Source organism: Coloeus monedula (assembly GCF_965178545.1).
Source record: "Coloeus monedula genome assembly, chromosome: 14".
NCBI classification, from domain to species: Eukaryota; Metazoa; Chordata; class Aves; order Passeriformes; family Corvidae; genus Coloeus; species Coloeus monedula.
In genome coordinates, this window is record NC_138794.1 from 10,546,186 (window position 1) to 10,660,979 (window position 114,794).

A 114,794-nucleotide genomic window follows, 5' to 3' on the forward strand; every position below is an offset into this window, starting at 1 on the left:
GGCATCTGGGTTTGAAGATGCAGCATCCACAGATTGGTTCTGCACAAATGCACTGATGAGGAGAGCCAGCCATTGGGTTCTGACCCCAGTTTCTAGATTCAGCAAAAAACAGAGGCCAACAGAATTTAATTTTTTTTCCTAGTGATTGGGCACTCAGCTGAGTTCCTGTGGCTGTAACTCAGCTGTGTTACAAGCCATCTCTAGCAAGAAGGCACTGGAGCAGGAGGTAATTGAGGGTTGGCTCCCAGAGGGAATTTTCCCTTAAAAGGATAACTACATTGTCATGAAGAAACCAGCTCACTTCCACTGCCTGCAGAGCTTTTTGCAAACACGGCTGCCAGAGCCGGGGGCGGTGGCAGGTATTAAGAGCAAGCAGCCAGGAGCAGCAGGGCAGTGCCTGCTCCCTACATGCTAAAGAACTACTCCAGCCTCACTCAGCCACGCTCTGCCATGAAGGGTAGCAGGACACACAGGCAGCCCCAGGAGGTCACTTCAGTGCCATGTAACAAGAGGCCAGCTCCTATCATCTGCTTGAGGCAAAAAGAAACCCAAGTGAGGGATTGCAACCAAAAAACCACCCTCACAAGAAGCATTTGCACTCAAAATGAGCCATTTTTTCAGAAAGGGGCAGGCAGTGTGCCAGCTGAAAGCATGCCAAGGAATATTTCCAATCAAATATTTTTCCACCAGAAAATAACCAAAATCCCAGCTTTTCATTTGAGAGTCTGTGGAACAATTCTTATCAAAACTCTTAAGATGGGATCCAGGAGAATGATGAAAGAGCAGAACCCCATGGTGGCCTCTCACCCAGCAGCAGACTGCTGAGAAGGGAGAGCTGGGTTTAAGTTCCCCTCTAGAAGACTCAGCCTGGTGACTTGAACCTCAACCTCCCACAACCAAGAGGAAACTGCCTGAGCTCTAACACAGCCCTGCTCCATACCTAGGATATGTCCTTGTCCTCTGGACAGCCCACCCACCTGGAGCTTTGCACTGTGCTCTCCTGTGCAGTTTTTACATGGAATGAAGCTGAAATGGGAAAGGCTGGATTTGGCCCAGCTATAGTGGCAGGCACCAATTCCCACCTCACAGCTAAAGCTTCTCTTGGGTAAGGTCTTCTACTTTGACTCATGCTCCTGCGGTCTCTAGTGCAGAATAAGCCACCTATCACACTGCAAGAGAAGGAACCAGGGCCTGGTGTTTCCCTTCACCCTGATGAGCGGACAAAATATGTGCAAGTGAGCAACAGCCAGGTCTGAAGTGAGCAGAGACTCCTGAGCTGGCAGTGCAACAGAGGCTTACACAGAGTAAAACACCATCCCTTTCTTTGAGGACTGGCAGCCCACAGAACGCCAAGCACCTCAAATCCTTCCATTGCAGTGGGGAGTCTAGCCAAGAGAGTGCATGAGACAGATTTCTGGTGACCAGCAAGTCATCGTTGCTGGAAGCAGGATCTCCTAGCATCGAGCACCTTAAAGAGACAGACCACCAGCAACCTCCTCCAGACCACAGAGGTCAGCTAAGGAGCTGCAGCAATTCTGCAGCTGCTCCCAGTTCTGCCTGGTAGTTGCTCCATCTGGTCCCATCTGTGAAGTGTCCACTTGAAATAGTCCCATTTCAGGAATTCCACAAGCAGCCATGGAGATTCAGCACGCTTCCTCTTCACTTTAGCGGTAGAAAATTTTATTTTCTAATCAGTCTTCCTCTGTAGAAAGAAGTATTAAAAGCTTCAGCAGGATAAGTGTGTTAGTGTCGATAGACAGAAACTCATCCAGAGAGTAACAGCAGAAAGCTGGAGAATTACAGGTGGCTACAGGCACAGACTGGTTGCGATTCGGCTTTTCCTTTCTGTGAGTAACAGCAAAAAAATGAGTCAGACTCTATGGCTGAGTCACAGTGAGTGAATATAGACTTGCTTTTCAGACCAAGAGAACTTGGGCAGGTGGAGGAAGAGCTCTGTATAATCGACCCTGGATAAACACATCATGGTCCCTCCATGTGCAAGTCCTGCTCTGGGGCCTAGGATCTGCAAACCCATCCCAAAGGAAGACCCTGTGGTGGAATATATGATAAACATATGACAACATCTGCCTTGTGTTTCCTGTGCTGTGTACAGATTATCTCTCTCTACAGATAACCCCGTCCTTTTCAAAGAGAAGGCTGGGGTTTTAAAAACACTGCTGAGACCAGTGACAGCTTGAATCAGTTCATTCTATACCTGTTCTCAGACCACGTGTATCACATCTCAGCACCATCTGCTCGACACTTGAAAGATGTGATGACACATCTGCCCGGGGTTGTTTGTTCCCTCATCCCTCCTGAGCACTGAAGCTGGAGGCAGGATAGGCAAAGTGTGCTTTCTGCATTCACGTGTGCTCTCTCCACACACAGAGTGGAGCTGACGCCCAGCTGAGCTCCCCCACCTCCTCTCCCCTGATGTCATTATTTTCGATGTTGCTTGTTGTGCCCAGCAGTGAAGAAGCCCTGGGAATGCAGAAGCCCATGTCAGAGCTGTTTCTGCACTGATCACCAGCAACTCTAGCAGAGGACTTTAAAGGGAAGCCTGGTGGGCTGCAGTAAAATAAAAATCATCAGGCTACAATTTGACATCAGCAGAGCTCCTTGTAGAACATGACTCCGGCTGCTGTCCCAGCCCCCTCCCCCTGCCTCCAATTCCAAGACCATAAAATTACTCATTAGGCTTGGAACAAAACACTCTCGGTGCACTTGCATGTGGCTGGAGGCAGAGACAGATGTTTTGGGCTCTGGAAGAAAATTGCTGAGAGACAGAAATGAAACACTTCCAAAGCTTCACTGTACTCGCCTGCTCCTGTTGGACTCCATGGTTTTCCATGGGGTCAGATTAGAAGGGAGCAATGGCATCACTGAGCAACCCTTTGCTTCCACTTTGCTTTTATTAAATCCTCAAATACAATTTTCTGTTTCACTTCAAGATTTGCACTGAGTCCTTCAGCATGGAATAAGAGCAGCTCAGGGCTGTGCCTCTGGAAGTAGGTTTCAGCACTTCGGGTTTATGGTTAAAAGATCCTACATTGCAGGTTCACTTTTGTCTTGAAAAGAATAGGGAGAGATTGTCTTTAGGAGCCAGATGGTCCTCAGAGGCTCAGGAAGCAGAGGATCCTCCCTCTTTTTAGGCAAGCAGTAAAGTGAGAATAAAAACATTGCCTGCAGGCATGTCAGTGAGGGGATTAGGATTCAGTGTCCCGATTATTGCTTGGTTTATACAAGGCAACCTTTCCCACCTCCCATAACCAAACACTTGCTCAGTTAACCATCACATTCAAACCAGGGAGGGCTGAGACTCCAGCTCCATCATGCCATTTCTCTTCTTAAATTCAAGAAAAAATATTTGGCCTTTAGATCCTTCCCTGCTACATTTGCTTTTGGTCACACAGTAGATGTTTTAAGACCACACTAGTGTTACATTCCTGGCTTTGAAAGACCAGGTTCCATGATTTCAGTAAGGCAAAGAGTTCAAAGCACAGCCAGAATGACCACTGTGACCTGATCATCACCATGAGACACAGACTGTCAAACCAGTAATCTTCCAGCTACTGGTCACTGGTACTCAGCCACTAAGAGAGTGTGAACACGACGGGCTCGTATAGACCTCCCTCAGCCAAGTATCACAAAAATAACAAATTGTTTCTCCTACAGTTATTTCTACAATATCATTCAGGTACAAAAGATACTGGGGAGGTATTTTTTTGCCTCTCATGTATTCCTGCAGGATAGATGTGAGCCCAATTCTCCACAGCTGGAAGGAGACTACACCGAGTTGGAAGATGTACTGGACTCATGTCAGTAAGCTCTGTGTGGAGGTCAGGGATCAACAGGAGTGGCCTGACCGTCAGGAGCAACCCCCGTCACAGTGCTAATTACATGTAAGCTTCACTTTCAAAGCTACATAGAAGCTTAAGCTCATTTATCTTTACAAGGGATTTAAAGGCCTATAGGCTTTGCGAAGTGAGAGTGACAGGAGAGGGAAATGCCAAATCACCAGCTGAAACGTCCAGTTGCTGTTAATATGGACTGAGCTATCTGTGTCAGCACCATGCAGCACACTGGCAAGGCTCACTCACCAATCCCCTGGCTCCTTGAGACTTTTCCTTACCAACAAACAAACCCTTCAGTTTCTCTAACATGATTTCCTCCCAGTGTCATAATACTGGATTATTCCTAAACCTGAAGCAAAGAACGTCACTTTGTGATTCAGGCTGTTTCCTGAGCTAGGAGCAACAGCTCTGCTGAAATACCTTATTCTGTGCTGTCTGAAACACTACACAGCATGACAGAGTCTCGGAAGACAGGAAAAATGGAATTACAGACTTGTGAAATGGACACTGACAAAAACCTGAAGTGTCGAGCTCACTCAGATGCAGTCTGTGTTTAATCCAGTCATCAGACAGTCTCTGTTTAGCTAAATATTTGACTTCAGAATTGGGCCTGAATTATTATTGGCAAAGCTTCCAAGCTCCACAGGTCCCTCTAACAAGCTGTTCCTCTGTGGAAGCCTTGCAAGGAAATGAATGCAGCCTTTGAGGAAACTGCTGGAACCCTTCTCAGGCTTCCAGAGTGGGTTTGTGGAGTCCCGTGAGGTGTCCAGGCCTTCTGAAAGCTCCATATGTTGAGCATTAGAAGCTACAGGGCTGATGTTTGTGTGCATTTCTGGGATGTTCCCAGAGGAGTTCTGGCTCCGCAGCATGTCACAGGAACAGTTATCAAAGAAAGCACCAAAAATAACCTAGTCTACAGAACAACTAAAAGCCAAACCCAGACAAAAAATAAATAAGCTGGAGCCACACATGAAGCCATGCAGCCAGAGCTGTAACGTGTATTCCATTCTAATGGGATATATCTGAAAGAGCACAGAAATGGCACGGTTGGTCCCTTTCATATACCCATAGCAGGGACATAAAGAGGCACAAACATACAACTCCTCACATCATCAGTGGCAGCCGTGTACCAGTGCCAAAAGATCTGGTTCAGGTGCTGCCAGGCACAGCCCACAGTTGCTATCTTAGCACATGGGGCTGTTTTGACACCCTGTCACATAAAAACAGTCCATCGGCACTGAAAGAGGAACATGGTCATCCCCTCTCACATGCAATATTCAATTTCCTGTCTGTGGCAGCATATGCCAGAAAAGACAATCCTCCAAGGATGGAGGCTGTTCCTCAAGCCAGGCTCCCCTGCCGTGGGCAGCTCCAGGGAAGCAGAAGCTTGACTTCCCAAACTACAGGCAGTTGCAGGCAGGAGTCACCTTCCAGTTTTGCTTCCAAAGGAAGATTATAAATTAAAGTCCAATTCGCTAAACCTCTAGGTAAGCAACTGTTTCTGCATAAACACATACTGGTTTGTGGGTTGTATTACATGGCTAACTGCAAATCTGACTGGCTTGAAAATCACAGTGTATACAACTAAACCAGGGAACTAACAGAGGCACATTTTAAAATTACATGGATTTAAGCAGCCGGGCTCGTGATTTTTGAAAGTGATTGAAAATAATGATTATCCTAAAGAAGTACATAAAAATTGTGCATGCAAGATAAGAGCACAAAATCCTCTGTCAGAGAGCTTCACTTCTAAGTGAGAAAAAGCACAAAGCTGGCTCAGCTAAAGTTATTCTTCAAGTGAAATAAAGTCAAAGATTTTTAACACCATTCTGAAGATGGGGTCAATGTCTGGAATATATTACAAAAAGGGCTCAAATTACCACTTCCCCTGTCATTCTTTATGCTACAACATTAATGGAAAAATCCAAGAGCTCTCTTAGGTCTGTAAGCTAATAAATGGATTGCTAGGCAAGTGTTCAGTGTCATTAATAAATCGTCGCAGCATTCTGTACTTAGTATCAGCAGAAAGTCTTGGTCCCTTCCACCCCTGAACACATACCACTTTGGGAAGGACAGAAGGAACTGCCTACATTGCCTTTTTTTCTGCCTGCTGGAAACATCCAAGCTCACAAACAGATGCGAACTCTCAGTGCATCTGCTCTATTTCTCCTCCGAGATCAGCATTAACCCGCAGAAGGCTGTGGGTGATGAGTCCTGGCTGATTCAAGTTCTGGAAGACAATGACATTATAACAGTGGCAGGTTAAATCCAGACAGCTTTCCATCCAAGGATCTCTTACAGCATAACAAAAGGCTAGCAAGAGCCAGGGGTCCCACCTAAGGCTGGGATGTACGGTACCTCCATAGTCCATGCAAGCAGGGATTTTCCCCTGCCCTATTCAGCGTTGTTTCTTCAGCCCCCAGGCACTAGGATACCCAGTGGGAAGGGCTCAGCCTTTCTCAGTCATTCCTGCTGGCGCCGTTCCAGTTTGTCTGAAGACACTTAAATATTCATCGCGAAAGAGCAAGACTCTGTCTTGCCGGGTGCACAGACTGCTCTCCAGGGAGACGGGACACCTGCCTTCTCCACTCCCTGCTCCATCAAGTCATTAATTATTTAAAATAACAGGAAAGAGCAAGAAAAACTCTTCGCACCAGACATGCTTGCAGCCTGTTGTTTACGGTGCTCTCTGGGGTCTTGCGTGGCCTGAGATTTGCACCTCCCCTCCGGCAGAAACAAGGATCAAACCCAGCTTTCCCCTTTCCTCGGGGAGGATGCTCCACCCGCTAAGATATTGTACAAAAGAAGGGCTTCCCCTTTATCCAGACAGACCTTATGTTCACTTTTCCTACCAGAGATTGTCTTTTTTTTTTTTACTTCAGTTTGAATAAAAGGCAAACAAAACACAAATCCAAATCTCTGAGAGCAGCAGCTATCTATAAACCCCCACACATTCTGTGTTTGCTCAAGAGCTTAGGGTCCACCTCCCCATTTCACAGCTGGACAGGCCAAGCCGTGGTAGTGGTAGCTCAACTTCATCAGCAAGCACTTGGCTGCTGAATCCCTCGGTGATGGATTTCATTGAAATGGAAACCGCCGTCTACCTGCCCTGAAGACATTTCTGGTATGCTGTGCCCACAGAGGGACATGTTTGGAGAAGCAGAGGGTCTCTGCATCTCTGCATACCCCCAGGACATTGCCTGCCTCCCCCCACCTCGCACCACACCAAATGCCCCACGCTCTCTCACAGGAGCAACACAGACCCACACAAGTATCCCTGAGATAGGGATGTACCCCAAAACTGTCCTGAGCCCAGGGAACAGCCCCATCTGCACCCTGGAGTTTATTGCTAGAGCAGGAAATCGTGGCAGGTGAACAGCACTGGCACCCTCATGTGGTGACAGGCATCAGAGTGAGCTCACAGCCAATATCAGCGGTACAGAGAGACTTCTCCAGGGAGTCCTGACAAGGCCCCCATCTGTGGGCCAGCACGGTCTGCAGAGGGAATACAAACCTGATGTCACCTCTCCTATCCTGAGACCAGCAGCAAACAATCACAGAATGGTCTGGGCTGGAAGGGACCTTAAGGATAATCCAGTTCCACCACCTTCCATGGCCAGGGACACCTTCCACTATCCCAGGGTGCTCCAAGCTCCATCCAACCTGGCCTTGGATGCTTCCAGGAATGGGGTAGCCCCAGCTTCTCTGGGAAACCCGTGCCAGGGCCTCACCACCCTCACAAGGAAGAATTTCTCCCTAATATCCCATCTAACCCTGCCCTCTGTCAGTGGGCAGTCATTCCCATTTGTTCTGTCCTTTCAGGCCCTTGTCTAAAGTCCCTCTCCAGCTCTTTTGGCACCCCTTTAGGCAAGGGTGGCTCTAAGGTCTCCCTGGAGCCTTTTCTTCTCCAGGCTGAACAACCCCAACTCTCCCAGTCTGGCTCCAGAGCAGAGGTGCTCCAACCCTTGGAACATTTCTGTGGCCTCCTCTGGACTCGCTCCAGCTGCTCCACATCCTTCTTACGCTGGGGAGTCCCAGAGCTGGATGAAGGATTCCAGTGAAGGAGTACGGGGTGGGGGGGGGAACCCACAGAAACAGATGTGATGCTCCCCCCAACCTCAGCTCAGCCTGGTTTCTTCCTTATCATACTATCAAAATGGAGAAGAAAATAAAAGACAAAAACAGCCCAGGCGCTGCAACTGGAGAATTCACTAAAACTCTGAAGGAAAAGCCCTTTTGCCCCCTCCTGCACCTGCTGAGGGACGTGTGGTAACAAGGGCACCTCATTCCCTAGAAACATCAACCCATGAGCCCTGCTTTCAGCGGAAAAAAGCCCAACCCCTCTCCTCCCCGTATTTCCTACTGATTAGAAATCCCTCTCCTCCCCAGTTGCTGTGGAAACAGAGTTAAATTAATTTTAAATTAAACTACCCGCCACCTCGAAGCAGCAGCACTCAGCAGAGCCGCGCTGAGGTGAAGAGCGGCACCAGGCCGAAATGGCGGCGGCTGCATGCCCCCGCTCAAGTCCTTCCCAAACGGCCCGAAAACATCGTGTTTGTCGGAAAGCGGGCTTGGTTCACGATATTTTGCTTTAAAGAGCAGCAAAGGAGCAGCTCTGCGGCGGCGGGGTGACCTGCGAGGAGGCGGGGACGCGCCTGTCAGCCCGCCCTGAGGCGGCGGGAACGCGCCTCAGCCCACCCTGTGGCGCGCTGAGCCCGCTGTGTCGCGACATGGGGGACGACTTGGCGTCGGAAGGCGACACCCGTGAGTGCGTGGGGCCGAGGCGGGGGCTGCCCCAGCGGGGAGCGGGGCGCAGCGCCGTGAGGGGCGATTCGTGTGGCGGGGGCGGGTGAGCGCCGGCGGGACTGAGGGGCAGAGCCGGGATACTCTAAAGAATAACCGGACACGTGAAAATCCGCTCGGAAACAAAGCAGGTGTATAAACCTACCAGTGAATCAAGACTGCTGTTGCCCCGGAGCATCCTGTACCGCTGAGATGCTGCACGTAACTCTGGTATCCCGCACTTGGGGGTTTTGGCCCTCTTGGTTCCCCCGTCCCCATCCCAGGTTGTCTTTGTGTCCTGCAGCCCCAGTTAGAGCCCAGTGGATGGTTTTTGCACGTTTCTTTGCATGTCTTTCACCTCCTTTGCTGCTTTTCTACATCTCTTGCATAATAAACTGCCTGTGAGTTGGTACATTGCACTGAGGGTAAATAATTTAAAATGTTTTCCATGCTGTTTGGGGTAAGTGAATGCCTCTTCAGTAACACAAGCTATGAAATACCCTGGAACCTGAGTTTGAAAGAGAAGGAAAACTGCTAAATATCCACTGAAATGTTGGACAGGTGGATGCCATGATGAGGGGTGCATTTACACTTAGAGAGCCGCTGTGGATCTTAAATAGGAAACTCAGACCCTCAAACTGGTACTCATGTGTTGCTGAAAAGAAATAAATTGTGGCTTCTACAGCCTTAGCAATGCCATGTTTGTTACTGCATCTTCACAGGCAGTGCAGAGAATAAATAAGGTGGTTTGGCATCTCTTGAAAATGATACTTTGTGTGACCATAAAATGTAACAACACATTTCTGTCACCTGGAGAGCAGGGGCAGAAGCATTTGCTTAATGAAACATAAGATTTACTCCACTGAACGGAGATAAGCATTTACAAGGAGGTGTATGTGTGTAGCCACTGATGTTAATAATTAACAAAAACTCAGTATGTTTTTCACAAGTTCTCCTGATATTTCCTCTCAAATGAAGGGTCCATGCGGGATGAAATGCAATCCTGTCAACACACTTGACCAGGTGATAACAGAGCCTTAATATACAGTACAGGAAATCCTGTTTCTGCAGAAATCAGTGTCCAAATCCTACTGCCTTCATTGTAGCAGCAGGTCCAGCACTCTTGAATACACACTCTCAGATGACCATGTCTGGTGTTAAGTGGATAAACACACTATTGAATGATCCTGTCTAGCATTAAGATTTGTGTTATTTGTGCTTTTCTTGAGATGAAGTTTTTTTTGAAGGCAAGGGGAATGGAAATTGGAGGATGAGATTATACCTCTGTTGCTTTAAGAGTCCACAGTAGGGATGCCTTTCTTCTGTGCCCTCTGAAGGGATTAATAGTGCTATTTAGGCAGCAAGTCTCCTGTTTATCTCCTTCAGTGTGGTGGAATGGGAACAATAATATGTTTTGATGCCTTTCACATGGCATGTGGTTAGTATTTAGTTGATGAAACAAAACGAAGTTACATTGAGGTCCTCAACTTGCACCCTGAGCTCTGTAGAAGTGTAGAGGAGAGCAAAGTCTCTGGGCCAGCTCTCCAGTGGGACGTGACAGGCCAAGGGTCTGACTCTAGAACTTCGTGAAAGAATTCCCCAAAAGCGCTAGGACAGAGACTGAGTGCAACAAGCACTGACACCAGCCTTGCCAAAAGCCTTTAGAGCCTCCCTGTCGGGCCATGGCAGTCACAGCCTTGCTCTTGTTTCTTGGCAGGAAGGTTTATTCAATCAAGGAGAAGATTGCTGGGGCAAGGCCCAGCATGGAGAGTAAACACTCTTAAATCGTGCCTAACTGTGCAGGACAAATACTGCCAGTCATGGTAAATTATGTGCAGAACTGCCATGGTTTATTAAGAGATGCAACACTAATCACAGGCTGGGCTGGCAGTTTTGTGCTGCTTGGCTGGTTCAGGTTGCCTGGAGGGGGACCATGTGTAAAGGCCTCCTTGTAGAGCAGTGGGATGTAGGTGGAAGGATGGAAGAAAGGGTCTGTGTCATCTCTCAGAGCCTTCACACTGACTCTGGGCCTCAGAGGGTGCCCAGAGGATATGGACCTCATGGATCAAAAGGTTTTGCAGCTGGAGCAAATCCATGCAGAGAAAGACACTGAATTAGAAGAGAAGTGGGTAGGACTGGAAGAGCACTGATGCGGCACAGGGGTACTCAGGGAAGGAGAGACAGTGGAAGAAGATAAATCCAGCAAACATGCCAACATCTGTAGGGCTGGGATTCTTGCTGGAAGAATTTTTCTGCAGTCATCCTCCCCTGAAGCCACAGGGCCCGGTGAGATGAAGGGGAGGTTTGTTGGGGCATGCTGCCCCATGCTCCTTACCAGCACTATTTTAGTGCTCATTCTTCTGCTCTGCTGCAGTGCTTCAGTCAGAGAAGGAGTTCCATGATGCAGCGAAGCGAAATGATACAGCCAGGATGGAGGAACTCATCAGGAGAGGAGTTGACATCAAAGCCAAAAACAATGTAAGTCCTGGGTTTTTCCACCTCTAAGCTGCAGAAGTGCTGAGGGCATGTTTCAGAACTGCAGCTCCTTAGCACTGCTCTTCTCATTAACTGCTTCATTTGTCAAAGCTTTAAAATACAACACCCAGTGCCAAATAGGGCCTGTGGCAGCCAAGCAGTTTTCACAACACAGTGAGACCCCCAGCACTATCATCCTGGCCGCACTGGAAAGCTGCAAGTGCCAGATAGACATGATTACCATGAAAGGCTTTGATTTTGCTATTGCTGTACAGCGAGGCTATAAGAAACTCTGTTTCTGGTGCAGGTCTTTCTTTGTTGACTAGTAGAAATACAGGATTGCATCCATCCCTAGTGTTTCAGTTTCTCCATTTATGGTCAGCAATGTTCTTCACTCTGTGCTGTCATTATAGTCCAGAACTGCAGTTCCTGAGTAGAAGGTGACTAACACCTGTCTGCCTGACAGGAGAGCAGAGACAGTGGGCTGTGTCCAAAGAAAACCAGGACTGCATCCAAAGAAAACCCTGCACAGTGCGAGAAATTCTGGCTCCATAGATGGCCAAGGATATTTCAGCCTTCATAAGGGCTGGTGGATACACACACTTCACATACATCAGCCTTCTCTGTCTCTGTCCTTACCTTCCAGACGGACCGGACTGCCCTGCACTGGGCTGCGGGAGCGGGGAATGTGGATGCTGTGCGACTGCTCCTGGATCACGATGTCCCTGTGGATGACGAAGACAGTGTACAAAGGCGACTCTTGCATGTGCTGCAGATGTGTTCAGTGTTGGGGCAGCGCCAGGGACTGGGTGCTAGGCCAGCAGTTACAGACTGCACTTTAGCCCTGGGTGGGTGGCACAGGGTGACACACTGCACCTGCTGAGCAAGGGGCTGGAGCAAGCCTTGTTTGCTTGTGTCTGTGCTCTGTATTTTGGCCTTTTCCTTGCATGTACAGTGACTTGGAATAGGCTGGTAGAATCTGTGAAGTTTTCCATAGACCATGGGGATGCTTGGCTTCTTCTGGCTGTGTTGATGGGGCTTGTGGGATGACAGTGACAGCCAACAAGTTTTCTCTCCCCCATACAGCCAGGCTAACACACATCATTAAATATGTAGTAGCTGCCAAGAGGTAGGTGTCTGCTCAGCTGCTGTGAATATCTGTGATAGGAATAATAATACTTGGAGAAAGTGCAGCTAAAAATATACCAGTGAGAAACAAAAAGATTTGGGAAACTTCATTAAGCTAAGGGAACAGCTTCCCTCCAGGGTGGGGATGGTGGTGGCTGTAGTTTAACTGTAAGTATCTCTCTTCTTTTTGCCCAGTTTGGAATGAGTGCTCTTCTCCTGTCTGCCTGGTTTGGCCACCTCCAAGTCCTGCATATCCTCATCAGTGCTGGGGCCAAGATTAGCTGTGTCAATAGGGTGAGAGTCTCCCCATGTGAATGCATCACTTGGCTCTAGACAGTGTTGGGGGACAGAGAAAGGCATACCTGTGAGTTCAGTCGTGTGTAACAGCATCTACTTTGGGGACTGCCATCTGCACTCTGACTTATCCCTAAAACAGGTGGAATAATTTGAGTTCTAGAGATGCACACAGCTTCCTCACCTCATGTTTGTGCAGTGCTGATGGGGAAGGTGTTACAGAAATGGGAACTGGATTCTGTAAACAGCAGTCTGCGTATTCTAAAACAGACCTTGGCTGGGAAAAAGAACATTAATATTTCAGTCATAACTTGCTTTCTACAGCACAGGGAGGTTTAGCCCTAGAGGTGTAGGGAGGGATGAAATGGGTCTTTGCTAAGTGGAACAGGTTGTCAAAAGAGACTGATTGCCCCACAGTCTTGGACTTGTAATACGAGCAGGCCTTTATCTCCTCTCCAGCATGGCATGAACTTGCTCCACTGTGCAGCTCAGAGGGGACACATCCAGGTCATGGAGTTCATCATACAGGACTTGGAGGATGTGTGTGTGGATGAGACAGACAAGGTAGGAAGGCTCTTCATGGCTTTGTTTCATGAGGTCTGGTCTTGCTTTGCTGAGTTTAGTAGGAGTGTTGCACTTGGTCTTGGGAAGAGAATCAGAGTCAGACAACACTACTCCCAGAAGCCTTCCTGCAGAGTGAGCTTAGGGATTATGGGGATTTTGGCTCTGGTCAGGCTTCTTGCAGCAGATGATCTGATCTTGTGCTTTCTGAGCCTTTTGGACTGTGTTTCTCTGTTTCCTTTCAAAGATGGACAGGACAGCGTTTCACCTGGCCGCAGAGTATGGGCAGCTGGAGGTGGTGGAGTTCCTCATTCAGCTGGGTTGTTCTCACAGTGCCAAAGACAAGGTACAGGCACAAAACCACGTGCAAGGGAGGTGAAGTCCAAGGATTTAGGGGATGTGAAAACCCAGGAGCAGGATAGCAAATGAGGCTCATGCCAGCAACTTGTCTACAGTTGTAACTATGGCTGTGATATGTCAGGGCTTTTCTTCCCTATCCTCTTCAAGCCATTTTCTTGTTCAGTTCATGATTTACTCTCCAGGACTTTTCTGGCAGGACACACAGCAAGCCTGGTGGACCATGCTCCAGTTTAAGGTAGCTGGGCTTCTTCCCTCACTGCTGCAACTATAGGAAGATTGCTTCAGATTTGTGCTACTGGTTACAACCTCCCTTTCAGCCACACTGGATATACTCTGTGCAAGGTTGTGGCATATGAACACTCAGTCCTGTGAGACATATATTTATAAAGTAATGTTTACTTTCAGGAAGAAAATACAGCATTGCATTTAGCTGCTAAAAATGGACACTTCTCTGTGCTGGAGAAGATTATAGATTTTGGAGTGGACCTTGATGAAAAAAACTTGGTAAGTACATTTAAATTAAATCAAAACCACATCAGTTTTGCCCTTTTCCTTCCTAGAAATACTCTCCTGCCACAGTCATCAGGCTGAAGAGTCAGTATTGACAGGAAAGCTCTAGAAAATAGCTGATTTTATCTAAAGCCTACGTGGGTAAATGCAGGTCACACTTGCAGAGTGTCAGTGAAAGGCGACATCTGTCTTGGACCAATTTCCAGCTTTAAAGTGTTGCATTCTCTTCCTGCTGTATCTGCTCACCTACCTTATCACTCCATTTAATCTCCCTTTCTCTCCCTGACCCTTGTACATTCAAGTGCCTAAATGGTTATTGAGTGTGTTTTAAACTAAACTTCACCATGCTTTAATATTGACTTAGTTACTGAACATATGGACCTTCTGTTTGAGATCTCCCTTTTGACAGATCCGCTCTGGAAAATTATATGGCTGGAACACAGTTAATGATTTAGATAGCAAATATTGGCTTAGTATCACTGGTACTTATTCCAGGGCACATTCCCAATTAAGTTTATCTGCATTTTTTTTAGTCTTACTTGGTTACTGTCTTTGAAAGTGTATTCGATTGTAATTAAGATCTGAAGGAAAGGGGGAGCCACCTTCTGTGGTAACTGGTACATCTGTCTACCCCCACATGAGCTGCCGTTTGTGCAAAGAGCAATAATAAAACTAGATTAAATCACTTAGGAATTCTGCTTGCTTCTGTTCTCTTGTAATGAAATGAGCTGCAACCCTCAGAAGGGAGAACCAGTGACTGAGGGTCACAGGTTTCTAGTTCTGTCTCTGGGCTATTCCAGGAAAATGATTTGTCTTTACTGTCCGTGTGAAATCCTTTCTTGAGAGGCTGGAGGGGAGGAAAGAGGGTGAACACAGTGACTGTCTTGTGGCCCACAGCCAGTGACATTTGGGACAGAACAGTACTCTGGTATGTCCACAGCAGATAATTGTGTCTATTTTCCTAACAATCAACTGGAGATCCCTGGCCCTCAGAACTGGTACTGTAACGTGTCATGGATTCAGAAGATGGGGTAGAGTCTGACTCATTCTGCTGCTCTGTCTCAGCCTTGTCTACAGAAATGCTGCTTGTGTCCTTTCTTGCCTTGTGCAGGAGGGACTCACGGCTCTGCACCTGGCTGCTGAGGGGGGACACAGCCACTGTGTGAAGCTGCTCGTGGAAGCAGGTGCTGATGTCAATGCCCAAACCCAGGTTAGCTCCATGGAGGTGATTCCATTCCCAAACCCTACTTTGTGGATTTACGCCCAGACCTGTTGCTTCCCAGGTCACCCATTATAGAGAGAGGTCATGTGGAGCTCTGCATTCAGGAATAGCACAGGGAGTTAGAGGAAGGTAAATGTGGTTTTGTACAAAGAGGCTGGTGAAGCTCCCTGGGACTGGTTTGGCTGGAGACAATCTCCTTGAATTTGTCAGTGCAGGGCAAGAGGACTCTCGCAGGAGGGAGCAGGGAGCTCTCTGTGGATAGATAGTCTGTAACAGCTGCAGCCACTGGGGTGAATCCCTGACTAACACTCCTCTCTTCTGACTTGCCTCTCAGAAAAAGATGAGCTGCCTTCATTATGCAGCACTTCATGGCTATGAGGAGATAGCCAGGCTCCTCCTGGACGCAGGAATCCACGTGGATGCTCTCAATCATGTGAGTCCCTCTCTATGCTCTCACCACTAACAAAAAGGTAAAACCAGTTTGTGGAGCTGCTCAAGAGCACTAAGCAACTGTGGGAGGATTAGTGCTGCAGTATCCCCGTCATCCCCCAGTGCAGACTGGCAGCTGTGATAGAATAGGACATGCTGGGCGCAGCAGGTCCTTTCAGTGCTATGAGCTAAGCTCTCCCTAAGTGCAGGATCTTCTTTCCACAGCAAAATGCATCAGCAACACATATTGCAGTCCTGCAGAACTTCCCAGCCATGTTGAAGCTCTTCATCAGTGCAGAGTGTGACCTTGACATTCCAGATAATGTAAGACTGCAGCTCCTGTTCTTTGTCTTTGAAATGTGAACCAGTTTCATGGGAGATTTTATCACCTTGGGGACAGGATTAAAGAGGAGCACTTTAAAATGTGGTTCTGGAAGCGCAGCTTAGGAAATGTGACACCTGTGAACCAATTCTGAGTGTTTCAGTGAAGTAGTCACTTGATGGCATCCAACTTGAGAGCTGTGCTGTGTCCCCTGCAACATTGCAATAGTCAGGCTCTCTCCTCCTTGCTGGAAACAGGTAGGAGAAATTTCAAGCAGGAAGATATTCTGCAAAATGTTTGGAGGGCTGAGAATAGGAGGCAAGCCTGGAGGTAGCTGGTTGTCTCACCAAATTGTAATTTTCTGAATGAGAGCCTTTGTTTAGCTTGTTTTGGTTAATGTTCATACTTGTAGCTATGTTGTCTCCTGATGACACCATAAAATTGACACATTTTATGTTTGATTTTACTAGTTTCCAGTGAACAGTCCCAAGGTTCCTTCTGGTAGTTTTCCAGCCTTCCAGCCTCACACTCGTCCTTCTCTGAAGTGTAGTCCTTTCTCCTTCCTTCTGCAGAGGCAGCAGACCTCACTCCACATTGCTGCGGAGCACGGCAGGCAGGACATTGCTGAGATGATTCTCATTGCAGGAGTTAATCTGAAGCTAACAGACAAGGTAAAGGTCTCCATAGGTGAAGCAGGTATTGTGGAAGTATGGAGGGAAAATATACATAGATGGTCTCTCCCAGTGGTTTTCATAATTTTCAAGGAAGGCTAGTAATATTAAAATCCAGATATTTCCAGGGATAAAGCCTTAAAACACAGCTGAGTAGGTTATTATGATGTGTTTTCCAGGAATGAAGTGACTGGTTCTTAGACAGGTAGAAAATAGTTCATACAATGAACAATGCTTTCCTTCTCAAAGTTGTTCTAGTTCCTTCTACTTGTACTATCATGAACAGTAATATCAAAGATTTCCTCAAATAATGATGAGTAATATACCTCAAAAATTACAGCACACATGTTCTAATGGGTTGAAAGGATCTGTTTGGTATAGATATCTGGCACAATTCTGGGGCTTTTGCCATCTAATAAAATCAACAGAACGAATTGCAGGTGGCCTGAAAATGTAGTGTGTGCCCAGAAAATGCTGGAGGGCCTTGGGCAGAGATTAAAATAGTGTTTGCCATTTGCAGTGGGTTAGAGCAAGTGCAGACCTGAAGCCACCCAGCTGAACTGGCCTTCAGCTATGGTGAATGTTTGCCACCTTCCAGCACTCTGTGGAACCGCAGTGACACTCAGCACAGGGGACACATTCATGCTTTTCTGTATCCATTTGCTTTTTATATCCATCTGCTCACATCTGAGGCTAGAACTGTTCTTCCTGGTATGCCTGGTGCCTGGGGTGGCTTGCTTTCCTTCATGCAACTTTCAAAGCTTGTTCTTTTCTGCCTTCTGATTTTAGATAGAAATACAAATCTCCCCCTGCCCAATCCAAAATCATATTCATGAAAGGAACATAGTCACATTTTCATAGTCCCATCAGCCTGTGCTTCTCCCAGGAGACCATTTCTAATCATGTGTATCTGGAGCCTGTAAAGTTAATGAGGTTGTATAAATCACTTTGGTTTCATGTGTCAGCAAACCTGCTGTGCAAAAGGCTATAAAATACCTTGGATTGCAGAGCTGAGCTGGTCCTCTGATGGCTGCTCTCATGTTGGTGGGTTGCAGGAAGCTTTTCCAGTGCCTTCTGCAAAACAGGCAGATCCCTTGTAGCAACAGAGGAGATGTTGCAGGGCCTGAAAAACCACTCCCCATGCCCTGAACACAGGAGCTTGACACCAGCTCACATCTGAGGTGTTGACAGGTGGAGAATAGGTCCTGGCTGGACGCATTACTCAATAGTCTATGTGTCTGCTGCTGCAGATGCTGGGTGGGCGTGGAGATTGTACCTCCTAAGGTGCAAAGTCTTTTCCAGCTCATTTTCCCTTTCTGATTTCAGCAAGGGAAAACATCTCTGGGTGTCGCTGCCCGAGGCAATCACATCAACTTGGTGGACATGATTATCAAAGCGGATCGATTTTACAAATGGGAGAAGGTGAGCAGCTTACACAATGGCCCCTGTGCTTTCTCCTCTCCATTGAGACTCCACATACCAGCTGTCAAAGGAAAAGAAATACAGGACATCCCGTGACAGCCTGACCTCTATTTTCATCCCCTTACTTAAGAAAAACAGAAGTCCGTGCCATGCCAACAGCATCTACTTAAGGCTTTCCTTATTTCAAAAGGCCTCTGTTAGAAATCCCAGGTTGTACTGATGGGAATGGGGGTTTCCAAAAGTTATTTAACAGCTGCTCCCAAAGGGATTGAATTAGTTCCTTTTCCCAGAAGGAGAAACTGAAGGACTGAGCAGGAAAATGCTTGGCCTGAGTTCACCAAATGGGATTTTGGGAGTTTTTCAGCAGTGGGAGGAGATGGCTCCTGTTGGAGTCATACAACCAACTTCTCCCACAAAGTGCAGCCTCTTAGCCCCAGTCTCCCCTCTGAAACCCTGCCTACCCCAAGCCTGTGCCCAAACCAAGCTGAGCAGAGTGAGCTGAAAGTATAGCCAAATGTCATACTCCTTGCATGTTAAGATTTTGGGCATCTTCCCATACTGGTGCTCTAGAGGAGGAAGAAAAGGAAGAAAAGGAGGCATGTGCCTGTAGCTCAGGTGCAGCTTCAGGACTAAAGCTCTTCGTATCAGGCCCTTGCATTGGCTTCCCATGCAGCCCAAGGCAATGTTGTTGCAGCCTGGCATGTAAGGGCTGTGAGCACAAGCTGATGTTGCAGGGAAGCAGGAGATTTAATTAAATGATTCTGCACCAAATCCCAGATAAAAGGCAGTGTAGAAATGCAAATTGTGATCCGAATGGACTTCCACAGCGAAGTGGCCATTACCGGAGTTTTAACCCTGATTAGCACAGAGTGAAATGAGAATAAAGAGAGTTTAAAAATGAGCTGTGCCAGAAGGAACTCGCAGGGACCACAGAGCTGTGAATGGGGGAGGCTGCAGATCCACAGGCACTGCTGCAGCACCCGACTGAACCCCCTGTTCTGGCTTTTCAGGGGAACCTGAACAGCGACTCCGGCTCGTGGGTGGCAAAGCACTTGACCTTTAAGCAGGATCACAGGCTAGAAACACAGCACATTCGCTCAGTCATGTGGAGATTAGCCACTAAGTACCTCAAACCTGGGGAATGGAAGAAGCTGGCACATTACTGGAAATTCACAGATGACCACATTAGGGCCATTGAGCAACAATGGACAGGTATAAAAAAACTTCTCAGGTATTTTCCATTCTTCCTTTGGACTTTGTTTCTAGCAGATAAAGCTGCAGTAAGAGCAAAGCATGAAGAAAACCAGTTGGTTTATTTGAAGCAACCAAAAGATTAGGTTGAAAATTCTGGTTTTACTGAATGTGGAACTAGCTACACAGTGTAATTTATCTAGGAATAAAACATTCAAACAGGGGAATTAGTGGTTCTTTGCTTATGAGACACTTACCAGGCCTGTTGTATAGAAGAAGAAACTTGCTGGTTTTACTTTTTCCTTCTAAGAAACAAGAAGGCATGAAGTGAATTCTTTAGAATTTAAGAATTACATTAGCAGAAGCAGGGTCTGAGAGTCAGAAGCAGATCACTGCTAGTTTGGCTGTTGTAAGGACTCTGTAGTTTGGATGATATGAGCAAGGGGCCAAGCTGTGCTCTGAAGGTAGAAACTGTATTGCCATGAAAGGTTGTGCAACAATAGCCACTCCATTAAGTTTCAGACAAATCCAGCAATCACATCATAACCAGGAATTAAAACCATGGTTTACAGCCTCCTAGTAAAATCCAAAGAGGAGGGAAGGGTGTGCAAACCCACCAGTGCAGAAATCTGCTCTGATCAGAGCCGTGCACTCTGAGTGCAGGATTTCATCTGTGGTTTGATCCTGCCAGGCGCTAAAAGCTACAGGGAACACGGCCACAGAATGCTGCTTATCTGGCTCCATGGTGTGATCACTGCAGGAGAAAATCCAATCAAGGGACTGTATGAAGGCCTGGTGGGGATCGGGAGAAGAGATTTAGCAGGTAATGCTTTTGTCTTCCTTCAAATAATGCATACTGAGCATTATTTGAATCAATTTACCAAATTCTGTGCTTAGACAACATACACAAAGGAAAACTTCAGTGAAGCCAATTCACACGAGCTGAAAGCACCTGCCCTGCCCCCTTGCTTCCATTACATGTAACCTCTTTCTCTTAAGTTTGATAAATGAACACATCCTGCCATGGCTTTATATTTCTGTGCAGTAGATCATTCTCTCTTACAGAAAGTATCCGGAAGAAAGCAAACGCAGACTCCACCTCTCCACGGAAGTGCACAGCAATGTAACACCAGGAGCATCCTCAGTGAGTCTCAGCTACAGGAGAAACACTTCTCTGCTGCTGAGAGAAGGCAGATGCAACCTAAGGGCTTCTTGTCACATAGAGCTGGCACTGCTGCAGCCTTCTGGACAGGAAATGACAAGGGTAAAACAAATGCTCATGGTCAAAAATGGCTCTACACAGAAGGGAGATCTTTATCAGCAATTTCCTACGGTCTGGGTACTGTAATGAGAATTTGGTGAGTGAGCCTCACTTGTCATACTGCATCAGGAAATATTAGAGTTTTACTGTAACTTGTCTACAGCACATTTTTATATATAAACTTTTACTTGTCAACTTTTTAAGTTAATGTGGGCAAAGCCTTTGTTTTCAGGAATGTTCTTTACTTAACCTAATCTGTGGGGGGTATCTGTCACTCATGTCTTAGGGTGTGTCCATAAATTCCCACCATAAGAGGAGAACTTAAGCAAAATCAAAGCTACAATTTGGTCCTTTTAGAACCTTAGGGGTTGTGATCTTCAATGCTTTAACTCTTCACAAAAAGTTTGAGAAGAACATTAACACATACCATTAATAAATGTACATTAATGTGTACTATATATAAATCAAATAGGTGACTCTAACCTTTTCAAACCATCTTTTCAAGAGATTAGTTATCTACACAGCCTCTCACAAAGATGATTTCTTTACATACCAATTTGTCATTAAATCCTTCATATTTATTTTTTACAGCATCTCATGGGGAAAATAACGTCTGTATTTCAATAAATCTAGATTTTACACTTTAAAGTTACAAGTTCGATCTTGTCAAATTTATTAAAAAAACATTACAGCATTCTTACTTATCGCTAAACCAGTATGACTTTATAGTTAAAGCTTGAGAGGAATTCAAGCAGGTGGTGGTGGTTTTCTTCAGTTCCAGAGGTGACTATAGAGGCAAACCAGGACTGCAGTGAGCTTTGGCTGCTGTTTTCTTGGAGTCAAAACAAGAGACACTTGCTGAAAGTGAGGTTTTATTGAAAACCATTTTTAAGCAGCAAGAAAGTTAAAAATTCAAATGCTTTATTTCAAATAGAAACAAACTAACTTACAACACAATGTACGAAGCAAATAAGTGACGGCAACATTGACACAAACATCTTTTAAATCAAATATTCAACAAAAATATATGTCAGCTTTTAAGTACACAATCTGCATGTGGTAATATATACAGCCGAGTGAAAAATATAAAAAGAAATACCGTTCTGCTTAAGAACATGATATAGTGAAGACTTTGGTAGAAAAAATGTCTTTATTTTTAAAAGTGTAGTCTCCAAAGATACTTCCTTGAATCCAAAGAATAAAAATTAAACAGATCTATCCCATTACACTGCTGGAGGTTGCTGTCCACGGGTAGTTCACTGACTGTTGATCGTGTTGGAATCACACAGTGATAATCGGCTAACACAAGGGAAAAGGCAGAGTGGGAACAGTTGACTGTACACAGGAAGACCACCAAACCAATGCCTCTGTTTCACTGGCACTCCCAAGCCTACTGCCCTTCTTGCTCATTGCTGGTGTGAAGGCTGATCTTTTGGACTTCCAGCTCTTCTGCACTGACCATGGAGGGATCGATGGCTGCATACCGAGTACCATGGAACTGCAGCAAATGGATCTGTTGGACATGGGAAATAACACAGAAACAGGTGTAGGAGCACAGCATTTTGGTAAAAGAGAAGCATTCCTTCTGAGTAACTTTTGTGAGGGTGAAACCATGGCTCTGGAGTACAAGAGTTCAGAGACAGAAAACTCCCAAAGCTGGCCTAGCATGGACACAGCTGCTCCCAGCCTGCCCTTTGGTATCAGCAGCAGAGAGCACACAGACTCAGGGAAGTTAAACAAAAGCTCAGAACAGGAGCTGCCTTCTGCTGTTGTGGCTAAACATGTTCACAGATTGAATTCAGGAACTCACTTGAATGTACAGGTTGACCTCAGCACTCCTGCAGAGGTAGGGGAAGTTGCCTCCTGTTTTGAGGTGAGCTCTTCTGGCATTAGGGTAAAGCTTATACATTTCTTCTTTTGCTTCCGTCGAGAGCGCACTTTGGTCGAACACCTACGGAACAAGTCCCAGCAGTGAGCTCTGAACCTCCAATTTTGTTGTTACATCAGACTGGCTGCATGCTGCTTCTAGAAGAGACCCTCAGCTTCGTTGTGGAATGGTGTTAATGAAACAGAAAACAAGCAAACCTGGGCATTGACAGCTAGAAATCCAATACTGTGATACTGAAACATATGACTGTGTTACTGCACAGAATATCCAATTCACAATGTAGCACTGAAGAGGCACAACGCTGCCAGTCAGCAGAAGGCTTCCCTAAACAGGAGGGCACATGCTGCAAATGCTTCCTAAGTTGCTAACTGAATATCATGACCAAGGGAAGGAAATACTGTTTAATTAAAAAATTCAGATTCACTTACATCCATAATGGTTACAGGGATGTCTCGGATTTTGTGAGGTTCTACATAGGAGTTCTGGCAGTTGAGGGTGAGTCTTGAGGCCAGCTCGCTCTGGCCCAGGCTCTCCAGCTTGCAGTAGAGAGAAAGACCAATTAACAACATATTTCACTGCAGGAAGTTAATGCAATATTAACAATACAGCCAAAGAGAAGATCGTTTCAAAGGGATGAAGGTTATAATTCCAATTTAGTATTACTCTGCATGAGACAAATGCTTAAACCATGTTCCATTAGTTGTTCCTGCCCCCAGAGCATGGCGTACAGATCTATCCCAAAACTTCTCTTCCACCTCAGTTCCTTAACTCCTTCTCATGAACTACACAAACACAACTAAGGTAGAGGGTCAGTGTATCAGTTAAACTGCTGGGGCTGTGACAGTCAACACCTGGTAAAGAGCCACTTCTCATTCCTCCCTCCTGGGTCAGTGAATGAAAAAAGCAGAAATATCTACAACCTCCCACTCAGTAAATCTACAGTGAAACCACAACCATCAGAGCACACAGCTACCTACCCTGTCCACCATGAAATCAATCCCATCAGCCATTTCAGGATCTAGAGGACCAGATGCGAAATTCCCAAGGACAATCTTTTTCAGCATAAAAGCAGGCATCAGCCAAAAGCTAAAACAGAAATAAGATTTAACAGTATCTTCAAGCACCAAGGACTCAACATCAAGACGCTGTGTTGTAAATGCTCCCTTTCCTTGCACAGACTTTGTGCTTTAACCTCAGATGAAATCCTTGAAGAACCTTCAAAAGCACAGAGATGGAAAACCTGGCAGCTTGATGCTTGAAATGCTCTGAGCAGCTTTTAGTTTTACATGGCAAGAGTATATTTTAAACATGGTGAACAACAAACACTCTTCTTGCTCTAAATGGTTTTGTTTGACAACAGGCAGAGTTCTTAAATCTGACCACACATCCACAGAGGATCACAGAACAATTTGTCTAATTCCACACTCTCAATTGTTAACATTTCCATTCTTCTTGTGGTGTGCCTTTAAAAGTCACAAGTATTCCATCCCACACCTCCCTCCCCTAGGCTGGAATCAGGTTAAACACATATCCAACTAATCAGTGTGACATTTCATTGCAGAAGAATTAATGCTGTGAGTCTGCTTTCTTGTCTTAGTCTTCTTTACCTGTTTGCTGTCCACGTCTGATTGAAAATAGAAGTGTCACTAAAGGCATTACACAAGATCAGAGATTGGACTCTGGGAGATTTGTGTGTGTATTCAGCAAACTTTTGAGCCAGAAAGCCTCCCAGAGAAGCTCCAAAAAGGTGAACCTAATGCAAGAGGAAAAAGAAAAACCAAACAGATGATGAAATGTGATCTCTGAGCACAGTGCTTCATTACAAAAATAGGTCATTCAAGTTTACCTTGTCCTCATAACCCATATTTTGAAAGAATCACTGTTCCATTCATCTCCTGGTTTTATGTGCAATATAAATGTGATGAATACTAACAGTAGGAAATGTTTCCCACAGATACACAGTACAAATTTCTTTGTGTTCATCAAGCTTAAGAAAAAACTCGAACATTTCACTTTGTTCTCCATAGCTATTCCAGTCCAAGAGACTTGACTGTGGTGTTCTGTACTATGTGAGTTAGGAAGGATAAGTTCCACAGGATCTCACAAAAACTGAAGTTAACCCATACAATTTTATAGGCCTGGAATAGCAGCTGAATTTAGGGCAAGTATGACAATTCCCAAGGGCATTGACCTTGAAAAATAAACTAGTTTCAAATGTGAAATTGCAACACAGCCTCTTTATAGGCTGCACTTTTGTATCCTATTTTTTACACTGGCTCTTAAATGAGACTCTTTCAAACATCAGGTTTTTATTGCAACAATTCGTCCACTTCCCCATCTCTGAGCACTCACTTTATCTAGCTGAAGATGGTCTAAGAGTTTCCTGAATCCATCACAGAACTCCAGGTGATCCCAGTACACCGGATACTGCAACTAAAATAATACAAAGTTAGAAAAGACTGGCTGAGATCAATCTGCTTCAAAGTTGTACCAGTCCTCACAATAATGATTTCAAGACAGCAAGCTGTATCGTGAAGTTCCTCTTCAAGGTCCCCAGAGCCCGAGGGTGCAAACGCCTCCCCCTCAGTTACACAAAAACACACAATGTGCCACAGAGAAGAGTTTGCTGGGGAAAGTGCAGCATTGCCTCACTCTGGGATCAGTGGGAGGGGAGGCTGGAATGGTTCTTCAGCGATTTTGTACCATGTAACAGATACAGAAATCATTGACTGCTGCAAGAGACAGGGGTACTCCTAAAGCCAGGCTGTTTAATATATTGTACAAATCAACCACTTCAGCTCAGGAGCTGAGAAGCCCCAGAAGAGCAGGCTGGTAGGATTTAAGGAGTGACATAGCATCTGCAGCTATTACATAGGCTGAGAACCACCATCCCTAAGGAAAACATGGAAACCTTGAACTAATTCATGTCTTTGCCTCAGGGCTAACAAGGATGCAGATGGAGGCAAAAAGTACTTGTGTCCAGGACACACAAGAGGAAAAGTAGGCTGAGAAGTTAACACTATGCATGCACAAGGTTTTGGGTAAATGCTGCTGTGGACATATAGCAGATTCCAGTCTGGATCCACGTGCTCACTACTCTGTAGTGCAACTTAGCACAAAGTTTTTTGGTGGATTCTTTAAGTCAAAATTAAGAAGTTCATTATCCAACCTCTAATGAGAGCAACAAGCACAAGTACACCACCGTTGACACAGGACTGAGAATACTCACAGCAATAACTCTGTAGCCCCATCCAGTCAGTGCCAGAATTTGTTGGAAAAACACATCTGCAGTTCCACTCACAGGAGGGAGAAATATGAGTGGGCAGCGAATGCTCCTTGGTCCTGCATCATACAATGACCAGACTTTACTGTCGTCATCGTCTACTATTATCTGGAAAGAAAGGCACAGAGGGGAGAGCAAACACAAGACAAGTGAGGTTCTTCAGCCAGCTTCCAGGATTGCTTCTAGAAATTTCCAACATCTAGTAAATGTTATAATACTCAAGACCTTCTTTTATTCTTCTTCACAATAGCTTTCAGGCTGTTTTCTAACTGGAATGACAATATGGATACAGCTGGAATAGAATTGTGGCCACGCACCATCAGACAGAATATTTTGTGCATCCTGACATAAGCTGGATAATGAACTGCACCTCAGGAAAGGAGCCACCATACTCAGGAGAGACACAGGAGGTCAGTTCAGGGTACCAAGAGCAGCAGCTGGAGGCTGGAAGAGCCAGCACTGCCCCAGGGACAGCTTTTTTAAACAACCATTGATACTTGCATCCATGGACAGATGTTTCCAGTCTGGATCCATGCAGGCCTACAGAATTAAGCAGCTATCACCACAAATTATTGATCTGAAACACTTATAGAAACAGAGACACACACAACTCCCAGGGCAGCACTGCAAGGTTGACCTGGAGGGAAAAATGCTTCCACCACTGGCAATATCTCAGGAGCATCTGGATTGCCCAGGACACGGCTGGCTGAGGGGATTATTAACACACAAGGTACTATCCTTTATGAGCAGCTCCTCATACAGTACTACAAGTCCTAGCATAATTGGTATCTTCAAAAGTCCAAGAATTGTGTCTTCTTTTCTAGCAGAAAAAAAGCCTGACTTGTTTTGACAGGGCCTGTTCTACCAGAAGCTGTCTTCTATATTCCAGATGTTCTTTCAACTCCACAAGCCAGCAGAAGCTTCATCTTGTACCAGACCAACAAACACAAACCTCTGGGGAAGGCCTGAGTCAAGCAGCCAGAAATCATCTCCTCTGTATTGAGATTTTATAGCTTTTTGAACAGTAATACACAAGCACAATTTGCTTTTCCAACCCAGCAGTTAAGCTTCTCAGCAATCAGAGGAGAATAGTGTATCATAAATCAGATTTGCTTGACTAACAAATCTGCTCCTAATAAAGCCAGTATTTCAGGCTCTGGGAGCATGTGAGGAACCACATGATAACGTTGTTTCTAAAGTCTCTATAAAAAAAAAGACAGATTGCATACCAGAGCTTCCAGACCAGTGAAACCATTTAAACATAAACTTTGTACAAAAGCCCTCCCAATCCCCGCCAAAATAACTCCTTGCACACGACCCCTGGGCTCCAGGCTTTGCTGTTCTCAGCTGTCATTCCATCAGTAATGTTGGATCCATTCAGGGTGGCTACTACCAAGTTTACCTTTAGGAGTATTTCCAAAGGCAGACCATATTCTTTGAAATAACACCACCAAAGTTAGTCCACACCAAGAAAGCTGAGGCTGAGAGATAAGGTTTCTTTCCTCGAGCCCAGACAGTGAATCAATGGTTTAAGCACTTGTTCTAGTTGATTTCTGGCCACATGCTGGACAGTTTAACTCCAGCTCCCGAGCTGTGTAGGCAGCAGTGTGGTTAACTGCTGACTTGGGAGGTCACCAACCTTCTTCTGGTTGATCGATCAAGATCAGCTACAGTTCACATAAAAGGTAAAATCTGCACTGCCTCAAAACAAAGAGCAGAACTTTTTAGCAGGGCCAGGGTGTCCCTTGATGAAAACTTTTAGGAAGGACTCAGATAAGACAGTGAGTGGTATATGCAAATGGAGGCACACAGGCAAAGCAGGAGACTCGGTTAAAAAGTGTTATTTTCTGTGCTGCACTTCCTATATCTGACCAGGGCAGGAAGGAGGATGGAGCTGAGCATTTCCTGTGCCTGTCAGGAGAAACATCTTAGCACATTCTCAAACAAACTGCTCTGGCTCTGCTTCCTTAGGTTGACCTGACTGCGATAACCAAGGCCAGTTATTCCTTCCTCTGTACTGCACATGCTTTGCACTTCTGGAGGGATAATGCAGGCAAATGTATTCCCAAAGACTGCTTCAGAGATTAATTACATTTTCAAATTGGGCTTTTGTTTTTTAATTCTCTCTCCAATAACCAGGACTAGTTTGCTTATTTCTACCTTCTTCATACCCCACATTCACCACTGTGACATCATTTGTCTTTTGAGCTGATAGAAGCACTCAAGAGGGTAAGGCATTCCCAGCTCTGAAGGTCACCAGGTCACTATCAGCTTCAGTTTACACACACCCCCAATTATGAAACCCTGAGCACTGGCAGTAGCTGAAGGCAGCGGCTGCTGACACTGAGCTGCAGCAGCACCACGTTCCCTTGGAACCACAACCTCCAGCTCCTTCCATTCACCATCTTGCATCACACAAAGCAGAGCCTCAGAGCACCCACATATCTTTCTGCTGAAATGCTGGCCCCTGACCCAGTGAGGCACTGCCTGAAGGCAACAGTGTGGCACAAACAGATCCAGCAGATGGACAGCCAGAGCCTTGACAGAGCATGTGGAGTCAACAGCAACACATCTTTCTTATCTACAGAAGACACAAACTGGCAAAAAATTAATAAGAATCCTACAGCTCTTCCCTAAAGGTGTTTCTGCAGCCCACAAAGTCATCCAGATAAGGGAACCACACCAAAGTCAGCTTAGCCCAAAACCAAACTATAACACATCCCAGTCTAGACAGGACACTGACTGCTCAGCCTGTGCAGCCACAGCAGTGACTGTGCTTGCAGCAGCAAGGTGTAAAGACAGGGCTGTCCCTCTCTCTGGCAGGAGTCTGGGCTGCTGCAGGTCACTCTGTAACCACAGCCCCAGCAAGCCTGACCCGCAAAAGGTACATGAGTGCTTTATTGAGTCAGGAGTTACATACTACTACTGCACTGCATGCCCTCTGCCACTCGGCAGGTAGAGAGCACAGGCTGGAACCCTGCACACTTCAAACATTCTCCTGTGGCTCAGTGAAAGGAAGTGGGGAAATCCAAGCAAGAGGAGAAAGTGGTTTGTCAGTGTGATTAAGCAGAAGAAACTGAGTTTTTGCACCGTGGTTAAGGATATTCCCATTCTCAGGACCCTGCATGCTGCCTGACTGCTGGGAAGTTGCCTTTGGACATTGCTTTGGCCTGAGGACAATGGGCAGAAACAGTGGAGGTGGCTCTGGCAGCTCAGTCCAGCGCACAGAGGCAGCTCTGAGAAGCCACACATGTGATGCCCAGCACACACCACTCCCTTGGAGCCCCCTCCTCAAGCATGGCTGGCACCAGGACGGCAGGTACAGCTGCCATGGCTCACAGCTGCGAGTCTCTGCTCCCCACCACAGGCAGAAGTGACCTCCAAGAAGCATGGGAAGATGAAGGATGTGCTTTCATGCACTCACATGACATGTGGGACAACAGTTCAGGAGATAAAACAGGTCAGAAGCATAGCCACAACTGCTCTGCATTAACCACACTTAGTCTCTCCCCCTAAAAAAACAGGAGATATTTCACTCACAAGATGTACATACCTTTTTAAGAGGAACTGTGCTTCTGAACCAGTTATAGTCAGGAGAGACTTTAATCTCTCCCATGATGTTTAGAAAAAACTCAGTTTGGGTCAGCCTGAAAAAGAGAGAGAATGAGAAATCAATACCACAGTTTGACCGTGGGCAGCTCTTGAAAGCTGTGCCATGTAAATAAAGCAGTGCAGGGTGATTTGCTCTTATCAGTTGATGGCACTACCTCTGACTCACACCAAGTTCACTTTTGCTCTGTTTTCATCAAACCATGCAATTATTCTCCCAAGAGGCAGTCACCTGACTGCCTTACTGCACCAACCTAATTATGAAATGATGATGCCTCTGTAGCAGCATTCCCTTGTGACAGCTGCAGAGAAAGTCAATTGTGTTGCAGGCTGTAAGTGGCTTTAAAACCTAAAGCATGTTCTTGGTTTGTTCTAAATTGATAAGGCACTCCAAGTTTATAGTTAATAAATATTCATACAATTCACTCAGGAGTTCACACCACAGATGTTATTTCATGAACCTACTCAGTATTCAGGTCATGTTTTTCCATCTAAGTATAACTGACCCAAACGAGTCCCAAAGCACATCAGGAACATCACCTGATCCAAGGCTTAATTTACAGAAAATCCTTGAAGTTTTAATTCTATCCGCACAGAAGCAGACTCGTCAGGAGTTACCAATGAAGAAATCCTTGAAGCACACCATTAATACAGGACAAATTGATTCAGAGTTGAGTTCACAAAGGAATGCCACTAATTCACTCCCCAGCCAGAATGCCCAAACATACATAATGAGTATCTTATAATACTCCATTAATTAGTAATAAACACTGAGGTAACTCCAAGATTTAACTCTTTTTTTTTTTTTTTTTTTTTAAGCAGCAAGAGACCATTAGCTTCCATTTATACAACAAATGGCATCAAACACTTCTGAAGTTTGCAGACTCAATAGCTTCACCCTGAAAGCCAGCTGCTTTGGGAGATTATTTTCATGCATTCACACACAGCACTGAGCATAGAAAAACAAAGAAACTTTTGCTCTTGTTACTTAACAGTTGCCAAGTCTAAATCAATAGGTTTTGTTTCTTAATTCTTCATAAAATAAGACCTCGTTGTGTTCTGTGAGTCACTCAAATTCATTTGTCCCTGCAGGAGAGCTGCCGGTGGGCAGCTTAACCAGTTTATAGGGTTACAGCTGGATTAACAGTTAGTTACAATTTCCTCATCTTTCAGTCTTCATTTGCCATCTTCCAAGTGCAAAAAATATGAATTTTAAAAGGGAAAGTACTTTGTAAATTGCATGACAAACACACACCTTCCACAGAGCATGTGCTACACCTTCCATGTTCAAAGGTTTGAGGTGGGATGTTCAGCTGTGTGGCCATTGGTTCAAATTTGTGTGGCTTCACTTTGGTGCTTGCACTAACTATTCTGCTCTCTATCAAAGTCTGGCAGCAAGTAAAATTACAGAAAAAGTAAAAAATATCTATTCCAACAACCTGCAAAGCAGAGCAGGTGCAAGGATGCTTTCCTGGACTGGGGGACAGCAGCCATTGCAGCGAGGAAACCACGGTTCAGAGTAATTCCTTTCCATAACCACACATCAATGGCTTTCTAAAAGCTCTTCAGCAAACGACAGTGTGACAAAATTGTGACAAACAAATCACAGGAAATGCCTTAAAACACACATTATCTTGGACTGTTGCACTGGCAGGGCCAGAAGCACAAGCCACGGTCAGGGCCCCACACAGACACAGAGGCGCCGGAGAGGGAGATTTTTTCCTGTTGCCAGAGAGGGTTGGCAACCTCTTCCCACTGTGATCATCTTGCTGCTTCTGCCACCTCAGTCTTTCAGCACTCTTAAGCTAATTGCTGTGGTTTAGGAGCACAGAGCTGTGTGATTACAGTAGGTAAGGAAAGGGTACGATGCAAGTGAACTTTGTTCTGTCCCTGCACCTTGTCTGGTACCACAGCACGTTTAGAGTCCATCTGAAACCCAAATTTTGAACTTCCCAGTTCACCTGTTACCACTCACGGAAGTGAGCCATTGGCCACTAACACCTGGGCTGATTTCCACCAGCTTTCTTCTAAAGGAGCATCTGATCACCAGTCCTAAGGGCTGCCTTTCTTTCCAGGCAAGAGGAAACTTCTCTTGGATTAGAGAATGTCCTGTTACTGAAATGGGTTTCTTTTCTCCATGGCACAGAAATGCAGCATTCAGTTTGTACACACAAATACTCATATTAACAACTACATGAGCTTTCCAGCCACAGAGAAGCTGAACCATGAACTCAAAACAGGGATTCAGCTACTGAAGGTAACTCAGACTACAATGAGCCTGATGCTGGTCATGATCAGCCTCTAAATGCCCAAGCTTCATTTTTGGTAAAACCAAACAACCTGAAGAACTTTAAGCTCTTAGAAACAATTCCTCTGGAAGAATCACCTATGGATGTGCTCAGAGCACTTGGTAATAGTCTCTTTGTGAGTTATTCCACTACACTAATGACATATTCCATTCATTATTGATTTTAAAAGACAATGAGAAAGAAGACTTATGGATAACTGGGATATGGCAGCAGCACCTTCCCCTATCTCTCAGCGCTGCTTCCACCAACCCTGCCCCACGCTGCCCACCGCCCCCAGCCCCTGCTCCACCCCCCTCCTCAACCACATTTGGCTCCACAGCTTTGTGGGGAGAAGGGGACAAAAGCCAACTCAGCACCCTCAGCTCAGGCTTTCCCCTCTGTAGCACAAGCTGAGGCAGCCCCTTCCCCTGAAAGACCCCCAGTAAATGGAGCCCCAAGGCGGGGTTTTGGGCTCCCTGCTGGGCCGCATCCCAACCCTCTCCCTTCCCTCCCTCAGGGGTCGCAACGACCCCGCTCCAGACCCCAAAGGACATCCCCCGCCCCGCACAGTCCCCCGACTCTTCCGGCACAGCCTTTCCAGGGGTGGCACTGTCCCGAAGGAGCAGAGACCACCCCGCTCGCCTCAGCGCCCACCCGGCCCCTCAGAGCTCCCTCCACGGAGCGGGGCGCTGACAACAGGGGCAGGCCCGTCTCCACAGCGACGACTCTCGCCTTCCCATCACTGTTGGGCGCTCACCGGATGGCAGGGCCCGGGGACGAGGAACAGGAACAGAACCAGGAGCACCACGGCCGCCACCGCTCTCCCGCTTCCTCCCCCCGCCCCGCGCGCCCAGCCGGGGGCACCCGCTGGCCGCCACTTCCGGGTGCTGCGCCCGCGCAGCCCACGTGACCCGTGGGCGGGGCGTGGGCGGGGCGGAAACAGCTCCGCCGCCATAGCTACCGAGGCGGAAGTGAGCGGTACAGGCGCCATCGCTACCGAGGCGGAAGTCACGTGACCCCAGCGTTAATGGAATAATTTGCTTTGGAAGGGTTTTTTTAAGGTTCATTTTGTTCCACTCCCTCCACGGTCAGGGACGCCGTCTACTAGACCAGCTTCCTCCAAGTCCCGTCTGACCTGGCCTTGAACACTTCCAGGGATGGACCGCAGGTTCTCGGGCAACTTTTTCGCTCCAGGGCAGCTCAGGTTAATTAAGGAGAGCGACAGGTGTTACTGAGTTATTCCTCTAATAAAGAGGTGGAGTCAATTAGCCCCGTTTAACTGGTATGTAATAAATCGGAGTTGAAGGTGAGCTAAAAGAGACAGACCTATAACCTGCAGTTATAGGTACGTTGTCTATAAGATATCCTAAAGGATACACCTCATTAGATAATGTATATTTATAGAATGCTCTTCGCTGCTTGAAGATCATCCCACGACACGGGGCATCATTTTCTATTCGCTCCCCAAATCGATTCAGTTTGCATGAAGTCTTTCTGCTCCCGTCTCAGCCTGATCTTTTCGCTAAAGGCTTAAAAAAAAAAAAAAAAAAAATCTGTGATCAAAGGGAAATATTCATCTTATGTCGTATTCGGAAAGAGGAATTAAAGGAATCACCGGGAATGCACACACCTGGACGGTGTGCCGAAGGCAGACCGAGAGAGTTCGGTGTCGCTACGGTCGCACACTACATTCCCCATAATGCCACACGGCGCCCACGCAACCATTCACTGCTGAGATTACACTTCCCATGATGCCCCGCATGGGGAGCACGTTCACGAGGAACGCGGTGCGGCGCGATGCCAGCTGGGATTTGCAGTCCCGCAGTGACGCGCGGTGCCGTCACGGGGGCGTTACCGGGGCGGGCGGGGCCGGACCGCCGCCAGCGAGGCCTTGTCGGCGGGGGGGAGCCGGCCGGGCCCGCGGCCGCTGCACCATGTCTGCCTGCCACAGCTGCGCTGCCGCTGCCCGCCTCTTCGGCTCCACGCTGCCCTCCGCCCGCAGAGGTAACCGCGCTCGGGCCGCCGGCCTTCCTTCACCGGGCCCGGCGGGGTCAGGCCCTTCGGCCCGCGGCCCTGAGGGGGGCCCGGCCCCGCCGCTGCCCTTATCGCGCTGTGACAGCGGCGGGGCACGGCGGCCTTTGCCTCTTTTTTCCTGCCTTTAACCGTTTGCTGGGCTCACCCGCGCGGTGCGAGTGTCGGGGGTAAGGGCAGTGCTGCGTGGTGTGAAGTATCGGAGAATTTGCCCTCGTTACGGGGAAATGTAATGCGAGAATAGTTTATTTCAACAGGAGCGATGCTCAGCAGCTGTCGGCCAGGGTGTGTTACTCCGCAGTGCGAGTAAATGTGTTTAATTTGCTTTAAAATGGCTTAATTACCTTAACTGATTAAAAGCCTACCTTCGTTGTAGCTTAAACTTGGAATATTTCTTATAAAGATGGGCTTAGTTAGCAAAATTAATTTTTTCCGACTTGGTAGAAGGACGGGACTGTGCAAACCACTCACTGGAAGTTGAAGTGGTGGGAGGCTGTTACTTTTTTACTGTCTTTGTCCTTCTCACGGTTCACGGTGTTCTTGAGGGTACTGAGAGCAGACAAACCATGTGCTGCTTTGAGTGAAAGGTAGAGAGCACCCCCAAATTGTGCTGAAAATCCCTCTGTTGCCACAGTTGTGACAATATCTGCAATTACTGTACCCTCAGCAATAGCCCGATGAGTCAGAGATCATTTACTGCCTTTAAGAGGTGAGTTAACTCTTTGTAGATGCCTTTGCATTTATATCTCAGATATCACCTGTGCTGAAAAGTTCAAACCTGTACTTTCAAGTCCAGCTTGTCTAGCTTTATGCAATCCCCTGAAACAATAAACTTTAAAGCAAGTATTATTTTGAATTTATTTCAGAATTATCTTTTTTTAAAATTTGTGTGGTTTTTGGTCAGAACTAAGATTCAAAAGGCTTATATAAAAGAGCAAATGAGACTAAAATGCAGATAAAGTAATACAACTATTTATCCATCAGCCTTCAATGAAAGTTGTTTAAAAATAAATGTGTCCTATTTTAGTGTATTTTTTCTATTACATTATGTCTTCTGCCAGGTGCTTCCTTTGCTATGGCTGGGTGGTGCAAACTTGAGAGAGTTCAGAGTGCACAGATCAGTGTAGTCAATCGAGTGTTATGTGGGACAGTTACAGTTTGTCACAGTCTCTCTGTCACTTTCCTGAGCAGTAGATGCCTCCAAGATCCCCCAGGCTTGGCCCCGAAGTCACTGTTTATTTCATCAAGTATCAATTAAAGGTTAATATGATGTTAAGGAGCTTCCCATTGTTTCTTAATGCACAAATCCAAACGGATTTGTTTGCTGGATTGGTTCCATTGCTGCCAGCAGAGTTAGGAACACGTCCTTTGAATTTAGTGGTCCAAAAAAAAAAAACCCCACCTGAGCCACCACTGCCAGGTGTGTGTGAACAAATCCTGCCAGCTGTTACATATTGGAACATTTATCAGTATCTGGATCGTTCAGTGGCAGCTGCTAGGCATTGGACTGAAATGTTGATTTCTCTTGAAAATCTCCCTCTGGGCTTATTGACGCAAGGAAGTAGCAGTGATAACTTTCTTACTGCTTCATTGTGTAATTATACAATGATGTTTTGTTAAAAAAACACCACTCAGACCTCACGATAAGCACATGAGGCTTTTTATGCTTAGCCACAAGCTGATGTAGCAGTAATACTTTTTTTTTCACAGCTTTAGTTTTCACAGCTCAGTACCCAGTGCTGTGTAAGGTTTCACAGTTCATCCCATACAGTTCTCAGTGCATTTTCTGTCTCATAAGAGCAATTCGAATTAAAAGGAGGACTCTGAAATGTTTGAGCTTTTGTGTTAGTGCTTCAGCCTTTTTCCACAGGCCAAATCTCCTTGTCTTGAAAGGAAAGTTGTGTGACTTCAGGTTTTGTTCAAGGGAGGCGAGGTGGTTATTTTATTTTAAGGGGTCTTCTAAACCAAAACTCAGTAAAGGAACCATCTATGAGGAATGAGCCTCCAAGACTGCTCAGAACAGCTATTGCATTGTGAACACTCACCAAAGCTTGTTCTTTACTGACAAGTGCACTTGGCACACGGAGTCATCAGAGTTCTCTGCAATTCAAAGACACAACTGCTTCTGAGAGCCAGCCAGTGTTTTCAAGTTTTCTGTGATGTTTTCATAGCTTATCCTGTGTAATCTAAAATGTGTTACAGTGGCACTCAACAGAGGAATTTAAAATGGGGAAGCTCATTGATTGTTCTTCCTCCCTCACGTTTACAGACAGAAGCAATGCTGTGAAAGATTTTTAAAAGATTAATTTTTAGTTATGTTAAAAATAGCTGCAAGTCATCTTCAGGTTCAGGAATTTTAAGCAGCATGTAAGTTAATAAACCAGCTTCAAATCTCATTTGACACTGTCATCTTCATTGTGACTTTGCAGAGGCCTGTAGGAGTTTTCCTGGTAAATTTAGATTCCTTTTCTTTATTTTTCTTCCTCCTTGTTATAGTAACAAGGAGAATTTTCTGAGTATCCTCTTTCAGCTAAGTTTCCAGCTCTTCGTTATTGTTATTTCCTCTTTCAGAGCAAATAAGCTGCACTCCTCTTGCCATTTCTACTTTTTCTTATTTTTTTAAGAGTTTTTGGATTTTCCATAGTATTCTCTCCTCCCCACAACAATAAAACTGTGTATTACCAGCAAGTTTGTAATTGCTATTGTTGCTGTATAGCTCTGCTGTCAGTAAGGCACAGAGTCCTTATCAAAACCAGAGAGCAAGTGAGAAATTTGCCACTTTAAATGTGAGAGATGAGATATGGATTCCAGGCTGTTGTTGATGTTGAAATCATAAGCACAACATATGCTGGCTCACATCATACCCAGCCATGAAATGCAATCCTGCCCATGTTGCAAGAGGAGGAAAAGGCTGTTTAGTTCCTCAATGAGGTTCTTTTTTCATGTTGGCAATAAGGTATTTCAGCAAAGTTAAGATTATGCTGAGTTTGCCTGTGCCGGCCTGGCGGTGAGTGCCAAATAGGACATGGCTTCTCAGTTCTCCTCAGCACAGATTTTGTTGCCAAGAGGTGCCTCAAATTCCTGGAAACTAATTTTTAGTGGAGTTCCCAAGTGAAAGCCAAATCCAGATGCGCAGTCATTGAGTCTGAAACACGTGATTTTTTTATAATAAAGAGAGTCTTCAGAGGTCTCTCTTATTTTGGGGGTTGAATGATTTCACAATAAGAGCTGTAAATTGATTGTGTTTGTCATTCTGAGGATCAGTTTCATAACTGGGATGTTCCCTATTTCATGCCACAATGGGATTCTCAATTGTCTGATATCAGAGGACCTGGAATTACTTTGGGGATCGTTTTTGGAAAACCCAGGCAGCTTTTAATGAGATGAACATTAAGGTGGTGAAGATAATTTACTTTGATGACTGAAATGTGGATGTTCAAAGCTGAATTCTGTTGCCAAAACCTTTAAGGACCGCTTAAAGTAAATAACTTCTGAGATTTGGTGGCAATGGAATCAAAACGGGAGTATTTTTAATATTTACCTTTCTTTTTTTTCTTTTTTTTTCTTGTTTTTTGGTTGGTTTTTTTTTTTTTAGGTATTACTTGTGGTCGTACACGCATCCCCGTTTTAGGAAAACTTGGGACTTTTGAAACTTGTTCCCTAAAACGAATTCCTCTTAGAAACTTTTCAGAAACACCAGCATATTTTGCTTCAAAGGATGGTGCAAGCAAGGATGGTTCTGGAGATGGAAGCAAGGTAATTTCCACACACTCAGGGTTTCAGTCGTTGATGTAAAATGTTCCTTAAATTTTTTATATTTTTTTAACTTAAAATTAGGTTAATCTTTAAATGTTGGCCAACTCTTGACATTTCTAACCCTTCAAATTGCTGCAGTGAAGAAAAAATAAACTGTATTGTGAATTTATTAGGTGGCAAACCTTATAAATGTCCCACAGTGCTTTTCCCAGTTTTATAAATTTTTTTGCTCAGTGTAAGAGGACACTTGAAAACTTTATTGGATGTCATAAATCAAGAATAGGTTTCAGGATCTCATGAAAAAGTAGTAATCAGAGCTATTCTCCTTCAAAAGCCTGCTGCTCCCAAGTAGGCTTTTTCAAACTAAGTACATTTTAAATGTCTCTGGGTTTAGAATTGATTTGTGTTAGGTAGGACAAGTCAGCGTGGACATGAGATCGATCGCCTCTTGTTAGTCAGTTGTAGTCTATTTTTATCCTAGTCGTTCTCAATAATTATAGTTAATAAACAGCTTCTTCAGATAAATGATTACCTGAGAATAAAACTGCTCTTTAGTCAGCAAATAACATTTTGAGAGTTCACAGGCAATAACTTTGCCTTAGTATGGTGTGTTGTGAACCTGAGGAACTGTCCAGATGACACAGGTGTGTTCTGAAGGTGCAATTAAACTTTAAAAAAAAAACCTAAAAATTTAATAGTGTTTTTTTTCTTGAGAAGGGTTGTGAGGAGAAATCAGTAGGCAAGAAAGGTTTAAAAAATGAGGAACTGCCTTTAAAAAGGGAAGAGAGATTTTTACTGTTTCCTAAAATATAATAACTTTTATTAATCCAAGTATGAAGGCATAGAAGAGATGCAAGTAAAAAATACAGTATTTCCAAGCACTTTGAGATGCTTCATCTAGAATAGATTGCTACACCTGTCAAGGAAGTGAGAGGAGCTGTGGCTTCATAAACCCTTAGAATCCATGCAGTTGAGATAATAAAATACTCTTTAAATACCATTTGTTTTCTTGTCTGGCATTAAAACATTAAAATACACTATTAAAACATTCTTGACACAGCTTGTTACTGTTCTAGTGCCAGTCAAGCAGCTCTAATTCAGGTATGGGATACCTCTTCTGTGGGCATGCAAAACTGGCAGACCTAGGAAATGCAGATGTGTGTACACTTCCAAGTGTTTGTCACATTCTTCTAAGTTTTCAAAGCCTTTAAAAAAATCCTGACAACAGCTACTTTGTCATTCAGCTATTGCAAAATTCAAATTATTTGATTCCATGAGCACAGTACTAAATGCCTACTTTACCAGCTCCATTGTTTGGGGCTAATTGTCTGGAAATCTCTTTCAGAAATCTGTTGGTGAGGGTGGAGGTAAAAAGTCAAGCTCTGGAAGCTCTGGGAAAGGAGGGAACCAACTTCGCTGCCCGAAGTGTGGGGACTTGTGCACACATGTGGAGACCTTTGTGTGTAAGTTTTCATTAAAACTTCCCTTTCTTTAATAGGCACAGAAGTGACTTTATCATTTAACATAGTCCTGATAGGGAAGTTTTAGCCTACCTAATTATATGATGTCAGAAATTTTGTTATGCTTAGTTTGGCCTTGTTGGTGTAACCATTTATTGTCTCTGTGGGTATTGTCTCTGAGTAGTTCCCATGGTGTGTGTGAATGTGGTAGTGGAATTCACATTGCATCTGTGAATATTTTAAAAATAATTAATTGCATTTCATGCATTAAAAATAGCACTTTAACTACTGGTACTTCTGTCTTTCTATTATATAATATATGCTTAATTATATAGGTTTGTAATGTCTGTCCTTTCTTTCTTAAATAATAAAAGTTTAATCCTGCATTTACTGTAACCAAAGTGCTTATCCAGCAGAGGAATTAGTATCTGACAGATGGCTTACTAGAACAGTCTTCTATGGCAAAGTCAGAGCTACAATACATTCCAAACAGAAGGCTGGAAAGTCCAGCTAGAAAATCCAAAATGCCTGTTCTCCAGCAGCAATTGCTACTTTTCTTTTTCTTCTTTTTTTTTTTTTTTTTTGGAAGTGTAATCCCACTTAAGGCCAGTTATCCTTTAGGTTCTATCTGACCTGAAGACATTTCATACCTCATTTCAGCACTAATGAGACTAGCTTAGAAAACAGTTGTCAGAAAGCAAATACCCATTGTTGGTGGAGCTTAAGGAGGAAGTATCAAGTCATGATCAGACTTGTGCACTAAGAGGCTTAAGACAAGGTCAGCAGTTCTTAATATCACAGCTGGCAAAAATAATGAGTGGATGTGCTGTTATTTGCTGCTACTCATATAAAACAGGATTTTAAATGATCAAGTGTTATGAATTACAAGACAGTTCTATAATAATAACAATATATTTCTTTATGTTAGATAAAAGGATCAGTCCTCAGTTACTTTTTTTCCCCTAGAAATAAGGTTGTTTATCTGGTTTGTTTGAAACTATAGGCAACAAGGTATTCTGCAAAACCTGGCACTAGTTTCTGGAACTAGAAATATGATCCTGTCTGGTGTTCAGTGTGGTCTCTCCCTGGACTAGGCGTGGTTGGAAACAGTGGAAGGATTTTTAAGTTTATTTACCTTCTTATGATTCACGAGTAGGCAGAGATGTTTTTGAAACTCTCACTTCACTGGTGTTTGCCTTGGTACTGCAGTTTGTGCTTTTATCTGGAAATACCATTCAAACATTGTCCCAGAATGATCCCTGGAAAGCAGAGATGTGATTTAGTGTTTTGTCAGTGTTGCTGGGAACACTTAAACATGCTTGGAAACTTGGGAACAGGATTTATTCACACCAACACTATGGGAGAACATATCTTGATACATGCAATCTAAAATTCACAAGTAGTGAATCCACTTGAGTTGAGCATGAGAATTAACACAGGTTCTGTAAACACCTTGGGACTGGAAACCCACTTTTTTCCAAAGCTCTTGTGAGTTCTGGTGAAGTTTCCTCTGGACCTGTGTTATTCTGGTTTAGTCTGTAAATTTGAGCACACTGCTTCCCAACCACACTGTATAAAGCAGCTGGAAAACAGAAGTTCTAATTTTCTTAAAAATTATTTGAAAAAAGAAAACAAAAACTAAGGAAAAGAAATCTGTCCCATTCTGCTCAAAATGAATGGGTTGCAAGTTGTATTAAGCCTATTGTAAGTTGATTTTTTTGGATAAGCCTTTGTTGTTGCTTAGTCAGGAAAAATGATAAATTTGCACAGTTCTGGTTTGAATTGCCAACCTGCAGAGCCTTAAATAAATAAGTAAAACCAAAGGAAAACATGCAATTAGTATTTGTTTCAGTTTAAATATTAGGTTTTCAGTCATTTGGAGAGAAGTAGGGAAACACAATACTGAATAAAAGCCACATTCGTTAGAAAATTAATTGCCATTGTGTGATAGTGTGACTGGCTGGTTTTCCAGTGGAGTTTGTTTTTGATGGAGCTTCACTCTGTGTCTGCAAATCTTGCAGAAAGATTTGCTTGGCAGTGGCTTTCCAGTAATTAACAATGAAGGGAAAGTATGAGGCAAACAAAAAGTCATTTTGCTTTGACCTCCTTTCTCAGCAGTTCCTGTATTGTTTTGGGTTGTGAAAGTCTGTAAGGAGAGTTTGTGATCAGTGGAATAAGACTTGATCCTCAGATGTGGAGTGAAATCCAACAGCTGTAAAGCTGATTGACATAAGAAGCCGTATCTGGTTGCTCCTTTTACTGTCTCCACCTGATGCCATTGGGTTACTCCATCCTCCAGAGCAAGACTTCCCTGCTACTGTACATACTTGGAAGTTTCCTTGCTTTCTTTTTCCTGGTTTGGTTGCGAGCTTTTTTTTTACCTTAAAGCAGTTTGATAGTAGCCCATTATCTCAACCCTACAAGTCTTTTGAAGTTTAATCCTCTGGTTGTTTTTGTTTCCTGTATGTTTTGTAAAAAACCTGGCATTTCTTTTTGGCAAGGTCAACTCACACAGACTTTAGAAATCCCTTTGCTAATGCAGCCTCTGTGGCAATGTTGTATGATTAAAAACAACACTTGACTTGCATTTTGGCGCACTGTAAATATTTGCAGACATCTTAATGACAGGGAGGTAATTTGACATGGGTGTTCTTTGCTGTGCTTTTATGTGTTTGCTAAAAGAACATATGAAAACATGCCAGTATTTAGGATTAGCAAAGTTGCCTGCAGCTCAATAGTGTACTCATTTTTTTTAGTGATGTTTTAAAAATGCCCTATAGTACTCTTAAAGCCCATTCCTTATTTTCTGGGGGTTTTTAATCATTCATGTGGATCTATAAAGGGAACAACCATTCTCATGGCTCTTCTATCCTAAATAAGTGTTGTATAAGGAAGGAGAACAGCCTCGTGGCACTGTAGTCATCACGGACATCAGAGGTGTTTTGAGTGAGCCCTGGGAGAAAGGCTGGGTTGTTTTTTTCCCCAACAATATTGTTGCTAAATAATAGTTACGTAACAGGAATGGGTTCGTGCAAGTGGATCTCCATCACATTCCCATCAGGCAGATAACAGTAATTTGGAAGGTTGCTAGGAGAGTTTTCAGGCTGTTGCACAAAATTTCTTTCAAGTAAAGTTAATAAAGCTGTGTTGGTCACAGTATTAGTTGCTGTATTCTTAAAGTGATCTGTTGGTCTTGCTTATCCAGGTATAAAGTGGGATTAATGGTAAGAAAAACCCCACCCACTCCTCGTTTGCTGATGCCAGTCCTATGGGAGACAAGAAGTTATAAATAAGCAGCTTATTTATTGCTAGAGGGTGTTGTTACAGTCAGATCATGCTACAGTGTTCAAGCCATTTTCTAAAAACTTTATGATTTCAGAAATTCTGATATTGGAGTTTTTCATGGGGTTGTTTTTCTACATTTACTTTTAATTAAATACATTTACTAGTATATTTCCTTTAAATCTATCCTATTGCTTGTGATTTGCATTTAATAGCATAATAGTATGGCTAGAAAGGATCTATTCTGAATTACTTTTATTATTCTTCTCTACTGTCTGTTTTTATTATTTCAAGTTTGCTTTGCCAAAGGAAAAGCAATGAAGGTTCTCATTTTCAGGCTTATGAAACCAACCTTTGCAGATTTCTTGAGACATAGTTCACAAGGTCAGCGGTAGGGGGGTTTAGCTTTTGGTATTTGAAAGAAATTTGTTCTAGTCTTAACAGTAAAATAAACAAGCAGAAGATCTTGAAAACATCAAAGTCCTCATGATCTGTTGCATACCATAGCTGCCTCTTGTTGGGATGAGCCCTTTGGGTGACCCCACTGTGCTTGGTGTCCTGGGCTTAGGTGACTCGGGCCTGATCCACAGTGTTCCAAAGCCAGTGGGATGCAGAGAGCAGGAGCTGCCAGAGCCCTCCTGTAATGCTGTCTTTGATGTTCTAGATTGCTTCCCTGCACTTAAACTGTTAGTTTGAGTTAGGAGCATTTCCTGCATAGCTAAAACCTTCATTAATTTTGTCTCTCTCAGAAGTGCAGTTTCCTCTCCTAAGTGTGGCGCTACTGGATAAGTATCAAGAAGTTTTGTATTTAATCCATTGTCTGGTTGCTGCCCAGAATTGTATTTCTTTGGGGCAAATTGTGTTCCCTCTGTGTTAAATTTCATAGGCCAATAATTGCTTTTAAATGTTCTAAGGTAAGTGAGGGAGAAGTGTTGTGTAAACACAGAGTGGTTGTGCTGTCTTACAGTGCTTGTCCTGTGTGATAAACTCGGGCAGAAGCAATTCCTCTTACTGTTTTGTTTGACTTTTTCTGCAGCTTCCACCCGTTTTGTGAAGTGTGAAAAGTGTCACCACTTTTTTGTTGTCCTGTCAGAGGCAGACACAAAAAAGAGCATCATTAAAGAGCCTGAGTCAGCAGCAGAAGCTGTGAAATTGGCATTCCAGCAGAAGCCACCACCTCCACCGAAAAAGGTATGTTTTTAATTCCACCTAGTGTCCCCTTCTGTTGCAGCATGGTGAAATGCTTCCCTTAATCTGCATCAGGTGTGTAATGGGCTCCTGGGACAGAGCAACAAACAATAAAGATGATTAGCTCAAGATTAAACTTTGTGAGCTATGTGACCCAGCAGAGCACTGATAAATGGAGCAAGTAGATCCAATAAAGGTATTTGAGCTTGTTTTCCTCTGTCTTTGTCTTGTGACTTCATTTTCTCCTTTGACCTTGAGGGTGACCTCATCCCTCACCAACCATATTATCTGTTCTTTCTCACTATGGCCTTGCATTCTGTATCCTTATTTTAGCAGCGTCTTTCTGTAGCTGCAGGGCCTTTTATTTGCTGTGGTTTTGGGTGAGAGCTGTAGCTGATTAACTTGTGGCCATGATCCTTCTGAAGTCATTTGGTTTCCTTGTAGAGAATAGTGAGGAAGCCTTTTATGTTTCTCAGTTCCTGGTGGACTGTAATGATTTCTGAACCTGCACATGGCTCTGATAGGCCTCTTTTAAGAAATTAAGTGTTCTTAAAATTTCTGTTCCTCTTAAAAATTTGGATGAAAAGGGCAACTGGTTTATATATTAGTGGGGCAGAACTGACAGGCACAATATGAGTGTGTGAGCACTGTGTTTTTAAAGTAAATTTATCAAAAGGAATATGTTTTGTATTTTAGATGTTGGTTTCTGTTTCTCAGGTCTGTAACTATTTAGACCAAAGTCCATCTTTGGCACAATATACTATTTTTCCTTTTCTGCTGCAAGGTGCTTTAGAAGTGTTACTAAGATTAAGTTATTTTTCAGATTTACAACTACCTCGACAAATACGTTGTTGGTCAGTGTTTTGCCAAGAAGGTGCTTTCAGTTGCTGTGTATAATCATTACAAGAGAATCTACAATAATATCCCGTCTAACCTGAGACAGCAAGCAGAAGTTGAGAAACAGACTTCTTTAACACCAAGAGGTTTGTATGATATTTGGTATTTTTCTGGTCAAATAAATCACCATTTCAGGGCCCTAACTTAAGAAATCCAAGGAAGGTTTTACCCTGACACTAGATGTTCTATAACTGAAATGATGTAAAAGAATTTCTACTAAATATAACTTTCATTGTGAACTTCTGTGATTTATTTAAATGGCAATCAGAAGGTTTATGGTGCTTACCATATGTTTAGCCTTTTTTACTGATACGTATTATGGGGTATTCTCCTTTAACTTTCTAAAGTGAGCCTCCTAAATTTTTCTTTCTAATCTCATTTACTGCTTACCAGTAAATCTGCTGCTTAATCTGCAAGCAACAATGCAGATCAGGAAGGTGATATTTTGCATAGGTAAATTGATGAGTACTTAGACTTCTAACTTCCCTTGCTTCTGCTGGCAGCATCTGCTGGTCACCACAGTATTGTTCCATATCTAGCAGGTGTAAATGGAGTTACTCTTGGCAGTACTTTTGCTGCTGAGCAAGTGTGTAGCTATGTTGATCTAATTTATTTTTAGAAGCAGGATTAAGTTACCATCTCTGACTCAAAAGCGTACCTTGGGGGGGATTTTTTTAAGGTGTTTTGTTCTGTCTTGCAGAAGTTACCATGTTAAGCAAACAGAAATCTTCTTTGCTTTTTGAATTTTAAGTCTTTTAACTGAGGAGGAAACATTAGTAGCACTGTTCTGGTAATGGTAAGAGAGCAGATCTGTACCTGGCACTAGGAAGTTCTGACCCTCCCCAGGGAGATAACATGGTCCATACCCAGAGAGACTGACAGTGAAGGTTTACGTATTTCAGAGTTCTGTCCTATAACAAAGTCTTACATTGTAACACTCAGGGAGAGTTTAAGGAAGCCTTTTCAAACCAAAATTGTTATTGTACTTTTTTCCTTCTATAATTGGTTCTAAAGTGAAAAATCTAATCAGAGGTAATAGATTGTTAATGTTTTAAGAAGTAGAAAGCTTGCTGGCATTTTAAAATCATGCAGGTTGGGTTTTGGGTTAATTTTGACAGCAATAAAAAATAGCTCTGGTGGGGATTTCTTGTTAGAAATACATTCATAGACAGCGATAAGATGTATTCAGAAGAGGGCAAGAGGTGGAGAATTTATAAGCTTTTACAAACTTACATTTTTATTACTGTTTTCATCCTCTCTCTTAGAATTAGAAATCAGAAGACGGGAGGATGAGTACAGATTTACAAGTAAGTGAACCCTCTCCTCATGTCCTCCTCTGCAATACCTACTCTTACGATATGCAGAACAGTCTTTAGTGACTGCTTGTTTGCAATGCTGGGTGAAGTCCAGTTCCTGTACTTTTTCATCATGATAATCAACAGCTTGGGTTTATTTCTTCTCATATGTGAAAAAATATATAAGAAATTACAGTTAAAATGAGTACATTTGTAAGGACTGAAAATTTCTCTTGCTTTTAATGCAGAGGAATGTTTTTAGGTAATCCACTGTGCCTTTGGAAATTCTTTTCCTATATGCCTGTGCAAAAGCATGGTTGGAACTCCCGTATGTGTAATAATTGTGCTGTATTTCTGTTGCAGTCCTCTCTGTAAGCTTCTGTACAGGTAGAATTCTAGATGTGCAAAAGAACTAAGCTGTTATTGTGTGTTTAAGGTAATGACAGACCTTGTTGGTACTCAAACAGTACTGTTATTGTTCTCTTCAGAACTCCTGCAGATTGCTGGAATCAGTCCACATGGTAATGCTTTGGGAGCATCAATGCAGCAACAAATGAACCAGCAGATACCTCAGGAAAAACGGGGAGGAGAAGTACTAGATTCACCCAATGATGACATTAAACTTGAAAAAAGTAATATTTTGCTGCTTGGACCAACTGGATCAGGTATACAGCTGCATGTTTTTATAGGCATCCTATTTTTCCATGGATTTTGTTGTTAATTAGTGATTTCCCTCTTCTGTGATTATTCAGCTTGATTTATAAAAAACCTAAATGTGAGTTTCAAACTTGGATTTCAGTGCTTTTGTGACATGTTAACATGCTGAGCTAGTGACCTTAAAAAGGAGCAAGCTGTAGTTGTGTGGTTTTCTTTTTTTCTATTTTTAGTGCCTGTATTTACTGACTGAATAAAAGATGCCACTTTGACTAAGCTGAAATAAAAGGCATTTATAGTTTCTCTGCTTAGGTGGCAAGCTGAGATGCTGCAGTTAAGACAGTGCTGTTTCACCTCTGGGACAGATTAGTTGCAGGGAGTTGGAAATAGAGATTATTTTGTATGTTCATAAGACTTGGGAATGTTTGTGCTGAAGTAATGGCATTTTGCAGACTTTTTGGGAGAACATTCACTAAACAATATTTTAATTCTGTTTCTTCCCAACTTCAAAGCAGGAGCAATTGGACTTTGCACTGCACCCTGAGTGTCTGCAAAGGACTACTGATTTATTTAATCTTTAAACTCTGCAAGTACATGTATTATGGTTTTTATATTGTGTGATATTTTATTTGTGATACTGTATGCATTTCAAGCTGCCTTAAATGTGTATTATTAAACTAAAACCAGAAATACAGCCTGCCAATGTAAAAACCACTGCTTATGAAAGCTATCTCCTTTGTAAAATGTTCCTATATTAAGATGCTGGCATGATTCAGAATGTCTAATAAGAGTAACAATGATCCTGTGGTAAATCCTAGAATGGTTTGGGTTGGAGGGTACCTTAAAGCTCCCCTCATTCCACCCCTGCCATGGGCAGGGATACCTTCCCCTGTCCCAGGTTGCTCCAAGCCCTGACCAACCTGTCCGTGAACGCTTCCAGGAATGGGGCAGGCACAGCTTCTCTGGGCAACCTGTGCCAGGGCCTCCCCCACCTTCACAGGAAGGGATTTCTTCCCGATATCTCATCTAAACCCACCTTCTTTCAATTTTAAGCCATTCCCCTTTGTCCTGTTACTATACATCCTTGTTAAAAGTCCCTGTCCAAATACTTGGATTTGTGTGCTCGAAGAGAAATGTGTGGCAGTTCTAACATGCAGCTTTTGCTTTATCAGGTAAAACCTTGCTGGCTCAGACTCTGGCTAAATGCCTAGATGTACCTTTTGCTATCTGCGATTGTACCACCTTGACTCAAGCTGGCTATGTTGGGGAAGACATCGAATCTGTCATCGCAAAACTCCTGCAAGATGCCAACTACAATGTAGAAAAAGCTCAGCAAGGTAAACTTCTAATGTGTGTTTCAGAGACTGTGTTAATTTTGCCTAACTGCTCTGAGCTTTTGAGACCACCAGTATTCCTGAAATTGGTGTTCCTGCTGCATGTACTCAAAGTTTAAATCAGACAGAATAAACCTGAAAAGAGCTCAAAGTGTAGTGTAGAGCTCTTGTAGTTTTGTTTTTGTCCATAATTGGACAAAATTGCATATGTTTGTAGTCTGGAAGTAGAACAGACTGCTGCTCTCTCAAATGTTATTATTTTCTGTAAATTCTTGCTTCTCTTTAAAAGTAGGGTCGTCTTTAAACCCATTTTCTGTAACTGCAGGAATCGTTTTTCTGGATGAGGTAGATAAGATTGGCAGTGTTCCTGGTATTCATCAGTTACGGGACGTTGGGGGAGAAGGTGTTCAACAGGTAAATACTTCCATGGAGTGATTTTACTTCCTAAGTGAACAGGATGTATGATCTTGTCATGTCAAACAGCATGGGAATTTATGGAGTCATAGTTCTTCAGTTTCTTAATTGTTCACCTTCAAAAGACAAATCTTTCCTCTTGAATTTCTTAATTGTAAAAACATCATCTCAAAAGCAAATTGAGACTTCCTCGTGGAAATGTTTTGATTGAAAAATGTCTTCTCAGCATTCAGACAGCCAGTTCATAATGCAGGCAAGAACAGATAACATTTCCCACTTAAACAAAACTGTTAAAAGCAGCTAATCATTACATGCATAATGTGCATGGGAGCCACATTAAAGGAACATTTTTGTCCTTAGTGGGATTGTCTCATAGGGAAAACTGACTTTTCTGGACACTTACTGTTACTATAAAGGCATAAGGGAGCAAAAAATGCATCTGTGAAAATGACCGTAGCATGGTGTGCCCTCTTATATGATGCTACACAGTGTTAATTTTTTATTGCTTATTCTTTCCTTCTTAGGGCTTGTTAAAATTACTTGAGGGCACAATAGTAAACGTTCCAGAAAAGAATTCTCGGAAACTACGTGGAGAAACGGTGCAGGTTGACACAACAAACATCCTGTTTGTAGCTTCTGGTGCTTTTAATGGTCTTGACAGAATTATCAGCAGGAGAAAAAATGAAAAAGTGAGTACATCAGGCTGTATCTGAGCTGGAAAAATCATCATCTTAATTACTGTTTGCAATACTGACTTTGACATATTTGTCTTGACATATTTGTAAACACACTAAATTTCTTTATTTCAGCAAGTGGTGCTAAAGGCCATCTTCATCTTGAAATACCTGGTCATGCAGTTCACTGTTTTGTAGATTAATGTCTGGGACAGGGTTCTTGCTGCAGCGTTCTAACAGAATGTGCTCCCTGTTTCTACACTAAAGGAGTGACTGAAATTCAAGTTACTGTTCATGTTAATTTGTGTAGCTTCCCATGTAAGCAAACTTGCCTGCATTTGCTTCTTAGGAAGTGTCACTGGTACTTGTAAACTGGCCAGAATATGTTGATAACCTTCTTTATTTTAAGAAAAAATTGCTCTTGTACTGATGTATTAATCCTTCACTGAGGGAATTCAATTTTATAAGAAACTGATTGTGTGCTAGAGGTCTAATTTTACGCTAAGTAGTTTCTTGAGCTTGAATTAGTATCTAATGATGTAGCAGTCACTGCAGATTATTTAATACTCGTGGAAAGTGATTTATTTACATAAAGAAAGCTCAGTTATTGCAGTTCTGTAAGCAGAACGTGTTTATCTTCCAGTACCTAGGATTTGGGACACCATCTAACATGGGGAAAGGCAGAAGGGCTGCAGCAGCAGCTGATCTTGCCAATATAAGTGGAGAGTCTGACCCACAGGAAGATATTGAGGAGAAGGATCGCTTGCTGCGCCACGTGGAAGCCAGGGATCTCATAGAGTTTGGCATGATTCCCGAATTTGTGGGACGTTTGCCTGTTGTGGTTCCTCTGCACAGCCTGGATGAGAAAACCCTTGTACGGATTCTTACGGAGCCACGGAATGCTGTGGTTCCTCAGTACCAGGCACTATTCAGCATGGATAAGGTTTGAATTTTTATTTGATGACTCTCTGGTATTCTTGTTTATAAATACATGTTGTTTTCAGTAATGCTTGTACTCAACACAGTCATAAATGAAATAATTAACTGAACTTCCCATTTTTCTCTGTGTAGTGTGAATTAAATGTAACTGAAGATGCATTGAAGGCTATAGCCAGACTGGCCCTGGACAGAAAAACTGGTGCCAGAGGTCTTCGATCTATAATGGTGAGTAAATTAAGTCTTATAAACAGTAAATGAACCTTCCTGGATATGTGTATGGACCTAATCATGACCATTTCCTGTCAAAACCACACTTAGTTCTGGTACTTACATGGATACAGTAAGTCTTTCTAAAGCTGTGAGTATTCAAGAGTTCTTCCAAGAAGACTCTCTAACTCTGAAAATTACTTGCCCTCTTTTAGAAGAGGACATACAGAAATATTTTCCCCTCTATTTTCTCGTAGGAAAAGCTGCTGTTGGAGCCCATGTTTGAAGTACCCAATTCTGACATCGTATGTGTGGAAGTTGACAAAGATGTTGTAGAAGGCAAAAAAGAGCCAGGATACATTAGGTAAAACCGTAACAGAAGTAGCAGAACAGACCAGTAATACAACTAGACAGGTATTCTGATGGAATAAACACAAATCCATGCACACAACCTAAAAAAGATTCAATGCTTTGTATATTGTACACAGCTGAATTAGTGCCTGTTCTGTCCTAGAGACTTTGGATTTGTATTACTTCAGTTTTTAAATAGAAATTTAAAAATAAACATATGTGAAGTTACTTTTGTGTATGTATACCTGTAGAAAGAGAAGTAAATTTTAAGTTAACAGTAAAAATTTGAAATTCAGTTGTGACTGTACTGAAATTTCTGAAATGAAACTGTTTCTTTCCTCCTACTTTTTACCTCTGATGTGGGGTTTTTGATACAAGCTCTGGGCTGCTAGAGTTTTCTGCATTACTCTTGCAGCAGTGGAGAGACAGAAAGGCACATCTATTGATTTGCTGAACTCTAGTTAAAACAATCATTTTGATGTTGTAAAGGTTATGGTAATGATGTGGAATGTTGAAAGCACTGCACAAATCTGGATTAAAAAAAAAACCCAAGGATTTTAGTGAATGAAGGATGGAGATGAGAGGGAACGGGTCAGGTGAAAGCTGGTTAAAAAATTTCAGGTCTGAAATTTACTAACTTTGTCTTGGTTTCTACCACTGACAATGTTGTTTGAGTGGCTTTCTCCACTAAGGTACATTTGCAGCACCTTGACTGTCCTGAAGCTTGGCTCCGCCTGGTGTGGGTGGAGGGGATGGAAAATACTACGCTGATGGTTGCTTTAAGTGATTTTGTATAGCACCAGAACTACCAAATTTATTGATTAAATCAACTTACTGAAAATCAGAAGGTTAATTGAATTCAATTAATGAGACTGTGTGCTGGTGGCACTGCAAATGTGCACAGCAGCATTTCCAGATCAGAAAGTCAGAACTTTTGCCATGGGGCACTGTGCAAGTGATGTTTGTCAGAAGCTATGGAAAGTGTCTCTTGTTTTTTTTTTTTTTTTTTCCCCAATTTCCAAGGTATCTGATCATTCCTTTCAATCCTAGGGCTCCCACTAAGGATTCGTCAGAAGAGGAGTATGACTCTGGAGTGGAGGAGGAAGGCTGGCCTCGACAGGCAGATGCTGCAAACCATTAAATACTGTCAGAACTTCCACCTGCAAAAAGCTCACTCGGTTCTTTCCTTACGATTGCCTCTGGCTTCAGCCTGATCCTAAAGGCACCGGCTCTGTCTCGGATACGATTCGTGATGAGGAACTTCATTAGCTAAATCAGACTGTGTATTTTATTGCAGCATCACATTGATTTGATGGACAGAGTGTGGACTGGGATGGCATAATGTTCAAATATGAATTGTATATTACACTTGTTCAATTAAAATGTATAGCAAATGCAGCAGCACCCGCACTGCCCTTGCCAGAAACTAAACCAGCAGTGCGGGTGCTGCCAATAGTTAGATTTAACAATAATGTTACTCTACAAATGGGAAATCAAAATTAATATTTAGTAGAGGGTGAGTAAACTATCTTAGCTCCTGGTACGGCTCACAGGGGGTTTATGTTCAGGTCAGTGTTAGAGTCCTGCTGGTGTGTGAAACCCAGCGGGTGCTGGAGTGACTTGTTACATTGGTGGGGGAGGAAGCCCTTTTGGAAAAACTGGGACACACTTTATGATACTGCTGGGAGATTCTGCTAAAATGTGACACTAGTTTGTTACAGTAATTTGAATATTGAATAATACCCTTCACATCTCCATTGGGAGCTGTAGTCACCTTCGATACTGTAAAAGAAGGTGAAATCAGTTATTTGCTAGTTTTCCAGAGGGGTAAACAAGATTCCTAGGAAGCAGTAAAACCATTTGAATTTCGATGAGAAGTCACCATAAATTTTTAAATATTAATGTTCTAATATAGTACATTTTGTTTAACATATTGGAACTATCATGCATCAATTTTTTGGTGCCAGGTATTTGCCCAACCTATCTTAAAATGTTAAGAGATGAAATAAGTAAATGTATAATATTTTTGCTGTAATCAGTAGTGATTGTTCACATGACAGTGCTTTTTAAGTTATATTCTCAAATGCTAGTATTGCATCTTGTGGGTTTGTCTTTGATTTTTAGTCTCACAGCAAGCAATCCTCCCTTTTCTGTTCTCCACCAAATTAATTCAATCCTTTACAAAAGTCTTTGTAAAAACACTAAAGGACCTGTATGGTTTTGATGTGTTTCAGGAATTAAAATTGTTGCTTACAACTTTGTTTTGTCTTTCAGTGAAAATGTGGACTTGAGTGTCCCTAAAACTTTAATCCTTCTTTTCAGTCTATTGGATGTTTTAGGACAAGAAAGCATACTGAAAATCTATTGACCCTATTTTTGTCATTAATTTTTGTCATGTCAATTTTATGTAATACTTGTGTTCTTCCCTAGCAGCAGTGTGACATGCAGTTGTAGCCAGGTGCAACAGATAACGTCCCGTGAGATTTCAGATTTTTTCAGGTTAAATGACCCACTAATGATTCAGAGAAAGCTGTGTTTGGTGTTGAGGATGTTTCTAGAAGCTTGGTGCCCTTGAACTGGGAATCTGTGGTGGACTATCTGTAACTGCATCCTCACTTTCCTTTTTGTAGAGTGAAAAAATATAACAGCTTTTCATTCTGAATCCTTTAATTCAAATCCTTTTTTAAACAGATAGAAAAAACCACGACATTTTACATGAAACTGTTCAACAACTTAGTTTTGAAAGTTGTTTGGAATTCTGTAACCAAGAACTGTTTTTAAGGAAACAAAAATGCCGTGTAACTACAGTTTGTACTTCACCTCTGGCGTTTGAATAAAAGCGAATATTGAAGCAGCGGAGAGTTGTCATCCCTGACGCCATCCCCACATCTTTGAAGTTTTAGGAGTACTTTTTGAAACTTAAGTGGGGCGAGAGGCGGGCGGGGCGGGTCCTCCCGGCCGCCAGGCGGCGCTGTGGCGCTGTGCTCAGGCGGGCGCTGAGGGGCATCATGGCGGCGCGCTGAGGGTTGTGGCGGGATCATGGCGCAGCCGCCGCCGTTCCCCGCCCGCCTCCCGCCGCCGTTCCGCGCTTTCCCACCGCCCTTCCCTGGCCCCACCGTCCGCCCAGCGCCCTTCGCGGTGGGGCCGGTGGCACCCCCGCCTTTCTTCTTGCCGCCGCCGCCGCCTGCGGGTGAGGGGGGACCGCGCTTCCCGCCGGGCGTCCCCTACTTAGCGGCGGCCCCGCCGCGGGCACCGGCCGAGGAGGAAGCGGTGCAGCGGCAGCAGGATGAGCTGTGGCTGTCGCAGTTCTTGGGCCGCCGCCACGCCGCTTCCTCGCCGCCGCCGCCGCCCGCCGCCGCCAGTCCCAGCAGCGCCCGGGCCGTGGCGGTGGCGGCGCTGGGGCGGGTGGCCCGGCTGACCGCGCTCTGCCGGGCCCTGCGACGCAGCGAGGACGAGGGCGACGAACCGGGCTGGGCCCGGACGCGGGAGGAGGCGGAGGCGGCGCTGCGGGAGCTGCGGGAGGTCGTGCGGCCCCTGCGGGAGCCCGGCTACGGCGAGGCGCTGCGCAGGAAGGCCGAGAGGGCGAGGAAGAGGAGGCTGCGCCTGCAGCGGAGGAAGCACGAAGCCAGGGCGGCCAAGGAGGAGGAGGCGGCCCGGGCTGCCGAGCGGGAGGCCAAGATCGACCAGTGGCGGGCTAAGTGCATCCAGGAGGTGGAGGAAAAGAACCGGGTACGGTCCTGAGCGCCTGGTCCTGCCTCTCCTCGGGGCTCCAGGACAGCGCGGTGGAGCGGGGTTGACCTGCCGGTTACGAAGTCACGGCGAGCTGTGCCTGTCCCACAGGCACAGCCCTGTCCAGGGCTTTGACCCCTGCGCTTCAGTGGGTGCCATGGAGGTGCTGCATGGTTTCAGTATGCTGAGAGACGTGCTGTTTCCAAGGCCTGCAGTCCTGCTTCTTCCTTAGAAGTCTTGGACATCTCGGTTTTGCCCTCATATTCTAGGCCTTGACATGAAATTGGGGTTTAAGTTGTTTCTGAACTCTTGGAGGTTTTCCTCTCTGGTTCCCAGTCTCAGCCTACCCATACAGCTCACAGCTACCCTGTGGTGGTCAGTGCTGTTTCAGTATCCATCAGCCGTGCCTCCTGCTTTCATCCTTCTAAAGCTTGTGGTTTGCAAGCTTTTTGATCTCATCAGGAAGTAAAACATCTCCAAAGCAAAAAAACCCACCTCAAATTAGACTCCTTGGGAAGTGCTGTAGGCACCTTTCTGTTAGTTTTTGACTAAAGAGCTCCCTTTCTGCTGGTTTGCTGCTGGGATGGTCCAGAGCAGCTGCTGGGGAAGGGTTTGTGGTCAGACTGTGGCAGGTTAATGGTCTTTAATTGCAGAACTGTGGAACTGGGATGGTTTCTGTTTATTGTTAGATGCTTTCCCTAAATTTCTGTGGTTAAAGGCTCTCAGGCTTTCACAATTCATAAACCATCTAGGAAGTGTTCAAAAATGTCTGGATGTGGCACTTGAAGACATGGTTTGGTGGTGAACATTGTGGTGCTGCTGGCTTGACAGTAGGACTTGATCTTTTCCAGCTTTAACAATTCCATGATTCAGCCCAAATGTATGAGTCCCACGGCATTCTTTTTTGTCTTCTGAACTCTGTGGTGTTTTGGCCTTTTTTTCATAAAAAGGCAAGGCTGGATGGTTGACTTGACTTACTGCTATTACTATGAAGTCACTCTGCTCTCTGGTGCTTTGCTAATCTCTGAAAATACCATTTGATTCTTGTCTTCAAGGAATATTTCACGCATCTTGTCTGTTTTTCCTTCCTTTCATAGGAACGAGAGCTGAAGGCTGCTGCTGACAGTGTCCTGTCTGAAGTCCGGAAGAAGCAAGCAGACACAAAGAGGATGATGGACATCCTGCGTGGGTTGGAAAAGCTTCGGAAACTGAGGAAAGAGGCTGCTGCCAGGAAAGGTTAATTACAAGATTGATCCAAACTTTTTAAATTGCACACGCAGGAAATAAGATGAGGGTGCCCTGTGCTGACTAACAAGGTGCAGCTTCAAAAAGCTGTCTCTTTATTGTGATTTTAATTACAAGAATAGGTACAAAATGCTGAATTCAGTGTTTGTGTTCCTATGTTTCCAAGCACTTTCTAGAAGAAGGATTATTCCAGTAAGAATTCCATCTGTTAACAAGGTTAAGATCATGTTCCTCTGAGATGCTGCCAGCTCTGCTCTCAAGTCAGGTAACAAACCCCCTTCTGAATATGAAAACTTAAAATCACTTTTCTTACTGTTCAGGTGTCTGTCCACCCCCCTCAGCAGATGAAGCATTTGAAAATCAGGTGGAGAGTCTCAAAACATTGCTCAAAACTCGCACAGAACTGTATGAAGCTGAGGAAAGAGCATTAAGGGTTATGCTGGAGGGAGAACAGGAGGAGGAAAGGAAGAGGGAAATGGAAAAGAAACAGAAGAAGGAAAGGGAAAAACTACTACAGCAGAAACTGGAAATGGATTCCAAGCTGTTTGGGGATCCAGGTAAATTTTGCGTGCTGTTCTTAACAGTGTTTTTCCAGACTACATCCCCATCTCACAGACACTGGATTTGAAATGCAGGCACAGATCTGGTTGAGAAAGGGATCATCCACTGGAGTAATTTATGGTCTGAGAACGGGGGATAAACATAATGCTGTTAACACCTGTGGTGTAAGAGGAACTGTTGAGCTCTTTGACATGGACTGCAGTACATCTCAAGCTGGTTTCATAATGTTTTGCAAGAAGAGATTGTAGATTAAACTGAAGTGAGAATAAAAAGAATAGATTGAAGACTTCCAGAACCCAATAGGTGCTTTATTCTGGTGCTTTGGTAAGTGTGACTCAGGTAATCTGTAAAGATTCAGTGTCCGTATGTTCCCTGTATTTAGAGGGTGGAGTCAGGAAAAGTTTTGCTAGTCTTGGCTTTCCTCTGACAGCTGTGGTACGGACCAGGAGATGTGTAACATGTAAACAGTCCTTCATATATTATCTAGGGACCTGATTTCAGGTTACAGCTAGGCAGTAGCAAATGATTTGGCAAATCTGGGGCTTCTGAGACTCACTAGAATGGAAGGTTTTTCCAGATTATTAAACAGTTTCTGTGTCTGTGTTTTCACAGCTGAATTCCCGCTCGCCCATCTACTGCAGCCTTTCAGAGACTACTACTTACAAGCTGAACATTCTGTAGCAGCTCTAATCCAGATCAGGTAAAACCAAAGAAAGAATTGTATTATCAGAGATGACAAACACTGTTTTTTGCAATTATAAATTCAATGCCCCTTTTGGTTTGTCAGCTTCCAAATATGGTTATGCAATGGATTGTTCTGGTTTTTTTCAAGTTTCTTGCTTGAGTCATATCCAACAGATGCTCAAGTGAGGCAGAGTGCACTTCCATGCATGACCATTCCATTTAACACCAGAACATTGAATTTTCACATTTGTCTTTTGAAAAACAAGTTTAAGAGTAAAATTATAGAGGGTTTTGTGTTGATCAGTAACATCTATGTGGGTATATAATAAATCTTACCACCAAATAAATCCCAGGTCTCCTCTCAAACAATGCTCTCTCTGTTAAAGGCATGAATGGGATCAGTACTTGGTGCCAGCTGACCACCCCGAAGGAAGCTGCATCCCTCCAGGATGGGTTCTCCCAAGTCTCCCCACCAATGACACTTGGGCCACTGCTGTCAGATAATTTAGTTATAAATTATTTTAACTTTGGAGGACTGCTTCGTTATAATTACATGTGTAAATATGATAGGGTCCAAACAGGAAGTCTCGTCCTCTATTTCGGCAGCCAGGTACTGGAATGTCTTTACTGGAACGTCTTGAAAAAAAGTTTAAGAGTTGTTTTTGCTGATTGACTGTGCAGGGAATTAGCTGAGCAAGCCCAGAGCTGCCAGGCCTCTCATGGTGCGGAATTACAATCCTGCTGCAAGTTCTTGTTAAATCTCAATCTTAATAAAGGAACACTGCTGATAGTGGTATTTGTGCTAGTACTAATATCCCATTTTTAGTGGCTTTTGTCTTTATAAAGGATGATGAAAAACTTCAGAAATGAAGGAATTAAAAAAAATAAGACGAGATCATTAGTAAACATGTTTTTCTTCTTAAATGAAACATGTCAAGCATCACTGTCAAAATAGTTCCTGTATTTTTGGGTGTAGAGACAAACCTATTACAAGTTTAAATGAATTCTGAAGTACAAACAAGACAGGGTTTTTCAAGGTTGAGTAAAGCAGCTGCTGCTATTTTACTTTTGTGGACTAAAACTGATACCAAAACATGGAAAAAATTCCCAGTTGTGGTGAAATAGGTCAGATAGCCATGCGAATAAATACAAATTTGATGAATAAGCCTGCTGGAAAAAAACCTAATAAAATCTGATGTCTAACCTACTGCAAGTGTTTTGCCTATGTAGATATTTTTGTATAGGGACACATCATGTCTATAGTATTTGATTAAAAACTACAGCTTTATTTTGTAAGTTGTTTTTTTTTTGTGTAGAACAAATAGAGAAAAAGGGATTTTTGTTTTTTTGTTTAAAGCATTTTCATGCTGGGGGAGAGATTTGTTTGAGTACTTTGAATCAAATACAACTCCAACGAGGAGAGAATTGTTGGGAAAAGGTTTGTGTGAAGGAACTTCTCCCTCCTGCAAGGTGACAGAGGCATCTGATGTCAAAGCTTTCCATGTTCTGGACAGTTTTCTTGTAACTGTGATGGGCCATATGGATTTGGAGCTTTGCTGTTGTACGCAGATTGCTGTGGCACCTTTCCAGAGCTGCAGTCCTTATTCTTGCTTAGCCCCAATGTGTGGGAATCAAATTAATCTCTCTAGTGCTTTGCCTCTTGGCGTCACAACAGTGCGTAATTCATGCACGTCATTGCCTAAATGCAATACTTGAGCTTTAGGTGTAATGTTAGTAGTGTCCTCGCTGAACCTTTGCACTGGTTTCTGTCAGTAAGAGATGTGAACTAGTAGTTTCTGATAGAATATGAGTGCAGAAGTTTGCAGTTTTTGCTCACCTGTAGCACCCCAAAATACAGATTGCCATGAAGTCCTCTGCAGGTGTCATTCTGATTTGCTCTTCCCTACATCCTCCCATCCCTAATGTCACTTCCAGCATCTCATTACTCCAGACCCAAGGCCGATCCTGGGGAGTCTTCCCTGATGAAAACACACAAGTTCAAATATAAAAATAAAAAAAACTGCATAAATCCAATACAAACCCAACAGTTTCGGTTCAGGCAGCTTAGTGACCAGAGGATGCTCTGCTTAAACAATTAGGCTCCTTATACCATCAGCATGTCTGATGGAACAGGCCAGCCACTTAAGCTATGATTATCTTAAAGCTGTCCAATTCAGCTGCTTGTCTGACACTGCAGGAATTTAAAGAGCTGAGCAGTAGATAAGGGGGCAGAAAAGCAGCAGCTGTGTTCTCCCTTGTGCTGTGCGAGGAGAGCTCCATGAGTTCATCTGATGGTAAGGACAGCTTCATATTGCTAATAAACATAGGGCTTGAAAATGCCAGGGGAGGATCTACCTTTAGGTGTGTTCTGTGGTTTGTTCTGTGTATTTGCTCCTGTCTAGCAACATCTGCATTAAAATGTTTAATAGTTTTAGTGAGGAAGTTGTTGAAGCCACACATGGGGAGGAATGTTTAAAATCTCAACTCATAAAATACATGGGCACAGGGTATTAATTAAAAAGCATGTTCAGACTTGATTCCCGTTTTTCTGAGTATAATATTTCCCACTGGTTTTAAGAACTTAGTGTAGCCCAGAAGAAGAGAGGGGTTGGCTGTGAGTTTCCAAGCCTCATTTGTATCCTATTCCTCCCCTGGTCCTGGTACAGGTCAGGTTTCTCCTGCTGTTTAGGCACATCCTCTTCCTGATGTGAACTGGTGTGCACTGGTTGGTGTCTGCAGTGTGGAAGTGGGCAGGACTGGTGTGGAGAAGATGAGGTCAGAGCCCTTGTAGGAGTTCCCTTCTGGTGGGAGTCGGTGTTTATAACTGACCCTCTTTTATCCTTTTCTAGTAGCATTTTTGTTGTCATTGCTCCTGCCCCAAAGTACTTCTTGTTTTCTTAACTGTGGTTTTGGGAATTAACACTTGTGGGAACCTCTCTTAGAGCACAGTATTTATGCAGTGAAATACAGCAAAGTGCAGTACCATCATCTCCTCATATATTTCTTAATTGTGGCTTCAGACACACACACTACCCATCCCAATCCCTTGAAGTACAATTTGAACCTGCGTGGAGGCACTCTGGGTGACAGATGCTGAGACACTCCTTTCCTCAGCACCCTGGGATTTTGAGAAGAGCCGGTTTACAGCCCAAGCTGCAGGGGAGGTCTGTCCTTGCATGCAGGAGCTGCTCGAGGAGTAGCAAAAAGCTGAGGGAAGGTGGCTTTGCTTACAGATGTTTTCAGGTGTCACCTTTGCCAGTGCTGACGTGGATTGTTCCATAGGCTGAGCCCTCTTAAGCTGAGCAGATGGCCTGGCTCCATGTGGGATCCCAACACGTTGCCTGTGTCGCATGTTAGTGGCAGGACATGTGCAGGAGCAGAAAGCTCGTTAGGGGTTCTGCTTGTGCAGAGCTATTAAAGGCTCCTGGCGTAAGCAGGCAAAGTGACAACCCTGTTGTTATTCTGGTACAGCCAGCTGAGTTGCACCGAGTGATTGTACATGTTGACTGTGTGTGTCACTTTCTCTGGCCTGCAAGCTCTTTTTGAGTCCTTTGCCAACACAGGAAACTACCCTGAACCCCATCTCCCATTATAGACTCTCATTTTTGCATTAAACAGGCAGTTTTGTCATTCTTGTGTATATTCTTCTGCATATTTTCTTTTAGTGGTATGTTTATCCTTGTTGTCATAGAAGCTGTTTGTTTTTAAAGGAAAAAAGTGATTGGGAAAAGCACTTAGGGATGTCACATACATATTTACTGTGTGACCTGAGGATGAGTGCTGAGGACTTTGGGATGAGCAGGCACATACTGCCAGTACCAGAACTCAGTGGAAGACTGGCTACCAGCTCCTAACAGTTTGTAATTTATAAAAGAAATTATTTTACACACTGTCATCTCTGGGAAGCTGAAAGCTCGAGGCTTCATGCAGCAAGTAGTGGCTTTTTACTAAACTGAGACATTTTTAGAGACCTGATGGCAACACTACTGCAGTAATATTTTCCCTGACACCGTTCCCAGTTCACCAGCAATTTTTCTCTCCCTTGCAATTCCTGATCTAAAACCATCACCACACTTAAAATAAATGCATGGTTCCTGAAAGCTAATCTTAAAAATGGCTTGTTTGACATCCCCCTAATTCCCAAGCTTGCCTGATGCACCAGCCTCCTTGCCTGGCTCCCAGTTGGCTGCTGCCAGAAGGGATGCCCTCACCCCAGCTCCCTTGGGATGCTGCATGTGATGGCTTAGCAACACGAGGCTGTGTGCATGAGCTCTATCACCACAGGTTGCACAGACAGGGGAGACCTGCAAGGTGTCCTCCTTGGCTGTGCTTTCTCCCTCTATGACTGTAATAAGTGCTCAATCTGTCCCCAGCTTGGGGAAGGGACCGTGCGACAGCACCAGAGGGAGAGACAGGAGGGATGGGAAGCAGCAGGGTGGGTATGGAGGAGAAAAATGCCCAGGGTCTCTGCCAAACGAAGCCATAAACTTGGTCAGGTCCTGCTGGCTCAAGTTGAGAATAGCAAAGGCTAGTTCAGACAAAGCTTCCTGCTGTCAGTAATTAAGATTTTGCCAATCTGTTTTTACCCAGCTGGCGCTTGAAATAGCTCATCTTTCTCTCCTTCCACCCAACTTAAGAGATGCTAGTCCTTCCTTTTACAGTTTTTGTTTCCCTTCCGGCAGCAAGAAATCAGGCAGCACCAATGAACTACCTGGATGAAGTTCCCTTCCGGATGGCCATGAGCCTCGATGGGGACTCAGAGGGAGAAATCACTTTAATCACTGCCCCGGACATTGAGGTCCCCGACTGCACTGACATCCTCATGAGCACCATGGTGAGTCCACACCCGGGTCACTGCTGGGGGATGCTCAAAGGGATGTCAGCAGTGTTCTCTTACGAAAGAAGGGAAGGGAAACCTCCTAACTGATCTCCTCTTCACTGTCTGGTTTGCAGCAGTATTGGGAGGAGGTGAGGGTGATTTGTGGTGTGTGGCGGTGACAATGGGGTTGGTTTGGGGTTGCTTTTTAAAAATCCTTTCCAGTCAGGAGGGTTAGGTCTTTCTGGGATAGGAGGACAAACTTCAGGCTCTGCTCCAGGGTTGTTTTCTACTCTGGAGTTACCACTGTCTCTTTTATTAATAATATCTATTACATATTTACCAATAAATCTACCAGCTATAACCAGGCAACACTACCTGTGCCGGCAGCATATACCTATATTTATATATATATATAAATATATAAATATATATAAATATATATAAATATAAAAATAGATATAAAAATACCCCGTGTTTCTCCCTACTTGGAGATGATTTGGTGCTCCCCTCTGAGGCCAAGTCATTGTGCTGCTGGTTCAGGCTGATCCTTCTGGAGGGATGTGGGGGTGTTTTCCTCCGGGAGGCTGATTTGGGTCCACAACTGACCCAAGTGGCAGGAGCAGTAAAAACAGCATTCCTGGGCTCTGAATGTACTTGCCTGCCTGTCAGGAGGAGACCTTGTTTGGAGAGCTCTGGGACGGGCAAGACTTGTTTGTTCCAGGAAAACCCTCAGATTTCAGTCACAAACACACTTATATTTTAAGCTGAACTATGTGGAAATGACAACTCTGTTTGGGGACCAGCCCAGCCCCTGGCGCCACTAGAGAATCCCATGGCTGGTTCTGCTTCTGCCCGAGGTGGCATCTTCCCTGGCCCATGTGCCTGAAGTGTCTCTGCCAAGCACTGCTGCTGAGGGTCACAAACGAGCTCTGCCACCATCCTGGGGGCAGCCTATGGCTGAATGCAGTGCCTCTCTGCAGGTGTCTAAAACTGGGATGCCCACTTCTGTCTGCACCCTCCTACCTTCCACAGCAGTCAAAGTGACACAAACACCTCCAAGCATAAAACACTTCTCCAAAGAATTGTAGGTGCAACTCACAATAGTAATGACTTAATAGATAGACTGTTTTCAAGTATAAATTTGGGGATTCCCCATAGAGATGAGGCTGGCACTGCCCAATCCTACAGCCAACCCTAATGTTCAGGGAAATAGAAGCTGATATGGGAAGGCTGCAGCCTTAAGATGCCTTGTGGAGTGCATGGTTTGCTCCATGCCACGTGGTCTGGTTTCACATGTCCTCACCAGCTTGCTCTCACTCTTTCGCAGCACGACTTCTCACTGGAAAGGAAAGTGCTGTACTGGGTGGAGGTGGCCTCTCAGCAGCAAACCTCCCGGCATCGGGTCACTTCCGAAGTCGTCCCCACAGCTCCCCCATGCTGGCTGCTGCTGGTGGACCCCGCCGACACCTACGGGGGGCGAGGTCGGGACGGGGCAGTGCGGCGCTCCGTCAGCCTGAGCGCAGCCGACAGCTCCTACGGGCACGCCAAGGGCAGGGCGGCCCTGTCCGACACTGAGAGTGACACCTGGCACTCAGAGGAGGGTGAGTACTCAGATGATGAGTACTCCTCAACCTCTTGGGAAGAGAATGACAAGGATGAGAGGCTCCTCTCCAGGAGGAGAAGCTCTGGGAGAAGTGTGTCTTCACGTCCCGGCTTTTACCAGACCCGACCAAAGACATCGCCTGGCTGGCTGGAGCCCTCACCAGAGAACAATATCCACAGCCCAGCCAGCCCAGACCCCAGCAAGCAGAGAAGATCCATGGTGATATTTAACAACATGAAGAATGAGCTGGAAGCCGCCAGGAGGAAGCTGGCTGCTTTGGTGCATCCTTTGAACAGAGCTGCCACAGGGAGCAGGGGGATCCCGGTGCCACGGCTGCTCCCCCAGTGTCCTGGCACCAATCGCAGCGTCAAGTATGGGCCAGGTCTGCACATGTCCCAGTTGCCAACTCCCCCAGCCACAGCGGTGCCGATCCCTCCCATCAAGCAGCACAAGCCCACAGTACCGGTGAGCAGCTTCCTTTGCTGGCCCTTTGTTCATTGCTGCGAGAGGAGGGAGGTGGAGGGCATCGAATTGGTCTCATTTGGTGGGGGCTGGCCAGAAAAAGGAACCAAAATGGGGCTTCGGAAACACTGGACCCATGAGGAATTGCTGAAGTTTTCACAAGAAGTGAAGAAGGGGTTTGATTTTTTTCACTGAGGTTGAAAGAAGCTTTCTGGGTGCACATTTACTTGCTCTGACCAAAACATCTGTGTTTTTCCCAAGCAGGGTCTAATCTGATTTTCAATTGAATCACTAAAAAAATGGAATATGGGGGTTTTGTTCTCTTTTTGCTATGTTATTCCCTTCTAACAGATATAAGTGGGGTTTATAGGGAAATGTTCCCTTACAGTCATTATGTCTTTTCTGGGAAACTTTGGACTTCATAGTCCTACTAGAAATACATTTAGTGATAGAGATCATTTAGTGATAGAGACAGTGATTTGAAAGGATGGAGTAAATAATACTCTGTCACCTTAAATCTGAATTGCACCCTGCTTTTAAGAAATTGCATCTAATCCAGCTGCTTGAGAGATTTAGGAGATGAATTACTGAAAACCTGCAATAAAGCCATCAGACACATAAATAACCAGGTTATTTATATGCATTTGCATTTGACATGGAGTATTTAAGGAAAGATTAAACACCTGTGTATTTGTACAACACCCAGCCTGAGCTGACCTGTATCTTCTCTGACCTGTATCTATAGCTGAGCCTGGATTTAATTAAGTCCAGTCTCATTTGATGCCCATTTGATGTTCTTTGTATGGGAATTTTCCTCTTCTGGAGAGAGCAAGGTAACCACCATCATTCAGAAGCATTGCCTCCACCTGGGTTGTTTCACTTCATTCCATGACCTGGAGCAATAAGACCATCTGCTTTTTTCCTTGCAGTCCCTCAGCCCCTACACTTGCCTCCCCCCTGCCTCCACGCCTGGACGACCTCTCAGCTCCCACAGATCCCAGACGGATTCCTCGGCTGACCTGCTCTCTGCACTGAGCCAAGAGGAGCGAGACCTCATTGAGCCCGTCATAGCCCTGGGCTACCCCACCCACAAAGCCATCCTAACCCTCCAGAAGACTGGAAGGCAAAGCTTAAGTCAGGTTGGTGGAGCTGGCACAGCACTGTGAGAAAATTTGGTAAAGGAAAACTTGATTTTCATGGAGAAAGGGATGGCTGTCTACTTTGGGGTGGATTTTTGATGGCCTTGGCTTTCCACTTTGGTGTCAGACCACAGCTGACAGGGTTTTCCATGAGATTACACTTTTGCTGTAATAAAATAGCAATGAGTCGCCCTCAGCTTTTCAGCGCATAATCATGGCTGGTTTTGTTATCTGTTCAATCTGTTGTGTGAAGCATCATGTCCTTTTGAGGTACAAATTTTGCACCCATACATGGAAACTTTTTGCACATCGTTTTTCCCAGCTGTTGGATTTGTGTGATTATTGCCATGGCTCATCCTGTCAGAGCGGGACTGTGGGAATACCTTGGAGATTTGGTTGGGCTCTCTCCAAAACACAACTTCTCTGTGTTGGAGAAAGGAGGGAATCCATACAAGCACTGCAGTGGGTTCCCAGAGCTCTTTTCCTGAGGAACCCTGTATAATAACCTGGAATTTATTAAAACTATTTAACATGCAGCCTCTTCCTACCCCTGGTATGTGAGTACATCCCTGCCTGCTGTGCTGCATTCTCATTCCTAATGTCTCTGCTTGTCCAGACAAATGTCACAATGGTCCAGGTGGGTTCAGAGCATCCATGACAAGAGGGAGGCTGCTGGCTCTGATTCCCTTGGCAAACTTGGGGCTGGACCTGCCCATCCCAGCAGAGGATTTTAGGGCTAAATTATCCAAGTAGCTCTTGCAGAGAGAGAAGGGTCTTAATCACAGCTGAGCAAGAGGGATATCCATGGGGTTGTCAAACCAGGGAGCAGGAGCAGATCCTGGCAGGGCATGAGCAGGCATGGTGCCAAGCAGCCACTGCCAGCTGCCAGTCTCCTTCCCATTCCCCTGGGAGTTGCCTCTGCTTCGTGGGCCAGCTCTCACCCGCAGGGTCCTCGCACAGAGCTGCTCTGTGGCTGAGTCATCCTGCAGCTTCCGGCTCCCTCCTTACTCACCCCCACTGGACCAGCTCCCCAGAGCTTGCTGGAGTTTCAGGTGAGCTGAGGTGGGAAGGGAAGCTTTATGTCTTCAATCCATAGAGGTTTCATCTAGGCACAGAGAGATGGGCAGAGCCCAGCCCAGGTTGTTTCATAGAGCCATGCGACGGTGTCTTGTAGCACCTGCTGGGTTCAAAACGAAGAAAGAGTGCATCTTATTAAGGATGGAAATGGGTACAGCCTGCTCCCTTCTGTATAAACACAGGGACTCCCATTCCCTTGGAGAAGAGATTACTGCACCAAAAGACAAGGTCTGCTTTCTATCTCATGCCTTTTTCACCGGCAGTTCCCATCTTTCCCATTTATGCCCAATGCAGCCAAGATAAAGCCTGACCCTTCATGCATCTCTTACGAGTACCAAACTACCAAATTAGTCTAAATCTTCCTGGAAAATATGTTCCAGCTGAAGTTAAAAAGAAGACGCATGGGTGCTCTTTGTTACTTGGTGGTGATTGAGGTTTCGATGTGTGACAATGACTACTTCAATTGTGAGGATTGACTGAAGTATCAGATGGTAGCCAAAAATTGTTCAACTTCCTTGCAGCGTCAAGTGAAACTGGCAGAGCCCACCCTGGTAGAGAAGGCAAGGCCTTTTGTAACCTTCTTTAGAAGCAATGCTTTCGTAATTTTGGTGGAAGAACTTCTCTGAAAGGCTCAGGCAGGACTAGTTGCCTCAGCATGCCAGAGGTTCATCATGTAGGATGTCATGGCCTAAAAGGCACCATTGCATTTTGATCAATGATCATTGATAAATTCAAAATGCATCGTTGACCCATGGAGTCCTCAATGAACATATGAACTGAGACATGACAAAGGCTGCAGCTGGTCAGTGTTAAAAAAAATCTTTTTGTTTAGTCTTGAGGATATATATATATTTTTAGCGATAAAAAACATTGAGTTGACAAAGGCACCAATTTCATGCTGGGCTTGACCAGGCTGCCAGGATTGTCTGTGTTATGCTGTGGGTGAGTCGCTGTTCTGTGACAACAGGGGAAGAAAATACAGCAATGATCGGGGGTTGTCATTAGCCTGGTAACGAGAGAAATAATATCAGGTGAGGAATGCCAATGACCAGTGACTCCTTTCTGAGTTACTGCACTCCTTAAGGCTGGTATTTCTGAAAATCCCTACTCAACTGTTCGGCCAAAATAGATCAACTCAATGTTTGAGAGACTTTTTTGTCTTTTTCATGTGTTTTATGGCCTTTCACTGAGTCCTTCTCCTTGTCTATGGCAGTGCTGGGGAGGGTGGAGGTCTGTGCGCTGGTGGATTTGGGGAGAGATGAATCAGCTTCTCCTTGGATCAAGAAGCTTTGGAGAGACCTGTGGGATGTTTTTATTCACCCTGCTATTGTATAGCTCCTTTATTATTGCCCGTCTCATATGTTTTTGGACAGTAAGTGATTCTCATGGTATTTTAAAGATGCTGCTGGGAATTGTGCTGTCAGCACTCCAAGAACAACAAGGAAAGCCAAAAATAACTGTTTACTTTCTGTAATGACAGCACACAGGTCTCCCCTGGGGTGGGTTTTGCACTCAGACCCTGGAACAAACCCATGGGTGACTGAACCCTGGTGCATCAAAGGGATGTGGGGTCAGCTGAGCGAAGTCATCCCACTGGGACAGGCTCTGCCTCACCCTGCAGCCTGGAGGCCATCGCTCTGTATCTCACATGTTCACATGTCTGGTTTGCTCCTTGTCCTCTCTCCACCTTGTTCCCATTCCCTCCCTGGGAGGGTGAAGGGAGACCAAGATGTTGTCTCCCACTGGGAATCCTGCAGATAGACAGACCACCCTGGCTGAACATTAGATGGGAACCAGCAGGATGGTGGTGGCTCATGTCCCCCCCGTGGTGTGTCCCTGGGAGGTGGCAAAAGGGCTCCTGACTGGTGTTGGTCCCCATGCCTGCAAGGCTGGATTAACCTGACTGTCTTCCCCTGCAGTTCCTGAGCTACCTGGGTGCCTGTGACCGGCTGCTGAAGCAGGGCTATGAGGAAGGGCAGGTGGAGGAAGCCATGGAAATGTTCCAGTACTCGGAGAAAAAGGTCAGAATGGAATGGTACAGCCCAGCACTTTGTGCTGTGTCCTCCAGGCTCTTTTTTCCAGTGGGCTGCATGCTTCCCTCTGCCTCCACAGCCCCTCTTGCAGCCTCATGGAGGTTCAGACCTCTGGGGCAGTGTCACGATAAGGACCCCTGGGGGAGGACACCTGCTCCTTCACTCTTCTCCCCCCTTCCTCTCACCCTGTTGTGCAGCACGATGCTCACTCAGCTCCTGGACAGGGAATCCCCTGTCCTAAGCCCACCAGCACTCATGCTCTCTCCTGCCCTGCCAGCTCTCCCTTCTACCCCCATGGAGGAGAATCATGGAGAACTGGGCATTTGTCTCCATCATCAGTCTCCCCCCGGGGGTAATGAAGAGTCTGGGGAGATAGAACTGCATGAAATCTGGGCTTGGCACTGTTTGCTGGGATGCCGATGCCTGTAGGATTGCCGTGGAGCTCCCTAGGGCAGTGGCAGTGGGAGGGCGCCTGGGTATTGGTGTTGGGGAGGGGTTTATTTACTGGAGACACAGCTCTGGTGTTGTGGCACTGGGGCCCAGCCCGAGCAAGGTGGGGAGCAGGAGAAATGAATTCCAGCTGTGCTCACTGCCATTCCCTGCTCTCTTTATAATACCAACAAACACTGCATGGAATTGATATAAACGTTATAAGGAATAAGTGAAGCTAGAGGCTGACTTTATTAAGTATTTCTTATTTACGAAGTTTCAGTGCTACCAGGGATATGTGTGCCCTTGATCTGCTGTCATGGTGATACAACCCAGCCAGATCTTCTGGCTGCAGCCTTGTCCCACAGTAGTGCTTCTGCTGCAACCCCATGATACATCCATCCATGATAACATCACTCCTCTCTTCTCATTCTTCCTCCAGGCAGCTGAATTCCTGCATCTGTTGGCTCAGTTTAATGATATGGGCTTCCAGCAAAATGAAATCAAAGAAGTTCTTTTGCTTTGTGGGAATCAGAGGGAGAGGGCGCTGGAAGAACTTGTGATGAAAACCCACTGAGCAGCATCCTGGAGCAGTCACAGCTTCCCCTCTCCACACCAGACCAGAAGGACTCAGGTGATTCTGCTGCTCCATCCCCACCCCTGGAAGTACCAGACACAGACCTTCACAGCTCTGCCTTGGTGTCTCGTTTTATGGACATCCATCATAAGAGTGTTTGTCATTCAGGCACCGACTGCACAGCAGGAATGTTTATCTCCTCACCCACGCATCCCCACCCTTGATCATCTCAGCTGTTCAGATTAGATGAAAGAAGATCCAAACCGCCTTCGGCTTAGATTTTTGCAAAACCCAAACCAAACCATAGTGTTCTTCCTCCACCTGGGATGATGGGTGTCATGTTTTCAGCTACAATCAAATGAGGATTCTTAAGAGATTATATAAATCAACGGAAGAAATTGTTTTCCTAAAATTTGAAGGCTCCTGCAGGAACATGTGTTGGTCCTGGCTTGGGAAGAGTCTCAGCTGACTTAGTCATGGTGGAATACTGTAATTGAAATCCACTTTGATCGCATTAGCTTCTCATTTTAAACCAGAAATGTGAGAAAAATACACAGTTCCATTTGGGTAAGGAAAGAAAACAGGCTGCCCTTGCTCTGAAATACATGAGGTTTATCCAGTGTAATGAAAAATGGTAGAGGCAAAGGTTTGTCCTCAGGAAACTTCATGAAATGAGAATAGAGAGATGGGGAATTGCTCACTGCCCTCATGCTCTGCCCAAATCAGGAAAATTCAGGGGACGCTTCCCTAAACTGTGAAGACAGTGACTCCAAATGAAGTTAAGCATGAATGTCAGCGTCAGGAACATCTGGATGCCCAAGGGAATTTCTGTATGTAACTGAATGACAAAGAATGGGAGATTCGGATCACTGTACAGGATGTGTGTCTTGGCTTGGCAGCGGAACAGTGGACAGTGTTTTCACATAAAGTATGTTATTTTCCTCTGAATTAGATACAGATGTAATTTCTTTGAGTAAAGATGCTTGGGGGGTTCTTCTGCAACATGTTTGTGTCTTTTTCTGTCAGGATGCCAACTGGCACAACCCAGCAGAGAAAATCCTTAGTTGTATTAGTATCATTTTTCCACTGTATCCTTCCAAACAATCTCGCAGCTCAATATACTGCCATCAAGGTAAAACACCATGTCCCTTCTTCTCCCTGGATCTCCAGGTGGGTGCCAGACAACAACAGGAAGGTATAGCTCTCCATGGCTGCCTTCATTCTTGCCTGGATGCAACAAGGAAACTTGGCATCCAGGTTTTGGGGGAGTTGACCCATCCATCCCCAAGGATGCTTTATTCCTGCTCTTCTTTAATGGCATTGAAATGGAAAATGCAGCACCTTGTATGTCCTAGGCAGATATTCCTGGGGAGCTCACAGGCTGACCTCCCAGCCCTGTTTTTCCTCCTTCTTTCCCTTGGTTATACAAGCTTTTATTTTTGATACGGACCTTATAAGGCAAGTCCATCTACAAACAGCTTTTCCTTACATTCCCCCTTGCCAAGATGATGTCACCTTAAAAACGAGACTTGCAAAAGGTTAAACTGTGATTAGGCAGATCGCGTCGCCTCAAACTGTGATCTTTGGCGGAGCAAACACCGTGAGGATGGAAAGGGGAAGATAAGGGTGCTGTGCTGGTGCCAGTGGTGCTGGATTCTGGTGGAGCAAAGCACACTGGCAGCGCCAACTCACTGTGCACAGGCTGAGCAGCTTCTCGCCCTCCTTAGTGGCTTGTTTGGTTCTGGATCATTGTTTCTTGCAGAGGTAAGAAATGTATCTCTTTTCCTCCCTTTGCATCTAAAATGATTTTGTGTTACTTTCTGGATCACAGCCTGGATTGATGGATGCAACAAATGGCTCTTGGGAGCATCCGTGCCATAGTCAGCTGCCTGCCAAGACTCACGCTTTCCCTCAAGTGCTACACTTAAAACCTTTTGCATTTTGTTGACAAATATCTTTGTAAACCCCTAACTGTCAAAAAGCAGTATGTGGAGGTGGGGAGGAGGTTGTATCACTTGGTGTCAGAGATGGAGGGAAGGGGTAAGCCTGCCAAGTTTTGTGGTCTAGGGTTGGCCACACAAGCCCAACACAAATATTTTAGTAACAGAATTATTTTAGCTTTATTTTAATGGATGTTTAAGCTGTTTGTTCAACTTAAAATTGTTTTAAAGCAATGTTCTTCCATGTGCTGCTCTCAGGAGAAGACAATGTGAAATGTTAATTGGCTTTGTCTGGGAAGGGGACAATGATTTGATTTGATGGGTTCCTGTAACAGTCCATCCAGGGACTGCAATGCTGCTCAGCTCACAGTGCCCACAGTGCAGAGCTGGGACAGGTCCACTGGTGTCCCCTGCCTCCCCCTTGCCACCACCAGACCTGCAGCTCCACAGGCAGCAGTCCCCTCATGGGTGACAGCAAGGTGGTGGCCTGGCCCAGTGGCAGAGAGCAAATGGGGACAAGGCGCATCCAGTGGTTTTCCATCTGGCTGTGGGTGCAAGCTGGGGTTTTCTGGTTTGTTTTGATTTGCGGTTGCGTTGAGTGGATTTATTCTCAAATGCGGGAACTGTTTTGAAAATGCTGAGACTTGGCGAGGATCAGCAGCAGAGGTATTTGAAGCATTCTGGCTGGTATTCCCTTCCGCTCCCTCCCAGCCTGGACAGCACAGGCAGCCCAAAGCCTGCCCCATGGATGGGAAGCGAGCTGAGCCGGGGTCTGGGTTTGCTGCTGCATTGGCCCCTATGGTCACAGAGGGGAGCTCTGTGCTCCCCAGCCATCCCCAGAGCTGGTCTTGAGGGCTGTCAACCCTCAACACTGGGTGGTGGGATCTAATGGGAACAGCTCCTCTGGCTGTGGAGCTCTGAAAGCCTGGTATCACCATGTAATGGTGCTGCTACCTCTCCCTCCTTTCCTTTTGGCACCCTCTGTACTACCAAGCTTTGCCATGTCCTCAAAAGACCCTGACTTGTCTCAAGTGAGTCTCTGGTGAGAGCCAGCACTTGCCAGCCCGCTGGGGCTTGGGGGGGGTGATGGATTGTTCCCAGGTCCCAGAAAACCCTTGGTACATTAAGCACCTGATGCCCAGGAGCTGCTTTCCTTCACTCCCCATCTCCCCTCCTCCTCTCAGGACCCTGCTGCAGCCACGGAGAATTCCCAGGGGAGTGCAGGGCTGCGTGGGAACCGCACTCCCACATATGGCTCTGAAACTGAGCTGCAGCTGAAAAAGCATTCAGGGGCAGGAGCAAGTCCTGACATAGATCCCCGTTAGGAGGTATTTTCCTTCAGAAGCATGGGGGAAAAGAAACCCCAAACCTAAGAGTAATGAAAAACACAGTAATGAGAAGCTTTTCTATAGTTTTCCTTTTAATTCTGGCATGTAATGAATGATTTCCCATTGAGGCAGAGAGGAGGTGGAATGCTGCACACCCTCAGAGTGCAGTCAGAATAAATAAATCCCATGTTTGCACCTCCATGGTATCTGTCCTCTGCAGAAGCCACAATGTCCTGCACACAGCTGGCTTGTGAGCTCATGGCTGACAGGACTTTGTGCCCCTGCAGGGCAGGAAGAGGCAGACAGCAGCTGCCCTTTCCGTCTGGCAGGGTCTGATGTCACCTCCAAGGTCCAACATGATGCATCCCTGGTCCTGAGCACAGCTCCATGGAGGAGGAGAGGAGCCCAGGGGAGCAGTGAGTGCAGAGCTGAGGCCTTTGCAAGGAGAGCATCCTGACATGGGATGGGGGATCAGCTACGTTGCGATGTCATGGTCACGTCTTGGCAGCCGCAGGAGGAAGGTCTGCAGGGAGCCGCTGCGTGGGAAACCTGCCCGCTCCTTCTTCTGCTTCCAGGTCTCCTCTTCCACGGAGTAGAGGAGCGTCAGCATCTTGTTGACGGTGTAGATGGTGTCACCCCTGACGACAGCGGTGAAGAGGGCTCCCTTGCTGTTCATGAACTGCCCAGGCAGGGCGCTCCACTGCCGCGATCTCAGGTTGAAGCAGTCGATGACACAACGCAAGAAGTCGTCATAGGGGCCGTTGCGCATGATGTAGAGGTTGTCACGATGGGCCACCATGCAGTGCCCATAGCTCTGGTGCCGCTTGAGCTCGGTGACGGGAAGCCACGCGTCTTGCTGGGTCTCATACTCATAGATGACAGTGGTGTCCAGTGGCTGCCACAAGCAAACAAAGATCTGCCCCAAGGCTTGGGCACAGGGCGCTGCCGTGCTCGGCTGTGGCAGGTCGGAGACGAATGTCCAGGTGCTGGAGGCCAGGTCGTACCTCTCCACGGACTTGAGTGAGATCTTCTCATACTCGCCACCGATGGCATAAAGGTAGCCCTCGTGGCCCACCAGCCTGACGTCGTAGCGCAGCTGGTGAGGGCTGGGGAACTCACTCCAGGCATTGGTGTCAGCATCATAGCAGAAGCTGCTCTCTACCACCTGCTTGTTGGCTCCGTAGACGCCACCCACAATGTAGATCTTATTATCCATGGTTGCCATGCCGGCTAGGAATGTGCTGGCACTCAGTGGAAGGCAGGAGAGGGTCCTCCACGTGTTGGTCTCCTCGTCCAGGTAGCAGATGGTCCTGGAGAGGTCCTCTAAGAACTCGAAGGTGGGTGTGTGGGCTCCCACTGCCACAAAGGTGCTGGGTAGGAGGGCTTCCACATAGGCCAGCAGGTCATCAGAGAGGCAGTCCAGGTACTCCTCCAGCTCAGTGTAGCTGTCCCTGATGTAGAGCGCAGCACAGTGGAAGAGATCCAGGAGGCCAAATATGGCAGCGGCTTGGTACAGCAGGATGCAGTTGTCAGAGTTGATGGAGTGGATCAAGTACTTGGCCAAGGGCTTCACCTGCAGGAAGGCAGCACATTCCACTGCCTGGAAGGTCTCCTCGCTGCCAAGGATGGGCCTCTCACCCGCCAGCACCTGCAGCATAGCGAGGAACCCGGCTGCACTCAGCTCCCCCAGCCCAATCTCCTCCTGTGTGCTCTCCCTCATGCCTGAGCGGAAGAGGGCACGGAAGTACTCACTGCTCTCCACCAGCAAGGTCTTCTCCACCGAGAATGACTGCCCCTCCACCCGGATACGCACCCGCTCCGGGGGCCCTGCCTGGGAACCTCCCTCCTCTGGGGTCATTCTCTCCTGGGACCTGAGCAGCTCTCAGGGGTGGGGGAGCACCCGATGTCCCTTTGTGCCCAGTACAGCCCCCTCCGGCCTTCTCCACTCTTTGATGCCTTTGCTGCACTGCCCAGCGGTCTTGTAATATAAATACCTTGGGCTAAAGATAGCTGAGCTTGTGACCGGGGCCCTTCAAAGGTATCCGCCAGGCTCAGCTGCCCACCCAAACTCAGGCAGGGTTCCAGTGTCACCAGCCAGCGCTGGGCACGGCAGAGGTGCCTGGATCATCCCATGGAGTATGGCCAGCAACTCAGAAGAAATCAGGTTTTATTCTCTCCACTTCCAGGCATCGTCCTAGTAATGCCCTAAAGGAACAGTCCCCAACCTGGGGAGGGCAGCACACTTGCTGGGGAGAGCATATGGCCACCCTATTTTTTTTCCCCTAAAACATGGAGTTTACAGCCCAGGGAGGTAAACGGCATCAGCAAATCTCATTGCCACCCACCTCAGCCATGGGAAGGGGACTTGGCTCTTCCTCAAGCGTTGCCATGGGCAGGGAGAGACCTTCCTTTGCGACCTGCCCCACAGCAGCAGCATCTGCAACATCCGTGGCAGCTGCAAGGAGCCGTAAGCCAGCCTGTGCTTCACCTGGGATCTCATGGTGAGAAAAAGGAAGTGCAGCAACCAAAAAACCTCCCCTCTGGCCTCAGGGCTTGCCCAGCTCCCTATAATACCTGGCAGAGGGGAGAGATAAACCCCTGTTTACTGACACACAGGTTGACAGTGAGGAAAAGTGTTACTTGTGGCACATCACTTGTTTGTGTATGTTAATCACAGCTTTTTCTGGCTAGAAATCCCATTTCACCTCTGCCGTGGGGTGCCAAGGAAGGCTGACAACAGGGCTCACCTGGGGGCCTCCTTCCTGGATCTCCCCATCACTACCCGTGATTAGTTTTCAGCTGGTGTTTTGGTTTTGATGAATCATTTAACCTGAGCAGCTCATCCCGTTGAAGGTCTCTTTTTTTGCTCCCTCCTTAACCTCCTCATCCCAGCAGCTGGAAACTTTCAGGGCAGTGCATGACGGCAAAGCTGTTGCCTCAGGGTCATGGCCCCAGCAGGTTTCCCCAAAAGTGTGAGTTTAAGGGAGAAGGGGAGAGTTTTGCACTTGGACCGCTGTAATTGATCCTCATGGATACCCAGCTTAAAATACCATGTTTAGTTCCAATTGCTTTTAAGCACCCTAGACCTGTGTCCAAAGGGAGTCTGGAGTCAGAGGTCCTCAGAGGGGCTCTGCTTTCCACAGGGGAGTTATCCCTGTGATCCCCATCCTCCCCATCCCTGGGGCTTGCAGGGACTTCCACACTCCCAGACTATTTTGGGAGGGTTTAAAAATATCCTGCCTGTATTAACGGACAATATTCCCAAGGGTGCAGCAGCCCCGCATGGCCACGGAGCAGCCTTCGCTCTCCAGCCTCGGCTATGACCCCTCCCCGCAGTCCCTCGGGGCCGGTCCAGGGGCCGTATCCTGTGGTCCCGGCCGTTAAGCCCTATCCCAAATGGCTGTGATCGCAATGACAACGCTGACTTCAGCCTCTGCCACCTACTCAGGCTCAGAGCCACTGGGTGCCGGCTGATGGATTGGTGCGGGCACTGGTGAGTACTCCCCGGGCTCCCTTTTCCTCTTGGGACTGAGTCTTTTGGGTGGGAAAAGAGTATTTTTCTCCCTCGAAAGACTCTGCCGGCAGCAGAAGGTGTCTGTGCTTAATTGCATCCGAAGGAGCCGGGCAGGTGGTGGGCAGGGTGGCTGGACCGGCAGCTCCGGGTGCTGCTCCTGCCGGCCGGAGGTGTGATGAGTGCGCCAGCCTCAGCCAGGGCAGAGGGACCAGGCTTGGGCTTACTGGGGACACGGCGAGGAGCTGAGGACTGAAGAAGGTGCCGGGACATGGCGACGTGGCCACCGAGCCGAGGCACGGCAGGCTTCGGGCGCGGGGGTCCCTGCCCGAAGCCGGGGGAGCTCGTGGTGCTGGCGTGTGCCCTGCCGGGGGCACCGTCCTCGGGGTGGCCGGGGCAGCGTGTCCTGCCCCGCGGCGTGGCAGCTTTCCTTACAAGGAGTTTGGCTGGAGCCCGAGCAGCGGGAGCCGCGCTCGCCTCCGCCTGCCTCATTCATCCCAGCCCCGGCCGCGGAGGGGCCGCTGCTTCCCCAGCCCCGCGCTCCCGGAGAGCCCCACGTCCCCTCCGGCCGTAGGTTTTAAGGTGGGAGGCTGCGTTTCTCTTCTCTTTCTGGCGTGTGATGGGTGGGCAGGAGGCTGGGGGGTCCCTGTCTTTGGGTGGGGTGCTGGCCGCCACTGTGGGATGAGGATGCCAGCCAGCCTGGCTCCAGGATGCGGATGGAAGAGAGGGGATCTCCCACCCTGGTGCGGCTGAGCCCTTCTCTTCCCCAGGCTGGGGCACCCTCGAGTCAGGCAGTGAGAAGGTCCCTATCCGGCATGGCAGCGGGTGCTCTATGTCCCCCCGCTCTCTCCCGCAGGACCGAGGATGTCCTCGATGTTCGGCAAACCCCGAGCCAGCGGCGAGCGGCCACCCCAGAGTCCCCTCCCTGAGTGCAACGTGGCCATCCTGGGGTGCAGAGGGGCCGGCAAGTCAGGTGAGATGTGCACCCACAGCCACGAGCAGGGCAGGGCATCGGGGAGCTGCCGGGGTGCCGTGAGGGGACACCTGCCTCACCTGCCTCTTTCACCCCCTGCAGCTCTGACCGTGAAGTTTCTAACCAAGAGGTTCATCAGCGAGTATGATCCCAACTTGGGTAAGACACGTTCTCATCCCATGGAGCATCCTTCCCATCTCCTGCGTTTCCCATGAATTGGCATGTAAGGGGAACAAAAAAAACCCCACCCAAAATTATATAAAAAACAACAAGAAGGGCTGGATTTGACCCAAAACTGTCTGAAAACAGAGGTGAAAGCAGCGCCCTCTCTGGGGGCATGTCCCACAGGGAATGTTGGCTCCTTGCATCGCCCCCTAAAAAACCCAAAAGCTGAATTCTTTGGGCTCTTTGAGGAGCATCTCATGTCTGTTGGGCTGAGGGAATGAGGATGGGTGCACAGCAGGCAACCCTCGGGCTGAGTTTTGCAGCGAGCAGTTCTGGGCATTTTTTTTCCACTCACTTGAGTAATTAATAACAATTTTCCTAGGCCTGACTCCAGGCTGTGGGGAAGAACCATAAATGATTTATCGGGGACATTAGGAAGATATGGACCTTGTCCATGAACCAACTCCAGCCCCTAATAATTCAGTGACTCTTAGAAAGAAGGATAAATACTTTCTTCCTTGGATATTTTTGGGAATGTGGTTTCATCTTCCCACGTCAAAACCTTTCCGAAACACATCCGTTAAAAGCCAGCCCAAAGAAAGCATCTTTCTCCTGAGGGAATGGCTGAATGGCTCTCCCTGCCTGGCCTCCTTCCAAAAGAAAGGACTGCTCCTCTTGCTTGATTTATTGGGAAACAGTCCCATGTCAAGCCCCCAGCTCACTTTATCTCACCAGGCTGTGGAATTTAGATAAGGGCCAAGCCCTAGGTGCAGGGATTGTTGTGCCAAGCTCCTTCTTCTCCCTCCTTCTCCCACGCAAGCCCATGCTTGCAGCACATGGGGAGAAATAAGCGCTCCTAGCCAGGCTTGCCCAGCAACATCAACACCAGTCCCTCAAAATAATGGGAGGAGTAAGGTGGGAGGCATTGGTGGAGGATGCTCCTCATCAGGGCTGAAATTTTTCCATGGTATGCCAAGCATCCCGGGCTTTGCTTGGCTTTGAAGAAGACAGGATGTGCCACCCCATCCTCACAACCACCCTTCTCCTTGCAGAGGACACCTACTCCTCGGAGGAGCTGGTGGACCAGCAGCCTGTGCTGTTGAAGGTGATGGACACAGCTGACCAGGTGAGGCACTGGGGGGTGATGACCAGCTGGACCAAGGCTGGACCATGACTGGACCATGGCTCAGCTGCTCCTCTCACCCCCAGGATGGCCCTGGGAACTGCGAGCGCTACCTGTGCTGGGCCAGCGCCTTCCTTGTTGTCTACAGCATTGACGACAGGAAGAGCTTTGAGGGCTGCCAGCGCTACCTCGAGGTCCTCGCCGTGCATGCACAGGGCTGCCAGTGCCGCTGCCCCGTGCTCCTGCTGGGAAACAAACTGGACATGGAGCAGTACAGGTATCGGGCACGTGGTAAAGCTGCCTGTTCCCCGTGGGAGAGAGCTCACAGATCCCCCATCCCTCCAGCTGGGATGCAAAACCCAAATCAAATTTCTTTGCGAGTATTTCCATCCCCATTAGTATTTGCAACATCCTCCCACATCCCCGAAGTTTCTGCTCTCCTGCCCAAGCAGTGATGTGTTTATTTTGAGCCCGTTGGTATTTTTAGTGGGATGTTTTTTGGCTGAGTGGTGAGGCAACATCACCATCCCTGGGAGGGCTTGAGCCAGAGGAGCCCCTCTGGACGTGCCCTTCCTTTCCTTGGAGCCCTCTAGTCCCAGCCGCACTGCCAGGACTGGATGTGCCTGGTATGTTTTTCTGGCCTTTTGTGCTGCTCTGTGGTCCCATGGGTCCCTGAGTCACGTGCATTGCTGAAACCCCTGTGCTCCCAGGATGGAGGTATCCCCCTCCCCACAGCAAGGACCTGCCCCATCTCCTCCTCCCTGCTTCCCAGTGCACTGCCCTCACACCCTCCCCCAGGTCCCTGGAACACATCCCTGAAAGGGAAGCTGTGTGATTCCCCGAGGACACAAAGAGACCGTTACTCTGGGATTTTGGGAAAGGCAAAAGTCTTTTGGATTCATGTACCTGCTTGTCCCAGGGCAGGGATGGGCAGGTGCTACCCTGATGCTCTTTGGGAATCAGGCATGGGATGCAGGATCTGTTGCCTGCACCGTTTTTGGGTGGCTGCCATGCCCCAAGGGATCTTGCACCCATCCGCTCCCCTCTCACCAGGCAGGTGCCCTCAGCAGAGGGGATGTCCCTCGCCAGCCGGTTTGGGTGCCTCTTCCATGAGGTGTCAGCATGCCAGGACTTCGCCCGGGTGCAGCACGTCTTCCACGAGGCCGTGCGGGAGGTGCGGCGCCAGGCCGAGTGGAACCTGCGGCCACTCTTCATCTCCGAGGAGCGGCCCTGCCCACCCGTGGCCACGCCGGTGGCCCTGCCCACCCACCACAGCTTGGCCACCTGCACCTTCAACACCCTCTCCACCGTCAACTACAAGGAGATCCCCTCAGTGGCCCAGGCCAAGCTGGTCACCATCAAGTCCTCGCGGGCTCAGAGCAAAAGGAAGGCTCCCACACTCACCCTGCTGAAAGGCTTCAAGATATTTTAGGACACATCCCTGTGGGCTGCAGAGAGGGTTGAGAGACACTCTCATCCATCCCCCCAGCTCCGCAGGGGGTGAGATTTTCCATGATGGACTCACAGGCACTGCAGCAGCCACTGGCAGATGGCAGCCCCAGACTCCGTGTTGGGGCAAAGCCAGCAGTGGCAACCTGGCAAGCAGGCAGGGTGCCAAAGGTCCTACATGGGCTGTGGCATTGTTCTGCCTGCCCCTGCCCAGTGCTGCTGTGGTGTTTGCACCCTGTCCTGCCACTGGCACTGGGGCCAGCTCAGTTTTCCATGAGGATGCAGAAGCTCCCAAAGGAGCCAGAGCTGTGGATACCATTGGGAGGGTAAGGGCCATCCCCACAGCCCCCAGCCAGCTTGGGCACCTGGCACGCAGCTACAGGAGCCCAGGAAGGGGGAATTAATCATTAATCCGGCATGGAGGCACCCATCTCATTCATCCCACAGGTCCCCGACTGAGCATTAAGTAGGAGGAATTTTTATTTTTTTTTAAATCCAGATAAAAAAGGTGTCGATAATGTTTCAGCTACATAAAGGCCTCAGGTAGCCTGAAACTGATACCCACACATCAAGCTAAGTCACACCAAAATTGCTGCTTTTTAAATCAACTTTTTACACTATAGCATCCCTTTCCAGAGGCTATGCAAGGAGACGCTTTGCTGACGAGGACATGGTCTGAAAAGCCTTTGTTTAAAAGACTGGTATATTTCCAATAATGTCCTAAATTATTTAATGGCTTCTACATGCCCAGCAAAGGACACAAAGGGCTGGGTGTTTGGTTTCAGGTGCTCTATCAGGTTAAATGTTCTGCTTCTCCCTGGAGTTGCAGTTACTTTGCAGAGTAAAATATCCATGTGTATATTTGTACATATAGCCATATATATATATATATATATATTTATATATGACCTTACTGATAGAGAGATTCAATACAGCATTTTGATCAACCACTTTGCAAAGTATTTTAATAAAGATGATTCTGAAAAGAATAAAAATGCCTCAGCTTCAGTGTTGCTGATGGGAAGTGAGGGTGGTCACCCTGCCTGACTGCATGCCAAGCTTCCCACCTCCTTCCCTGGCTCAGCTCCCTCTTGTTTGCAGCACCTGAGGAAGGAGATGAAGTTGGCACTGGAGGGAAGGCTGGAAGCAGCTGAGAGCAATGGAGGAACACCAGCCAGGCAGGAGCTGAGCCCAGGGCCCCTCCTGCAGGTGCAACTCTGCTGCTTTCTTGTTTCACTCTTCTCTTTTCCCAGGCTAAACTGCATTTTTAAACTTCCATCCCTATGAACTGAGACCTTCCGATACCTTTCTTAAGGCCTAAATGGGCTGACTTCAGCTGCCACTATATGGCCTCCTCAGACATCTCCGTGTACAGGGACGTGACAGTCCCGTCCTTCCACTGGACCGTCACGTCCCCTGGTCTCCGGTCCTGGGGCCCTGGCTCCTGCTTTTGCGGCTCGGCCGGGCTGTATTCCTGCACAGGCACCAGGGCTTGCTTGGCATCCAGGTCAACCTGCTGTGTGGTTTGTGCTGCTTCTCCATTCACGAGGATCTTCCTTTTCCTGCAGGGAAGGCACAAGGACACATGGAGTGAAGCAGCAAGCCCAGCCCACATCTGAGGGCACCTACCCTGGTGATGGTCACAGCCGTCAGTTTGCACCATGTTCCTGGAACACGCCAGCTGCTTATGGGCAAACGCTGACAGGTAAGAGCTCTGAAGTGTTTGAGCACACACAGCTGTGGGATTCACACTTCGAGAGCACCCAGCTCCTGATGTCAGGAGCAGCACGCAGCCAGCCATCACTAGAGGGAGTGCGAGGCAGGCTCGTAGCATTAGCTCTTTTCTTGGTCTGAAGACAGCAGCTCTGACACAGAGCTAAGTTTTCGTACAGTAGCAAACAGTGAGTTGCTCCTCAGCTGTGGGGTTGTGCAGCAACAGGGGAACAGTGTGGGGATGTGGATGGAAAAAGGCTGGGAGTCCTGCTCCAGAGCCCCTGTACTTAGGGGAAAGCACATCACAGCATAGTTATCATCACTTCCCTCCCAGCAGCCTTGCTGGGCTGGGCAGAGCTGTGCAGACCTTTACTGGATCCAGGACTCAGAGAAGGGAAGGGGCTTGTTCCAAGTGACACAAAGAGAGCAGGCATCAGGCAAGGTTTTATAACGAAAAATGGTTCAAAGGGAGTTTGTCTTTGCTTTTCTCCTCATCACTTAGTGTTTGTCCTGCCCTGCCAAACCCCTGTGTCTGTCTGCCTGTGAGGATTTCAGGGCACCACCACACACCAGAAGATTCTCAGATTTTCCTGACTCACCTGTTTCGAACAATGTTAATGGTCAGAAGAACAAGACCCAAAATCATGGTCGCGAGGGAAAGCGCAAGGACAGAGTAATTCCATGTTGAGGCTGAGGGAAAGCAGAGAGGCAGGGTTAGTAGGCACAGCACAGTGTGACCCACAGAGCCTGGCCAGGTGTTTCCTGAGGGCATCCAGGATGTTCTGTCCTTGATTTTTGTGGCTTTGAAGTTGATCCTCATGGCACTGACCTGCTGCTATGTCAATCTGCTCCCTCACCCTGCCAAAATCACAAGAGACCTTTGCTCTCTTGGCAGACTCTGCCTGGAAAGAGGCTGAACCCCAGAGACACTATCTCAGCAAAGCCTCCTGCCTGTCTTCACCTATGGCCTGCTTCTTCCAGAGGTGAGACTGAGGGTTTGTGTGTCTGCGGTAAATCACCTCCTCAGGTAATGCCGTCAGGCATCTCTGTTAAGCAGGAAAGTTAACAGCCAAGGACTGTGTCTCAGACCGGGAACACCAATGGGACTTACGGTCTTCTCTGCGGAAGAACCAGAGCAGCTCCTCCAGCTGTTCCAGTTCCAAGCCCAGTGGAAGGGTAGCATTGCCTGCTGTGTGCTCGTACACGTGTGTGCTGGCCAGGGTGGTCGGGAGGTACTTGTGCTCTGCCTCAGCTGTGGAGGAAAGAGAAAGACGCAATGGTCACTCACTGCAGCCCTTCAGACTGCAAGTGACCTTCCCCTTCACTTGCAGGGTTGCCCAGCACGTCTCTCCAAGCAGGCAGAATGCAGCCCTGAGTGCACAGCCTGATGTCATGCACTGAATAGTGGAGAGTGATTTTGGCTGCAGAACCCATTATGGTGGGGCACCATGGCTGCAAAGACCCCAGGATGCTGATAGGGCCTTTCCACTTTCCCCAGTTCCCTCCACTGAGAGGCAGCTCTGTGTGCCACAATTCACCAGAGAGTTGCGTTGTCAAGACCAGTCCTGGAAATCTGACTCTGGACTGCAGTCCTCCAGCAATAAATTCCTATTTATCAGGCTGGCTTGTAAACACAGCTAGACTCTAGCATTTTTTATCAGAAAGGCTTAAACGTCTGCAAAGAAACCAACATGTAAGTGTGGCCAACCCCAAGCAGAGGACATACAGAGTGCAGATGGGAATGACACCAAGTTCTGGAACTGGGGTGCAACTTTTCCCATGGCTCAGCCAGACTGCTGCTGGTGTATACTGAGGAAAACAGCCCCATAGAAAGAAAGAAACTGTATTTCCAGAAAGTTAAGGTCTTTGCACATGTGACCTACTTTACCCACAACACTGTCCTTTAAGCCAAGACTCTACCTTGCAGGAGGAAAAATGGGATTATCCACAAGAACTTCATATTATATGAATGTATATGCAGGTGGGATGGATCGTGCCTTCACAGTGTTTCTTCAGTGTGGAGATGCCTGAGAAAGACAGAGAAACTAAGGAGTTGTGAAAGACCCTGATTGCCCTCCTACTCCAGCTCTATTCAGAGGGAGGATCTCATGTACTTTGGCATCTGTTTCTTCCTGTGAATGTGAGTCTGAGCTGCCACAACAGGGTGCAGAAATCCCTGGAGCCACCAAGGTGACCGCAGAGGGAGTCTGGCACAGTGTCTGCTGCCTGAGGTTGGACCCCTTGCCGAGGTGAACCTGTACAGATGTGAGCTCAGCTGCTGCAAGCCAGCCCCTCCCCAACTAACTAAGCTTCCCTGCTTGCTCCCCTGCCTTAATCCTTAGAGAATACATACTTTGCATGTGGCTATCTGTTGCCAACCCATGGATGGCAGAATAAGGGTGTGGAGATGAGGAAATGGAAGGATTAGCTCCAAGAGGAGGCAAGGCTGGCTTGCCATTGAGCATACAGTGTCTCCCATCCCTCAGGGAAACAGAAAGTCCTCCTTGACCTTTAGTCCCTCATTTGTCAGTGGCATTAATCCAACTTTTATGGCTGCTTATCCAAATTAGTTCTTCAGCCTCCTTTGAAGGGACCTGCCCTGAGCAGGGGTTCCTGGCTGTCCATTGTGAGTTGGTGAGATGTTGAGATGGCTCTACCCAGCCCACTGCTCGCTGGCCATCACCCACTGGAAGGTCAACGACACCACAACACACGTGTCCCTCAGACATTCTGGCCCCACAGGCCATTAATTATTATATGGAGACTTTTATGACAGTCTGATACTCTCAACTTTTACCTGCCTTTGCTTTGTGGCCTGGTGCTGTCTGAAACTTGTTCACAAGCATGTTCCACTGTGCCAGGCGTGTCAACAATGCTGTTGCTGACTCCTCAGGGAAGCACTTGTCCCGTCGGTTATAGACCTAATGATTGCTACTATTTTCCCCCCCTTCTCAATGTCTTCACAATTCAAAGTTCACATTTTATAGCTAACCAGGCGTGCAGGTTTGCTCTCTGCTGCCAGAAAACCACCTGCTAGCAAATTCTTTGAGGAGGGGACTCTCAAATATGTGGTCCACTTTGTATTACAGAAAATATGGGTAAAGCTGCTCCCCGCAGTTAGGTGTGCCAATTACCTTCCTGTCCAGGTAACCTTTAGCTTATTCACATGGATCACCCCTTACAAAGGAGGAAATAAAATCTTGATGCCAATGAAAATAAGTTACAAGTCAGCTACACCCTAATAAGAAGTGGCACTTGAATGTGTTAAATCTTGCAGTGCAAGGCTTCTGAGTAATCATTCGCCCGAACAGGAATATTTGACAAGAATGTTGCTGATTTTCCCCTTAGGTGTTTCATAAGTTGTGGGCTACCTCCTGGTGTCTATGCACTGCAGGGATGCTGGAAAGCTGCTGGAAGTACTTCACTACTTCATAAAGTAGTGACCAACTGCCAAATCTTTCCACACATTGGAGGCCAGAACTTTGCAGGTACAACACAGCAGCAGAATGGACATTTATTGAGCATTAACAGGACATTTAGGTAAAATACTTTCAGGGAAACTACTGTTATTTTACAGATCTCTTACATCTAAATCACACTAACCAAATTAGTTTCATCAAAGCTACAAGACAAAGTGTTCTCAGGTCAGTGTGTCTACTCCAGTGGAGTCTGAGCAGGATCCAGAATTCTGCCTAAACCACCAATTTCCTCAGTAAGGAAACAGTGACTCCCACAGTTGGACTGGAAATGCTCTGAGGAGTTTGGATCTTCCAGCCTGGAAGAGATTGTTAAAGCCATCTCCTCCAGCCTCCCCCAGACAGCTGCCCTGCCCTGCTGCCCACATCCCAGCCTAGGCAAGTACTGCTCCACGAGACCAGCTGGGAGAGTGTGGGGATGTTCTTCCCCATTGCTCCCCTGCCTGCACATCTCAGCAGTAACTCTGCCTGCTGATGGACAGGGATAAGCCCTTTGATCCAGGCCTCTGCAACTCCAAGTGTGCACTTTGGTCTCCTATCCCTCTGAAGACACCCAAGACCCTTTTGAGGTTGCTTCCCATCTTGGGTACAACACAGGAAGCTCAAATGGGAGAGAGCTCATGCATTTTATACTCATATGGAAGGAGGCAGAAAGAACAAAGAACCCACTACCTCTCAAGAAACATTTAACTTGTGTTACTTTGAATTTATATTGACACCTGAACATTTTTGTAATTTCTTTCTTTTTGCAAATGGGATTTTCATACCAAAAGCTTCAAAATCTGTATGGTGTTGTGTATTTCAGGAACAAAGAGTCACTCACTGATGCTATTTCAAATCCTCCTGAGGATCTGCGGACTTTGGTAGCATTCAGTGAAATCTCAAGAAATTACAGAAAAATTAAATTACAGAAATTACAGAAATTACAGAAAAATGGCAAGTGATTGCTTTTTGCTCTATGCATTGATCCCAGCACTTAAATGGTAAAATCCTTTCTCATAATGGGAGCCCTTGGAGATCTGAGACCTATCACATGCAGAAGGCAGACCTGAGGGATTGGTGCTCTAAAGGTTGGCATAATCCAGCAAGGGGGCTGTGCCATGTGGGAACATGGGAACACACACATCCCCAGCTGCACGTGGACTCTTTCCAGTCAGGGCACAGCACGTGGTGCTCTGAAACCACCCTGTGCTTTCGATAGTGGGTTTTGTCAGGTCTGATATTCATGGCTGCTCACCAAGACACATGTTGCCCTCATTCTGCAAATGAGAAGTCTTTAGATACATATTATACTGGTGTACGTAAAGATGGAGAAAAATCTTTTGGAAATACCATCAAGTACAGCTTCTGTTAAGATGATAATGTCCCTCTGGGCTCCATACTCAAAACTCACTACACTATATGGGACAATGCATTTAGACTATCCCAGTCTTTCTAAAGTAGTCTCCTCTTGCCATCCAGACTCTTTCTCTGATGGTTATCTTATCTTAGCTGATAGCATGAAAATGGGTCAGTTATTCCAAATACAGTCTTAAAGTGGGATGTCCTGTCTTTGGGATTCATATAGGATATATATACGTCACACCACAGCCATGCAAATGGATGCTGTGGTTTATAAAGGCACATTAAGGACTGAGTTCCATTAAGGAACACAAGAAAAATCTTTAGTATTTAAAATACTAAGGCAAGAAGGCAGTCTGTGCTATTTTTTAACCTCTGTAAAGTAAAAAGCTAAAGAGCAAATCTGAGTTATATTACATATTTTCCTTTCACTGCTTTTATGAGCAGGAGTTATCCCAGCCTGCTTTTTACTTGCCATTCAGACAGTCTCTTCTTAAAAAGTCTGCCTTCATTTAAAATTTTCAAGGATTCAAGCCTTCTAACTGGAATAAATAAATAAGCCTTTCTTTACAGACAGCTATAAATTAACCCAGCAGCCAGTGCAGCAGGAATGCCCGTTAATCTCCGCTAACTCACCAGAAACGCGCAGTTCCCAGCAGGGAGGAAGCTACATTTCTTCTTTAAGCCCTGTCATCCGAAGACATCTCCTCCAAGCACCGTGGTAATACAAGGTTCCCTGTGCTCCTGCTCTGGGTATGCTACGAGCTGTGATTCATTCTGCTCCTGAGTCATGTGTGAAGGCCAGTTCAACAGGTGAGGTACACTCCAGCCCCTGAAAAAACACACCTCTTTAGTGGGACCATTTACAGCACGAGGTGAATGACCTTTTGCCAAAGAATGAGCTGTAGCAACTTCCAGTTTATTTGCTCAAGTTATTGGCATAATCAGTATTAAAAGAGCATGCTGAGTAGAATGACACTCAGTAATAAGTTACCCTGCAGTTAAAATAAATGATAATGTTCACTCTGCTTGGCTCAGTCCTCACTGCACACAGGAAGCATGTCCTGATAAAGCAGATATTATCCTTTTTTTTAATTCTTTTTTTCAATGAATGACCATTCTAAGGCTGTCAGAGCATCTTAACAGAGCAATCAACTTTGCAGGCAAAGGATGAAGCACCTGTCAGAGATTTTGCCATCCCCTTTTCACAGGTACTGTCAATGCCTGGCTAAGTCAATAGTCTGCTAAGAGGCTCTGATTTTTGTGCCAGCCACACTGGGAAAGGAGGATTCCTCCTCCCTGAACTACCTGATTCATGGATGGAGCTGCACACTGCAAAGCAAGAGAGATGTGGGCTTGGGGCACAGAGGTAGCACTGGTTAGCTCCAGCTAAACTGAGATGGTGGGCGTGGTATCCTTATGTTTGTCCTGTTCTTGCTGTTTTTCAGCTTGAAATAAAGTGTTCAAGGCCACGTTGGACAGGGCTTGAAGCAATCTGGTCTAGTGGAAGGTGTCCCTGCCCATGGCAAGGGTTGGAACAAGATGATCTTTATGGTCCCTTCCAACCCAGGCCATTCTATGATTCTATGATCTTTGGCATTGAAGCTTTGTTCTTGTGTGATTAACCCTTTGAATCCCATCTCATATCCAATCAGTTTCCCCAGGCAGCCCCTGTGAAATCTCACCCAGCAGACGTGTGCTCCCCAAACAGAGATGTCTCACTGCTTAGCCTCAGCCTGGCAGCGATTGGATGAGAGTTCAGAAATGCATCCCCAAGGAAACAGGAGCTTCTCCCTGCTGCTGGAGGCATGTCCAGCCAGGACGTCCCACCGCATAGCAAATTGTACTGTCTTTCCTTCTCGATTCCAATTGGATCTTTCTAAAAGTGCCATCACAGTGGGGAACACTTTTCTGGCATACTTGTGAGCATTTTGTTGCCAGGGAAAAGGTACAGGGACAGGACAGTAAGTGATCTCACAATAAAATCCTCCTGTGCAAAGAAGACACCTGGCCCCTGCAGAACAATTTCTAAGTAGAGGGATGGAGACACTGGCCATTGTGAAGGGGTGACTGTAACATAAGGATGGTGACTGCAAAGCCCCAGAAGGTTTCTTTTCATCCCAATTTTCTACATGGTTTGATGTATATCTGTCTAGGGTCAGGATGCAGGTAGGTGGCTGAGATACATTTAGGATTCAGCACAATGTACATGGAAATAAAACCAGTTCACCACTGGTGAGAGTTGGCTCGTGTTCCCAGTAATCCTCTCCTTTTCCAGAGAACCACAAACATGCTCAGGAGTGCTCCTCTCCAGCAAGGGTGTGAGTATTTGATTTTGTGTCTCCCCTGACAACACTGGCACTGGTTAATGGGAGATATCTTTTTACTTCTTGGAGACACTTTCAGCGTCTTTGGCCAGGAAGCAAAGTGGAGATAAGATCTGATTTGTGTTCTATTTCCTCCTCATATTTGTCTTCACTACTCTTGAGAAGAATTTGTCTGACCTTGGTGTTTTAATTTTGCTTATCTTTTTTGATCCCTTCAGTGTCTTTAACCTGAAATGCCTGGTTACAGAATAACTAAACATTCAGGGTTGTTTTTTTTTTTTTCTTTCCATGTACAAAAGCAGAGTACAAATGCAGCAGGAAAGCCAGATTTTTTTTTTTTTTTTTTTTTTTTGGTGAAATAATCAGATAGTTGCTTTCACTCTGAAAAAATTTATATCAAAATAAATCTTCAGTTAAAATTCACAAACACTGTGTCAAAGGCATAATAATGAATAACAGCCATAATGTGTTTGAACTGTGGTGTCATATCAGAGCCAAGGATGAATTACGTGGGAGCAAGTGTACTGGAGGGAATTTAAGTCCACTTCAAAAACTCACTGCAAATGAAACATTAATTACTTCATGCGTAAGTCTGGCAAAAGCTCAGCATGGAGTTACAGCATTTCTAGGAGCATTAACTACAGCCAGAAGTGAGAATCCATCTCCAGGGCTTAAGTCCTGGAGGAGCAGCAGGTGAAACTCTACACATGGCATTAAGGACATGTTCAGTGCCTGGATCTGATACCTGGAAATTAACACCGAGCAGCTGGATCCTGGGTTCAAACTCACAACTTTTGGGCAATCCAGATACACATGTACATCCCTGGCCTTTCTGATGTGTTGGTGATACATCCAGGGCTTCACCCAAGACCTCAGAGAACTGGTATTTGCTGTCACCACACAGAATGTCTCCTTCCAGCCGTTCTTCCAGCAATTGCCCTCACTGCCTCTGGAAACTCCGAGTATTTCTCAGATATTATGACATCACATTTTTCACCATCTGAGATAAGGCCTGAAATTACACTCTGCGTTGAACACTGCTCCTCACTGTTTGGGGCCTGACAGCCATGAATGCCTGTAATTACTTAGTTATTGTGCAATGACGAATTGTTCCCTGTTTATGATAAGTCAGACTGTTCGCTTTCCTTTCTTTCCAAGCCACTTTCCAGCATGAACCACTCTGGGAGCTTTAATCCCTTCTCAAGCACAAGCCATTCCCTCATCCTTGCTAGCCTCTTGTTTATATTTTTATTTATTTTTACTATAACCTTTCATTTATGCACTGAGATGAGGTGACCAGAGTTGAAGTGTCCTGCCTGTGACTAAACCAAGGATTTTCATGGGACTCTCCAGGTAACAGAGAATTTTAAGGTTTTTTGAGCATTTGATTTTTACATACTGATTAGGAAATTACCTCAGTATTTGGTAGTATATTCTCCTTTTCTCAGGGTGCAGGAATGTAAGCATCCCAGTTAGGATGGCCTAAATCTTTTTTTTTACCTGTAACAGCAATCTTTCATTACTTTCTCTTTATTAGCACCACTGGAGACAGTGACATCTTCAATGTCTGAGAGAGGAAAACCCTAATGATGGACCAACAGACATGACAAAGGGAAGGAATATACACAGCACTGCTTAGTATGGCACAAAATTTCACTTTTTTTTTTGGACCCTTCCCTCATGTATCTGACATGAAATTCTGCCATCCATTTTCCAAGTAATTTACATCTTTTCACTGGCATATAGGACATTTACAGATTCTTACACTCCATGTTGCAGAAATTCCTAGTGTCAAAGATTGTAGGATAGACTGTGATTTAGATGTTCAGGGAATTTGTGTATGTGATTTACTTTAAAAGCTACACAAATAAACCATCTTCCCATGGGGGGAAAGAATGTACTTAGCAGAATGATAAAATATTTTCATACTTATGTTATGGGAGGAAACAGTTATTTAAGTGGTGATTCTGACCCCATAGTTTACAAGAAAGCATTCTTTGAGTTACTGTCACTGTTAAAATGAAGCTGTCCATGGTGGCGGAAACTAAAATCTGTTTTTCAAATGGTGTCAGAGCCAGATCAGTGGCTGTGGGGTCAACACCCCTTTCAGTCCCTGACGTTTTTCTGTGTTATCTTCACAATGAGGCAGCACGGACAACTCCTGGTCGGGGTTAAGGGGCCATGGGTGACACCACCCAGGAGCATCGACACCGTGGGGCTGGAGCCGTCAGGGCAGCACAGACCCTGGGGGCTGCCCTGATGGCTCCCACCACCCCACACCAAGATCACAGAGTCACAGAATTGTTGGTTGGAAGGGACCTCTGGAGATCACCCAGTCCAACCCCCTACCAAGGCAGGGTCAGGTGGAGCAAGTGACACGGGTGCACGTGTCCAAGTGGGTTTGGAATGTCTCCAGAGAGGGAGGCTCCACACCCTCTCTGGGCAGCTGTCATAGTGCTCTGCCACCCTCAGTATAAAGTTCTTCCTCATGTAGAGATGGAACTTCTTATGTTTTAATTTATGGACACTGCTCCCCATCCTGTTGCAGAACACCACCAAAAAGAGCCTTGCACTATCCTTTTAGCACCCTAGGAGATATTTTTATGCATTGATGAGATCCTCTCTTGGTCTTCTCCAGACTAACCACAACATAAAGACATTAAGCTCTTAGAGAGCATCCAAAGGAGGCCACGAGGATGGGGAAGGGTGTGGAAGGGAAGCGGTATGAGGAGCGGCTGAGGGCACTTGTCTGTTCAGCCTGGAGGAGACTGAGAGACCTCATTGTGGTCTTCAATATCCCTCCGAGGGTCAGCAGAGGGGCAGACACTGCTCTCTTCCCTCTCGTCGATAGAGACAGGACCCCAGGGAACGACATAAAGCTCAGTCAGGGGAGACTTAGGTTGGATGTCAGGAAAAGGTTTTTCCCCCAGAGGGTGGTCGGCCACTGGAACAGGCTCCCCATGGAATGCTCACGACCCCAAGGCTGCCAGAGCTCAAGAAGCGTTCGGACAACGCTCCCAGACACCGGGTGGGATTATTGGGGTGTCCTGCGCAGGGCCACGGGTTGGACTCGATGATCCTTGTGGGTCCCTTCCAACCCAGGTTCGCCTGCAATTCTATGATTTTACGATCATGGCGGCACTGCCTCAGCCCTGAGGGGCGGCCCCGCGCCGGGGCGGATCCCAGTGCGTCATCGCCGCGCGCGGCGGGAGCCCCGCGATGCGGGCCCGGGTGCTGCGCGCCTGGAGCGAGGGCGTGAGGGCGGCGGGGCCGCCATGGCGGGTCCTGTTCTTCGGCACCGACCGCTTCGCCGTGACCGCCCTGCGAGCCCTCCGGGCCGCCGGGTATCGCCCGGGCACGGGGGAGAGGGGTCCCAGGAGAGAGGGGGTCCTGAGGCGAGACGGGGCCGGGAGAGAGGGGTAGATGAGACACGGGGGACCGGGACGTGAGGGAAGGAGCTTGATGGGGGGAGATGGACCCTGGGGCGCGCGGAGCCTGAGGGGACACGGCAGGGGCTGGAGAGGGTGAGGGAAGTGCTGGGCACAGAGGGATGGGAGATGACGGCTAGTGATGAAGCTCAGAGGTTACTGAAGGATGAGGTGGAGTCGCGCGGGAGGGACCGTGGGTTAGGCAGAGAGGGTGGCAGAGAAAGGAGGGAGAGGGAGCCTGAGCGTGGGACAGGGATCAGGATCACAGAGACTATGGGGATTGGCACAGGGGCATATCGAGGGGTGGAGGTAATCCAGCCCTCGCCTCAGTCTGCCTGCATGACGCCTTCAACACCTTGTCCACTCCAGGGAGCCCAGCGAGGACTCGCTTGTGTCTCGGCTGGAGGTGGTGACCCTGCCTTCCCGCCTTCCCGGGGACCTGCCCGTGAGGAGCTGTGCCAGGGAGCTCCAGCTGCCTGTGCACGAGTGGCCACACACGGGACCTGTGGGGCAGTTTGATGTGGGTGTGGTGGCGTCTTTTGGACGTCTCCTAAGCGAGGACCTCATTCTGCAGTTCCCATAGTAAGTGTGGACAGTGTCACTGTTCTGTTAGCAAAGCTCCACTCTAGTTTTGAGGCAGCATCTGTGATTTGCATTAGGTGAGGTCAGCTTCCCTGGGTTCATCTGCTTAGCCTGAGCCCTGTTGCTGTCATTGTGAAGTTCAGTGTTCTTTGACACATGGATGTAAATTTATGAGCAGAATGTGTTTGCCTTTATTCCTCACATCTCTCTTTCTGTGTTTGGCGAGAAACTGAAGTTTATGTAGTGTGAATTTTCCTTCAAGTGCATATTTAAGCCAGTAACACGAGAAGGTATGAGCAGATAGTAGTTTCACTGTAATATATGTTGAAGATCCATTTACATATGTTTCAGATACCATTCCTATTCTAACTTGTAAACATTTCATTCCAGTGGTGTGCTGAATGTCCATCCCAGCTGTCTCCCACGATGGCGTGGTCCTGCACCCATAGTCCACACAGTGCTTCATGGTGATAAGGTGACTGGAGTGACAATTATGGAAATAAGACCAAAAAGGTAGGTTTGGTGTGCTTTGCAGACCACTGTTGCTGTTGCCTCTCGGGACTTTAAATCATCATTGCTGAAATCATCATTTAACTCATTCTATGTAATCACAAATTTTTTTAATGGGCGTGTTTAAAGTTTGAAACACTTAGAAATCTTCATCTGACCATATGAGATCTGCCACAATTACAGTATTTTAGTAAGTGTGTAATTTGCACTCCAGGCTTTTTCTCTAATTATTAACTTTACCACAGGGAACAGACAGGGAACAGTCACACAGCTTTGTCAATAGACTTGGTATGATAAACTGAAAAGGTCTGTTTTTCAGACTTCAGAGTCACCTGTAACATCCTGTAAGTGGACAGAGGATAAATTGCCTGTCTCGGCATGAGAGAGATTATATGTTTTAATTTCAGTCCAAACTCTGGCTTAAAAGGCTTGTGAAAATGCATTATCCTAGTTACCTTTTCTTTCTTAAATGCTTGTCTAATAATAGATCTCAGGAAAGTGTGAAACAAATTTCCTCTGAGTATTTCAGATTGTTTCTTCTGAGATCTCATGTTCTGAACTGTAAATTGTATGTTCATATCAGGCTCAGCTTGCTGAGGAGAATCTTGCTGCCAAGACAGATCCGATATTTTCTTCCTTGTGTTGTCTTGTGAACCAAACATTTGATAATGTGAAATGACATCTGAAAAATAGTTTAAGAGAAAATAAAAAAGGGTAGTTAGTAACTGAGCTAACATATCGAATACAGACTTTTGAACTGCTAACTGAGCTTCAGCTTCTCTAGTATGGTTGTATGTTTTCTGCCTTGCAGGTTTGATGTAGGTCCAATTATTAAGCAAGAAGAGGTTGCTGTTCCTCCCCGCTGTACGGCACAGGAGCTGGAAGGGATGTTGGCAAAGATGGGTGCAAACATGGTAAAGTCCTGCCAGCTGTGTCACTTCTGACTGGTACTTTGCTTTTAACATGTGCAAACAGAATTCTTACTAATCTTGTTCTGAGCTGGCTTCAAGTTTAAGAGGAGAATGATGTGAAGCTTGGTGTTTGTTAGCACTTTGCCTTGCTGAGAGGAGAGCTCAGTGGTCTATGATCAGCCGTCAGCCTCAGTCCTGTGTGTTGCTGTTCTGTTTCTATTCAGTGAAGAACCCAAATGCTGTCTATGGAAATAGTGCAGGTTCTTTCTTTTAAATGAATATCTGCTTTTTTATTTTAATAGTCAGCTTTAGTCCTGTTCTGGGATTAATATCAGAGAAGAGATCATCCATAAAAAAATCACTTGTGTTTTTTAATTGTGATTCAGTGGGAAGGATGTCTTTACTCTGTGTGTGTGTGTATGATACACATCTTCTGAATATACTGAGCCAATTTTCTAAAAGCTCACCGGACAGTTTCACTGTTGAAAAATTAAGTTTTACTTTGCTTATTATTGCTTAAACTTAGCTTGGCTAATACTCTGTACAAAATTTAATTTTGCAGCTGTTAGCAGTTTTGAAGAACTTGCCTGAAAGTTTAAGAAATAAAAAAGAGCAGCCAAAAGAAGGAGTAACATTTGGTAGGTACACATTGTTTTTAATGTGACTTGTTCATTTTTTCCTTTATCAGCTGGAAAACTTAAGTTTCCTGCCATGCTGGGTTGTATTTCTTTAGATTAATTTCTAATATGCTCTTTTCACTGCCTTCACTGGCTTAAAAGAATCATACAGGAGGAAAATGCTTCAGAATTCTTCAGACTTAATTTTTTTTTCCAGTTACTTGTACAATATCAAAATCACTATTGATGTCACAAAATCTGAGTTTGTTATTCTTCATGGTTGTCATGCAGACAGAAGGATTACAGCCATGCTTGTAAACATGTTACAAATTTGCAGTGCAATGGATAAATAAGAGAGCAACTGAGAATAAAATATAAATAATCCAAATTGAGGGTTTACAAAATCTTTTCTCCAGTTGTTGTTTGAGGTACCTTAGCTGGATTGTGGACCCACTATTGGTCAGGAAAAACTGAGGTTTAAAATAGGATAAAGTAGTACAGCTGTTTGCTAAGATGCAAAACAAAATAAGAAGTCTTCTAATTTCTCTTTTCCCCCTAGCTCCTAAAATCTCTATAGCGAAGAGTTGTATAAAATGGGAAGAGCAAACAGCTGCACAAATAATTCAACTGCATCGTGCAATAGGGAGTATGGTGAGACAGTGGATTTTTTTGAACTTTTTTCTGTCCTATAGCATGGCTGAGTTTGGCGTAGATACTTTAACTAATCACTAAACCTCAATTTTAGTTGTTTTAGCCCCTGTAACCTAGCATGTGTTTTAAAATCCTGGTAGTTTATCATTAGAGGTGGAATTAACGTGGAGGAGAATTTTCATGGACTTGATCCTATGTGTGAAATCAGCTCAAAAATTTTATGTTGTTTCCTTAACTCAGATTTTCCCTCGTGTTTGAGAAGGTTTGGAATGCTACAGTGACATCTCTGCATGACAGTAAACAGTGCAAACAACCACAGTGAAGAGCTGTTGTAGCTAATTGCTTAACTCACTTCTGCATATGCTAATGGTTTGAAGAAGAACAAGGAAAACAAGATATGATAAGGAAAATCTATCTAGACATACAGCTAAATTTTCTGTTAGTGTTATTATCAGAGGTATTTTGCATAAGGAGAAAATCAGACAGTTGCCTGGAAATGTGAAAATATTCTCAATGTGTCATCTGTTTCCAGTTTCCTTTGCAGACACTCTGGAAGGGTACTACCATTAAACTTCTGGATTTTGTGGAAGTGGATAATATCCCTGTTTTTTATGGTATTTACTCTTAAATTATTAAAATTTTAAACCATTTTCTTTAGGAATCTTAGCGCCATGTGGGCCAAGGGGTGTGACTGATCAGGGCTTAGTGAGTTCATGGATCAGATATGGAGCAGTGCCAAAGAATGACTGTTCTGATTGTTTCTGCTCATTTGGTTATAATAAAACACAGAATACAATAACGTATTTTTTAGCAAAATAGTGACTCAAGATGGTTATCATGCTTCAAAAGAACAGAAGAGGTTCAAACCTTTTCTGTACTTGTTGGCATAAAAATGCAGGATGATCTTTCTTTGCTTTTAGATCAAATACTAAATGACTGTGGAGTTGTTCCTGGTTCAGTGCTGTTTCATAAAGTTTCCCAAACACTAATAGCTCGCTGCAAGGTAGGCTTTTCCCATTTGTTTTATATTCACTGCCCTAAAGATGAGGTTTTTAGTATTTGCGTGGTGCATAACTTTTGTCTTAATTGTCTGTTGTTAGTCTCTGTACTAGTTTAGATCAGCAACAGATTTTTTTATTTAATACTGTGAACTTTTAATTTCCTCTAACAGGCTTTCCACACCTGCAAGCAGGAATTCGACTTACAGACCTGATAACATTGAATAAAATGAATTCTGTAAGCCAGCCTATGGGAGCTAAAGATAACTTTAAACATGGAAGAAGCTTACTGCCTTTTTTTGTTTGTTTTTATTTTTAGGAAGGCTGGGTTGGAATCAAAACAGTCGTTTTAAAGAAGAAGCTTACAGCAGTTGACTTCTACAACGGATATATGCACTCTTGGTTCCAGCAGAATCGAAGAATCGTTCATGAGGAATGCAGATTTCAAACACTCAAACTTAGCATGGCAAAAAAGACTCTGAAAGAGAGGGGAATATTGGCACAGGATATAAAGCAGTAAATGTATTTTTTAATGTCTGTAAGTTAATGGTAATATAAAATATTTCAAAGCCCACCTATAACATTCAACTTAATTAAGGGATTTCTTCCTATAGTGTTTGATCTTACTGTCATCTGCATGTTTTCATTGTGGGTTCCTGAAGATACTTCTCTTTCTCCATCAGGGAAGAGAATCTCCATGAGTGCTGTAGATATGGAATAAATCCCTGTTTCCACTGTTACGAAATAAATTTATTTTTATACAACGTTTTCAGGGGTGTATTGAGGACTTTTGGTATAATTTTCTTCAGGCATAAGTTTTGGACAATTATTTTGATCTGGAAAGACTAAAATCCAGTGCTTTTCTAATGCTCACTGAGACTTAGACTATCTAGTTTGGTGGTATTGTGGATCATAAAATTCTTTTTGTACCCCTGCATTGAGGTGAATAATTTAGCTGGGAACATTAGAGAATCTTTTCCTGTCCGTGATGATTTTCTTCCTTCCCTGTTCTGTTTTCATATCCTGGGATACGTCCTGTTTAAAATTTTTGTGCCCTCAATCCAGAAAATTTATGTTCTACTATTTTACTTTCTGACAGAAGAGATTTTTACCTGATGAGGAGTTGTTACCCAAGATTTTCCTCAATCTGTCTTTGTTTAATGGCATATACAAGAAGTATTTCATGTCAAGAACCCCAAAACTTGTGATTCTTACACTTTTTTGTCTTGTAAGTAGTAACATAGCACTGAGTATAACAGCAGAGAAAAGACGACCATATCTTAGGAGCTGTTCTAATATTTGCTAACTTTTTCCTGCTTTTCCTGAGTTCTGCTGAAGTAAAAACAAAAAATCTAGAAAAATGTGTCATATCGTAAGGATTAAAATGTTTGTGAAGAAGCATCTGTTAAAACAGCTGCTGCAGTATTTTTCTTCTATTGCCATTGGTCCATCAATTAATTATCTCTGACAGGTTTTCCAAAACACATGGTCCTCCAAGAAATCCAAGCCTATGAATCAGAGTCAAAAACTGGAAACAACAGCAAGGTGGAAGTCAGGCTCCTGTGGAGAATTCCTGTTGTTCCTGACCGCAGACTCAGTGCAATTTGTGCTGCAGAAATTCTAAATCTGGCAAGTTTGTTTCCAAGAAAATGATGTATTTTTGTGTTTTGCTCCCTGATACTCTTTGCAAGTGAAAGTTGTGGAGTGATTTTGCTTTTACTCTGTTCAGATCAGTCTATAAAGGTTAGTTACTGCTTTATGCCAATAGAAGGGTGAGCTTTTTGTGTGTTTGGGGGGATGGTGGGTGGTTTGGGCAGTTTTGTGGGGCTTGATACATTGCTATATGGCAAAACCCCACCACCGCAATCTAGAGATAATTTTAAGCACTAATGATAAAGAATTTTGGACTTAGGAGAAGTGTTTTGGTTAACTGGGACTCAACTTTTCAGATGTTTCAGATCCCTAGGCACTGGAAAATGAGTTCTGGTTCATTATAACCTGAGGAAAATGAACAGTGAGGTGTGACTCCCACAGAAAGAATACAGTGCCAAAAGTTCAGACAAGAGTCCAGGTTGAAAGCTTTTAGATAACCAAACTATTAAATCAACAGTTTCTTCCTAGCAGTGACTTGAGGAAAATTCTTTTAACTCCTCTGTGTATCTTTCATCCTCAGTTTTAGGTCGTGCCCAGTGTGAGACGTATTGGTGGCAGACAATAATTATCTGTTTCTCACTAAAGCATAAAGCAACAGGAAGAGTTTCCCTGTGTTTTTGGGAAGTTGGAGGTGGCATGTGCCCAGAATCCCTGTAGATGGAGCTCGCTGCATCCCTTTAGGGTGAAAACCAAGGACAGCTGGACCGAAGATGGTGAAAATCTGGTACAGAACGTCTTCAGTTAGTTGTTTAATAGTGAATAATGTCTAAACCATATTGCAGCCAGGATCCCATGTACTTGTAACTTAATCTTTTGATCTGTGCAGAGTTTGCTTTAAGGCTTCTCTTGCTTTCTGTGAGAGAGGTTATAAAAGATTAGACAGTTCTGTGTTGTTTAACAGTTAATGTCTTAGCTTTGTATATGCACAACTTTATCCCAGTCATTTTACGGAGCAAAAGAAGGTAAGATTAATTTTTTTTTTTATGGAGAAGGTCTTGCGCATGCTATTTTTGGCATGGTAGAGAAGTTTTAAAGGGAATTGGTGTTCCCCAGGCAGCTGTTAGCCAAGATGTCTCTTTGGAAACTTTGCTTTCACCTGGCTCTGCAGGGATTTAACTCAGTAAGTAATGAAAATCTGATTATTTTTGCAGAACAGACAAACCAAAAATGGGGCATTCACTGATGAGGTGTGGAATAGCATGTCAGGGTTGACTCTGGAACACAGACATGGTGATTTGATCCCCAGTACCACTGTTGAGGTTGAGTACAGCTATCCTGGCCATTGGAAAGGGATCTTAGCAAAATAAAACAGCTGTTCTCCTCTCAGAGGAGAGAGGGAAAGCAACAGAGGCATTCACAGACCCAGTGTCCAGTATAGCTCAATTTAACATCACTGGGACCAAATTACTGGCAGAACTGCAAAATGTTTGGGCACCAGAAGGGCTCTGGTGTTGGATAGGGATGATTTCATCATGGGTTTCAAATAAATGTTAATAGAGGGAGTTATATTTCCTAAGATGCTGGTGACTCACAATTAGATGCATCTGTTTCATGTTCCGCAACCTTACTATTTCCCCTGCTTCCTAGGAAACCTCTTTATTCTGGTTTTCTGAACATTACAAATAAACAAAAAGTATAAGTGACTAATCAGAGGAGTACTTGAGCCTTTTTATAAAGTTGTTTGCAAAATCCCCCAATAATTTGCTGGTTGAGGCTAGACAAGAATATCTCTCCTTTTGTTTATCCTATCTGTTAACATCCTGATAGCTTCTGGGAAACAGTAGTTTCCCTTAAAAACAGGAGGGATAGGTCAGTGGATTTATCTGAGGATTGGAAACTGAGTGACCTTAATGGGAGATGCTTTGCCATTAGTCACAAACCTGCTGACGTTTAGGAGCCGTGTCTCCTCCTTCAGCCTGTTCTCAAGGTTGGTGGTCCAAAGGCTGAGGCTGAGGGAGGAGCTGAGTCCCAGCCTTCCCGCATTCCTCCAGCTGATGCTCTCTTGATATGTGGGAGTGTGAGTTAGGTTTCAGCTTGCAGAAAGGACACTGTCATACACTGACCGTAAACAGAACTGGAGGAGTCAGAACTGACATTGAGCTGTAGCGTAAAATTTGTTTTGAGTAGCAGATGCCAGGACCTGCTGTAGCTTTGCTCCTATATAAACTTTTCTTAATGTATTGGGATGGTGGCTCATCAGTAGTGGTGAAGTGTTAGCAGTGAGTGGTTGTTATGTCAAGGTTGTTTTCTGTTGGTAGTGCTTAAACACCCGTGTTTGAAACCTCTTGTCTTGCTCTGTATCCAGCACACTCTGCCAGCAGCCTCCTGGGAGAGCTCAGGGACTCAGTCAGTGCACAGATTAGTTTGTTCCTCCAACTCAGCACTAAGCTGCAGAGGGGGACAGTTTGGGGAAACTTGGAGAGCTTCTGGCTGTTCCAGGCTGTAGGGCCGTGACCATTTCAGTGCTATTAAACACACATTTCTCCCCAGAAGGAAGAGCCCTGTACTCTGCTGTGTTTTACTGGCAAGCCCACATGCAGCACAGGGATAGGATCCTGAGCCTGCTTTCATCCATTTATCTCCTGGGTTAGTCTGTAGAAGTCATTTGTGTTACTTCACTCTCAAAGTGATGAAACTAAGTTGGGGGTTTGGCTCTCTGTCTGCAGAGGAGGAGGGGAGCAGAGGGAAGAGACATTTCTCTGCACAAGCCAAGAGGTCCAAGGCTAGTGCTCCCCACTGGCTGCCTTGGCTCCAGCTTCTGCCAAGCCCTTGCAGCAGACTAGACACAAAAGAAAACACAGAGTCTAAATTCATTGGTATGAAGTGGATGTGCCAGAGTATTCCACAGCTCTTCCTTTTCTGCTTTTCTTTGATAACTGTCAATTTGCATTAAAAAGTGGATTATTAAGGGCTCTTTTTTATCTCTTAAAGCATAATTCAGACTGCCATATATCAGACCTGAGAACTGGTTCTGAAGCTTGCTAAATGCTATTGAAAGATTCCCTATGCCCTTGATGGGCTGTAGGTATGGCAGCATAGGCCTAGAACTGGCTTCATATCCATAGGAGGGGATGGGGCAGGAGAGGGAAATCCATGCTGGAGCACGTGTTTTGAATTCCAGTTTGCATCCACCTTTCTCTCTCTTTGTGGGAACTTTGTGTCAGAGACTTGCTGGCTTGTCTGCATCCCAAAAATTTATTGCCAGTGTTTGCCTGTAAACACGTCTTCTGTGCTATGAGGTCCTTAATTTCAGTCTAGAAAGGGTGGGGGCTTGAAGGAACAATTTAATAGGTCACTTGGAGAGGGATCACTGACCCCTTCTGTGACCAGCTGTACCTTCAGCTAAGAGCAGCTTCTTGCCAGATCCTTCTGCTCCCTGCTTCTGAGTGTGGAGGGAAGCCTGTCCCTATCTCCACCCAGCATCGCTCTACATTGCCTGGTTTCCTATCATCCTTAAAACACGCATTCCCAGCCCTCTTTGTTACCTCCATCTTGTGCCACTCCTTAATTCATCCCTGCCCAGACCTGCTGCTCTGATTCTCCCACCACCGTTGCTGACTCTCCACAAGCTGGGGAGAGATTCCCTGACTGCAGCATGCCATGGCCAAACTCTGCACCTGCAGGAGAACCAGGCACCCATGAAACCCCTCACCCATATCCAGGATCAGTTTCACACTGATAAAACTGTGATCTGTTTGTGAACAGAAAGGTGAAATCCTGCAGGTTATTCTTTACTCAGCTCTACATGTGGTTTATTTACTCGGGCATTTCAAACACAGAAGTGACACACGTTGTCGAAGTTACAAAATTACTTTTTTTATTAGCCTACCCTATCATAGAGCACAGATTTTCTTGTCAAATAATGCAAGAAGCAAGAGAAAACTCTAGCTATGTCCACGTGGAGTCTGCAAATCCACATGGCTTCTGTGTGCTATTGAGCCTGTGAGTTCTTAGAAATGCAGCTGCCAGTAGTTTAGCTTGAATACAATCATTCTAAAACAAGCTAGAAATAAATAAAATACTTACATTTCAAGTATGAAACCTTGCAGTTGAATTCAGTATGAGGAAATCAGTTTATTCCTTTTCATGTTACCAACTACTGTACAGGTACTTGGGCTGGCAAAGTCTGCAGATGCAGAACAGAAAAATGTTTTATGTTCATGACTTAATTGAATCATGTGTTTAGTCTTCCCTTTAGGCTATCACATGAAGCTGTTTAATGTCAGGCAGAAAAAAGATTTTTATGGATGCATTTAATAAGACACAAACTCACTACTGCTGGCCCCCACTTCTCGCCTTATATCTTTCCTTTCTGGTGGGGAAAAAAAAATGGCACCTTAATTATGTCTCATAAATAATGACACCTACCAGCTTTCAATTAGGTTATTTAGCAGGTTGATGTTGCTTTCAAAGTATATTTAATTGAGTGTGAGTGACTTTACCAATGCTCCTATACAGTTCTAGTAGGTGGGACGTTGACCTCTCATCGGGATCCTGGCTTGGTTGTTTCGGCGGCTTGCTGGTGGCCTCTGGTACACGGGGCTCTGCCCTGGCAGAACCAGGATGGACTGCTGGCCTGAGTTCCTTGGAGATTGCTGGCCCAAGTTCCTCTGAGACTGGAAGATGCTTTGCTCTGTTGCGCTCCTTTCCGAACATGTGAAAGTCAACCCAACACCGACGTCGCTCTTCATGGTTCTGGAGGTGCCATCAGATGTGCCGTCGAAACACCTGCCCAGGGCAATTTCCTTGGCGATCCTTGGGTCTTGGTCAGTGACTGTGTAGATGCCGTAGTTGTGTCCCAGTGGGTCAAGAGGTGCCAGCATTGTGTACTCGCTGGTGTCATTGTTGGTAGCCATGGGGAGGTGGTTCACCAGGTACTCATGGAGCATGCTGTTGACACTCACTCGACGGCAGTTGCCTTGTGGGACCACTTTGACAAGTGTACGGTCCACACGGTCCTGGTCGAAGAGCATTCCGCTGCACTTGAACTCCAGGCAGGCTGCCGACACGTCCCGCTGCTGGGGGTCACGGATGCTGCGGACATCCCTGATGCCATAGAGTTTGCCAATGGTGCGTGGGTGCGTCCCACCCATGTTACGAGATCTTACATTCACCTCCTGGGGCCCATTTATTTTTACTTTAATGTAGCAGGCCCTAAATTCCATGGGTTTGGGCCACCATGCCAGGTAGTCATCGGTCCAGCTCATGAGGTCATCTTCACTGAAGGGAACAGTGTTGTAGTCATACCGGTCTCCTTCTATCCTGTAAAACCTGAAGTGAGCAGCACTGTGTGGAGCTTCCTCGCATTCACTGAGGTTTTCGTAGGCATAAATAGGGCCGTTGTTCTCTTCTGGGGAATTAGGGCTTGGCTTGGCCACATTAATGCTGAATGCTGTTTTCTTAATGTTGGAGTCCTCGTGGTCTGTCCTCCTGTAGTTGAGCTTGTTGAGGTATGGCTGTGGGACCCCAATAGCAGCAGGGTTGAGTTTGGGAGCAGAGGGCACAGCTTCGAGCTCTTCACCCCCCATGCTCGCCAAGATATAAGCTCCGTAGGCCTCGGGATGTTGCTCGTCACAGAAAGCGGGCACACAGGCACCATTAGGACCAGTGACTACGCTGTCGAAACGGCCCCATGCTCTGGGGTTGGAGGAGAACCCTGGTTCTGGCTCCGTGTTTATAATAGAAATTACAACCCCTTGGATCTGCTCGCTTTGCAGAAATCTCTCGCTTCTGTAGGCTCGGACTTTGACATAGCACCGTCTGCTCTCAGGGACATCCAGGTTAAAGAGACGCCTCTCTTTGATCTCCATGTTCCCAACCAAAAAAGTTCTCTCCTCCCGTTTGCGCCGTGTGCTTTTTTCAATGTTGAAGTCCCCTTCTTCCTCCCATAAGCCTGTCTCTGGGTTCAGGGACCAAAGCTTCATCTCTTGCAGGTGCTCTGGCATCTTGACCTGAGCAGCATCCAAATGAACCTTCACCTCTTCTGCATTGAGGGACTCTGTACCCTGTTCGTCCGTGAAGTCCACAGAAAACATGCCATATGTGCGGAGCGGAAATACATCTCCTTCCTCATCTACAAAGTTCAGATCACTTTGTGTCACAGGGGCTGTGGTGATGTTTCTCGGGTCCAGAAATGTCACGCTGGCTTTCACTTTGCCACTGTAGACCTCTCCATTTTTCCTATAAAATGCATTGGGAGGAATTTCTAATTCAGCAATTGGATCATCTTCTTCCATTTCCCCCAAAGAAATCACATTTGTTTCGGTGGATTCCAGTGTAACAGGGGCTTTCTTTCTTAGTAGCTTGATTTCATGAAATACAGCACCTCCATTTTCTTTGAAGGGCAGAACTTTCGTTGTGTTCACAAACTTCTGCAGTCGATCCACGAAAGTTAGAACCAGTCTCTCCGTATCTGCTGGAATGTGGATGGAGAAGGTTCCCTTGTAGCCAGTCATACTCACTCTCTTGTTCCCCATGTAAATGTGGCCAAACCTCAGTGGCTCACCATTATCAGCTGCTGTGGCTCTGCCTCGAACCATTATTTTGGTCTCGGTGCATATTTTGCACCCACATTCGATAATGACTTTAGTGGGGAGTGTGTAGCCATCACAGGAGATGTCCCTGGTTTCCATCTTGGATACCCCGCAGCAGTAGGAGACATTGTCCTTACACCGAAGTCCCTTATCCAGCTTCCCCACACAGGTCTTTGCTGGGCACTTGCCCACATCATAGTAGAAGGAGTTTGTTGTTTTTTGGAAGCAATCATGAGGAAGTCGGATGAGGTGGCTTTGGGGTTGGGGGTCACAGGCTGCCTCTTGTCTTCCTGTTGAATAGGATTTCTTAATGAGCAGCATGAAATAATTGTACAGTCATCACTGTGTTGTCTGAAACCTCAGAGCTAAACATTGCTCCTAAAAACAATGAGGTTTGTGCAGGATTTTTGTTAGCTGGTTAACTCATTTCAGTGAAGGAAGCAGCTCAGCTTTAGCTTTAGGACCCTGATTAAGAGCTGTTTGCAGGAGCATCCCAGCTCCTGCTTATCCACTATAGTCATCCAACCCACCTCCAGCTAGATACTCTGCTGCTGCCTGGCTTTTTGACTATGGCAAGACTAAAATGTGTCCCAGGGTTTTAAAAACAACCAGAAATATTCCCATGTCAAGCAGCAAGTACAGTGAGAAATCTGACAGCAGCAGGTTGAGCTTGGTAGGTCACCTGTAATCCAGAGCTTTGGTTTGTAAGGAGCGTCTGGTTCATAACCAGCTCATTCAAGCTTATCTGCAAACAGATGAATGTTATAAACCTCAAGTATTTTTCCTGTGGCTTTTCTTTACCAGATGTATCTCAGTTTCTGGTTCTTGCACACCAACAGCTCCCCAGCTGCTTGGAGAGCATCAGGCACATAACTCTCTTACCTATGACAGCCAGCTTGGCAACCTGGGACTTTGCCGACCCCCCAGCACTGCTGGCCTTGCAGAAATACTCTCCTGACTGTCCACTGTTCAGGTTCTTCAGAATCAGGTTGTTTTTATATTTGTACAAGGAGGGATCCAGTAGTGAGCCATTGTGGTACCTGCCAGGAACAGTTAAGGAGACAAAGGCTGACAGTCTGGCTGGAGCACAGCGATGGCTTAATCCTGCATCCTATTATGTGGATTTTGCCAGATTTCCTGCCTCAGTTTCCCTGTTTTTTGTTTGGCTAGGTGGCATCACCTAAAAAATTTTCCCCTACTGCTGGCAGTACTGAGATGTGGCTGCTGGACAGCTGGCAGGCAGGCAGAGCTGCCAGTTGTGTCTGATGAGGTTTTTAAACTCTTTGTGTGTTTTTCCAATGAATCCCTCAGCAGATGACATTGCTGTGCCATTGTGAGGAAGCCATCACTTGCAGCCATCAGTTCTCAGAGTATTTAACTGTTTTATAGCTAAACCCCCCATTTATGGAGATGTTTAGGAGATAAAACTGGCATCCATGGGACAACTACGACTTTTGGCAGGTTGAAATCAAGCTCCTTACCAGAGGTAGCGGTCGGGGGCTGGGTTCCCTCGGGCATCACAGCAGAATGACACACTCTGTCCCACTCTCCTGGCTTTGTCCTCAGGGCTCCTGAAAACATAGGGTTTGCCTGCAGGAGAAGGAAAAGGCCATCTCATTACTCTTCCTCCCATAAAACCACAGTTTATTTCTGATGCCTGCATATAGCTTCCTGCATCCCCCCTCTTTGGGGCTACCTGATCGGTGCAGTTGCACTTGGATTGCCAGGTTTCTCCGGTCGCTTTCAGGCACGGTGACAGTCGCTGTTGCATATTTGGCTTTCTTTATTTTAAGGGTGTTTTTCCCATCAGGACAGACTCCAGGGATCCTAAACATGCCTCTGTTATCGGCCATTGTCAACAGCTTGAGTTTCTTGGCTTGCAGGTAGACCCTGGCATCGGCAGCGGGTGACCCATCCTCGAGAGACACCTTCCCGTGCAGGGTGGCATCCTCACACATGCAGGTGTCACAGTCGGCATTGACACGGCCCATAGGGCAGGTGATGTTGCAGGCTGGAGGAGAAGCAGACACATCAAAAACCAGCCCCAAGTCCCCACAACACTCACAGTACGTTCTTGTGTCTGCTTTTAATTTAGATGCAATAAGGCAAATACTGCATAAGGAGCGAATTGTATCCAAAACATATTTTTCCTGATTATCCACAGCTGTGCATCAGAAAGGCAGGGACGATGTCATTTTGAACCTGACAATTAGTAGAAAGCAGCCACGTGGATATAATTACAGCTAGGAACTGCTATTTATCTTCCCCAAAGGGCTGAATTTCAGGGAAATTTGAATCCAGATCAGCATGTGAGCTCTTAGCTCAACCCTGGCAAAATTACAAATTCAATGTCATAAACTTTCTAGGTTTCTGTTACCAGTGCATGCCCAGAAGTTGTGATTTTGGTCTTTCCCAAAAGCTGTCTCCCCTTATTCAGTAGTATCCTGGCTTGAGCAGGATGTGGGGTAATTGCCAAGTGAGCATTACCTGATGGGTTTAACAATTGGTCTCCCAAATATTACTCTGTACTCATTTACCTATAGTGATTAATCCTAAATAATAATCTGTCTTTTCCCAAGACTCAGGTCATTCCTTTTACAATCACAGAGCATCCCTGTACAGCGGCTACCTGATTTTTCAAAGATGAAAATAAATGTAAGAAATCAGGGAAAACCTGAAACAATTTTTCTGCACAAAACATGTTTTCAGAATGTTTTCAGAATTACTTGGTTAAAAGGGGATTGTAAGAATAATATAATTAATTACAAGCCCCTTCAGCAGAGACTATGGCAATTTGATATTCCCAAATCATCTCTTTCCTGGAGGTTGCACGGAGGCAGCTGTCTGCAGTCACAGACTCCACCTTGAGAGCTGCCGTTATAACAAGATTAATGAGATTTGTTCTATATGCCCAAGATATTGTGAGTCCCTGTTATCTTTCTGTTTGGCTATAAACTCCTCCTGCTCTGCTCTTTGTACTCTCCAGCCCTGCTTGGGAATCACTAAATTCTGGTAAAGGAGAGAAAGATGGTAAAATGACAGCAAAGGGAGTAAAACACCTGTGCAATGGTGAGACCAGGACATCCTCCCCTGCCCGTAAGTGAGGTTATAGGAGCACCTGAGCAAACATGTCCGATGCAGAGCCGCCCTTCCTCAGTTGCTTCATTACAGTGCACGCCCCAGAGGTGCTCAGCTAGGCAGGATCTGGTACGCTTCTGCACCCCGGTTTGGCCACACTTTGCTGAGCACTCGCTCCATTTCGACCATGGAGACAAAAACCTTTTTGAATCTTGCACCAGTGGACCTTGAATAACATCAGTGGTGTGTTACTGAGGCGCACATTACACATACAGCTGCCCAAAAATGGGCAGTTGGGTTTTAGCAGCTTCTCTAGAACTCAGACTATACGTTTGGATATTATGCACCACATGGATTAAACAAACTCAAAGCATGTTCAGGGAGCTGGGAATTAAAGCATGAGAAAGCATCTGAAGGCTTCTGACTTAATTCCCTGCAGGCTACCAAATTCAGGATGATTAAGATAAACCCAAGAGGAGCAAAGTGCAGGCAGCTTATGCTTAGTGTAGAATAACTTTGGCTTAAGGAAATCAAACACATATTCTCATTTAAATGTTGTTTGAGGGGCAACACTTGTCTGTTTCAAATGTGGTTAAATAGTAAAAAAAAAGGTAGAGTGGTTAAATAGTTATAAAATGGTAAAATTGTTGGTATGATCATGTTGAATATCTTTAACCAAATTTCAACATATGTTTTCTATAGGGGCAGCGTGTGTCCTGTTGTGAGCACCACTTTTACTGTGTGCAAACCAGAAGCTTAAGATGCTACCGAGCAGACTGAGCATGTCGGGAGCCAGCTGATCGGTAAAACAGAGAAAATTTGCAAAACACATTGAGAGTTTAATATGAGGTTAGATTTTTAAAGGAATTTCTTTAACTGGGCTACTAGATGTTATTAATTTAAGCTACTTTGAATGGATGAGATCCACTCCGAGTCTGTGGTTTGGGCTTTTTTTAAAATGACAGTGTTCTAATAATGTTTATGAGGATGTGCTAGTGACTAAAGTTTCTGAAAATGAAGTTTCTTGGAGATGTGTGCTATGTTATCTCCCATACCTATTCTTCCACCCAATTTGTAATAGAGCAGGTTGATTTGTTTCCTAGAAAGGCAGACAGACACAGAGCTGGACTGTTCAAATTGTGAATGGATGGTTGAAAATGATCCTGGCTTATAAAAGCAAGTGGGTGGAAAAGACCCTTTAAATGAGAGCAGATATGGAAACGTCATGTCTGGCTTGGAGTGAGCACTTGGCTTAGATGGGCAAGGTTTTAATCTGTTGGCACATCGGCATCTCTGGTTCAGCATCCCAAGTTGTGCATCCATGCAGGAGGAGGTGGGCTTGGGGTGGTCACATCCTGTGGAGAAATGCGTATTTGTGCTTGCCCCAAGCAAAAATTTAATGTGCAACAGATTAAACCGGGATCTCAGCAAGATCCTAAGTTTGTTTGGGATCAGCTGCTTTAATCTGCAGGGCTGGTGATGATAGGAAATGAGGAGGGGAATCCTGTGGAGGAAAATGGCATTATATGGCTCTGGGTAGTGCTTTGACAGCAGAAAAAGCAGAAAGTAGAGGATGAGGGAGAAGCTGAGGGGTTGAGCATTGGTGGGGACATGCGGAGGGACAGGGCTACCCCGTGGCACCGGCTGGCAGGAACATACTGCGTCTGATGTAGGTGAAGGTCGGGTCTCCCTGGCGAGAGCTGCTCCTTGTACCTGTGGGCAGAGGGGTGATTCAGGCAGGGTTTGCCAGCCAGGGAGCCAGCCCCAGCATCACTGCCTTGTGCCATGCACTTTGAGGGGAAAATTATTTTACTGGTTAGTTTTCCTAAAAATACCTCTCAGCAAGTGGAGGGGAACTCTCAGTGTCCGTGGTTTTGGTGCTTTGATTCTTCCCAGTGGCTAAGAGAGCTGCTGGGAGCTGGGCAAATGGCTGGGAAAATCCCCAAATCCTTCAGCATGGCCAGCCCTTTCAGTGCCTGCTAGAATTTAAATCCTGAGCCATAGGCAGTAAAGATGAGAGGCTGGGGCATCTCCTGGGGATTAATGAGCAGAGTGGGCTCTGCAGGTTAATTATTCTCCACAGGCTTTGATTCTAAAGGAATGGTGTCACAAAACCGCCCAGGGTGTGGGGACAGTCTGGGCAGGGTAAAGGCAGTCAGAGCATGTGCTGGCCCATTCCTGGGATCTTCTCACCCTCCCGGCCCGCGCATGCCTCCCGCAGGAGCTGGGGCTGTGGTCACACGTTGACCTTCCCTTTTCCAGGAGAGAGGAGCCAACAGCATGTGTCAGCGATAGCCAAAACCCTACAGGGGGTCATGGATGATTAACATTTATTCCATTTCCTAAATCATAGAATCACAGAGTGATTCTAACCCTAAATGTCCTCTTCTACTCAAATAATACTGGTTAGTTGTAAATTGTTGGAAAAATTGTCCAGCAAGGAAAATCCACCCAAGGTGGGAATTAACTTACTCTCCATGCTGAGCATTACCAGCGGGCTGAAGGTTTTCGGTCCTATCTGGACCCTGCTGAGGGCTGGTTTCAGAATCCTTTGTCCTAAGGGTCAATAAATGAAAGAATAAAATAGATTCAAGGAATTGGGCATCCTTAGGTTCAATATTACAGCTTTCCCGTTGGACTGTGGCTGGTTAGAGCTCCTGTAGGATGCAGTGCAGGAGATGCCAAGAGACGGACATAACAGAGATGTCCCACAGCATCACTGCAGCTCAGGTATGATACAAATTTTCTATTTCCCTTATCACTGAAGAAGTTTTTCGTACTTCCTGTTGGAGCAGCTGGGATTGATTCATCTTTTTATAGCTGGAGAGATAAAATATCTCCTGCCTCTCCATGTGCAAGGAGAAATGAACCCAAGGTTCATTGCCCTATGGGACAAGAACGGATTTCTGCACTTGCTGGCTACCTGCGTGCCTGAGGGGAGCTGATGGCCATGGCTGGTTCCTGGGGACCAGTCCCATATAAACTGGGGAGCTGAGCCCCAGCACCAGCTCTCCCCTGTGCCCAGCTCCTGTGGGTACAGACTGGATTCGATGGGGTCTCAGGGGCAGCAGGCAGGGATGGTCTCAGCATGACCAGTGGGCTGGAGAGCTCATCTCTGGTCATACAGAGGCTTGCTGACTCGCAGACAGGCTTTGCTTGAACTCTGGGGGCTGGATGGGAGCCAGTCCTTGTGGAAGTTGTCTGGCTGGGCTAACGCCACAGTGACCCAGACCAGCACCCAGCATCGATGTCAGGCTGTGTCTGCTGGCTCAGTGGCTGCCAACAGACATGCCTGCACTGGCGTGGGCAGGGGACAGCACAGTGACCAGAATGGAAACATTTAACCTTCACCTAAAACGGATGTGGCTCCCAAGAGGAGGAGGAGGAGGATCCAGGCTTTCATGGCGACCATTGCTGTCTCCAGAGGTGACCAGGGGCTTCCGCAGCTGTCCCACGCCTTCCCCAGTCCTGCAGAGACAAGCCCAACTGTGTCGAGGCTCACTCGGGTCCTGCTGCTTTCCGGGAACTTCTCCCAGGCTGAACCACTCCAAAACATGCCACGGGGCCACTTATATCCCCTGCTCACCCACCCCCAGCAGCTCCTCATCTACTCCCCCAGTGGGGAGCAGCAGGGGCTCCACATCTGTGCTCGCATTCCCCCTGCTTCTCACCATCACATCTGAGCCCAAATCTATTCTGCAGAGCACTGCTTTGTAACGGCATCTCCTTAACATGCCTTGGAACAGCTTAAATACTTCTGCAGGGATCTCTCACAGCCCGTGCAGCTCCGCAGGACCCCCAGCACCCAGCTGTGCTCCCCACAGGAGCAGAGACATCTCCATCCCTCTGCCTGCAAACTGGGCATAGTGTGAGGATAGAATCTTAGCCCAGTATATCCCAGAGCGTGAGAGGGAAGGCTCCTGAGCACCTCTGAAAGTGGAAAGCCCCATGCACAAGCCAAGTATTTCCTTCAAATGTAGCAAGAAGCTCAATATTTTCCTTTTCCCACAGGCACAGATGTGGGACTGAGGCTTTGTGTCGTTCTTCACCAGCTCAGCTACTTCAGATTTTGTTTTCAGTGAGTCCCTTTGCCCTAGAGCTTCAAGCATTTGGGTTTTTAATTTCTGAATGTGCTCATGGAGCTGGTGTTACCCCTAGTGCCACCAGCTAGAATTCTAGGTGCTTTACTTCATGCACCCAAAATTGATGAACTGGGAGGAAGGGAGAATGTTGCTCCAGTCATTTGGTGCCTCAGTTTACCCATAAAATGGGGCTGACATACAGCAGCCAGGGGTGAGAACACTGTTATCTGTAAGTGGTACTAACCATCCCCTCAGAGACCAGAGAACGTGGGACTAGGAAATATTTTGATTATGGCTCAGCAAATCCCAGTGAAGCAAAAATAACAAGCAACACATGAGCGGTATTTTGTGGGCTTATGGTGGGGTCGTGAACTCGCAGCCAGACAATAACCAGGAAAAAATTAATCCTGTTTCCCACTTGGCAACTGTTTTTGGAGCTGACTGCAACTTGTTTAGCACTGGGCTTGGGATTGAGATACATCCCTCTGTACCCAGACATGCAGTGCTAGAAAAGGGGGGCTCAAGCGGCTGGATCTTGGCAGCAGGGAAGGTTTGGAATTGCCTGTGTCCCCTCTCTGGGAGGGGGCTGGGGAAGCCACCGTGGGACAGAGCCACGGGAGATCAAACAGCCCCATGTGAGCAAAGCCCCCCAAGCCCCCGCTCCAGCTGTCCCGTAACCCTTCCCCAAGCCCATTAGCTGGGATGAGGAAGGGAGGAGCGGGACGCGGGGAACTGCATCCTCATCTATGTTTTTCAGCCTCTGTGCCGTCATCTGCCCATTAATTAATTTCCACCTCACCTTCAATCACAGCCGCACTTAATTAAGCTGCTTTAGCACAGCAGAATTATAACCACTATCTGCCACGGAAAGAAAAACAGCAAGATTGGGTTGGGTTTTTTTCTCTTACCCTAAAAAGCCCTTAAGAAGAGTCCCGTCTTCTCACCACGGAGCCGCCAGCCGAGCTGAGATCCGCGGGCGAGACGAGGGCTTGTCAGCTGCGGGTTCAGGGATTTGCAGCCGATTGGGAAGGAGAAGGAGAGGGAGAGGGAGAGAGAGAGGGAGAGAGAGAGAGAGCTGCAGCTTACCGAAACCTCCCCTGTGCCGAATGGAGCCGAGCTGTGTACAAACCTCCCGCCGCCGAGGCGGCGAGGTCGCTTATATAGCCCGGCGTGTAGCTTAGGGGATGGCAGCGAGCCACTGGCCGCGAGCACAAACAGATCGGACGCGCGAGGAAACCGCAGCTTGAATAATCCCTTAATAAGGTGATGGTAAACAGAAACCTGTGGCGATGCCACGGCGTGGCGGCTGCTGCTGGTGGCGGGGCAGGGCACGGTGTGGGTACCACGTCCCGGTGTGGGCACCGCATCGCAGCACAGCACCGTCACTGTTAGTGGTTCACCCGGGGTCTGGATCTGAAATAGATGCTGCTGAGTGTTGAAGGTGTAGATATGGTGAGCAGGCAGTGAGTTTTGGGGATGCTCTTTTGGCTTTACCTGGTCTGGGACAAACGTGGTGCCCACCCAGCAGTGCATGTGGAGTTGCCCCATTTTGCAGGTGTGTGGTATGGCTCAGCTGGGCACCGTTCTCTGCACTGCCTGCCAACCTCTGCCCCTGTGCTGGCTCTGGCAGGGGTCAAATGAGGATGCTGTGAGGATGTGAGACAAAGCCAGTGGGATTGGTTTGGACACCTGGGGTAGCACAGAGCTGCAGAGGCAGGACCATCCTTGTAATTAAATGTGACTGCATCTCCCTCGAGCCATGGGGAGACCTAGCAATGACCCCTAACCAGAGTTTCCTGCTTGCCCCACACTGGCTTCAGCCTTCCAGGTTTTTCCTCCCTCTGCAGCCATATTTTCCTCATGGAACTTGTGGCAGCTGGTCTGTGGACTCGGGGCTCCTGGGTGTTGAGAAAGCATGTGGCCTTGTGCAAGTGACTGCCACCCAAGCATGCAGCCCTAGCGCTGTTGGACTGTGCAGACAGTTGCTGCAGGAGTGTGGTGTGAAAGCATATGCTTTGTATCAGGAGCTACCCCCAAAGAATGGGGATGGGTGTTAGGGCAGCCGGTGGGGGCCAGTGGTGTCCCAAGCTGCCTCATGGTAATCCTTGTCAGCCCTGCTGCCAAAGGGAGTGGTGCAGGAGGAACACAGATCAAGATGTCACATAAAAAATAATCAGTGGTGACCTACACCGGCTCCTGTTTATGTTTACGAGGGAAAAGGAAAAAACATCTGAGATGTGCCCAAAACAGCAGAATGTTTATCTGGTGGGCAAGGAGTGCCCAGTGAGCTGGAAGCTCCAGATCTCTGACATAAACATGGAGCTCATCTCCGTTTCCTCGCCATGATGAGGACAAGGCGTGGGAAAGGTGCTGAGGCAGAGAGCAAGGAATTAATCTTCCCCAGATGGCACCTACCTCCCACCACAGCTGACCCACACTAAGCAGAGCATCGATGCCTTGGCAAGACATCTCCATTCCCACTGGCTGCTTGCCCACATCCTGGCATCAATTTCCATGTGTCTCACTGCTGGGTAAGGAAATGTGCTGTTCTGCAAAAGGAATAAAATGTTATTCCTTACATTATGGAAATGGGATGATAGCTCTAACCCAGTGTGGGTGCAGGCATTTCTGCAGGGGATTTTGTAGCCTCCTCAGCATGGCTGTTTTCTCTCTAGCGTGTCTCTTTCAAGACCAGCCCTGGAGACATGTGTGCTGCTTCAGAAGAAGGTTTGGGACATATGAGTTCATGCAAACCCCAAGTCTCTAGAAAAGTTCATTTGCACAGTCTCTCTTGGCTTGACCATCCCTTGCTGCAGCTCCGACATGTGGCTGACTTTGGAGGGAACAGCATGAGACGAGCCCCAGATGTTCCCAGTGCTGAGCGCCACTGGCTCTGGGAGATGCTTTCCATCTGCCTGGAGGTGAATGATGCCCCAACCCATAGGGTGGAGAGGACAAGCCAGGGGCTGCCCCATGCCCTGGGTAGTCTCTGCAGGGCTGTAGCACCTGTGGCCAGTGAGAAGGATGAATCCCAGGCCAAACTGCTCCTATCTTTCTGCCCATCACCAGTGGCTTCAGCTGCCTAAGGCTGCTGCTTCCCATCAGAAAGCAGCAGATCCACAGCCTCTTGGACTCATTCCCCTCCTGGATTAATGCTGGGGAGCCTACCCAAATCTCATCGGTTTTTCCCATGGTTTCATCACTGATGTATAATTACAAAGCCATAAGGTATTTATGTGAATGCTGCCATGCTTAATGCTACCTCTGACCAGTGCCAAGGCTGGGGCAGTGTCAGAGGAGTGTGACAGCAGATGGTGCAGCGGCATCTCCCTTCCCACAGTCCTTTGTATCCATAACTTTTCTTGTGTTCATCTAATAAATCCAGGGGAAAACTGGCTAGTAATGCTCATCCTGGTTCTTCATGTGTCCCACCCTTTCTAGTACCGCATGGGCTGAGTGACCATCACCAAAAGCCAACTACACCACACTGGGAGGGCAGCAGGGTTGGAGGGGCTGCTCTCAGGGCTGCATGTGGAATTCACAGGCTGTGGGGTCTGTGAAATGCTCTGTGGGGCTCGTAAAATCCCCTTTTGGGCCAAGGCTGTGCTTAGTTCCCTGCCACCTGCCCTCATCCTCCCTCCCTGTGCCCCTCCACTCCGCCAAAGGGAGCTGACGGTTATTTTTCCCTGGTGCATGTTTCTGGGCTTGCTTCTGTTTACGGAGATGGGAGTTAAAATAACTGATTGATGACTTTGTTCCATCCCAAACACTTTGGGGAAGTTTGCGTGGTTTAGAAGGGAGAGTTGGGAGCTGGGATTTCATTAAGCACTTGGCTCCTGGCACTTCTCCAGCCATGCTCCAGGGGTGGCTAATGTTGTTTTTTAAATCCTGTTTTGCTATCCCAGGAGCCGGAGTGGCGATTTGCATGGTTTGTAGGAGAACTTGGAGATGTGGCAGGTCCCTGAGGTTCCCTCTGAGCTCTGAAACACCAGCAAACCTTGCAGCCACCACAATA

General features: G+C 46.0%; 9 protein-coding genes across 14 annotated transcripts; 6 read left to right on the forward strand and 3 right to left on the reverse strand.

Moving 5' to 3' along the window:
• Positions 1-8,387: 8,387 nt before the first annotated feature.
• On the forward strand, positions 8,388-20,348 carry ANKDD1A (ankyrin repeat and death domain containing 1A; the record flags this gene model as incomplete). Its single annotated transcript, XM_082291103.1, has 15 exons — positions 8,388-8,618; positions 11,011-11,114; positions 11,758-11,856; positions 12,435-12,533; positions 12,993-13,097; positions 13,342-13,440; positions 13,860-13,958; positions 15,076-15,174; positions 15,521-15,619; positions 15,841-15,939; positions 16,510-16,608; positions 17,935-18,030; positions 19,041-19,242; positions 19,913-20,044; positions 20,287-20,348. Exons 1-15 carry the CDS (start codon positions 8,585-8,587, stop codon positions 20,346-20,348), a joined length of 1,527 nt encoding a protein of 508 aa, XP_082147229.1. The 5' UTR covers positions 8,388-8,584.
• A 989-nt stretch (positions 20,349-21,337) lies between these two features.
• On the reverse strand, positions 21,338-32,440 carry SPG21 (SPG21 abhydrolase domain containing, maspardin). Its single transcript, XM_082291054.1, has 9 exons — positions 32,308-32,440; positions 29,207-29,300; positions 25,600-25,761; positions 24,723-24,803; positions 23,978-24,123; positions 23,348-23,456; positions 22,799-22,906; positions 22,293-22,433; positions 21,338-21,995 (listed from the first exon to the last, which is right to left on the reverse strand). The coding sequence occupies exons 2-9, from the start codon at positions 29,267-29,269 to the stop codon at positions 21,873-21,875; spliced, it is 933 nt and encodes a 310-aa protein (XP_082147180.1). The 5' UTR covers positions 29,270-29,300; positions 32,308-32,440; the 3' UTR covers positions 21,338-21,872.
• A 981-nt stretch (positions 32,441-33,421) lies between these two features.
• CLPX (caseinolytic mitochondrial matrix peptidase chaperone subunit X) lies at positions 33,422-52,888 on the forward strand. Of its 2 annotated transcripts, XM_082290978.1 has the most exons (14): positions 33,422-33,554; positions 37,177-37,337; positions 38,683-38,800; positions 43,116-43,270; positions 44,091-44,250; positions 45,430-45,471; positions 45,948-46,124; positions 47,286-47,450; positions 47,773-47,861; positions 48,386-48,550; positions 49,179-49,478; positions 49,607-49,699; positions 49,939-50,045; positions 51,083-52,888. In XM_082290978.1, the coding sequence occupies exons 1-14, from the start codon at positions 33,485-33,487 to the stop codon at positions 51,171-51,173; spliced, it is 1,893 nt and encodes a 630-aa protein (XP_082147104.1). In that variant the 5' UTR covers positions 33,422-33,484; the 3' UTR covers positions 51,174-52,888. The 2 variants fall into 2 exon arrangements, with proteins under 2 accessions (XP_082147104.1, XP_082147105.1); XM_082290979.1 differs by lacking the exon at positions 45,430-45,471.
• A 41-nt stretch (positions 52,889-52,929) lies between these two features.
• PDCD7 (programmed cell death 7) lies at positions 52,930-56,891 on the forward strand. The gene is made up of 5 exons (XM_082290981.1): positions 52,930-53,761; positions 54,859-54,997; positions 55,327-55,563; positions 56,180-56,267; positions 56,638-56,891. The coding sequence occupies exons 1-5, from the start codon at positions 53,072-53,074 to the stop codon at positions 56,753-56,755; spliced, it is 1,272 nt and encodes a 423-aa protein (XP_082147107.1). The 5' UTR covers positions 52,930-53,071; the 3' UTR covers positions 56,756-56,891.
• A 4,052-nt stretch (positions 56,892-60,943) lies between these two features.
• Positions 60,944-69,666, forward strand: UBAP1L (ubiquitin associated protein 1 like). Its single transcript, XM_082290980.1, has 5 exons — positions 60,944-61,085; positions 62,398-63,138; positions 64,065-64,274; positions 67,271-67,372; positions 68,256-69,666. The coding sequence occupies exons 1-5, from the start codon at positions 60,954-60,956 to the stop codon at positions 68,388-68,390; spliced, it is 1,320 nt and encodes a 439-aa protein (XP_082147106.1). The 5' UTR covers positions 60,944-60,953; the 3' UTR covers positions 68,391-69,666.
• A 268-nt stretch (positions 69,667-69,934) lies between these two features.
• On the forward strand, positions 69,935-82,410 carry RASL12 (RAS like family 12). 4 transcript variants are annotated; one of them, XR_014226803.1, is made up of 8 exons: positions 69,935-70,154; positions 76,026-76,142; positions 76,245-76,301; positions 77,360-77,433; positions 77,517-77,707; positions 78,484-79,205; positions 79,981-80,088; positions 80,448-80,532. XR_014226803.1 is itself a non-coding variant. In XM_082290404.1 (7 exons), the coding sequence occupies exons 2-7, from the start codon at positions 76,034-76,036 to the stop codon at positions 81,577-81,579; spliced, it is 660 nt and encodes a 219-aa protein (XP_082146530.1). In that variant the 5' UTR covers positions 69,935-70,154; positions 76,026-76,033; the 3' UTR covers positions 81,580-82,410. The 4 variants fall into 4 exon arrangements, 2 of the variants coding, with proteins under 2 accessions (XP_082146530.1, XP_082146529.1); XR_014226804.1 differs by lacking the exon at positions 69,935-70,154 and adding an exon at positions 75,012-75,151; XM_082290404.1 differs by lacking the exons at positions 78,484-79,205; positions 79,981-80,088 and adding an exon at positions 81,488-82,410 and having other exon boundaries at positions 80,448-80,584.
• KBTBD13 (kelch repeat and BTB domain containing 13) lies at positions 71,991-73,596 on the reverse strand. Its single transcript, XM_082290402.1, has one exon. It carries the CDS (start codon positions 73,514-73,516, stop codon positions 72,134-72,136), a length of 1,383 nt encoding a protein of 460 aa, XP_082146528.1. The 5' UTR covers positions 73,517-73,596; the 3' UTR covers positions 71,991-72,133.
• Positions 82,411-90,955: 8,545 nt separating the features above from the next.
• Positions 90,956-96,950, forward strand: MTFMT (mitochondrial methionyl-tRNA formyltransferase; the record flags this gene model as incomplete). Its single annotated transcript, XM_082291032.1, has 9 exons — positions 90,956-91,080; positions 91,534-91,746; positions 92,137-92,259; positions 93,068-93,170; positions 93,730-93,805; positions 94,344-94,435; positions 94,968-95,049; positions 95,356-95,438; positions 95,753-96,950. 9 exons carry the CDS (start codon positions 90,956-90,958, stop codon positions 95,951-95,953), a joined length of 1,098 nt encoding a protein of 365 aa, XP_082147158.1. The 3' UTR covers positions 95,954-96,950.
• A 4,190-nt stretch (positions 96,951-101,140) lies between these two features.
• On the reverse strand, positions 101,141-111,901 carry CILP (cartilage intermediate layer protein). 2 transcript variants are annotated; one of them, XM_082290876.1, is made up of 10 exons: positions 111,866-111,901; positions 111,688-111,775; positions 110,049-110,165; positions 109,170-109,253; positions 108,357-108,410; positions 106,738-106,923; positions 105,316-105,630; positions 105,101-105,209; positions 104,502-104,659; positions 101,141-103,909 (listed from the first exon to the last, which is right to left on the reverse strand). In XM_082290876.1, exons 3-10 carry the CDS (start codon positions 110,107-110,109, stop codon positions 101,547-101,549), a joined length of 3,330 nt encoding a protein of 1,109 aa, XP_082147002.1. In that variant the 5' UTR covers positions 110,110-110,165; positions 111,688-111,775; positions 111,866-111,901; the 3' UTR covers positions 101,141-101,546. The 2 variants fall into 2 exon arrangements, with proteins under 2 accessions (XP_082147002.1, XP_082147003.1); XM_082290877.1 differs by lacking the exons at positions 109,170-109,253; positions 111,688-111,775; positions 111,866-111,901 and having other exon boundaries at positions 110,049-110,139.
• Positions 111,902-114,794: the final 2,893 nt, after the last annotated feature.

What these genes read in the sequence shown, in the direction of transcription:
- RASL12 (XM_082290403.1), top strand. Translation starts at nt 76,034, where the DNA reads ATGTCCTCGATGTTCGGCAAACCCCGAGCCAGCGGCGAGCGGCCACCC. An exon ending in CAGAGGGGCCGGCAAGTCAG is followed by an intron (nt 76,143 to 76,244) that starts GTGAGATGTGCA and finishes CACCCCCTGCAG; the next exon opens with CTCTGACCGTGAAGTTTCTA. An exon ending in CGAGTATGATCCCAACTTGG is followed by an intron (nt 76,302 to 77,359) that starts GTAAGACACGTT and finishes TTCTCCTTGCAG; the next exon opens with AGGACACCTACTCCTCGGAG.
- PDCD7 (XM_082290981.1), top strand. Translation starts at nt 53,072, where the DNA reads ATGGCGCAGCCGCCGCCGTTCCCCGCCCGCCTCCCGCCGCCGTTCCGC. An exon ending in AGGTGGAGGAAAAGAACCGG is followed by an intron (nt 53,762 to 54,858) that starts GTACGGTCCTGA and finishes TTCCTTTCATAG; the next exon opens with GAACGAGAGCTGAAGGCTGC. An exon ending in GCAGCTCTAATCCAGATCAG is followed by an intron (nt 56,268 to 56,637) that starts GTAAAACCAAAG and finishes TCTCTGTTAAAG; the next exon opens with GCATGAATGGGATCAGTACT.
- CLPX (XM_082290978.1), top strand. Translation starts at nt 33,485, where the DNA reads ATGTCTGCCTGCCACAGCTGCGCTGCCGCTGCCCGCCTCTTCGGCTCC. An exon ending in GTTCTGGAGATGGAAGCAAG is followed by an intron (nt 37,338 to 38,682) that starts GTAATTTCCACA and finishes AATCTCTTTCAG; the next exon opens with AAATCTGTTGGTGAGGGTGG. An exon ending in GCAGGAGAAAAAATGAAAAA is followed by an intron (nt 48,551 to 49,178) that starts GTGAGTACATCA and finishes TTTATCTTCCAG; the next exon opens with TACCTAGGATTTGGGACACC.
- CILP (XM_082290876.1), bottom strand. Translation starts at nt 110,109, where the DNA reads ATGGTCGCCATGAAAGCCTGGATCCTCCTCCTCCTCCTCTTGGGAGCC. An exon ending in GCCCCCGACCGCTACCTCTG is followed by an intron (nt 104,660 to 105,100) that starts GTAAGGAGCTTG and finishes TGTTCCTGGCAG; the next exon opens with GTACCACAATGGCTCACTAC. An exon ending in TGCCAAGCTGGCTGTCATAG is followed by an intron (nt 103,910 to 104,501) that starts GTAAGAGAGTTA and finishes CCTATTCAACAG; the next exon opens with GAAGACAAGAGGCAGCCTGT.
- KBTBD13 (XM_082290402.1), bottom strand. Translation starts at nt 73,516, where the DNA reads ATGACCCCAGAGGAGGGAGGTTCCCAGGCAGGGCCCCCGGAGCGGGTG.
- SPG21 (XM_082291054.1), bottom strand. Translation starts at nt 29,269, where the DNA reads ATGGGAGAGATTAAAGTCTCTCCTGACTATAACTGGTTCAGAAGCACA. An exon ending in TTGATTTCATGGTGGACAGG is followed by an intron (nt 22,907 to 23,347) that starts GTAGGTAGCTGT and finishes CTCTACTGCAAG; the next exon opens with CTGGAGAGCCTGGGCCAGAG. An exon ending in TCCCTGTAACCATTATGGAT is followed by an intron (nt 22,434 to 22,798) that starts GTAAGTGAATCT and finishes CTTGTTCCGTAG; the next exon opens with GTGTTCGACCAAAGTGCGCT.
- UBAP1L (XM_082290980.1), top strand. Translation starts at nt 60,954, where the DNA reads ATGAACTACCTGGATGAAGTTCCCTTCCGGATGGCCATGAGCCTCGAT. An exon ending in AGCACAAGCCCACAGTACCG is followed by an intron (nt 63,139 to 64,064) that starts GTGAGCAGCTTC and finishes TTTTCCTTGCAG; the next exon opens with TCCCTCAGCCCCTACACTTG. An exon ending in TCCAGTACTCGGAGAAAAAG is followed by an intron (nt 67,373 to 68,255) that starts GTCAGAATGGAA and finishes TTCTTCCTCCAG; the next exon opens with GCAGCTGAATTCCTGCATCT.